A 144179-nucleotide genomic window follows, 5' to 3' on the forward strand; every position below is an offset into this window, starting at 1 on the left:
GCAACACAGCAGCTCCTGCTCCATAAATCTGAACAACATCAGGCCCACATCTGTTCCTGCCCCATCGATCTGACCCACAGCAGCTCCTGCCCCATAGATCTGACCCACATTTGCCACACAGCTGCTCCTGCCCCATAGATCTGACCCAAATCTGCCCCACAGCAGATCCTGCCAAAGTGATCCTAACCACAGTAGCTCCTGCCCCATAGATCTGACCCACATCAGCCCCACAGCAGCTCCTGCCCCATAGATCTGACCCACATGTTCCCAAGAGCAGCTCTGCCCCATTGATTTGACCCACATCAGCCCCACAGTAGCTCCTGCCCCATAGATCTGACCCCCATCGGCCACACTGCAGCTCCTGCCCCATAGCTCTGACCCACATCTGCACCACAGCAGCTCCTCCCCATAGATCTAACACCCATCAGCCTCACAGCAGCTCCTGCCCCATAGATAAGCCCTACATCTGCCCTACAGCAGCTCCTGCACCATAGATCTGACCCACATATGCCCCACAGCAGCTCCTGCCCCATAGATCTGACCCACATCAGCCACACAGCAGCTCCTGACTCATAAATCTGACCCACAGCAGCTCCTGCCCCATAGATCTGACCCAAATCTGACCCACAGCAGCTCCTGCCCCATAGATCTGACCCACATTTTCCCCAAAGCAGCACCTAACCCATAGATCTGACCCACATGTGCCCCACAGCTGCTCCTGCCCCATAGATCTGAACCACAGCAGTTCCTAACCCATAGATCAGACCCAAATCTTCCCTACATCAGCTCCTGCCCATAGATCTGACCCACATCAGCTGCACAGCAGCTCCTACACCATAGATCTCACTCACATCAGCCCCACAGCACCTCCTACACCATAGATCTGACCCACATCTGCCACACACCATCTCCTACCCCATAGATCTTACCCACTTCTGCCCCACAGCAGCTCCTGCCCCATAGCTCTGACCCACATCTGCACCACAGCAGCTCCTCCCCATAGATCTAACACCCATCAGCCTCACAGCAGCTCCTGCCCCATAGATATGCCCTATATCTGCCCCACAGCAGCTCCTGCACCATAGATCTGACCCACATCTGCAACACAGCAGCTCCTGCTCCATAAGTCTGACCAACATCAGCCCCACAGCAGCTCCTGCCCCATAGATCTGACCCAAATCAGCCCCGCAGCAGCTCCTGGCCCATAGATCTGACCCACATGTGCCATACAGCAGCTCCAAACTCATAGATCTGACCCACATCAGTCCAACAGCAGATTTTGCACCATAGATATGTCCCTCATCTGCCCCACAGCAGCTCCTGCCCCATAGATCTGACCTACGTCATCCCCTCTGCAGCTTCTGCCCCATAGGTCTGACCCACATGTGCCCCACAGTAGCTCCTGCCCCATAGATCTGACCCCCATCAGCCCCACAACAGCTCCTGACCCATAGATCTAACCCACATCAGCCCCACAGCAGCTCCTGCCCCATAGATTTTTCCCACATCAGCCCCACAGCAGATCCTGCCCCATAGATCTGACCCACATATGTCGCACAGCAGCACCTGCCCCATTGATCTGACCCACATCAGCCACACAGCAGCTCCTACACCATAGCTCTGACCCACATCTGCACCACAGCAGCTCCTCCCCATAGATCTAACACCCATCAGCCTCACAGCAGCTCCTGCCCCATAGATAAGCCCTACATCTGCCCCACAGCAGCTCCTGCACCATAGATCTGACCCACATCTGCAAAACAGCAGCTCCTGCTCCATAAATCTGACCAACATCAGGCCCACATCTGTTCCTGCCCCATGGATCTAACCCACAGCAGCTCCTGCCCCATAGATCTGACACACATCATATGTAAAGCAGCTGCAGCACAATAGATATGACCCACAGCAGCTTCAGCCCCAAGGATCTGACACACATCAGCCCCACAGCAACTCCTGCCCCATAGATCTGACCCACATCTGCCACAAAGCATCTCCTGCCCCATAGATCTTTCCCACATCAGCCCCACAGCAGATCCTGCCCCATAGATCTGACCCACATCTGTCGCACAGTAGCTCCTGCCCCATAGATCAGACCAACATCAGCCCCACAGCAGCTCCTGCCCCATAGATCTGACCCACATGTTCCCAAGAGCAGCTCTGCCCCATTGATTTGACCCACTTCAGACCCACAGTAGCTCCTGCCCCATAGATCTGACCCCCATCAGCCCCACTGCAGCTCCGGCCCCATAGATCTGACACACATCATATGTAAAGCAGCTGCTGCCCAATAGATATGACCCACAACAGCTCCTGCCCCATAGATCTAACCCACAGCAGCCCCACAGCAGCTCCTGCCCCATAGATCTGACACACATCAGACCCACAGAAGCTCCTGGCCCATTGATCTGACCCACATGTGCCCCACAGCAGCTCCTGCCCCATAGTTCTGACCGAGATCAGCCACACAGCAGCTCCTGACTCATAAATCTGACCCACAGTAGCTCCTGCCCCATAGATCTGACCCCCATCAGCCCCACAACAGCTCCTGCCCCATAGATCTGACCCAAATCAGCCACGCAGCAGCTCCTGCCCCATAGATCAGACTAACATCAGCCCCAAAGTAGCTCCTGCCCCATAGATCTGACCCACATCAGCCCCACAACAGCTCCTGCCCCATAGATCTGACCCCCATCAGCCCCACTGCAGCTCCGGCCCCATAGATCTGACACACATCATATGTACAGCAGCTGCTGCCCAATAGATATGACCCACAACAGCTCCTGCCCCATAGATCTAACCCACATCAGCCACACAGCAGCTCCTGCCCCATAGATCTGACGTACATCATCTCCACTGCAGCTCCTGCCCCATAGATCTGACCCAAATCTGTCGCACAGCACATCCTGCCAAATAGATCTTAACCACAGCAGCTCCTGCCCCATAGATCTGACCCACGTCAGCCCCACAGCAGCTCCTACACCATAGATCTGACCCACATCTGCCACACACCATCTCCTACCCCATAGACCTTACCCACTTCTGACCCACAGCTGCTCCTGCCCCACAGCTCTGATCCACATCTGCACCACAGCAGCTCCTGCCCATAGATCTAACACCCATCAGCCTCACAGCAGCTCCTGCCCCATAGATATGCCCTACATCTGCCCCACAGCAGCTCCTGCACCATAGATCTGACCCACATCTGCAACACAGCAGATCCTGCTCCATAAATCTGACCAACATCAGGCCCACATCTGTTCCTGCCCCATAGATCTGACCCACAGCAGCTCCTGCCCCATAGATCTGACCCACATCTGCCCCACAGCAGCTCCTGCCCCATAGATCTGACCCACAGCATCACCTGCCCCATAGATCTGACCCCCATCAGCCCCACAACAGCTCCTGCCCCATAGATCTGACCCACATCAGCCCCACAGCAGCTCCTGCCCCATAGATCAGACCAACATCAGCCCCACAGCAGCTCCTGCCCCATAGATCTGACCCACATCTGCCCCAAAGCATCTCCTGCCCCATAGATCTTTCCCACATCAGCCCCACAGCAGATCCTGCCCCATAGATCTGACACACATATGTCGCACAGCAGCACTTGCCCCATAGATCTGACACACATCTGTCGCACAGCAGCTCCAGCCCCATAGATGAGACCAACATCAGCCCCACAGTAGCTCCTGCCCCATAGATCTGACCCCCATCAGCCCCACAGTAGCTCCTGCCCCATAGATCTGACCCCCATCAGCCCCACAACAGCTCCTGCCCCGTAGATCTAACCCACATCAGGCCCACAGCAGCTCCTGCCCCATAGATCTGACACACATCATATGTAAAGCAGCTGCTGCCCAATAGATATGACCCACAGCAGCTTCAGCCCCAAGGACCTGACCCACATCAGCCCCACAGCAGCTCCTGCCCCATAGATCTGAACCACATCTGTCGCACAGCAGCTCCTGCCCTATAGATCTGACCCACATCAGCCCCACAGCAGCTCCTGCCCCATAGATCTGACCCACATGTTCCCAAGAGCAGCTCTGCCCCATTGATTTGACCCACAGCAGCCCCACTGCAGCTCCTGCCCCATAGATCTGACCCACATCTGCACCACAGCAGCTCCTCCCCATAGATCTAACACCCATCAGCCTCACAGCAGCTCCTGCCCCATAGATAAGCCCTACATCTGCCCCACAGCAGCTCCTGCCCCATAGATCTGAACCACATTTGCCACACAGCAGCTCCTGCCCCATAGGTCTGACCCAAATCTGCCCCACAGCAGATCCTGCCAAATAGATCTTAACCACAGCAGCTCCTGCCCCATAGATCTGACCCACATCAGCCCCACAGCAGCTCCTACACCATAGATCTGACCCACATCTGCCACACACCATCTCCTACCCGATAGATCTTACCCACTTCTGCCCCACAGCAGCTCTTGCCCCATAGCTCTGACCCACATCTGCACCACAGCAGCTCCTCCCCATAGATCTAACACCCATCAGCCTCACAGCAGCTCCTGCCTCATAGATATGCCCTATATCTGCCCCACAGCAGCTCCTGCACCTTAGATCTGACCCACATCTGCAACACAGCAGCTCCTGCTCCATAAATCTGACCAACATCAGGCCCACATCTGTTCCTGCCCCATAGATCTGACCCACAGCAGCTCCTGCCCCATAGATCTGACCCGCATCAGCCCCACAGCAGCTCCAAACTCATAGATCTGACCCACATCAGTCCAACAGCAGATTTTGCACCATAGATATGTCCCTCATCTGCCCCACAGCAGCTCCTGCCCCATAGATCTGACCTACGTCATCCCCTCTGCAGCTCCTGACTCATAAATCTGACCCACAGCATCTCCTGCCCCATAGATCTGACCCCCATCAGCCCCACAACAGCTCCTGCCCCATAGATCTAACCCACATCAGCCTCACAGCAGCTCCTGCCCCATAGATCTGACCCAAATCAGCCCCGCAGCAGCTCCTGCCCCATAGATCTGACCCACATCAGCCCCACAGCAGCTCCTGCCCCATAGATCTGACCCACATGTTCCCAAGAGCAGCTCTGCCCCATTGATTTGACCCACTTCAGACCCACAGTAGCTCCTGCCCCATAGATCTGACCCCCATCAGCCCCACTGCAGCTCCGGCCCCATAGATCTGACACACATCATATGTAAAGCAGCTGCTGCCCAATAGATATGACCCACAACAGCTCCTGCCATATAGATCTAACCCACAGCAGCCCCACAGCAGCTCCTGCCCCATAGATCTGACGTACATCATCTCCACTGCAGCTCCTGCCCCATAGATCTGACCCAAATCTGTCACACAGCAGATCCTGCCAAATAGATCTTAACCACAGCAGCTCCTGCCCCATAGATCTGACCCACGTCAGCCCCACAGCAGCTCCTACACCATAGATCTGACCCACATCTGCCACACACCATCTCCTACCCCATAGATCTTACCCACTTCTGACCCACAGCTGCTCCTGCCCCATAGCTCTGACCCACATCTGCACCACAGCAGCTCCTCCCCATAGATCTAACACCCATCAGCCTCACAGCAGCTCCTGCCCCATAGATAAGCCCTACATCTGCCCCACAGCAGCTCCTGCACCATAGATCTGACCCACATCTGCAACACAGCAGATCCTGCTCCATAAATCTGACCAACATCAGGCCCACATCTGTTCCTGCCCCATAGATCTGACCCACAGCAGCTCCTGCCCCATAGATCTGACCCACATCAGCCCCACAACAGCTCCTGCCCCATAGATCTTTCCCACATCAGCCCCACAGCAGATCCTGCCCCATAGATCTGACCCACATATGTCGCACAGCAGCACCTGCCCCATAGATCTGACCCACATCTGTCGCACAGCAGCTCCTGCCCCATAGATCAGACCAACAACAGCCCCACAGTAGCTCCTGCCCCATAGACCTGAACCCCATCAGCCCCACAGTAGCTCCTTCCCCATAGATCTGAACCCCATCAGCCCCACAACAGCTCTTGCCCCATAGATCTAACCCACATCAGCCCCACAGCAGCTCCTGCCCCATAGATCTGACCCAAATCAGCCCCGCAGCAGCTCCTGCCCCATAGATCAGACCAACATCAGCCCCACAGTATCTCCTGCCCCATAGATCTGACACACATCATATGTAAAGCAGCTGCTGCCCAATAGATATGACCCACAGCAGCTTCAGCCCCAAGGATCTGACCCACATCAGCCCCACAGCAGCTCCTGCCCCATAGATCTGACCCAAATCAGCCCCGCAGCAGCTCCTGCCCCATAGATCAGACCAACATCAGCCCCACAGTATCTCCTGCCCCATAGATCTGACACACATCATATGTAAAGCAGCTGCTGCCCAATAGATATGACCCACAGCAGCTTCAGCCCCAAGGATCTGACCCACATCAACCCCACAGCAACTCCTGCCCCATAGATCTGACCCACATCTGCCCCAAAGCATCTACTGCCCCATAGATCTTTCCCACATCAGCCCCACAGCAGCTCCTTCCCCATAGATCTGACCCACAACAGCCCCACAGCAACTCCTACACCATAGATCTGACCCACATCTGCCACACAGCAGCTCCTGCCCCATAGCTCTGACCCACATCTGCACCACAGCAGCTCCTCCCCATAGATCTAACACCCATCAGCCTCACAGCAGCTCCTGCCCCATAGATAAGCCCTACATCTGCCCCACAGCAACTCCTGCACCATAGATCTGACCCACATCTGCCCCAAAGCATCTCCTGCCCCATAGATCTTTCCCGCATCAGCCCCACAGCAGATCCTGCCCCATAGATCTGACCCACATATGTCGCACAGCAGCACCTGCCCCATAGATCTGACCCACATCTGCACCACAGCAGCTCCTCCCCATAGATCTGACCCCCATCAGCCTCACAGCATCTCCTGCACCATAGATCTGACCCACATCTGCCCCACAGCAGCTCCTGCACCATAGATCTGACCCACATCTGCAACACAGCAGCTCCTGCTCCATATATCTGACCAACATCAGACCCACATCTGTTCCGGCCCCATAGATCTGACCCAGAGCAGCTCCTGCCCCATATATATGACCCACATCAGCCCCAAAGCAGCTCCTGCCCCATAGATCTGACCCACATCAGACCCACAGCAGCTGCTGACCCACTGATCTGACCCACGTCTGCCCCACAGCAGCTCCTGCCCCATAGACCTGACCCACATGTTCCCCACAGTAGCTCCTGCCCCATAGATCTGACCCCCATCAGCCCCACAGTAGCTCCTGCCCCATAGATCTGACCCCCATCAGCCCCAGAACAGCTCCTGTCCCATAGATCTAACCCACATCAGCCCCACTGCAGCTCCTGCCCCATAGATCTGACAAACATCATATGTAAATCAGCTGCTGCCCAATAGATATGACCCACAGCAGCTTTAGCCCCAAGGATCTGACCCACAGCAGCCCCACAGCAACTCCTGCCCCATAGATCTGACCCACATCTGCCCCAAAGCATCTCCTGCCCCATAGATCTGACCCACATCTGTCGCACAGCAGCTCCTGCCCCATAGATCAGACCAACATCAGCCCCACAGTAGCTCCTGCCCCATAGATCTTACCACCATAAGCCCCACAGTAGCTCTTGCCCCATAGATCTGACCCCCATCAGCCCCACAACAGCTCCTGCCCCATAGATCTAACCCACATCAGCCCCACAGCAGCTCCTGCCCCTTAGATCTGACACACATCATATGTAAAGCAGCTGCTGCCCAACAGATATGACCCACAGCAGCTTCAGCCCCAAGGATCTGACCCACATCAGCCCCACAGCAGCTCCTGCCCCATAGATCTTTCCCACATCAGCCCCACAGCAGATCCTGCCCCATAGATCTGACCCACATATGTCGCACAGCAGCACCTGCCCCATAGATCTGACCCACATGTTCCCAAGAGCAGCTCTGCCCCATTGATTTGACCCACATCAGCCCCACAGTAGCTCCTGCCCCATAGATCTGACCCCCATCAGCCCCACTGCAGCTCCGGCCCCATAGATCTTACACACCTCATATGTAAAGCAGTTGCTGCCCAATAGATATGACACACAGCAGCTCCTGCCCCATAGATCTGACCCACATCAGCCCCACAGCAGCTCCTGCCCCATAGATCTGACCCACATCAGACCCACAGCAGCTGCTGACCCATAGATCTGACCCACATCAGACCCACAGCAGCTCCTGCCCCATAGATCTGACCCACAAGTTCCCAAGAGCAGCTCTGCCCCATTGATTTGACCCACATCAGCCCCACAGTAGCTCCTGCCCCATAGATCTGACCCCCATCAGCCCCACTGCAGCTCCGGCCCCATAGATCTTACACACCTCATATGTAAAGCAGTTGCTGCCCAATAGATATGACACACAGCAGCTCCTGCCCCATAGATCTGACCCACATCAGCCCCACAGCAGCTCCTGCCCCATAGATCTGACCCACATCAGACCCACAGCAGCTGCTGACCCATAGATCTGACCCACATCTACCCAACAGCAGCTCCTGCCCCATAGACCTGACCCACATGTTCCCCACAGCAGCTCCTGCCCCATAGATCTGACCCACAGCATCTCCTACCCCATAGATCTGACCCCCATCAGCCCCACAACAGCTCCTGCCCCATAGATCTAACCCACATCAGCCCCACAGCAGCTCCTGCCCCTTAGATCTGACACACATCATATGTAAAGCAGCTGCTGCCCAACAGATATGACCCACAGCAGCTTCAGCCCCAAGGATCTGACCCACATCAGCCCCACAGCAGCTCCTGCCCCATAGATCTTTCCCACATCAGCCCCACAGCAGATCCTGCCCCATAGATCTGACCCACATATGTCGCACAGCAGCACCTGCCCCATAGATCTGACCCACATGTTCCCAAGAGCAGCTCTGCCCCATAGATCTGACCCCCATCAGCCCCACTGCAGCTCCGGCCCCATAGATCTTACACACCTCATATGTAAAGCAGTTGCTGCCCAATAGATATGACACACAGCAGCTCCTGCCCCATAGATCTGACCCACATCAGCCCCACAGCAGCTCCTGCCCCATAGATCTGACCCACATCAGACCCACAGCAGCTCCTGCCCCATAGATCTGACCCACAGGTTCCCAAGAGCAGCTCTGCCCCATTGATTTGACCCACATCAGCCCCACAGTAGCTCCTGCCCCATAGATCTGACCCCCATCAGCCCCACTGCAGCTCCGGCCCCATAGATCTTACACACCTCATATGTAAAGCAGTTGCTGCCCAATAGATATGACACACAGCAGCTCCTGCCACATAGATCTGACCCACATCAGCCCCACAGCAGCTCCTGCCCCATAGATCTGACCCACATCAGACCCACAGCAGCTGCTGACCCATAGATCTGACCCACATCTACCCAACAGCAGCTCCTGCCCCATAGACCTGACCCACATGTTCCCCACAGCAGCTCCTCCCCATAGATCTGACCCACAGCATCTCCTACCCCATAGATCTGACACCCATCAGCCCCACAACAGCTCCTGCCCCATAGATCTAACCCACATCAGCCCCACAGCAGCTCCTGCCCCATAGATCTGACACACATCATATGTAAAGCAGCTGCTGCCCAATAGATATGACCCACAGCAGCTTCAGCCCCAACGATCTGACCCACATCAGCCCCACAGCAACTCCTGCCCCATAGATCTGACACACATCATATGTAAAGCAGCTTCTGCCCAATAGATATGACCCACAGCAGCTTCAGCCCCAAGGATCTGACCCACATCAGCTCCACAGCAGCTCCTGCCCCATAGATCTGACCCACATCTGTCGCACAGCAGCTCCTGCCCTATAGATCTGACCCACATCAGCCCCACAGCAGCTCCTGCCCCATAGATCTGACCCACATGTTCCCAAGAGCAGCTCTGCCCCATTGATTTGACCCACATCAGCCCCACAGTAGCTCCTGCCCCATAGATCTGACCCCCATCAGCCCCACTGCAGCTTAGGCCCCATAGATCTGACACACATCATATGTAAAGCAGCTGCTGCCCAATAGATATGACCCACAACAGCTCCTGCCCCATAGATCTAACCCACAGCAGCCCCACAGATGCTCCTGCCCCAAAGATCTGACCTACATCATCTCCACTGCAGCTCCTGCCCCATAGATCTGACCCAAATCTGCCCCACAGCAGCTCCTGCCAAATAGATCTTAACCATAGCAGCTCCTGCCCCATAGATCTGACCCACATCAGCCCCACAGGAGCTCCTACACCATAGATCTGACCCTCATCTGCCACACAGCAGCTCCTGCCCCATAGACCTGACACACGTGTTCCCCACAGCAGCTCCTGCCCCATAGATCTGACCCACAGCATCTCCTGCCCAATAGATCTGACCCACAGCATCTCCTGCCCCATAGATCTGACCCCCATCAGCCCCACAACAGATCCTGCCCCATAGATCTAACCCACATCAGCCCCACAGCAGCTCCTGCCCCATAGATCTGACCCACATGTGTCGCACAGCAGCTCCTGCCCTATAGATCTGACCCAAATCAGCCCCGCAGCAGCTCCTGCCCCATAGATCAGACCAACTTAAGCCCCACAGTAGCTCCTGCCCCATAGTTCTGACACACATCATATGTAAAGGAGCTGCTGCCCAATAGATATGACCCACAGCAGCTTCAGCCCCAAGGATCTGACCCACATCAGCCCCACAGCAACTCCTGCCCCATAGATCTGACCCACATCTGCCCCAAAGCATCTCCTGCCCCATAGATCTTTCCCACATCAGCCCCACAGCAGCTCCTGCCCCATAGATCTGACCCACATCAGCCCCACAGCAACTCCTACACCATAGATCTGACCCACATCTGCCACACAGCAGCTCCTGCCCCATAGCTCTGACCCACATCTGCACCACAGCAGCTCCTCCCCATAGATCTAACACCCATCAGCCTCACAGCAGCTCCTGCCCCATAGATAAGCCCTACATCTGCCCCATAGCAGCTCCTGCACCATAGATCTGACCCACATCTGCCCCAAAGCATCTCCTGCCCCATAGATCTTTCCCACATCAGCCCCACAGCAGATCCTGCCCCATAGATCTGACCCACATATGTCGCACAGCCGCACCTGCCCCATAGATCTGACCCACATCTGCACCACAGCAGCTCCTCCCCATAGATCTGACCCCCATCAGCCTCACAGCATCTGCTGCCCCATTGATATGCCCAACATCTGCCCCACAGCAGCTCCTGCACCATAGATCTGACCCACATCTGCACCACAGCAGCTCCTGCACCATAGATCTGACCCACATCTGCAACACAGCAGCTCCTGCTCCATATATCTGACCAACATCAGGCCCACATCTGTTCCTGCCCCATAGATCTGACCCACAGCAGCTCCTGCCCCATAGATATGACCCACATCAGCCCCACAGCAGCTCCTGCCCCATAGATCTAACCCACATCAGACCCACAGCAGCTGCTGACCCACTGATCTGACCCACATCTGCCCCACAGCAGCTCCTGCCCCATAGACCTGACCCACATGTTCCCCACAGTAGCTCCTGCCCCATAGATCTGACCCACAGCATCTCCTGCCCAATAGATCTGACCCACATCAGCCCCACAGCAGCTCCTGCCCCATAGATCTGACCCACATCGGACCCACAGCAGCTGCTGACCCACTGATCTGACCCACATCTGCCCCACAGCAGCTCCTGCCCCATAGACCTGACCCACATGATCCCCACAGTAGATCTTGCCCCATAGATCTGACCCACAGCATCTCCTGCCCAATAGATCTGACCCCCATCAGCCCCACAACAGCTCCTGCCCCATAGATCTAACCCACATCAGCCCCACAGCAGCTCCTGCCCCATAGATCTGACCCAAATCAGCTCTGCAGCAGCTCCTGCCCCATAGATCAGACCAACATCAGCCCCACAGTATCTCCTGCCCCATAGATCTGACCCCCATCAGCCCCAGAACAGCTCCTGCCCCATAGATCTGACCCACAGCAGCCCCACAACAGATCCTGCCCCATAGATCTAACCCACATCAGCCACACAGCATCTCCTGCCCCATAGATCTGACACACATCATATGTAAAGCAGCTGCTGCCCAATAGATATGACCCACAGCAGCTTCAGCCCCAAGGATCTGACCCACATCAGCCCCACAGCAACTCCTGCCCCATAGATCTGACCCACATCTGCCCCAAAGCATCTCCTGCCCCATAGATCTTTCCCACATCAGCCCCACAGCAGCTCCTGCCCCATAGATCTGACCCACATCAGCCCCACAGCAACTCCTACACCATAGATCTGACCCACATCTGCCACACAGCAGCTCCTGCCCCATAGCTCTGACCCACATCTGCACCACAGCAGCTCCTCCCCATAGATCTAACACCCATCAGCCTCACAGCAGCTCCTGCCCCATAGATAAGCCCTACATCTGCCCCATAGCAGCTCCTGCACCATAGATCTGACCCACATCTGCCCCAAAGCATCTCCTGCCCCATAGATCTTTCCCACATCAGCCCCACAGCAGATCCTGCCCCATAGATCTGACCCACATATGTCGCACAGCCGCACCTGCCCCATAGATCTGACCCACATCTGCACCACAGCAGCTCCTCCCCATAGATCTGACCCCCATCAGCCTCACAGCATCTGCTGCCCCATAGATATGCCCAACATCTGCCCCACAGCAGCTCCTGCACCATAGATCTGACCCACATCTGCACCACAGCAGCTCCTGCACCATAGATCTGACCCACATCTGCAACACAGCAGCTCCTGCTCCATATATCTGACCAACATCAGGCCCACATCTGTTCCTGCCCCATAGATCTGACCCACAGCAGCTCCTGCCCCATAGATATGACCCACATCAGCCCCACAGCAGCTCCTGCCCCATAGATCTAACCCACATCAGACCCACAGCAGCTGCTGACCCACTGATCTGACCCACATCTGCCCCACAGCAGCTCCTGCCCCATAGACCTGACCCACATGTTCCCCACAGTAGCTCCTGCCCCATAGATCTGACCCACAGCATCTCCTGCCCAATAGATCTGACCCACATCAGCCCCACAGCAGCTCCTGCCCCATAGATCTGACCCACATCGGACCCACAGCAGCTGCTGACCCACTGATCTGACCCACATCTGCCCCACAGCAGCTCCTGCCCCATAGACCTGACCCACATGATCCCCACAGTAGATCTTGCCCCATAGATCTGACCCACAGCATCTCCTGCCCAATAGATCTGACCCCCATCAGCCCCACAACAGCTCCTGCCCCATAGATCTAACCCACATCAGCCCCACAGCAGCTCCTGCCCCATAGATCTGACCCAAATCAGCTCTGCAGCAGCTCCTGCCCCATAGATCAGACCAACATCAGCCCCACAGTATCTCCTGCCCCATAGATCTGACCCCCATCAGCCCCAGAACAGCTCCTGCCCCATAGATCTGACCCACAGCAGCCCCACAGCAACTCCTGCCCCATAGATCTGACCCACATCTGCCCCAAAGCATCTCCTGCCCCATAGATCTGACCCACATCAGCCCCACAGCAGCTCCTGCCCCATAGATCTTTCCCACATCAGCCCCACAGCAGATCCTGCCCCATAGATCTGACCCACATATGTCACACAGCAGCACCTGCCCCATAGATCTGACCCACATCAGACCCACAGCAGCTCCTGCCCCATAGATCTGACCCACATGTTCCCAAGAGCAGCTCTGCCCCATTGATTTGACCCACATCAGCCCCACAGTAGCTCCTGCCCCATAGATCTGACCCCCATCAGCCCCACTGCAGCTCCGGCCCCATAGATCTTACACACCTCATATGTAAAGCAGTTGCTGCCCAATAGATATGACCCACAGCAGCTCCTGCCCCATAGATCTGACCCACATCAGCCCCACAGCTGCTCCTGCCCCACAGATCTGACCCACATCAGACCCACAGCAGCTGCTGACCCATAGATCTGACCCACATCTGCCCAACAGCAGCTCCTGCCCCATAGACCTGACCCACATGTTCCCCACAGCAGCTCCTGCCCCATAGATCTGACCCACAGCATCTCCTACCCCATAGATCTGACACCCATCAGCCCCACAACAGCTCCTGCCCCATAGATCTAACCCACATCAGCCCCACAGCAGCTCCTGTCCCATAGATCTAACCCAAATCAGCCCCGCAGCAGCTCCTGCCCCATAGATCAGACCAACATCAGCCCCACAGTATCTCCTGCCCCATAGATCTGACCCCCATCAGCCCCACAACAGCTCCTGCCCCATAGATCTAACCCACCGCAGCCCCACAGCAGCTCCTGCCCCATAGATCTGACGTACATCATCTCCACTGCAGCTCCTGCCCCATAGATCTGACCCAAATCCGCCCCACAGCAGATCCTACCAAATAGATCTTAACCACAGCAGCTCCTGCCCCATAGATCTGACCCACATCAGCCCCACAGCAGCTCCTACACCATAGATCTGACCCACATCTGCCACACAGCAGCTCCTGCCCCATAGACCTGACCCACATGTTCCCCAGAGCATCTCCAGCCCCATAGATCTGACCCAGAGAATCTCCTGCCCCATAGATCTGACCCCCATCAGCCCCACAGCAGCTCCTGCCCCATAGATCTAACCAACATCAGCCCCACAGCAGCTGCTGACCCATAGATCTGACCCAAAGCAGACCTGCAGCAGCTCCTGCCCCATAGATCAGACCAACATCAGCCCCACAGTAGCTCCTGCTCTAAGGATCTGACCCCCATCAGCCCCACAACAGCTCCTGCCCCATAGATCTAACACCCATCAGCCTCACAGCATCTCCTGCCCCATAGATAAGCCCTAAATCTGCCCCACAGCAGCTCCTGCACCATAGATCTGACCCACATCAGCCCCACAGCAGCTCCTGCCCAATAGATCTGACCCAAATCTGCCCCGCAGCAGCTCCTGCCCCATAGATCAGACTAACATCAGCCCCACAGTAGCTCCTGCCCCATATATCTGACACACATCATATGTAAAGCAGCTGCTGCCCAATAGATATGACCCACAGCAGCTTCAGCCCCAAGGATCTGACCCACAGCAGCCCCACAGCAACTCCCGCCTTATAGATCTTTCCCACATCAGCCCCACAGCAGATCCTGCCCCATAGATCTGACCCACATATGTCGCACAGCAGCACCTGCCCCATAGATCTGACCCACATCTGTCGCACAGCAGCTCCTGCCCCATAGATCAGACCAACATCAGCCCCACAGTAGCTCCTGCCCCATAGATCTGACCCCCATCAGCCCCACAGTAGCTCCTGCCCCATAGATCTGACCCCCATCAGCCCAACAACAGCTCCTGACCCATAGATCTAACCCACATCAGCCCCACAGCAGCTCCTGCCCCATAGATCTGACACACATCATATGTAAAGCAGCTGCTGCCCAATAGATATGACCCACAGCAGCTTCAGCCCCAAGGATCTGACCCACATCAGCTCCACAGCAGCTCCTGCCCCATAGATCTGACCCACATCTGTCGCACAGCAGCTCCTGCCCTATAGATCTGACCCACATCAGCCCCACAGCAGCTCCTGCCCCATCGATCTGACCCACATGTTCCCAAGAGCAGCACGGCCCCATTGATTTGACCCACATCAGCCCCACAGTAGCTCCTGCCCCATAGATCTGACCCCCATCAGCCCCACTGCAGCTCCGGCCCCATAGATCTGACACACATCATATGTAAAGCAGCTGCTGCCCAATAGATATGAACCACAACAGCTCCTGCCCCATAGATCTAACCCACAGCAGCCCCACAGATGCTCCTGCCCCATAGATCTGACCTACATCATCTCCACTGCAGCTCCTGCCCCATAGATCTGACCCAAATCTGCCCCACAGCAGCTCCTGCCAAATAGATCTTACCCACAGCAGCTCCTGCCCCATAGATCTGACCCACATCAGCCCCACAGCAGCTCCTACACCATAGATCTGACCCACATCTGCCACACAGCAGCTCCTGCCCCATAGCTCTGACCCAAATCTGCACCACAGCAGCTCCTCCCCATAGATCTGACCCACATCTGCAACACAGCAGCTCCTGCTCCATAAATCTGACCAACATCAGGCCCACATCTGTTCCTGCCCCATAGATCTGACCCACAGCAGCTCCTGCCCCATAGATCTGACCCACATCAGACCCACAGCAGCTGCTGACCCATAGATCTGACCCACATCAGACCCACAGCAGCTGCTGACCCATAGATCTGACCCACATCTGCCCCACAGCAGCTCCTGCCCCATAGACCTGACACACGTGTTCCCCACAGCAGCTCCTGCCCCATAGATCTGACCCACAGCATCTCCTGCCCCATAGATCTGACCCACAGCATCTCCTGCCCCATAGATCTGACCCCCATCAGCCCCACAACAGATCCTGCCCCATAGATCTAACCCACATCAGCCCCACAGCAGCTCCTGTCCCATAGATCTAACCCAAATCAGCCCCGCAGCAGCTCCTGCCCCATAGATCAGACCAACATCAGCCCCACAGTATCTCCTGCCCCATAGATCTGACCCCCATCAGCCCCACAACAGCTCCTGCCCCATAGATCTAACCCACAGCAGCCCCACAGCAGCTCCTGCCCCATAGATCTGACGTACATCATCTCCACTGCAGCTCCTGCCCCATAGATCTGACCCAAATCTGCCCCACAGCAGATCCTACCATAAAGATCTTAACCACAGCAGCTCCTGCCCCATAGATCTGACCCACATCAGCCCCACAGCAGCTCCTACACCATAGATCTGACCCACATCTGCCACACAGCAGCTCCTGCCCCATAGACCTGACCCACATGTTCCCCAGAGCAGCTCCTGCCCCATAGATCTGACCCAGAGAATCTCCTGCCCCATAGATCTGACCCCCATCAGCCCCACAACAGCTCCTGCCCCATAGATCTAACCAACATCAGCCCCACAGCAGCTGCTGACCCATAGATCTGACCCAAATCAGCCCTGCAGCAGCTCCTGCCCCATAGATCAGACCAACATCAGCCCCACAGTAGCTCCTGCTCTAAGGATCTGACCCCCATCAGCCCCACAACAGCTCCTGCCCCATAGATCTAACACCCATCAGCCTCACAGCATCTCCTGCCCCATAGATAAGCCCTAAATCTGCCCCACAGCAGCTCCTGCACCATAGATCTGACCCCCATCAGCCCCACAGTAGCTCCTGCCCCATAGATCTGACCCCCATCAGCCCCACAACAGCTCCTGCCCCATAGATCTAAACCACATCAGCCCCACAGCAGCTCCTGCCCCATATATCTGACACACATCATATGTAAAGCAGCTGCTGCCCAATAGATATGACCCACAGCAGCTTCAGCCCCAAGGATCTGACCCACAGCAGCCCCACAGAAACTCCTGCCCCATAGATCTTTCCCACATCAGCCCCACAGCAGATCCTGCCCCATAGATCTGACCCACATATGTCGCACAGCAGCACCTGCCCCATAGATCTGACCCACATCTGTCGCACAGCAGCTCCTGCCCCATAGATCAGACCAACATCAGCCCCACAGTAGCTCCTGCCCCATAGATCTGACCCCCATCAGCCCCACAGTAGCTCCTGCCCCATAGATCTGACACACATCATATGTAAAGCAGCTGCTGCCCAATAGATATGACCCACAGCAGCTTCAGCCCCAAGGATCTGACCCACATCAGCTCCACAGCAGCTCCTGCCCCATAGATCTGACCCACATCTGTCGCACAGCAGCTCCTGCCCCATAGATCTGACCCACATGTTCCCAAGAGCAGCTCGGCCCCATTGATTTGACCCACATCAGCCCCACAGTAGCTCCTGCCCCATAGATCTGACCCCCATCAGCCCCACTGCAGCTTAGGCCCCATAGATCTGACACACATCATATGTAAAGCAGCTGCTGCCCAATAGATATGACCCACAACAGCTCCTGCCCCATAGATCTAACCCACAGCAGCCCCACAGATGCTCCTGCCCCATAGATCTGACGTACATCATCTCCACTGCAGCTCCTGCCCCATAGATCTGACCCAAATCTGCCCCACAGCAGATCCTGCCAAATAGATCTTAACCACAGCAGCTCCTGCCCCATAGATCTGACCCACATCAGCCCCACAGCAGCTGCTGACCCATAGATCTGACCCACATCAGACCCACAGCAGCTGCTGACCCATAGATCTGACCCACATCTGCCCCACAGCAGCTCCTGCCCCATAGACCTGACACACGTGTTCCCCACAGCAGCTCCTGCCCCATAGATCTGACCCACAGCATCTCCTGCCCCATAGATTTGACCCACAGCATTTCCTGCCCCATAGATCTGACCCCCATCAGCCCCACAACAGATCCTGCCCCATAGATCTAACCCACATCAGCCCCACAGCAGCTCCTGCCCCATAGATCTGACCCAAATCAGCCCCGCAGCAGCTCCTGCTCCGTAGATCAGACCAACTTAAGCCCCACAGTAGCTCCTGCCCCATAGATCTGACCCCCATCAGCCCCACAACAGATCCTGCCCCATAGATCTAACCCACATCAGCCACACAGCAGCTCCTGCCCCATAGATCTGACACACATCATATGTAAAGCAGCTGCTGCCCAATAGATATGACCCACAGCAGCTTCAGCCCCAAGGATCTGACCCACATCAGCCCCACAGCAACTCCTGCCCCATAGATCTGACCCACATCTGCCCCAAAGCATCTCCTGCCCCATAGATCTTTCCCACATCAGCCCCACAGCAGCTCCTGCCCCATAGATCTGACCCACATCAGCCCCACAGCAACTCCTACACCATAGATCTGACCCACATCTGCCACACAGCAGCTCCTGCCCCATAGCTCTGACCCACATCTGCACCACAGCAGCTCCTCCCCATAGATCTAACACCCATCAGCCTCACAGCAGCTCCTGCCCCATAGATAAGCCCTACATCTGCCCCACAGATACTCCTGCACCATAGATCTGACCCACATCTGCCCCAAAGCATCTCCTGCCCCATAGATCTTTCCCACATCAGCCCCACAGCAGATCCTGCCCCATAGATCTGACCCACATATGTCGCACAGCAGCACCTGCCCCATAGATCTGACCCACATCTGCACCACAGCAGCTCGTCCCCATAGATCTGACCCCCATCAGCCTCACAGCATCTCCTGCCCCATAGATATGCCCAACATCTGCCCCACAGCAGCTCCTGCACCATAGATCTGACCCACATCTGCAACACAGCAGCTCCTGTTCCATATATCTGACCAACATCAGGCCCACATCTGTTCCTGCCCCATAGATCTGACCCACAGCAGCTCCTGCCCCATAGATATGACCCACATCAGCCCCACAGCAGCTCCTGCCCCATAGATCTGACCCACATCAGACCCACAGCAGCTGCTGACCCACTGATCTGACCCACATCTGCCCCACAGCAGCTCCTGCCCCATAGATCTGACCCCCATCAGCCCCACAACAGCTCCTGCCCCATAGATCTAACCCACATCAGCCCCACAGCAGCTCCTGCCCCATAGATCTGACCCAAATCAGCCCTGCAGCAGCTCCTGCCCCATAGATCAGTCCAACATCAGCCCCACAGTAGCTCCTGCTCTAAGGATCTGACCCCCATCAGCCCCACAACAGCTCCTGCCCCATAGATCTAACCCACATCAGCCCCACAGCAGCTCCTGCCCCATAGATCTGACACACATCATATGTAAAGCAGCTGCTGCCCAATAGATATGACCCACAGCAGCTTTAGCCCCAAGGATCTGACCCACATCAGCCCCACAGCAACTCCTGCCCCATAGATCTGACCCACATCTGCCCCAAAGCATCTCCTGCCCCATAGATCTGACCCACATCTGTCGCACAGCAGCTCCTGCCCCATAGATCAGACCAACATCAGCCCCACAGTAGCTCCTGCCCCATAGATCTGACCCCCATCATCCCCACAAAAGCTCCTGCCCCATAGATCTGACCCACATCAGCCCCACAGCAGCTCCTGCCCCATAGATCTTTCCCACATCAGCCCCACAGCAGATCCTGCCCCATAGATCTGACCCACATATGTCGCACAGCAGCACCTGCCCCATAGATCTGACCCACATCAGACCCACAGCAGCTCCTGCCCCATAGATCTGACCCACATGTTCCCAAGAGCAGCTCTGCCCCATTGATTTGACCCACATCAGCCCCACAGTAGCTCCTGCCACATAGATCTGACACACATCATATGTAAAGCAGCTGCTGCCCAATAGATATGACCCACAGCAGCTTCAGCCCCAAGGATCTGACCCACATCAGCTCCACAGCAGCTCCTGCCCCATAGATCTGACCCACTTCAGCCCCACAGCAGCTCCTGCCCCATAGATCTGACCCACATCAGCTCCACAGCAGCTCCTGCCCTATAGATCTGACCCACTTCAGCCCCACAGCAGCTCCTGCCCCATAGATCTGACCCACATGTTCCCAAGAGCAGCTCTGCCCCATTGATTTGACCCACATCAGCCCCACAGTAGCTCCTGCCCCATAGATCTGACCCCCATCAGCCCCACTGCAGCCCCGGCCCCATAGATCTTACACACCTCATATGTAAAGCAGTTGCTGCCCAATAGATATGACGCACAGCAGCTCCTGCCCCATAGATCTGACCAACATCAGCCCCACAGCAGCTCCTGCCCCATAGATCTGACCCACATCAGACCCACAGCAGCTGCTGACCCATAGATCTGACCCACATCTGCCCAACAGCAGCTCCTGCCCCATAGACCTGACCCACATGTTCCCCACAGCAGCTCCTGCCCCATAGATCTGACCCACAGCATCTCCTGCCCCATAGATCTGACACCCATCAGCCCCACAACAGCTCCTGCCCCATAGATCTAACCCACATCAGCCCGACAGCAGCTCCTGCCCCATAGATCAGACAAACATCAGCCCCACAGTATCTCCTGCCCCATAGATCTTTCCCACATCAGCCCCACAACAGCTCCTGCCCCATAGATCTGACGTACATCATCTCCACTGATGCTCCTGCCCCATAGATCTGACCCAAATCTGCCCCACAGCAGATCCTACCAAATAGATCTTAACCACAGCAGCTCCTGCCCCATAGATCTGACCACATCAGCCCCACAGCAGCTCCTACACCATAGATCTGACCCACATCTGCCACACAGCAGCTCCTGCCCCATAGACCTGACCCACATGTTCCCCAGAGCAGCTCCTGCCGCATAGATCTGACCCACAGCATCTCCTGCCCCATAGATCTGACCCCCATCAGCCCCACAACAGATCCTGCCCCATAGATCTAACCCACATCAGCCCCACAGCAGCTCCTGCCCCATAGATCTGACCCAAATCAGCCCTGCAGCAGCTCCTGCCCCATAGATCTGACCCACATCAGCCCCACAGCAACTCCTGCCCCATAGATCTGACCCACATCTGCCCTAAAGCATCTCCTGCCCCATAGATCTTTCCCAAATCAGCCCCGCAGCAGCTCCTGCCCCATAGATCAGACCAACATCAGCCCCACAGTAGCTCCTGCCCTAAGGATCTGACCCCCATCAGCCCCACAACAGCTCCTGCCCCATAGATCTAACCCACATCAGCCCCACAGCAGCTCTTGCCCCATAGATCTGACACACATCATATGTAAAGCAGCTGCTGCCCAATAGATATGACCCACAGCAGCTTCAGCCCCAAGGATCTGACCCACATCAGCCCCACAGCAGCTCCTGTCCCACAGATCTGACACACATCATATGTAAAGCAGCTGCTGCCCAATAGATATGACCCACAGCAGCTTCAGCCCCAAGGATCTGACCCACATCAGCTCCACAGCAGCTCCTGCCCCATAGATCTGACCCACATCTGTCGCACCGCAGCTCCTGCCCTATAGATCTGACCCACATCAGCCCCACAGCAGCTCCTGCCCCATAGATCTGACCCCCATCAGCCCCACTGCAGCTTAGGCCCCATAGATCTGACACACATCATATGTAAAGCAGCTGCTGCCCAATAGATATGACCCACAACAGCTCCTGCCCCATAGATCTAACCCACAGCAGCCCCACAGATGCTCCTGCCCCATAGATCTGACCTACATCATCTCCACTGCAGCTCCTGCCCCATAGATCTGACCCAAATCTGCCCCACAGCAGCTCCTGCCAAATAGATCTTAACCACAGCAGCTCCTGCCCCATAGATCTGACCCACATCAGCCCCACAGCAGCTCCTACACCATAGATCTGACCCACATCTGCCACACAGCAGCTCCTGCCCCATAGCTCTGACCCACATCTGCACCACAGCAGCTCCTCCCCATAGATCTGACCCACATCTGCAACACAGCAGCTCCTGCTCCATAAATCTGACCAACATCAGGCCCACATTTGTTCCTGCCCCATAGATCTGACCCACAGCAGCTCCTGCCCCATAGATCTGACCCACATCAGACCCACAGCAGCTGCTGACCCATAGATCTGACCCACATCAGACCCACAGCAGCTCCTGCCCCATAGACCTGACACATGTGTTCCCCACAGCAGCTCCTGCCCCATAGATCTGACCCACAGCATCTCCTGCCCAATAGATCTGACCCCCATCAGCCCCACAACAGATCCTGCCCCATAGATCTAACCCACATCAGCCCCACAGCAGCTCCTGCCCCATAGATCTGACCCAAATCAGCCCCGCAGCAGCTCCTGCTCCGTAGATCAGACCAACATTAGCCCCACAGTAGCTCCTGCCCCATAGATCTGACCCCCATCAGCCCCACAACAGCTCCTGCCCCATAGATCTAACCCACATCAGCCCCACAGCAGCTCCTGCCCCATAGATCTGACCCAAATCAGCCCTGCAGCAGCTCCTGCCCCATAGATCAGTCCAACATCAGCCCCACAGTAGCTCCTGCTCTAAGGATCTGACCCCCAACAGCCCCACAACAGCTCCTGCCCCATAGATCTAACCCACATCAGCCCCACAGCAGCTCCTGCCCCATAGATCTGACACACATCATATGTAAAGCAGCTGCTGCCCAATAGATATGACCCACAGCAGCTTTAGCCCCAAGGATCTGACCCACATCAGCCCCACAGCAACTCCTGCCCCATAGATCTGACCCACATCTGCCCCAAAGCATCTCCTGCCCCATAGATCTGACCCACATCTGTCGCACAGCAGCTCCTGCCCCATAGATCAGACCAACATCAGCCCCACAGTAGCTCCTGCCCCATAGATCTGACCCCCATCATCCCCACAACAGCTCCTGCCCCATAGATCTGACCCACATCAGCCCCACAGCAGCTCCTGCCCCATAGATCTTTCCCACATCAGCCCCACAGCAGATCCTGCCCCATAGATCTGACCCACATATGTCGCACAGCAGCACCTGCCCCATAGATCTGACCCACATCAGACCCACAGCAGCTCCTGCCCCATAGATCTGACCCACATGTTCCCAAGAGCAGCTCTGCCCCATTGATTTGACCCACATCAGCCCCACAGTAGCTCCTGCCACATAGATCTGACACACATCATATGTAAAGCAGCTGCTGCCCAATAGATATGACCCACAGCAGCTTCAGCCCCAAGGATCTGACCCACATCAGCTCCACAGCAGCTCCTGCCCCATAGATCTGACCCACATCTGCCCCAAAGCATCTCCTGCCCCATAGATCTTTCCCAAATCAGCCCCGCAGCAGCTCCTGCCCCATAGGTCAGACCAACATCAGCCCCACAGTAGCTCCTGCCTCATAGATCTGACCCCCATCAGCCCCACAACAGCTCCTGCCCCATAGATCTGACCCCCATCAGCCCCACTGCAGCTCCGGCCCCATAGATCTTACACACCTCATATGTAAAGCAGTTGCTGCCCAATAGATATGACGCACAGCAGCTCCTGCCCCATAGATCTGACCAACATCAGCCCCACAGCAGCTCCTGCCCCATAGATCTGACCCACATCAGACCCACAGCAGCTGCTGACCCATAGATCTGACCCACATCTGCCCAACAGCAGCTCCTGCCCCATAGACCTGACCCACATGTTCCCCACAGCAGCTCCTGCCCCATAGATCTAACCCACATCAGCCCGACAGCAGCTCCTGTCCCATAGATCTAACCCAAATCAGCCCCGCAGCAGCTCCTGCCCCATAGATCAGACAAACATCAGCCCCACAGTATCTCCTGCCCCATAGATCTGACCCACATATGTCGCACAGCAGCACCTGCCCCATAGATCTGACCCACATCAGCCCCACAGCAGCTCCTGCCCCATAGATCTGACCCACATGTTTCCAAGAGCAGCTCTGCCCCATTGATTTGACCCACATCAGCCCCACAGTAGCTCCTGCCCCATAGATCTGACCCCCATCAGCCCCACTGCAGCTCCGGCCCCATAGATCTTACACACCTCATATGTAAAGCAGTTGCTGCCCAATAGATATGACCCACAGCAGCTCCTGCCCCATAGATCTGACCCACATCAGCCCCACAGCTGCTCCTGCCCCATAGATCTGACCCACATCAGACCCACAGCAGCTGCTGACCCATAGATCTGACCCACATCTGCCCAACAGCAGCTCCTGCCCCATAGACCTGACCCACATGTTCACCACAGCAGCTCCTGCCCCATAGATCTGACCACCATCAGCCCCACAACAGCTCCTGCCCCATAGATCTGACCTAAATCTGCCCCACAGCAGATCCTACCAAATAGATCTTAACCACAGCAGCTCCTGCCCCATAGATCTGACCCACATCAGCCCCACAGCAGCTCCTACACCATAGATCTGAACCACATCTGCCACACAGCAGCTCCTGCCCCATAGACCTGACCCACATGTTCCCCAGAGCAGCTCCTGCCCCATAGATCTGACCCAGAGAATCTCCTACCCCATAGATCTGACCCCCATCAGCCCCACAACAGCTCCTGCCCCATAGATCTAACCCACATCAGCCCCACAGCAGCTCCTGCCCCATAGATCTGACCCAAATCAGCCTGCAGCAGCTCCTGCCCCATAGATCAGACCAACATCAGCCCCACAGTAGCTCCTGCTCTAAGGATCTGACCCCCATCAGCCCCACAACAGCTCCTGCCCCATAGATCTAACCCACATCAGCCCCACAGCAACTCCTGCCCCATAGACCTGACCCACATCTGCCCCAAAGCATCTCCTGCCCCATAGATCTTTCCCAAATCAGCCCCGCAGCAGCTCCTGCCCCATAGATCAGACCAACATCAGCCCCACAGTAGCTCCTGCTCTAAGGATCTGACCCCCATCAGCCCCACAACAGCTCCTGCCCCATAGATCTAACCCACATCAGCCCCACAGCAGCTCCTGCCCCACAGATCTGACACACATCATATGTAAAGCAGCTGCTGCCCAGTAGATATGACCCACAGCAGCTTCAGCCCCAAGGATCTGACCCACGTCAGCCCCACAGCAGCTCCTGCCCCATAGATCTGACCCACATCTGTCGCACAGCAGCTCCTGCCCTATAGATCTGACCCACATCAGACCCACAGCAGCTCCTGCCCCATAGATCTGACCCACATGTTCCCAAGAGCAGCTCTGCCCCATTGATTTGACCCACATCAGCCCCACAGTAGCTCCTGCCCCATAGATCTGACCCCCATCAGCCCCACTGCAGCTCCGGCCCCATAGATCTGACACACATCATATGTAAAGCAGCTGCTGCCCAATAGATATGACCCACAACAGCTCCTGCCCCATAGATCTAACCCACAGCAGCCCCACAGCAGCTCCTGCCCCATAGATCTGACGTACATCATCTCCACTGCAGCTCCTGCCCCATAGATCTGACCCAAATCTGCCCCACAGCAGATCCTGCCAAATAGATCTTAACCACAGCAGCTCCTGCCCCATAGATCTGACCCACATCAGCCCCACAGCAGCTCCTACACCATAGATCTGACCCACATCAGCCCCACAGCAGCTCCTGCCCCATAGATCTGACCCACATGTTCCCAAGAGCAGCTCTGCCCCATTGATTTGACCCACATCAGCCCCACAGTAGCTCCTGCCCCATAGATCCTACCCCCATCAGCCCCACTGCAGCTCCGGCCCCATAGATCTTACACACCTCATATGTAAAGCAGTTGCTGCCCAATAGATATGACCCACAGCAGCTCCTGCCCCATAGATCTGACCCACATCAGCCCCACAGCTGCTCCTGCCCCATAGATCTGACCCACATCAGACCCACAGCAGCTGCTGACCCATAGATCTGACCCACATCTGCCCAACAGCAGCTCCTGCCCCATAGACCTGACCCACATGTTCCCCACAGCAGCTCCTGCCCCATAGATCTGACCCACAGCATCTCCTGCCCCATAGATCTGACACCCATCAGCCCCACAACAGCTCCTGCCCCATAGATCTAACCCACATCAGCCCCACAGCAGCTCCCGTCCCATAGATCTAACCCAAATCAGCCCCGCAGCAGCTCCTGCCCCATAGATCAGACCAACATCAGCCCCACAGTATCTCCTGCCCCATAGATCTGACCCCCATCAGCCCCACAACAGCTCCTGCCCCATAGATCTGACCTAAATCTGCCCCACAGCAGATCCTACCAAATAGATCTTAACCACAGCAGCTCCTGCCCCATAGATCTGACCCACATCAGCCCCACAGCAGCTCCTACACCTTAGATCTGAACCACATCTGCCACACAGCAGCTCCTGCCCCATAGACCTGACCCACATGTTCCCCAGAGCAGCTCCTGCCCCATAGATCTGACCCAGAGAATCTCCTACCCCATAGATCTGACCCCCATCAGCCCCACAACAGCTCCTGCCCCATAGATCTAACCCACATCAGCCCCACAGCAGCTCCTGCCCCATAGATCTGACCCAAATCAGCCTGCAGCAGCTCCTGCCCCATAGATCAGACCAACATCAGCCCCACAGTAGCTCCTGCTCTAAGGATCTGACCCCCATCAGCCCCACAACAGCTCCTGCCCCATAGATCTAACCCACATCAGCCCCACAGCAACTCCTGCCCCATAGACCTGACCCACATCTGCCCCAAAGCATCTCCTGCCCCATAGATCTTTCCCAAATCAGCCCCGCAGCAGCTCCTGCCCCATAGATCAGACCAACATCAGCCCCACAGTAGCTCCTGCTCTAAGGATCTGACCCCCATCAGCCCCACAACAGCTCCTGCCCCATAGATCTAACCCACATCAGCCCCACAGCAGCTCCTGCCCCACAGATCTGACACACATCATATGTAAAGCAGCTGCTGCCCAGTAGATATGACCCACAGCAGCTTCAGCCCCAAGGATCTGACCCACGTCAGCCCCACAGCAGCTCCTGCCCCATAGATCTGACCCACATCTGTCGCACAGCAGCTCCTGCCCTATAGATCTGACCCACATCAGACCCACAGCAGCTCCTGCCCCATAGATCTGACCCACATGTTCCCAAGAGCAGCTCTGCCCCATTGATTTGACCCACATCAGCCCCACAGTAGCTCCTGTTCCATAGATCTGACCCCCATCAGCCCCACTGCAGCTCCGGCCCCATAGATCTGACACACATCATATGTAAAGCAGCTGCTGCCCAATAGATATGACCCACAACAGCTCCTGCCCCATAGATCTAACCCACAGCAGCCCCACAGCAGCTCCTGCCCCATAGATCTGACGTACATCATCTCCACTGCAGCTCCTGCCCCATAGATCTGACCCAAATCTGCCCCACAGCAGATCCTGCCAAATAGATCTTAACCACAGCAGCTCCTGCCCCATAGATCTGACCCACGGCAGCCCCACAGCAGCTCCTACACCATAGATCTGACCCACATCTGCCACACAGCAGCTCCTGCCCCATAGCTCTGACCAACATCTGCAACACAGCAGCTCCTCCCCATAGATCTAACACCCATCAGCCTCACAGCATCTCCTGCCCCATAGATAAGCCCTACATCTGCCCCGAGCAGATCCTGCCCCATAGATCTGACCCAAATCTGCCCCGCAGCAGCTCCTGCCCCATAGATCAGACTAACATCAGCCCCACAGTAGCTCCTGCCCTAAGGATCTGACCGCCATCAGCCCCACAACAGCTCCTGCCCCATAGATCTAAACCACATCAGCCCCACAGCAGCTCCTGCCCCATAGATCTGACACACATCATATGTAAAGCAGCTGCTGCCCAATAGATATGACCCACAGCAGCTTCAGCCCCAACGATCTGACCCACAGCAGCCCCACAGCAACTCCTGCCCCATAGATCTGACCCACATCTGCCCCAAAGCATCTCCTGCCCCATAGATCTTTCCCACATCAGCCCCACAGCAGATCCTGCCCCATAGATCTGACCCACATATGTCGCACAGCAGCACCTGCCCCATAGATCTGACCCACATCTGTCGCACAGCAGCTCCTGCCCCATAGATCAGACCAACATCAGCCCCACAGTAGCTCCTGCCCCATAGATCTGACCCCCATCAGCCCCACAGTAGCTCCTGCCCCATAGATCTGACCCCCATCAGCCCCACAACAGCTCCTGCCCCATAGATCTAACCCACATCAGCCCCACATCAGCTCCTGCCCCATAGATCTGACACACATCATATGTAAAGCAGCTGCTGCCCAATAGATATGACCCACAGCAGCTTCAGCCCCAAGGATCTGACCCACATCAGCTCCACAGCAGCTCCTGCCCCATAGATCTGACCCACATCTGTCGCACAGCAGCTCCTGCCCTATAGATCTGACCCACATCAGCCCCACAGCAGCTCCTGCCCCATAGATCTGACCCACATGTTCCCAAGAGCAGCTCTGCCCCATTGATTTGACCCACATCAGCCCCACAGTAGCTGCTGCCCCATAGATCTGACCCCCATCAGCCCCACTGCAGCTCCGGCCCCATAGATCTGACACACATCATATGTAAAGCAGCTGCTGCCCAATAGATATGACCCACAACAGCTCCTGCCCCATAGATCTAACCCACAGCAGCCCCACAGATGCTCCTGCCCCATAGATCTGACCCAGAGAATCTCCTACCCCATAGATCTGACCCCCATCAGCCCCACAACAGCTCCTGCCCCATAGATCTAACCCACATCAGCCCCACAGCAGCTCCTGCCCCATAGATCTGACCCAAATCAGCCCTGCAGCAGCTCCTGCCCCATAGATCAGACCAACATCAGCCCCACAGTAGCTCCTGCCCCATAGATCTGACCCACATCAGCCCCAGAACAGCTCCTGCCCCATAGATCTAACCCACATCAGCCCCAAAGCAGCTCCTGCCCCATAGATCTGACCCACATCAGCCCCAGAACAGCTCCTGCCCCATAGATCTAACCCACATCAGCCCCACAGCAGCTCCTGCCCCATAGATCTGACACACATCATATGTAAAGCAGCTGCTGCCCAATAGATATGACCCACAGCAGCTTTAGCCCAAAGGATCTGACCCGCAGCAGCCCCACAGCAACTCCTGCCCCATAGATCTGACCCACATCTGCCCCAAAGCATCTCCTGCCCCATAGATCTGACCCACATATGTCGCACAGCAGCACCTGCACCATAGATCTGACCCACATCTGTCGCACAGCAGCTCCAGCCCCATAGAACAGACCAACATCAGCCCCACAGTAGCTCCTGCCCCATAGATCTTACCACCATAAGCCCCACAGTAGCTCTTGCCCCATAGATCTGACCCCCATCAGCCCCACAACAGCTCCTGCCCCATAGATCTAACCCACATCAGCCCCACAGCAGCTCCTGCCCCATAGATCTGACACACATCATATGTAAAGCAGCTGCTGCCCAACAGATATGACCCACAGCAGCTTCAGCCCCAAGGATCTGACCCACATCAGCCCCACAGCAGCTCCTGCCCCATAGATCTTTCCCACATCAGCCCCACAGCAGATCCTGCCCCATAGATCTGACCCACATATGTCGCACAGCAGCACCTGCCCCATAGATCTGACCCACATCAGACCCACAGCAGCTCCTGCCCCATAGATCTGACCCACATGTTCCCAAGAGCAGCTCTGCCCCATTGATTTGACCCACATCAGCCCCACAGTAGCTCCTGCCCCATAGATCTGACCCCCATCAGCCCCACTGCAGCTCCCGCCCCATAGATCTGACCCAAATCAGCCCTGCAGCAGCTCCTGCCCCATAGATCAGACCAACATCAGCCCCACAGTTGCTCCTGCTCTAAGGATCTGACCCCCATCAGCCCTACAACAGCTCCTGCCCCATAGATCTAACCCACATCAGCCCCACAGCAGCTCCTGCCCCATAGATCTGACACACATCATATGTAAAGCAGCTGCTGCCCAATAGATATGACCCACAGCAGCTTCAGCCCCAAGGATCTGACCCACATCAGCCCCACAGCAACTCCTGCCCCATAGATCTGACCCACATCTGCCCCAAAGCATCTCCTGCCCCATAGATCTTTCCCAAATCAGCCCCGCAGCAGCTCCTGCCCCATAGATCAGACCAACATCAGCCCCACAGTAGCTCCTGCCCCATAGATCTGACCCCCATCAGCCCCACAACAGCTCCTGCCCCATAGATCTTACCCACATCAGCCCCACAGCAGCTCCTGCCCCACAGATATGACACACATCATATGTAAAGCAGCTGCTGCCCAGTAGATATGACCCACAGCAGCTCCTGCCCCATAGATCTGACACACATCATATGTAAAGCAGCTGCTGCCCAATAGATATGACCCACAGCAGCTCCTGCCCCAAGGATCTGACCCACAGCAGCCCCACAGCAACTCCTGCCCCATAGATCTGACCCACATCTGCCCCAAAGCATCTCCTGCCCCATAGATCTTTCCCACATCAGCCCCACACAGGATCCTGCCCCATAGATCTGACCCACATATGTCGCATAGCAGCACCTGCCCCATAGATCTGACCCACATCTGTCGCACAGCAGCTCCTGCCCCATAGATCAGACCAACATCAGCCCCACAGTAGCTCCTGCCCCATAGATCTGACCCCCATCAGCCCCACAGTAGCTCCTGCCCCATAGATCTGACCCCCATCAGCCCCACTGCAGCTTAGGCCCCATAGATCTGACACACATCATATGTAAAGCAGCTGCTGCCCAATAGATATGACCCACAACAGCTCCTGCCCCATAGATCTAACCCACAGCAGCCCCACAGATGCTCCTGCCCCATAGATCTGACCTACATCATCTCCACTGCAGCTCCTGCCCCATAGATCTGACCCACATCAGCCCCACAGCAGCTCCTACACCATAGATCTGACCCACATCTGCCACACAGTATCTCCTGCCCCATAGATCTTACCCCCATCAGTCCCACAACAGCTCCTGCCCCATAGACCTGACGTACATCATCTCCACTGCAGCTCCTGCCCCATAGATCTGACCCAAATCTGCCCCACAGCAGATCCTACCAAATAGATCTTAACCACAGCAGCTCCTGCCCCATAGATCTGACCCACATCAGCCCCACAGCAGCTCCTACACCATAGATCTGACCCACATCTGCCACACAGCAGCTCCTGCCCCATTGACCTGACCCACATGTTCCCCAGAGCAGCTCCTGCCCCATAGATCTGACCCAGAGAATCTCCTGCCCCGTAGATCTGACCCCCATCAGCCCCACAACAGCTCCTGCCCCATAGATCTAACCCACATCAGGCCCACAGCAGCTCCTGCCCCATAGATCTGACCCAAATCAGCCCTGCAGCAGCTCCTGCCCCATAGATCATACCAACATCAGCCCCACAGTAGCTCCTGCTCTAAGGATCTGACCCCCATCAGCCCCACAACAGCTCCTGCCCCATAGATCTGACCCACATCAGCTCCACAGCAGCTCCTGCCCCATAGATCTGACCCACATCATATGTAAAGCAGCTGCTGCCCAATAGATATGACCCACAGCAGCTCCTGCCCCATAGCTCTGACCCACATCTGCACCACAGCAGCTCCTCCCCATAGATCTAACACCCATCAGCCTCACAGCATCTCCTGCCCCATAGATAAGCCCTACATCTGCCCCACAGCAGCTCCTGCACCATAGATCTAACCCACATCAGCCCCACAGCAGCTCCTGCCTCATAGATCTGACCCCCATAAAAACCACAACAGCTCCTGCCCCATAGATCTAACCCACATCAGCCCCACAGCAGCTCCTGCCCCACAGATCTGACACACATCATATGTAAAGCAGATGCTGCCCAATAGATATGAACCACAGCAGCTTCAGCCCCAAGGATCTGACCCACATCAGCTCCACAGCAGCTCCTGCCCCATAGATCTGACCCACATCTGTCGCACAGCAGCTCCTGCCCTATAGATCTGACCCACATCAGCCCCACAGCAGCTCCTGCCCCATAGATCTGACCCACATGTTCCCAAGAGGAGCTCTGCCCCATTGATTTGACCCACATCAGCCCCACAGTAGCTCCTGCCCCATAGATCTGACCCCCATCAGCCCCACTGCAGCTCCGGCCCCATAGATCTGACACACATCATATGTAAAGCAGCTGCTGCCCAATGGATATGACCCACAACAGCTCCTGCCCCATAGATCTGACCCACATCAGCCCCACAGCAGCTCCTACACCATAGATCTGACCCACATCTGCCACACAGTATCTCCTGCCCCATAGATCTGACCCCCATCAGCCCCACAACAGCTCCTGCCCCATAGATCTGACGTACATCATCTCCACTGCAGCTCCTGCCCCATAGATCTGACCCAAATCTGCCCCACAGCAGATCCTACCAAATAGATCTTAACCACAGCAGCTCCTGCCCCATAGATCTGACCCACATCAGCCCCACAGCAGCTCCTGCCCCATAGACCTGACCCACATGTTCCCCAGAGCAGCTCCTGCCCCATAGATCTGACCCAGAGAATCTCCTGCCCCATAGATCTGACCCCCATCAGCCCCACAACAGCTCCTGCCCCATAGATCTAACCCACATCAGCCCCACAGCAGCTCCTGCCCCATAGATCTGACCTAAATCAGCCCTGCAGCAGCTCCTGCCCCATAGATCAGACCAACATCAGCCCCACAGTAGCTCCTGCTCTAAGGATCTGACCCCCATAAGCCCCACAACAGCTCCTGCCCCACAGATCTGACACACATCATATGTAAAGCAGCTGCTGCCCAATAGATATGACCCACAACAGCTCCTGCCCCATAGATCTAACCCACAGCAGCCCCACAGCAGCTCCTGCCCCATAGATCTGACGTACATCATCTCCACTGCAGCTCCTGCCCCATAGATCTGACCCAAATCTGCCCCACAGCAGATCCTGCCAAATAGATCTTAACCACAGCAGCTCCTGCCCCATAGATCTGACCCACATCAGCCCCACAGCAGCTCCTGCCCCATAGATCTGACCCACATCTGCCACACGTCAGCTCCTGCCCCATAGCTCTGACCCACATCTGCACCACAGCAGCTCCTGCCCCATAGATCTGACCCAAATCTGCCCCGCAGCAGCTCCTGCCCCATAGATCAGACCAACATCAGCCCCACAGTAGCTCCTGCCCTAAGGATCTGACCCCCATCAGCCCCACAACAGCTCCTGCCCCATAGATCTAAACAACATCAGCCCCACAGCAGCTCCTGCCCCATATATCTGACACACATCATATGTAAAGCAGCTGCTGCCCAATAGATATGACCCACAGCAGCTTCAGCCCCAAGGATCTGACCCACAGCAGCCCCACAGCAACTCCTGCCCCATAGATCTGACCCACATCTGCCCCAAAGCATCTCCTGCCCCATAGATCTTTCCCACATCAGCCGCACAGCAGATCCTGCCCCATAGATCTGACCCACATATGTCGCACAGCAGCACCTGCCCCATAGATCTGACCCACATCTGTCGCACAGTAGCTCCTGCCCCATAGATCTGACCCCCATCAGCCCCACAACAGCTCCTGCCCCATAGATCTAACCCACATCAGCCCCACAGCAGCTCCTGCCCCATAGATCTGACACACATCATATGTAAAGCAGCTGCTGCCCAATAGATATGACCCACAGCAGCTTCAGCCCCAAGGATCTGACCCACATCAGCTCCACAGCAGCTCCTGCCCCATAGATCTGACCCACATCTGTCGCACAGCAGCTCCTGCCCCATAGATCTGACCCACATCAGCCCCACAGCAGCTCCTGCCCCATAGATCTGACCCACATGTTCCCAAGAGCAGCTCTGCCCCATTGATTTGACCCACATCAGCCCCACAGTAGCTCCTGCCCCATAGATCTGACCCCCATCAGCCCCACTGCAGCTCCGGCCCCATAGATCTGACACACATCATATGTAAAGCAGCTGCTGCCCAATAGATATGACCCACAACAGCTCCTGCCCCATAGATCTAACCCACAGCAGCCCCACAGATGCTCCTGCCCCATAGATCTGACCTACATCATCTCCACTGCAGCTCCTGCCCCATAGATCTGACCCAAATCTGCCCCACAGCAGCTCCTGCCAAATAGATCTTAACCACAGCAGCTCCTGCCCCATAGATCTGACCCACATCAGCCCCACAGCAGCTCCTACACCATAGATCTGACCCACATCTGCCACACAGCAGCACCTGCCCCATAGCTCTGACCCACATCTGCACCACAGCAGCTCCTCCCCATAGATCTGACCCACATCTGCACCACAGCAGCTCCTGCTCCATAAATCTGACCAACATCAGGCCCACATCTTTTCCTGACCCATAGATCTGACCCACAGCAGCTCCTGCCCCATAGATCTGAACCACATCAGACCCACAGCAGCTGCTGACCCATAGATCTGACCCACATCAGACCCACAGCAGCTGCGTACCCATAGATCTGACCCACATCTGCCCCACAGCAGCTCCTGCCCCATAGACCTGACACACGTGTTACCCACAGCAGCTCCTGCCCCATAGATCTGACCCAGAGCATCTCCTGCCCCATAGATCTGACCCACAGCTTCTCCTGCCCCATAGATCTGACCCCCATCAGCCCCACAACAGATCCTGCCCCATAGATCTAACCCACATCAGCCCCACAGCAGCTCCTGCCCCATAGATCTGACCCAAATCAGCCCCGCAGCAGCTCCTGCTCCGTAGATCAGACAAACATTAGCCCCACAGTAGCTCCTGCCCCATAGATCTGACCCCCATCAGCCTCACAACAGCTCCTGCCCCATAGATCTGACCCTTATCTGCCCCACAGCAGCTCCTGCCCCATAGATCTGACACACATCATATGTAAAGCAGCTGCTGCCCAGTAGATATGACCCACAGCAGCTTCAGCCCCAAGGATCTGACCCACATCAGCCCCAGAGCAGCTCCTGCCCCATAGATCTGACCCAAATCAGCCCCGCATCAGCTCCTGCCCCATAGATCAGACCAACTTAAGCCCCACAGTAGCTCCTGCCCCATAGATCTGACCCACATCTGCCCCAAAGCATCTCCTGCCCCATAGATCTTTCCCACATCAGCCCCACAGCAGCTCCTGCCCCATAGATCTGACCCACATCAGCCACACAGCAACTCCTACACCATAGATCTGACCCACATCTGCCCCACAGCAACTCCTGCCCCATAGATCTGACCCACATCTGCCCCAAAGCATCTCCTGCCCCATAGATCTTTCCCACATCAGCCCCACAGCAGATCCTGCTCCATAGATCTGACCCACATATGTCGCACAGCAGCACCTGCCCCATAGATCTGACCCACATCTGCACCACAGCAGCTCCTCCCCATAGATCTGACCCCCATCAGCCTCACAGCATCTCCTGCCCCATAGATAAGCCCTACATCTGCCCCAAAGCATCTCCTGCCCCATAGATCTTTCCCACATCAGCCCCACAGCAGCTCCTGCCCCATAGATCTGACCCACATCAGCCACACAGCAACTCCTACACCATAGATCTGACCCACATCTGCCCCACAGCAACTCCTGCCCCATAGATCTGACCCACATCTGCCCCAAAGCATCTCCTGCCCCATAGATCTTTCCCACATCAGCCCCACAGCAGATCCTGCTCCATAGATCTGACCCACATATGTCGCACAGCAGCACCTGCCCCATAGATCTGACCCACATCTGCACCACAGCAGCTCCTCCCCATAGATCTGACCCCCATCAGCCTCACAGCATCTCCTGCCCCATAGATAAGCCCTACATCTGCCCCACAGCAGCTCCTGCACCATAGATCTGACCCACATCTGCAACACAGCAGCTCCTGCTCCATATATCTGACCAACATCAGGCCCACATCTGTTCCTGCCCCATAGATCTGACCCACAGCAGCTCCTGCCCCATAGATATGACCCACATCAGCCCCACAGATGCTCCTGCCCCATAGATCTGACCCACATCAGACCCACAGCAGCTGCTGACCCACTGATCTGACCCACATCTGCCCCACAGCAGCTCCTGCCCCATAGACCTGACCCACATGTTCCCCACAGTAGCTCCTGCCCCATAGATCTGACCCACAGCATCTCCTGCCCAATAGATCTAACCCCCATCAGCCCCACAACAGCTCCTGCCCCATAGATCTAACACACATCAGCCCCACAGCAGCTCCTGCCCCATAGATCCGACCCAAATCAGCCCTGCAGGAGCTCCTGCTCCATAGATCAGACCAACATCAGCCCCACAGTAGCTCCTGCCCCATAGATCTGACCCCCATCAGCCCCAGAACAGCTCCTGCCCCATAGATCTAACCCACATCAGCCCCACGGCAGCTCCTGCCCCATAGATCTGACACACATCATATGTAAAGCAGCTGCTGCCCAATAGATATGACCCACAGCAGCTTTAGCCCCAAGGATCTGACCCACAGCAGCCCCACAGCAACTCCGGCCCCATAGATCTGACCCACATCTGCCCCAAAGCATCTCCTGCCCCATAGATCTGACCCACATATGTCGCACAGCAGCACCTGCACCATAGATCTGACCCACATCTGTCGCACAGCAGCTCCTGCCCCATAGCTATGACCCACATATGTCACACAGCAGCACCTGCCCCATAGATCTGACCCACATCTGTCGCACAGCAGCTCCTGCCCCATAGATCAGACCAACATCAGCCCCACAGTAGCTCCTGCCCCATAGATCTGACCCCCAGCAGCCCCACAGTAGCTCCTGCCCCATAGATCTGACCCCCATCAGCCCCACAACAGCTCCTGCCCCATAGATCTGACCCCCATCATCCCCACAGCAGCTCCTGCCCCATAGATCTGACACACATCATATGTAAAGCAGCTGCTGCCCAATAGATATGACCCACAGCAGCTTCAGCCCCAAGGATCTGACCCACATCAGCTCCACAGCAGCTCCTGCCCCATAGATCTGACCCACATCTGTCGCACAGCAGCTCCTGCCCTATAGTTCTGACCCCCATCAGCCCCACAACAGCTCCTGCCCCATAGATCTGACGTACATCATCTCCACTGCAGCTCCTGCCCCATAGATCTGACCCACATCTGCCACACAGCAGCTCCTGCCCCATAGATCTGACCCACATCTGCACCACAGCAGCTCCTCCCCATAGATCTGACCCACATCTGCAACACAGCAGATCCTGCTCCATAAATCTGACCATCGTCAGGCCCACATCTGTTCCTGCCCCATAGATCTGACCCACAGCATCTCCTGCCCCATAGATCTGACCCACATGTTCCCCACAGCAGCTCCTGCCCCATTGATCTGACCCAAATCAGCCCCACAGCAGCTCCTGCCCCATAGATCTGACCCAAATCTGCCCCACAGCAGCTCCTGCCTCATAGATCTGACCCACGTCAGCCCCACAGCAGCTCCTGCCTTATAGATATGACCCCCATCAGCCCCACCGCAGCTTCTACCCCATAGATCTGACCCACATGTGCTCCACTGCAGCTCCAGTCCCGTAGATCTTACCCACAGCAGCCCATGCCCCATAGATCTGACCCTCATCAGCAACACAGCAGCTCCTGCCCCATAGATCTTACCCACATCTGCCCCACACCATCTCCTGCCCCAAAGATCTAACTCACATGTGCCTCACAGCAGCTCCTGCTCCATAGATCTGACCCACAGCAGCTCCTGCCCTATAGATCTGATTCAAATCTGCCCCACAGCAGCTCCTGCTCCATAGATCTGACCCACATGTGCCCCAGAGCAGCTCTGCCCCATTGATTTGACCCACATCAGCCCCACAGGAGATCCTGCCCCATAGATCTGACCCACATCAGCCCCACTGCAGCTCCTGCCCTATAGATCTGACCAACATCAGCCCCACATCAGCTCCTGCCCCATAGATATGACCCTCATCAGCCCCATAGCATCTCCCGCTCCATAGATCTTAACCGTATCAGCCCCACAGCAGCTCCTGCCCCATAGATCTGACCCACATCTGCACCACAGCAGCTCTTGTCCCATAGAACTGACCCACATCTGCCCCACCGCAGGTCCTGACCCATAGATCTGACCCACATCAACCCCACAGAAGCTCCTGCCCCATAGATCTGAACCACATCTGCCCCACAGCAGATTTTACCCCACAGATCTGACCCACATCAGCCCCACACCATCTCCTGCCCCATAGATCTAACTCACATGTGCCCCACAGCAGCTCCTGCCCATAGATCTGACCCACAGCAGCTTCTGCCCTATAGATCTGATTCAAATCTGCCCCACAGCAGCTCCTGCTCCATAGAACTGACCCACATGTGCCCCAGAGCAGCTCTGCCCCATTGATTTGACCCACATCAGCCCCACAGCAGCTCCTGCCCCATAGATCTGACCCACATCAGCCCTACAGCAGCTCTTACACCATAGATCTGACCCACATCTGCCACACACCATCTCCTACCCCATAGATCTTACCCACTTCTGCCCCACAGCAGCTCCTGCCCCATAGCTCTGACCCACATCTGCACCACAGCAGCTCCTCCCCATAGATCTAACACCCATCAGCCTCACAGCAGCTCCTGCCCCATAGATATGCCCTACATCTGCCCCACAGCAGCTCCTGAAACATAGATCTGACCCACATCAGCCCCACGGCAGCTCCTGCAACATAGATCTGACCCACATCAGCCCCACAGCAGCTCCTGCCTTATAGATCTGACCCACATGTGCCCCAGAGCAGCACTGCCCCATTGATTTGACCCACATCAGCTTCACAGGAGATCCTGCCCCATAGATCTGACCCAACTCTGTCCCACTGCAGCTCTTGCCTCATAGATCTGACCCACGTCAGCCCCACAGCAGCTCCTGCCTTATAGATATGACCCCCATCAGCCCCACAGCAGCTCTGCCCAATAGATCTGACCCACATGTGCTCCACTGCAGCTCCAGTCCCGTAGATCTGACCCACAGCAGCCCATGACCCATAGACCTGACCCTCATCAGCCCCACAGCAGCTCCTGACCCATACATCTGACCCACATCTGCCCCACACCATCTCCTGCCCCATAGATCTAACTCACATGTGCCCCACAGCAGCTCCTGCCCATAGATCTGACCCACAGCAGCTTCTGCCCTATAGATCTGATTCAAATCTGCCCCACAGCAGCTCCTGCTCCATAGATCTGACCCACATGTGCCCCAGAGCAGCTCTGCCCCATTGATTTGACCCACATCAGCCCCACAGGAGATCCTGCCCCATAGATCTGACCCACATCTGCCACACACCATCTCCTACCCCAAAGATCTTACCCACTTCTGCCCCACAGCAGCTCCTGCCACACAGCTCTGACCCACATCTGCACCACAGCAGCTCCTCCCCATAGATCTAATACCCATCAGCCTCACAGCAGCTCCTGCCCCATAGATATGCCCTACATCTGCCCCACAGCAGCTCCTGCCCCATAGATCTGACCCACATCAGCCCCACAGCAGTTCCTGCCCCATAGATCTGACCCACATCTGCCCCACAGCAGCTCCTGCCCTATAGATCTGACCCACATCAGCCCCACAGCAGCTCCTGCCCCATAGATCTGACCCACATCTGTCGCACAGCAGCTCCTGCCCTATAGATCTGACCCACATCAGCCCCACAGCAGCTCCTGCCCCATAGATCTGACCCACAGGTTCTCAAGAGCAGCTCTGCCCCATTGATTTGACCCACATCAGCCCCACAGTAGCTCCTGCCCCATAGATCTGACCCCCATCAGCCCCACTGCAGCTCCGGCCCCATAGATCTGACACACATCATATGTAAAGCAGCTGCTGCCCAATAGATATGACCCACAACAGCTCCTGCCCCATAGATCTAACCCACAGCAGCCCCACAGCAGCTCCTACCCCATAGATCTGACGTACATCATCTCCACTGCAGCTCCTGCCCCATAGATCTGAACCAAATCTGCCCCACAGCAGATCCTGCCAAATAGATCTTAACCACAGCAGCTCCTGCCCCATAGATCTGACCCACATCAGCCCCACAGCAGCTCCTACACCATAGATCTGACCCACATCTGCCACACAGCAGCTCCTGCCCCATAGCTCTGACCCACATCTGCACCACAGCAGCTCCTCCCCATAGATCTAACACCCATCAGCCTCACAGCATCTCCTGCCCCATAGATAAGCCCTACATCTGCCCCACAGCAGCTCCTGCACCATAGATCTAACCCACATCAGCCCCACAGCATCTCCTGCCCCATAGATCTGACCCAAATCTGCCCCGCAGCAGCTCCTGCCCCATAGATCAGACTAACATCAGCCCCACAGTAGCTCCTGCCCTAAGGATCTGACCCCCATCAGCCCCACAACAGCTCCTGCCCCATAGATTTAACCACATCAGCCCCACAGCAGCTCCTGCCCCATATATCTGACACACATCATATGTAAAGCAGCTGCTGCCCAATAGATATGACCCACAGCAGCTTCAGCCCCAAGGATCTGACCCACAGCAGCCCCACAGCAACTCCTGCCCCATAGATCTGACCCAGATCTGCCCCAAAGCATCTCCTGCCCCATAGATCTTTCCCACATCAGCCCCACAGCAGATCCTGCCCCATAGATCTGACCCACATATGTCGCACAGCAGCACCTGCCCCATAGATCTGACCCACATCTGTCGCACAGCAGCTCCTGCCCCATAGATCAGACCAACATCAGCCCCACAGTAGCTCCTGCCCCATAGATCTGACCCCCATCAGCCCCACAGTAGCTCCTGCCCCATAGATCTGACCCCCATCAGCCCCACAACAGCTCCTGCCCCATAGATCTAACCCACACCAGCCCCACAACAGCTCCTGCCCCATAGATCTGACCCACATCTGCCACACAGCAGCACCTGCCCCATAGCTCTGACCCACATCTGCACCACAGCAGCTCCTCCCCATAGATCTGACCCACATCTGCAACACAGCAGCTCCTGCTCCATAAATCTGACCAACATCAGGCCCACATCTGTTCCTGCCCCATAGATCTGACCCACAGCAGCTCCTGCCCCATAGATCTGACCCACATCAGACCCACAGCAGCTGCTGACCCATAGATCTGACCCACATCAGACCCACAGCAGCTGCTGACCAATAGATCTGACCCACATCTGCCCCACAGCAGCTCTTGCCCCATAGACCTGACACACGTGTTCCCCACAGCAGCTCCTGCCCCATAGATCTGACCCACAGCATCTCCTGCCCCATAGATCTGACCCACAGCATCTCCTGCCCCATAGATCTGACCCCCATCAGCCCCACAACAGCTCCTGCCCCATAGATCTAACCCACATCAGCCCCACAGCAGCTCCTGCCCCATAGATCTGACACACATCATATGTAAAGCAGCAGCTGCCCAGTAGATATGACCCACAGCAGCTTCAGCCCCAAGGATCTGACCAACATCAGCCCCACAGCAGCTCCTGCCCCATAGATCTGACCCAAATCAGCCCCGCATCAGCTCCTGCCCCATAGATCAGACCAACTTAAGCCCCACAGTAGCTCCTGCCCCATAGATCTGACACACATCATATGTAAAGCAGCTGCTGCCCAATAGATATGACCCACAGCAGCTTCAGCCCCAAGGATCTGACCCACATCAGCCCCACAGCAACTCCTGCCCCATAGATCTGACCCACATCTGCCCCAAAGCATCTCCTGCCCCATAGATCTTTCCCACATCAGCCCCACAGCAGCTCCTGCCCCATAGATCTGACCCACATCAGCCCCACAGCAACTCCTACACCATAGATCTGACCCACATCTGCCACACAGCAGCTCCTGCCCCATAGCTCTGACCCACATCTGCACCACAGCAGCTCCTCCCCATAGATCAGACTAACATCAGCCCCACAGTAGCTCCTGCCCTAAGGATCTGACCCCCATCAGCCCCACAACAGCTCCTGCTTCATAGATCTAAACCACATCAGCCCCACAGCAGCTCCTGCCCCATAGATCTGACACACATCATATGTAAAGCAGCTGCTGCCCAATAGATATGACCCACAGCAGCTTCAGCCCCAAGGATCTGACCCACAGCAGCCCGACAGCAACTCCTGCCCCATAGATCTGACCCACATCTGCCCCAAAGCAGCTCCTGCCCCATAGATCTTTCCCACATCAGCCCCACAGCAGATCCTGCCCCATAGATCTGACCCACATATGTCGCACAGCAGCACCTGCCCCATAGATCTGACCCACATCTGTCGCACAGCAGCTCCTGCCCCATAGATCAGACCAACATCAGCCCCACAGTAGCTCCTGCCCCATAGATCTGACCCCAATCAGCCCCACAGTAGCTCCTGCCCCGTAGATCTGACCCCCATCAGCCCCACAACAGCTCCTGCCCCATAGATCTAACCCACATCAGCCCCACAGCAGCTCTTGCCCCATAGATCTGACACACATCATATGTAAAGCAGCTGCTGCCCAATAGATATGACCCACAGCAGCTTCAGCCCCATGGATCTGACCCACATCTGCCCCAAAGCAGCTCCTGCCCCATAGATCTGACCCACATCTGACGCACAGCAGCTCCTGCCCTATAGATCTGACCCACATCAGCCCCACAGCAGCTCCTGCCCCATAGATCTGACCCACATGTTCCCAAGAGCAGCTCTGCCCCATTGATTTGACCCACATCAGCCCCACAGTAGCTCCTGCCCCATAGATCTGACCCCCATCAGCCCCACTGCAGCTTAGGCCCCATAGATCTGACACACATCATATGTAAAGCAGCTGCTGCCCAATAGATATGACCCACAACAGCTCCTGCCCCATAGATCTAACCCACAGCAGCCCCACAGATGCTCCTGCCCCATAGATCTGACCTACATCATCTCCACTGCAGCTCCTGCCCCATAGATCTGACCCAAATCTGCCCCACAGCAGCTCCTGCCAAATAGATCTTAACCACAGCAGCTCCTGCCCCATAGATCTGACCCACATCAGCCCCACAGGAGCTCCTACACCATAGATCTGACCCACATCTGCCACACAGCAGCTCCTGCCCCATAGCTCTGACCCACATCTGCACCACAGCAGCTCCTCCCCATAGATCTGACCCACATCTGCAACACAGCAGCTCCTGCTCCATAAATCTGACCAACATCAGGCCCACATCTGTTCCTGCCCCATAGATCTGACCCACAGCAGCTCCTGCCCCATAGATCTGACCCACATCAGACCCACAGCAGCTCCTGCCCCATAGATGTGACCCACATCAGACCCACAGCAGCTGCTGACCCATAGATCTGACCCACATCTGCCCCACAGCAGCTCCTGCCCCATAGACCTGACACACGTGTTCCCCACAGCAGCTCCTGCCCCATAGATCTGACCCACAGCATCTCCTGCCCCATAGATCTGACCCCCATCAGCCCCACAACAGATCCTGCCCCATAGATCTAACCCACATCAGCCCCACAGCAGCTCCTGCCCCATAGATCTGACCCAAATCAGCCCCGCAGCAGCTCCTGCTCCGTAGATCAGACCAACATTAGCCCCACAGTAGCTCCTGCCCCATAGATCTGACCCCCATCAGCCCCACAACAGCTCCTGCCCCATAGATCTAACCCACATCAGCCCCACAGCAGCTCCTGCCCCATAGATCTGACACACATCATATGTAAAGCAGCTGCTGCCCAATAGATATGACCCACAGCAGCTTCAGCCCCAAGGATCTGACCCTCATCAGCCCCACAGCAACTCCTGCCCCATTGATCTGACCCACATCTGCCCCAAAGCATCTCCTGCCCCATATATCTTTCCCACATCAGCCCCACAGCAGCTCCTGCCCCATAGATCTGACCCACATCAGCCCCACAGCAACTCCTACACCATAGATCTGACACACATCTGCCACACAGCAGCTCCTGCCCCATAGCTCTGACCCACATCTGCACCACAGCAGCTCCTCCCCATAGATCTAACACCCATCAGCCTCACAGCATCTCCTGCCCCATAGATAAGCCCTACATCAGCCCCACAGCAGCTCCTGCCCCATAGATCTGACCCAAATCTGCCCCGCAGCAGCTCCTGCCCCAGAGATCAGACTAACATCAGCCCCACAGTAGCTCCTGCCCTAAGGATCTGACCCCCATCAGCCCCACAACAGCTCCTGCCCCATAGATCTAAACCACATCAGCCCCACAGCAGCTCCTGCCCCATAGATCTGACACACATCATATGTAAAGCAGCTGCTGCCCAATAGATATGACCCACAGCAGCTTCAGCCCCAAGGATCTGACCCACAGCAGCCCCACAGCAACTCCTGCCCCATAGATCTGACCCACATCTGCCCCAAAGCATCTCCTGCCCCATAGATCTTTCCCACATCAGCCCCACAGCAGATCCTGCCCCATAGATCTGACCCACATATGTCGCACAGCAGCACCTGCCCCATAGATCTGACCCACATCTGTCGCACAGCAGCTCCTGCCCCATAGATCAGACCAACATCAGCCCCACAGTAGCTCCTGCCCCATAGATCTGACCCCCATCAGCCCCACAGTAGCTCCTGCCCCATAGATCTGACCCCCATCAGCCCCACAACAGCTCCTGCCCCATAGATCTAACCCACATCAGCCCCACAGCAGCTCTTGCCCCATAGATCTGACACACATCATATGTAAAGCAGCTGCTGCCCAATAGATATGACCCACAGCAGCTTCAGCCCCAAGGATCTGACCCACATCTGCCCCAAAGCAGCTCCTGCCCCATAGATCTGACCCACATCTGTCGCACAGCAGCTCCTGCCCTATAGATCTGACCCACATCAGCCCCACAGCAGCTCCTGCCCCATAGATTTTACCCACATGTTCCCAAGAGCAGCTCTGCCCCATTGATTTGACCCACATCAGCCCCACAGTAGCTCCTGCCCCATAGATCTGACCCCCATCAGCCCCACTGCAGCTTAGGCCCCATAGATCTGACACACATCATATGTAAAGCAGCTGCTGCCCAATAGATATGACCCACAACAGCTCCTGCCCCATAGATCTAACCCACAGCAGCCCCACAGATGCTCCTGCCCCATAGATCTGACCTACATCATCTCCACTGCAGCTCCTGCCCCATAGATCTGACCCAAATCTGCCCCACAGCAGCTCCTGCCAAATAGATCTTAACCACAGCAGCTCCTGCCCCATAGATCTGACCCACATCAGCCCCACAGCAGCTCCTACACCATGGATCTGACCCACATCTGCCACACAGCAGCTCCTGCCCCATAGCTCTGACCCACATCTGCACCACAGCAGCTCCTGCCCATAGATCTGACCCACATCTGCAACACAGCAGCTCCTGCTCCATAAATCTGACCAACATCAGGCCCACATCTGTTCCTGCCCCATAGATCTGACCCACAGCAGCTCCTGCCCCATAGATCTGACCCACATCAGACCCACAGCAGCTCCTGCCCCATAGATCTGACCCACATCAGACCCACAGCAGCTGCTGACCCATAGATCTGACCCACATCAGACCCACAGCAGCTGCTGACCCATAGATCTGACCCACATCTGCCCCACAGCAGCTCCTGCCCCATAGACCTGACACACGTGTTCCCCACAGCAGCTCCTGCCCCATAGATCTGACCCACAGCATCTCCTGCCCCATAGATCTGACCCCTTCAGCCCCACAACAGATCCTGCCCCATAGATCTAACCCACATCATCCCCACAGCAGCTCCTGCCCCATAGATCTGACCCAAATCAGCCCCGCATCAGCTCCTGCCCCATAGATCAGACCAACTTAAGCCCCACAGTAGCTCCTGCCCCATAGATCTGACACACATCTGCACCAAAGCATCTCCTGCCCCATAGATCTTTCCCACATCAGCCCCACAGCAGCTCCTGCCCCATAGATCTGACCCACATCAGCCCCACAGCAGCTCCTACACCATAGATCTGACCCACATCTGCCACACAGCAGCTCCTGCCCCATAGTTCTGACCCACATCTGCACCACAGCAGCTCCTCCCCATAGATCTAACAACCATCAGCCTCACAGCAGCTCCTGCCCCATAGATAAGCCCTACATCTGCCCCACAGTAACTCCTGCACCATAGATCTAACCCACATCAGCCCCACAGCATCTCCTGCCCCATAGATCTGACCCACATCTGCCCCAAAGCATCTCCTGCCCCATAGATCTTTCCCACATCAGCCCCACAGCAGATCCTGCCCCATAGATCTGACCCACATATGTCGCACAGCAGCACCTGCCCCATAGATCTGACCCACATCAGACCCACAGCAGCTCCTGCCCCATAGATCTGACCCACATCAGACCCACAGCAGCTGCTGACCCATAGATCTGACCCACATCTGCCCAACAGCACCTCCTGCCCCATAGACCTGACCCACATGTTCCCCACAGCAGCTCCTGCCCCATAGATCTGACACCCATCAGCCCCACAACAGCTCCTGACCCATAGATCTGACCCACATCAGCCCCACAGCAGCTCCTGTCCCATAGATCTAATCCAAATCAGCCCCGCAGCAGCTCCTGCCCCATAGATCAGACCAACATCAGCCCCACAGTATCTCCTGCCCCATAGATCTGACCCCCATCAGCCCCACAACAGCTCCTGCCCCATAGATCTGACGTACATCATCTCCACTGCAGCTCCTGCCCCATAGATCTGACCCAAATCTGCCCCACAGCAGATCCTACCAAATAGATCTTAACCACAGCAGCTCCTGCCCCATAGATCTGACCCACTTCTGACACACAGCAGCTCCTGCCCCATTGCTCTGACCCACATCTGCACCACATCTGCTCCTCCCCATAGATCTAACACCCATCAGCCTCACAGCATCTCCTGCCCCATAGATAAGCCCTACATCTGCCCCACAGCAGCTCCTGCACCATAGATCTGACCCACATCTGCAACACAGCAGATCCTGCTCCATAAATCTGACCAACATCAGGCCCACATCTGTTCCTGCCCCATAGATCTGACCCAGAGCAGCTCCTGCCCCATAGATCTGACCCACATTTGCCACACAGCAGCTCCTGCCCCATAGATCTGACCCAAATCTGCCCCACAGCAGATCCTGCCAAATAGATCTTAACCACAGCAGCTCCTGCCCCATAGATCTGACCCACATGTGCCCCACAGCAGCTCCAAACTTATAGATCTGACCCACATATGCCCCACAGCAGCTCCTGCCCCATCGATCTTACCCACATCAGCCACACAGCAGCTCCTGACTCATAAATCTGACCCACAGCAGCTCCTGCCCCATAGATCTGACCTATATCTGACCCACAGCAGCTCCTGCCCCATAGATCTGACCCACATTTTCCCCAAAGCAGCACCTAACCCATAGATCTGACCCACATGTGCCCCACAGCTGCTCCTGCCCCATAGATCTGAACCACAGCAGTTCCTAACCCATAGATCAGACCCAAAACTTCCCTACATCAGCTCCTGCCCATAGATCTGACCCACATCAGCTGCACAGCAGCTCCTACACCATAGATCTCACCCACATCAGCCCCACAGCAGCTCCTACACCATAGATCTGACCCACATCTGCCACACACCATCTCCTACCCCATAGATCTTACCCACTTCTGCCCCACAGCAGCTCCTGCCCCATAGCTCTGACCCACATCTGCACCACAGCAGCTCCTCCCCATAGATCTAACACCCATCAGCCTCACAGAAGCTCCTGCCCCATAGATATGCCCTATATCTGCCCCACAGCAGCTCCTGCACCATAGATCTGACCCACATCTGCAACACAGCAGCTCCTGCTCCATAAATCTGACCAACATCAGGCCCACATCTGTTCCTGCCCCATAGATCTGACCCACAGCAGCTCCTGCCCCATAGATCTGACCCACATCAGCCCCACAGCAGCTCCTGCCCCATAGATCTGACCCACATTTTCCCCAAAGCAGCACCTAACCCATAGATCTGACCCACATGTGCCCCACAGCTGCTCCTGCCCCATAGATCTGAACCACAGCAGTTCCTAACCCATAGATCAGACCCAAATCTTCCCTACATCAGCTCCTGCCCATAGATCTGACCCACATCAGCCGCACAGCAGCTCCTACCCCATAGATCTCACCCACATCAGCCCCACAGCTGCTCCACGGCACGGTTTCCCCGGCTCGGTGCGGCTCGCGAGCTTTGCGGCGCCGGCTATGCGTTTTTGCCTGCGGAGACGCCACGGGAGCGACATTTGGCTGATTCCGAGGAACGTCCGAGCCGAGCGGTGCCCGCCGGGAGCGGTTGGACCGTGCCGGCGCACTTGAGCGGGGTCCGTTCGAGCCGGAAATCCGGACTGCGGGCAGGCCGCGTAGCGAGGGATGGCGAAAGAGCGGCGGGAAGCCGCAACCGAAAAAATCCACAGCCCGGCGCTCAACCGCGCTCGCCTGCGCCCGCTCGTTGCCGCCTCTGGAGACGAGCACGCGCTCGCTCCTGCAGACGAAAACGGAAGGCGTAAGAAAAAACGGCTTCGGAAAAGAACGGCGCCGACTACCGGCAGCGGCGCCGAGGGTAAGCGGCGCTCTACGTTGACGTAGCGGTAGGTAAGAAACTACAGCGACCCCCCAGCAAGCTCCGAAGCTTTAGCGCCCCCCCATCTCACAGGGCTGCAAAGCCTAGCCGAAAGCGGGTAGACCTGGCAGCTACACGCAAGAGGCACGGGCAGCGACCCCTAGCCGCCGCCACCGAGCACAACGGTCCGCTCGGAGCCGGGTAGACCGTGCCGACCTAGTCAAGACGCATAGGCAGCGACCTCTAGCAGCCGCCGCCGAGCACCACGGCCCGCTCGGAGCCGGGTAGACCGTGCAGACCTAGTCGAGCCGCATAGGCAGCGACCTCTAGCAGCCGCCGCCGAGCAGCTCCTGCCCCATAGATCTGACACACATCATATGTAAAGCAGCTGCTGCCCAATAGATATGACCCACAGCAGCTTCAGCCCCAAGGATCTGACCCACATAAGCCCCACAGCATCTCCTGCCCCATAGATCTGACCCACATCTGCCCCAAACCATCTCCTGCCCCATAGATCTTTCCCACATCAGCCCCACAGCAGATCCTGCCCCATAGATCTGACCCACATGTCGCACAGCAGCACCTGCCCCATAGATCTGACCCACATATGCCCCACAGCAGCTCCTGCCCCATAGATCTGACCCACATCAGCCACACAGCAGCTCCTGACTCATAAATCTGACCCACAGCAGCTCCTGCCCCATAGATCTGACCCACATTTTCCCCAAAGCAGCACCTAACCCATAGATCTGACCCACATGTGCCCCACAGCTGCTCCTGCCCCATAGATCTGAACCACAGCAGTTCCTAACCCATAGATCAGACCCAAATCTTCCCTACATCAGCTCCTGCCCATAGATCTGACCCAAATCATCCCCACAGCAGCTCCTACACCATAGATCTCACCCACATCAGCCCCACAGCAGCTCCTACACCATAGATCTGACCCACATATGCCACACACCATCTCCTACCCCATAGATCTTACCCACTTCTGTCCCACAGCTGCTCCTGCACCATAGCTCTGACCCACATCTGCACCACAGCAGCTCCTCCCCATAGATCTAACACCCATCAGCCTCACAGCAGCTCCTGCCCCATAGATATGCCTTATATCTGCCCCACAGCAGCTCCTGCACCATAGATCTGACCCACATCTGCCCCAAAACATCTCCTGCCCCATAGGTCTGACCCACATCAGCCCCACAGCAGATCCTGCCCCATAGATCTGACCCACATATGTCGCACAGCAGCACCTGCCCCATAGATCTGACCCACATCAGCCCCACAGCAGCTCCTACACCATAGATCTGACCCACATCTGCCACACAGCAGCTCCTGCCCCATAGCTCTGACCCACATCTGCACCACAGCAGCTCCTCCCCGTAGATCTAACACCCATCAGCATCACAGCAGCTCCTGCCCCATAGATAAGCCCTACATCTGCAACACAGCAGCTCCTGCTCCATAAATCTGACCAACATCAGGCCCACATCTGTTCCTGCCCCATAGATCTGACCCACAGCAGCTCCTGCCCCATAGATCTGACCCACATTTGCCACACAGCAGCTCCTGCCCCATAGATCTGACCCACATCAGCCCCACAGCAGCTTCTGCCCCATAGATCTGACCCAAATCTGCCCCACAGCAGATCCTGCCCCATAGATCTGACCCATATCTGCCCCACAGCAGCTCCTGCCCCTTAGATCTGACCCACATCAGCCCCACAGCAGCTTCTGCCCCATAGATCTGACCCAAATCTGCCCCACAGCAGATCCTGCCCCATAGATCTGACCCATATCTGCCCCACAGCAGCTCCTGCCCCTTAGATCTGACCCACATCATCCCCTCTGCAGCTTCTGCCCCATAGGTCTGACCCACATGTGCCCCACAGTAGCTCCTGCCCCATAGATCTGACCCCCATCAGCCCCGCAACAGCTCCTGCCCCATAGATCTTTCCCACATCAGCCCCACAGCAGATCCTGCCCCATAGATCTGACCCACATATGTCGCACAGCAGCACCTGCCCCATAGATCTGACCCACATCTGTCGCACAGCAGCTCCTGCCCCATAGATCAGACCAACATCAGCCCCACAGTAGCTCCTGCCCCATAGACCTGAACCCCATCAGCCCCACAGTAGCTCCTTCCCCATAGATCTGACCCCCATCAGCCCCACAACAGCTCTTGCCCCATAGATCTAACCTACATCAGCCCCACAGCAGCTCCTTCCCCATAGATCTGACCCAAATCAGCCCCACAACAGCTCCTGCCCCATAGATCAGACCAACATCAGCCCCACAGTATCTCCTGCCCCATAGATCTGACACACATCATATGTAAAGCAGCTGCTGCCCAATAGATATGACCCACAGCAGCTTCAGCCCCAAGGATCTGACCCACATAAGCCCCACAGCATCTCCTGCCCCATAGATCTGACCCACATCTGCCCCAAACCATCTCCTGCCCCATAGATCTTTCCCACATCAGCCCCACAGCAGATCCTGCCCCATAGATCTGACCCACATGTCGCACAGCAGCACCTGCCCCATAGATCTGACCCACATATGCCCCACAGCAGCTCCTGCCCCATAGATCTGACCCACATCTGACCCACAGCAGCTCCTGCCCCATAGATCTGACCCACATTTTCCCCAAAGCAGCACCTAACCCATAGATCTGACCCACATGTGCCCCACAGCTGCTCCTGCCCCATAGATCTGAACCACAGCAGTTCCTAACCCATAGATCAGACCCAAATCTTCCCTACATCAGCTCCTGCCCATAGATCTGACCCAAATCAGTCCCACAGCAGCTCCTACACCATAGATCTCACCCACATCAGCCCCAAAGCAGCTCCTACACCATAGATCTGACCCACATATGCCACACACCATCTCCTACCCCATAGATCTTACACACTTCTGTCCCACAGCAGCTCCTGCACCATAGCTCTGACACACATCTGCACCACAGCAGCTCCTCCCCATAGATCTAACACCCATCAGCCTCACAGCAGCTCCTGCCCCATAGATATGCCTTATATCTGCCCCACAGCAGCTCCTGCACCATAGATCTGACCCACATCTGCCCCAAAACATCTCCTGCCCCATAGATCTTTCCCACATCAGCTCCACAGCAGATCCTGCCCCATAGATCTGACCCACATTTGTCGCACAGCAGCACCTGCCCCATAGATCTGACCCACATCAGCACCACAGCAGCTCCTACACCATAGATCTGACCCACATCTGCCACACAGCAGCTCCTGCCCCATAGCTCTGACCCACATCTGCACCACAGCAGCTCCTCCCCATAGATCTAACACCCATCAGCATCACAGCAGCTCCTGCCCCATAGATAAGCCCTACATCTGCAACACAGCAGCTCCTGCTCCATAAATCTGACCAACATCAGGCCCACATCTGTTCCTGCCCCATAGATCTGACCCACAGCAGCTCCTGCCCCATAGATCTGACCCACATTTGCCACACAGCAGCTCTTGCCCCATAGATCTGACCCAAATTTGCCCGACAGCAGATCCTGCCAAATAGATCTTAACCACAGCAGCTCCTGCCCCATAGATCTGACCCACATCAGCCCCACAGCAGCTCCTGCCTCATAGATCTGACCCAAATCAGCCCCGCAGCAGCTCCTGGCCCATAGATCTGACCCACATGTGCCCCACAGCAGCTCCAAACTCATAGATCTGACCCACATCAGTCCAACAGCAGATTTTGCACCATAGATATGTCCCTCATCTGCCCCACAGCAACTCCTGCCCCATAGATCTGACCCACATCATCCCCTCTGCAGCTTCTGCCCCATAGGTCTGACCCACATGTGCCCCACAGTAGCTCCTGCCCCATAGATCTGACCCCCATCAGCCCCGCAACAGCTCCTGCCCCATAGATCTTTCCCACATCAGCCCCACAGCAGATCCTGCCCCATAGATCTGACCCACATATGTCGCACAGCAGCACCTGCCCCATAGATCTGACCCACATCTGTCGCACAGCAGCTCCTGCCCCATAGATCAGACCAACATCAGCCCCACAGTAGCTCCTGCCCCATAGACCTGAACCCCATCAGCCCCACAGTAGCTCCTTCCCCATAGATCTGACCCCCATCAGCCCCACAACAGCTCTTGCCCCATAGATCTAACCTACATCAGCCCCACAGCAGCTCCTTCCCCATAGATCTGACCCAAATCAGCCCCACAACAGCTCCTGCCCCATTGATCAGACCAACATCAGCCCCACAGTATCTCCTGCCCCATAGATCTGACACACATCATATGTAAGGCAGCTGCTGCCCAATAGATATGACCCACAGCAGCTTCAGCCCCAGGGATCTGACCCACATCAGCCCCACAGCAGCTCCTGCCCCATAGATCTGACCCACATCTGCCCCAAACCATCTCCTGCCCCATAGATCTTTCCCACATCAGCCCCACAGCAGATCCTGCCCCATAGATCTGACCCACATATGTCGCACAGCAGCACCTGCCCCATAGATCTGACCCACATCAGCCACACAGCAGCTCCTGACTCATAAATCTGACCCACAGCAGCTCCTGCCCCATAGATCTGACCCAAATCTGACCCACAGCAGCTCCTGCCCCATAGATCTGACCCACATTTTCCCCAAAGCAGCACCTAACCCATAGATCTGACCCACATGTGCCCCACAGCTGCTCCTGCCCCATAGATCTGAACCACAGCAGTTCCTAACCCATAGATCAGACCCAAATCTTCCCTACATCAGCTCCTGCCCATAGATCTGACCCACATCAGCTGCACAGCAGCTCCTGCCCCATAGATCTGACCCACATCAGACCCACAGCAGCTGCTGACGCATAGATCTCACCCACATCAGCTGCACAGCAGCTCCTGCCCCATAGACCTGACCCACATGTTCCCCACAGCAGCTCCTGCCCCATAGATCTGACCCACAGCATCTCCAGCCCCATAGATCTGCCCACATCTGCCCCACAGCAGCTCCTGCACCATAGATCTGAACCACATCAGCAACACAGCAGCTCCTGCTCCATAAATCTGACCAACATCAGGCCCACATCTGTTCCTGCCCCATAGATCTGACCCACAGTAGCTCCTGCCCCATAGATCTGCCCACATCAGCCCCACAGTAGCTCCTGCCCCATAGACCTGAACCCCATCAGCCCCACAGTAGCTCCTTCCCCATAGATCTGACCCCCATCAGCCCCACAACAGCTCTTGCCCCATAGATCTAACCTACATCAGCCCCACAGCAGCTCCTTCCCCATAGATCTGACTCAAATCAGCCCCACAACAGCTCCTGCCCCATAGATCAGACCAACATCAGCCCCACAGTATCTCCTGCCCCATAGATCTGACACACATCATATGTAAAGCAGCTGCTGCCCAATAGATATGACCCACAGCAGCTTCAGCCCCAAGGATCTGACCCACATCAGCCCCACAGCAGCTCCTGCCCCATAGATCTGACCCACATCTGCCCCAAACCATCTCCTGCCCCATAGATCTTTCCCACATCAGCCCCACAGCAGATCCTGCCCCATAGATCTGACCCACATATGTCGCACAGCAGCACCTGCCCCATAGATCTGACCCACATATGCCCCACAGCAGCTCCTGCCCCATAGATCTGACCCACATCAGCCACACAGCAGCTCCTGACTCATAAATCTGACCCACAGCAGCTCCTGCCCCATAGATCTGACCCAAATCTGACCCACAGCAGCTCCTGCCCCATAGATCTGACCCACATTTTCCCCAAAGCAGCACCTAACCCATAGATCTGACCCACATGTGCCCCACAGCTGCTCCTGCCCCATAGATCTGAACCACAGCAGTTCCTAACCCATAGATCAGAGCCAAATCTTCCCTACATCAGCTCCTGCCCATAGATCTGACCCACATCAGCTGCACAGCAGCTCCTGCCCCATAGATCTGACCCACATCAGACCCACAGCAGCTGCTGACGCATAGATCTGACCCACATCAGCTGCACAGCAGCTCCTGCCCCATAGACCTGACCCACATGTTCCCCACAGCAGCTCCTGCCCCATAGATCTGACCCACAGCATCTCCAGCCCCATAGATCTGCCCACATCTGCCCCACAGCAGCTCCTGCACCATAGATCTGAACCACATCTGCAACACAGCAGCTCCTGCTCCATAAATCTGACCAACATCAGGCCCACATCTGTTCCTGCCCCATAGATCTGACCCACAGTAGCTCCTGCCCCATAGATCTGCCCACATCTGCCCCACAGCAGCTCCTGCCCCATAGACCTGACCCACATATTCCCCACAGCAGCTCCTGCCCCATAGATCCGACCCACAGCATCTCCTGCCCCATAGATCTGAACCACATGTTCCCAAGAGCAGCTCTGCCCCATTGATTTGACCCACATCAGCCCCACAGTAGCTCCTGCCCCATAGATCTGACCCCCATCAGCCCCACTGCAGCTCCGGCCCCATAGATCTGACACACATCATATGTAAAGCAGCTGCTGCCCAATAGATATGACCCACAACAGCTCCTGCCCCATAGATCTAACCCACAGCAGCCCCACAGCAGCTCCTGCCCCATAGATCTGACGTACATCATCTCCACTGCAGCTCCTGCCCCATAGATCTGACCCAAATCTGCCCCACAGCAGATCCTGCCAAATAGATCTTAACCACAGCAGCTCCTGCCCCATAGATCTGACCCACGTCAGCCCCACAGCAGCTCCTACACCATAGATCTGACCCACATCTGCCACACACCATCTCCTACCCCATAGATCTTACCCACTTCTGACCCACAGCTGCTCCTGCCCCATAGCTCTGACCCACATCTGCACCACAGCAGCTCCTCCCCATAGATCTAACACCCATCAGCCTCACAGCAGCTCCTGCTCCATAGATAAGCCCTACATCTGCCCCACAGCAGCTCCTGCCCCATAGATCTGACCCCCATCAGCCCCGCAGCAGCTCCTGCCCCATAGATCAGACCAACATCAGCCCCACAGCAGCTCCTGCCCCATAGATCTGACACACATCATATGTAAAGCAGCTGCAGCCCATTAGATATGACCCACAGCAGCTTCAGCCCCAAGGATCTGACCCACATCAGCCCCACAGCAGCTCCTGCCCCATAGATCTGACCCACATCTGCCCCAAAGCATCTCCTGCCCCATAGATCTTTCCCACATCAGCCCCACAGCAGATCCTGCCCCATAGATATGACACACATATGTCGCAGAGCAGCACCTGCCCCATAGATCTGACACACATCTGTCGCACAGCAGCTCCTGCCCCATAGATGAGACCAACATCAGCCCCACAGTAGCTCCTGCCCCATAGATCTGACCCCCATCAGCCGCACAGTAGCTCCTGCCCCATAGATCTGACCCCCATCAGCCCCACAACAGCTCCTGCCCCGTAGATCTAACCCACATCAGGCCCACAGCAGCTCCTGCCCCATAGATCTGACACACATCATATGTAAAGCAGCTGCTGCCCAATAGATATGATGCACAGCAGCTTCAGACCCAAGGACCTGACCCACATCAGCCCCACAGCAGCTCCTGCCCCATAGATCTGAACCACATCTGTCGCACAGCAGCTCCTGCCCCATAGATCTGACCCACATCTTCCACACACCATCTTCTACCCGATAGATCTTACCCACTTCTGCACCACAGCAGCTCCTCCCCATAGATCTAACACCCATCAGCCTCACAGCAGCTTGTGCCCCATAGATATGCCCTATATCTGCCCCACAGCAGCTCCTGCACCATAGATCTGACCCACATCTGCAACACAGCAGCTCCTGCTCCATAAATCTGACCAACAACAGGCCCACATCTGTTCCTGCCCCATAGATCTGACCCACAGCAGCTCCTGCCCCATAGATCTGACCCACATCAGCCCCACAGCAGCTCCTGCCTTATAGATCTGACCCAAATCAGCCCCGCAGCAGATCCTGGCCCATAGATCTGACCCACATGTGCCCCACAGCAGCTCCAAACTCATAGATCTGACCCTCATCAGTCCAACAGCAGATTTTGCACCATAGATATGTCCCTCATCTGCCCCACAGCAACTCCTGCCCCATAGATCTGACCTACATCATCCCCTCTTCAGATTCTGCCCCATAGGTCTGACCCACATGTGCCCCACAGTAGCTCCTGCCCCATAGATCTGACCCCCATCAGCCCCACAACAGCTTCTGCCCCATAGATCTAACCCACATCAGCCCCACAGCAGCTCCTGCCCCATAGATCTGTCACACATCATATGTAAAGCAGCTGCTGCCCAATAGATTTGACCCACAGCAGCTTCAGCCCCAAGGATCTGACACACATCAGCCCCACAGCAACTCCTGCCCCATAGATCTGACACACATCTGCCCAAAGCATCTCCTGCCCCATAGATCTTTCCCACATCAGCCCCACAGCAGCTCCTGCCCAATAGATCTGACCCACATCTGTCGCACAGCAGCACCTGCCCCATAGATCTGACCCACATCTGTCGCACAGCAGCTCCTGCCCCATAGATCAGACCCCCATCAGCCCCACAGTAGCTCCTGCCCCATAGACCTGAACCCCATCTGCCCCACAGTAGCTCCTTCCCCATAGATCTGACCCAAATCAGCCCCGCAGCAGCTCCTGCCCCATAGATCAGACCAACATCAGCCCCACAGTATCCCCTGCCCCATATATCTGACACACATCATATGTAAAGCTGCTGCTGCCCAATAGATATGACCCACAGCAGCATCAGCCCCAAGGATCTGACGCACATCAGCCCCACAGCAACTCCTGCCTTATAGATCTGACCCACATCTGCCCCAAACCATCTCCTGCCCCATAGATCTTTCCCACATCAGCCCCACAGCAGATCCAGCCCCATAGATCTGACCCCCATCAGCCCCACTACAGCTCCTGCCCCATAGATCTAACCCACATCAGCCCCACAGCAGCTCCTGCCCCATAGATCTGACCCAAATCTGACCCACAGCAGCTCCTGCCCCATATATCTGATCCACATCTGCCACACAGCAGCTCCTGCCCCATAGATCTTACCCACTTCTGCCCCACAGCAGCTCTTGCCCCATAGCTCTGACCCACATCTGCACCACAGCAGCTCCTCCCCATAGATCTAACACCCATCAGCCTCACAGCAGCTCCTGCCCCATAGATATGCCCTATATCTGCCCCTCAGCAGCTCCTGCACCATAGATCTGACCCACATCTGCAACACAGCAGATCCTGCTCCATAAATCTGACCAACATCAGGCCCACATCTGTTCCTGCCCCATAGATCTGACCCACAGCAGCTCCTGCCCCATAGATCTGACCCACATCAGCCCCACAGCAGCTCCTGCCCCATAGATCTGACCCAAATCAGCCCCGCAGCAGCTCCTGGCCCATAGATCTGACCCACATGTTCCCCACAGCAGCTCCAAACTCATAGATCTGACCCACATCAGTCCAACAGCAGATTTTGCACCATAGATATGTCCCTCATCTGCCCCACAGCAACTCCTGCCCCATAGATCTGACCCACATATGTCGCACAGCAGCTCCTGCCCCATAGGTCTGACCCACATGTGCCCCACAGCAGCTCCTTCCCCATAGATCTGACCAACATCAGCCACACAGCAGCTCCTGACTCTGAAATCTGACCCACAGCAGCTCCTGCCCCATAGATCTGACCCAAATCTGACCCACAGCAGCTCCTGCCCCATAGATCTGACCCACATTTTCCCCAAAGCAGCACCTAACCCATAGTTCTGACCCACATGTGCCCCACAGCTGCTCCTGCCCCATAGATCTGAACCACAGCAGTTCCTAACCCATAGATCAGACCCAAATCTTCCCTACATCAGCTCCTGCCCATAGATCTGACCCACATCAGCCGCACAGCAGCTCCTACCCCATAGATCTCACCCACATCAGCCCCACAGCTGCTCCACGGCACGGTTTCCCCGGCTCGGTGCGGCTCGCGAGCTTTGCGGCGCCGGCTATGCGTTTTTGCCTGCGGAGACGCCACGGGAGCGACATTTGGCTGATTCCGAGGAACGTCCGAGCCGAGCGGTGCCCGCCGGGAGCGGTTGGACCGTGCCGGTGCACTTGAGCGGGGTCCGTTCGAGCCGGAAATCCGGACTGCGGGCAGGCCGCGTAGCGAGGGATGGCGAAAGAGCGGCGGGAAGCCGCAACCGAAAAAATCCACAGCCCGGCGCTCAACCGCGCTCGCCTGCGCCCGCTCGTTGCCGCCTCTGGAGACGAGCACGCGCTCGCTCCTGCAGACGAAAACGGAAGGCGTAAGAAAAAACGGCATCGGAAAAGAACGGCGCCGACTACCGGCTGCGGCGCCGAGGGTAAGCGGCGCTCTACATCGACGTAGCGGTAGGTAAGAAACTACAGCGACCCCCCAGCAAGCTCCGAAGCTTTAGCGCCCCCCCATCTCACAGGGCTGCAAAGCCTAGCCGAAAGCGGGTAGACCTGGCAGCTACACGCAAGAGGCACGGGAAGCGACCCCTAGCCGCCGCCGCCGAGTACCACGTTCCGCTCGGAGCCGGGTAGACCGTGCCGACCTAGTCGAGCCGCATAGGCAGCGACCTCTAGCAGCCGCCGCCGAGCACCACGGCCTGCTCGGAGCCGGGTAGACCGTGCCGACCTAGGCGAGCCGCATAGGCAGCGACCTCTAGCAGCCGCCGCCGAGCACCACGGCCCGCTCTGAGCCGGGTAGACCGTGCCGACCTAGTCGAGCCGCATAGGCAGCGACCCCTAGCAGCCGCCGCCGAGCACCACGGCCCGCTCAGAGCCGGGTAGACCGTGCCGACCTAGTCGAGCCGCATAGGCAACGACCTCTAGCAGCCGCCGCCGAGCAGCACGGCACGCCCTGAGCCGGGTAGACCATGCCGACCTAGTCGAGCCGCATAGGCAGCGACCTCTAGCAGCCGCCGCCGAGCTCCACGGTCCGCTCGGAGGCGGGTAGACCGTGCCGACCTAGTCGAGCCGCATAGGCAGCGACCTCTAGAAGCCGCCGCTGAGCAGCTCCTGCCCCATAGATCTGACACACATCATATGTAAAGCAGCTGCTGCCCAATAGATATGACCCACAGCAGCTTCAGCCCCAAGGATGTGACCCACATCAGACCCACAGCAACTCCTGCCCCATAGATCTGACTAAAAACTGCCCCTAAGCATCTCCTGCCCCATAGATCTGACCCACATCAGCCCCACAGCAGCTCCTACACCATAGATCTGACCCAAATCTGCCACACAGCAGCTCCTGCCCCATAGCTCTGACCCACATCTGCACCACAGCAGCTGCTTTCCATAGATCTAATACCCAGCAGCCTCACAGCAGCTCCTGCCCCCTAGATATGCTTTATATCTGCCCCACAGCAGCTTCTGCACCATAGATCTGACCCACATCTGCAACACAGCAGCTCCTGCTCCATAAATCTGACAAACATCAGGCCCACATCTGTTCCTGCCCCATAGATCTGACCCACAGCAGCTCCTGCCCCATAGATCTGAGCCACATTTCCCACACAGCAGCTCCTGCCCCATAGATCTGACACACATCATATGTAAAGCAGCTGCTGCCCAATAGATATGACCCACACCAGCTTCAGCCCCAAGGATCTGACCCACATCAGACCCACAGCAACTCCTGCCCCATAGATCTGACTAAAATCTGCCCCAAAGCATCTCCTGCCCCATAGATCTGACCCACATCAGCCCCACAGCAGCTCCTACACCATAGATCTGACCCACATCTGCCACACAGCAGCTCCTGCCCCATAGCTCTGACCCACATCTGCACCACAGCAGCTCCTCCCCATAGATCTAACACCCATCAGCCTCACAGCAGATCCTGCCCCATAGATAAGCCATACATCTGCCCCACAGCAGCTCCTGCACCATAGATCTGACCCACATCTGCAACACAGCAGCTCCTGCTCCATAAATCTGACCAACATCAGGCCCACATCTGTTCCTGCCCCATAGATCTGACCCACAGCAGCTCCTGCCCCATAGATCTGACCCACATCAGCCCCACAGCAGCTCCTGCCCCATAGATCTGACCCAAATCAGCCCCGCAGCAGCTCCTGGCCCATAGATCTGACCCACATGTTCCCCACAGCAGCTCCAAACTCATAGATCTGACCCACATCAGTCCAACAGCAGATTTTGCACCATAGATATGTCCCTCATCTGCCCCACAGCAACTCCTGCCCCATAGATCTGACCCACATATGTCGCACAGCAGCTCCTGCCCCATAGGTCTGACCCACATGTGCCCCACAGCAGCTCCTTCCCCATAGATCTGACCAACATCAGCCACACAGCAGCTCCTGACTCTGAAATCTGACCCACAGCAGCTCCTGCCCCATAGATCTGACCCAAATCTGACCCACAGCAGCTCCTGCCCCATAGATCTGACCCACATTTTCCCCAAAGCAGCACCTAACCCATAGTTCTGACCCACATGTGCCCCACAGCTGCTCCTGCCCCATAGATCTGAACCACAGCAGTTCCTAACCCATAGATCAGACCCAAATCTTCCCTACATCAGCTCCTGCCCATAGATCTGACCCACATCAGCCGCACAGCAGCTCCTACCCCATAGATCTCACCCACATCAGCCCCACAGCTGCTCCACGGCACGGTTTCCCCGGCTCGGTGCGGCTCGCGAGCTTTGCGGCGCCGGCTATGCGTTTTTGCCTGCGGAGACGCCACGGGAGCGACATTTGGCTGATTCCGAGGAACGTCCGAGCCGAGCGGTGCCCGCCGGGAGCGGTTGGACCGTGCCGGTGCACTTGAGCGGGGTCCGTTCGAGCCGGAAATCCGGACTGCGGGCAGGCCGCGTAGCGAGGGATGGCGAAAGAGCGGCGGGAAGCCGCAACCGAAAAAATCCACAGCCCGGCGCTCAACCGCGCTCGCCTGCGCCCGCTCGTTGCCGCCTCTGGAGACGAGCACGCGCTCGCTCCTGCAGACGAAAACGGAAGGCGTAAGAAAAAACGGCATCGGAAAAGAACGGCGCCGACTACCGGCTGCGGCGCCGAGGGTAAGCGGCGCTCTACGTCGACGTAGCGGTAGGTAAGAAACTACAGCGACCCCCCAGCAAGCTCCGGAGCTTTAGCGCCCCCCCATCTCACAGGGCGGCAAAGCCTAGCCGAAAGCGGGCAGACCTGGCAGCTACACGAAAGCGGCACGGGCAGCGACCCCTAGCCGCCGCCGCCGAGTACCACGTTCCGCTCGGAGCCGGGTAGACCGTGCCGACCTAGTCGAGCCGCATAGGCAGCGACCTCTAGCAGCCGCCGCCGAGCACCACGGCCCGCTCGGAGCCGGGTAGACCGTGCCGACCTAGGCGAGCTGCATAGGCAGCGACCTCTAGCAGCCGCCGCCGAGCACCACGGCTCGCTCGGAGCCGGGTTAGACCGTGCCGACCTAGTCGAGCCGCATAGGCAGCGACCTCTAGCAGCCGTCGCCGAGCAGCACGGCACGCCCTGAGCCTGGCAGACCGTGCCGACCTAGGCGAGCCGCATAGGCAGCGACCTCTAGCAGCCGCCGCCGAGCACCACGGCCCGCTCGGAGCCGGGTAGACCGTGCCGACCTAGTCGAGCCGCATAGGCAGCGACCTCTAGCAGCCGCCGCCGAGCACCACGGCCCACTTGGAGCCGGGTAGACCGTGCCGACCTAGTCGAGCCGCATAGGCAACGACCTCTAGCAGCCGCCGCCGAGCAGCACGGCACGCCCTGAGCCGGGTAGACCGTGCCGACCTAGGCGAGCCGCATAGGCAGCGACCTCTAGCAGCCACCGCCGAGCAGCACGGCCCGCTCGGAGCCGGGTAGACCGTGCCGACCTGGTCGAGCCGCATAGGCAGCGACCTCTAGCAGCCGCCGCCGAGCACCACGGCCCGCTCGGAGCCGGGTAGACCGTGCCGACCTAGGCGAGCCGCATAGGCAGCGACATATAGCAGCCGCCGCGGAGCACCACGGCCCGCTCGGAGCCGGGTAGACCGTGCCGACCTAGTCGAGCCGCATAGGCAGCGACCTCTAGCATCCGCCGCCGAGCACCACGGCCCGCTCGGAGCCGGGTAGACCGTGCCGTCCTAGGCGAGCTGCATAGGCAGCGACCTCTAGCAGCCGCCGCCGAGCACCACGGCCCGCTCGGAGCCGGGTAGACCGTGCCGACCTAGTCGAGCCGCATAGGCAACGACCTCTAGCAGCCGCCGCCGAGCAGCACGGCACGCCCTGAGCCGGGTAGACCGTGCCGACCTAGGCGAGCCGCATAGGCAGCGACCTCTAGCAGCCACCGCCGAGCACCACGGCCCACTCGGAGCCGGGTAGACCGTGCCGACCTGGTCGAGCCGCATAGGCAGCGACCTCTAGCAGCCGCCGCCAAGCACCACGGCCCGCTCGGAGCCGGGAAGACCGTGCCGACCTAGTCGAGCCGCATAGGCAGCGACCTCTAGCAGCCGCCGCCAAGCACCACGGCCCGCTCAGAGTCGGGTAGACCGTGCCGACCTAGGCGAGCCGCATAGGCAGCGACATATAGCAGCCGCCGCCGAGCACCACGGCTCGCTCGGAGCCGGGTTAGACCGTGCCGACCTAGTCGAGCCGCATAGGCAGCGACCTCTAGCAGCCGCCGCCGAGCAGCACGGCACGCCCTGAGCCGGGTAGACCGTGCCGACCTAGGCGAGTTGCATAGGCAGCGACCTCTAGCAGCCGCCGCGGAGCACCACGGCCCGCTCGGAGCCGGGTAGACCGTGCCGACCTAGTCGAGCCGCATAGGCAGCGACCTCTAGCAGCCGCCGCCGAGCACCACGGCCCGCTCGGAGCCGGGTAGACCGTGCCGACCTAGTCGAGCCGCATAGGCAGCGACCTCTAGCAGCCGCCGCCGAGCACCACGGCCCGCTCGGAGCCGGGTAGACCGTGCCGACCTAGGCGAGCCGCATAGGCAGCGACATATAGCAGCCGCCGCCGAGCACCACGGCTGGCTCGGAGCTGGGTTAGACCGTGCCGACCTAGTCGAGCCGCATAGGCAGCGACCTCTAGCAGCCGCCGCCGAGCACCACGGCCTGCTCGGAGCCGGGTAGACCGTGCCGACCTAGGCGAGCCGCATAGGCAGCGACCTCTAGCAGCCGCCGCCGAGCACCACGGCCCGCTCTGAGCCGGGTAGACCGTGCCGACCTAGTCGAGCCGCATAGGCAGCGACCCCTAGCAGCCGCCGCCGAGCACCACGGCCCGCTCAGAGCCGGGTAGACCGTGCCGACCTAGTCGAGCCGCATAGGCAACGACCTCTAGCAGCCGCCGCCGAGCAGCACGGCACGCCCTGAGCCGGGTAGACCATGCCGACCTAGTCGAGCCGCATAGGCAGCGACCTCTAGCAGCCGCCGCCGAGCTCCACGGTCCGCTCGGAGGCGGGTAGACCGTGCCGACCTAGTCGAGCCGCATAGGCAGCGACCTCTAGAAGCCGCCGCTGAGCAGCTCCTGCCCCATAGATCTGACACACATCATATGTAAAGCAGCTGCTGCCCAATAGATATGACCCACAGCAGCTTCAGCCCCAAGGATGTGACCCACATCAGACCCACAGCAACTCCTGCCCCATAGATCTGACTAAAAACTGCCCCTAAGCATCTCCTGCCCCATAGATCTGACCCACATCAGCCCCACAGCAGCTCCTACACCATAGATCTGACCCACATCTGCCACACAGCAGCTCCTGCCCCATAGCTCTGACCCACATCTGCACCACAGCAGCTCCTCCCCATAGATCTAACACCCATCAGCCTCACAGCAGATCCTGCCCCATAGATAAGCCATACATCTGCCCCACAGCAGCTCCTGCACCATAGATCTGACCCACATCTGCAACACAGCAGCTCCTGCTCCATAAATCTGACCAACATCAGGCCCACATCTCTTCCTGCCCCATAGATCTGACCCACAGCAGCTCCTGCCCGATAGATCTGACCCACATCAGCACCACAGCAGCTCCTGCCCCATAGATCTGACCCAAATCAGCCCCGCAGCAGCTCCTGGCCCATAGATCTGACCCACATGTGCCCCACAGCAGCTCCAAACTCATAGATCTGACCCACATCAGTCCAACAGCAGATTTTGCACCATAGATATGTCCCTCATCTGCCCCACAGCAACTCCTGCCCCATAGAACTGACCCACATCAGCCCCACAGCAGCTCCTACACAATAGATCTGACCCACATCTGCCACACAGCAGCTCCTGCCCCATAGCTCTGACCCACATCTGCACCACAGCAGCTCCTCCCCATAGATCTAACACCCATCAGCCTCACAGCAGCTCCTGCCCCATAGATAAGCCCTACATCTGCCCCACAGCAGCTCCTGCACCATAGATCTGACCCACATCTGCAACACAGCAGCTCCTGCTCCATAAATCTGACCAACATCAGGCCCACATCTGTTCCTGCCCCATAGATCTGACCCACAGCAGCTCCTGCCCCATAGATCTGACCCACATTTGCCACACAGCAGCTCCTGCCCCATAGATCTGACCCAAATCTGCCCCACAGCAGATCCTGCCAATTAGATCTTAACCTCAGCAGCTCCTGCCCCATAGATCTGACCCACATCAGCCCCACAGCAGCTCCTGGCCCATAGATCTGACCCACATGTGCCCCACAGCAGCTCCAAAGTCATAGATCTGACCCACATCAGTCCAACAGCAGATTTTGCACCATAGATATGTCCCTCATCTGCCCCACAGCAACTCCTGCCCCATAGATCTGACCTACATCATCCCTTCTGCAGCTTCTGCCCCATAGGTCTGACCCACATGTGCCCCACAGCAGCTCCTGCCATATAGATCTGACCCACATCAGCCACACAGCAGCTCCTGACTCATAAATCTGACCCACAGCAGCTCCTGCCCCATAGATCTGACCCAAATCTGACCCACAGCAGCTCCTGCCCCATAGATCTGACCCACATTTTCCCCAAAGCAGCACCTAACCCATAGATCTGACCCACATGTGCCCCACAGCTGCTCCTGCCCCATAGATCTGAACCACAGCAGTTCCTAACCCATAGATCAGACCCAAATCTTCCCTACATCAGCTCCTGCCCATAGATCTGACCCACATCAGCCGCACAGCAGCTCCTACCCCATAGATCTCAGCCACATCAGCCCCACAGCTGCTCCACGGCACGGTTTCCCCGGCTCGGTGCGGCTCGCGAGCTTTGCGGCGCCGGCTATGCGTTTTTGCCTGCGGAGACGCCACGGGAGCGACAATTGGCTGATTCCGAGGAACGTCCGAGCCGAGCGGTGCCCGCCTAGAGCGGTTGGACCGTGCCGGCGCACTTGAGCGGGGTCCGTTCGAGCCGGAAATCCAGACTGCGGGCAGGCCGCGTAGCGAGGGATGGCGAAAGAGCGGCGGGAAGCCGCAACCGAAAAAATCCACAGCCCGGCGCTCAACCGCGCTCGCCTGCGCCCGCTCGTTGCCGCCTCTGGAGACGAGCACGCGCTCGCTCCTGCAGACGAAAACGGAAGGCGTAAGAAAAAACGGCTTCGGAAAAGAACGGCGCCGACTACCGGCAGCGGCGCCGAGGGTAAGCGGCGCTCTACGTCGACGTAGCGGTAGGTAAGAAACTACAGAGACCCCCCAGCAAGCTCCGAAGCTTTAGCGCCCCCCCATCTCACAGGGCTGCAAAGCCTAGCCGAAAGCGGGTAGACCTGGCACCTACACGCAAGAGGCACGGGCAGCGAACCCTAGCCGCCGCCGCCGAGCACCACGGTCCGCTCGGAGCCGGGTAGACCGTGCCGACCTAGCCAAGCCGCATAGGCAGCGACCTCTAGCAGCCGCCGCCGAGCACCACGGCCCGCTCGGAGCAGGGTAGACCGTGCCGACCTAGTCGAGCCGCATAGGCAGCGACCTCTAGCAGCCGTCGCCGAGCACCACGGCCTGCCCTGAGCCGGGTAGACCGTGCCGACCTAGTCGAGCCGCATAGGCAGAGACCTCTAGCAGCCGCCGCCGAGCACCACGGCCCGCTCAGAGCCGGGTAGACCGTGTCGACCTAGTCGAGCCGCATAGGCAGCGACCTCTAGCATCCGCCGCCGAGCACCACGGCCCGCTCGGAGCCGGGTAGACCATGCCGACCTAGTCGAGCCGCATAGGCAGCGACCTCTAGCAGCCGCCGCCGAGCACCACGGCCCGCTCGGAGCCGGGTAGACCATGCCGACCTAAACGAGCCGCATAGGCAGCGACCTCTAGCAGCCGCCGCCGAGCAGCTCCTGCCCCATAGATCTGACACACATCATATGTAAAGCAACTGCTTCCCAATAGATATGACCCACAGCAGCTTCAGCCCCAAGGATCTGACACACATCAGCCCCACAGCAGCTCCTGCCACATAGATCTGACTAAAATCTGCCCCAAAGCATCTCCTGCCCCGTAGATCTGACCCACATCAGCCCCACAGCAGCTCCTACACCATAGATCTGACCCACATCTGCCACACAGCAGCTCCTGCCCCATAGCTCTGACCCACATCAGCCCCACAGCAGCTCCTCCCCATAGATCTAACACCCATCAGCCTCACAGCAGCTCCTGCCCCATAGATAAGCCCTACATCTGCCCCACAGCGGCTCCTGCACCATAGATCTGACCCACATCTGCAACACAGCAGCTCCTGCTCCATAAATCTGACCAACATCAGGCCCACATCTGTTCCTGCCCCATAGATCTGACCCACAGCAGCTCCTGCCCCATAGATCTGACCCACATCAGCCCCACAGCAGCTCCTGTCCCATAGATCTGACCCAAATCAGCCCCGCAGCAGCTCCTGGCCCATAGATCTGACCCACATGTGCCCCACAGCAGATCCAAACTCAAAAATCTGACCCACATGAGTCCAACAGCATATTTTGCACCATAGATATGTCCCTCATCTGCCCCACAGCAACTCCTGCCCCATAGATCTGACCCACATCATCCCCTCTGCAGATTCTGCCCCATAGGTCTGACCCACATGTGCGCCACAGCAGCTGCTGACCCATAGATCTGACCCAAATCAGCCCCGCAGCAGCTCCTGGCCCATAGATCTGACCCACATGTGCCCCACAGCAGCTCCTCCCCATAGATCTAACACCCATCAGCCTCACAGCAGCTCCTGCCCCATAGATAAGCCCTACATATGCCCCACAGCAGCTCCTGCACCATAGATCTGACCCACATATGTCGCACAGCAGCACCTGCCCCATAGATCTGACCCACATCAGCCCCACAGCAGCTCCTACACCATAGATCTGACCCATATCTGCCACACAGCAGCTCCTGCCCCATAGCTCTGACCCACATCTGCACCACAGCAGCTCCTCCCCATAGATCTAACACCCATCAGCCTCACAGCAGCTCCTGCCCCATAGATATGCCCTACATCTGCCCCACAGCAGCTCCTGCACCATAGATCTGACCCACATCTGCAACACAGCAGCTCCTGCTCCATAAATCTGACCAACATCAGGCCCACATCTGTTCCTGCCCCATAGATCTGACCCACAGCAGCTCCTGCCCCATAGATCTGACCCACATTTGCCACACAGCAGCTCCTGCCCCATAGATCTGACCCAAATATTCCCCACAGCAGATCCTGCCAAATAGATCTTAACCACAGCAGCTCCTGCCCCATAGATCTGACCAACATCAGCCCCACAGCAGCTCCTACACCATAGATCTGACCCACATCTGCCACACACCATCTCCTACCCCATAGATCTTACCCACTTCTGCCCCACAGCAGCACCTGCCCCATAGATCTGACCCACATCTGCAACACAGCAGCTCCTGCCCCATAGATCTGACCCACATCTGCCCAACAGCAGCTGCTGACGCATAGATCTGACCCACATCTGCCCAACAGCAGCTCCTGCCCCATAGATCTAACCCACATCAGCCCCACAGCAGCTCCTGCCCCATAGATCTGACACACATCATATGTAAAGCAGCTGCTGCCCAATAGATATGACCCACAGCAGCTTCAGCCCCAAGGATCTGACCCACATCAGCCCCACAGCAGCTCCTGCCCCATAGATCTGACCCACATCTGTCGCACAGCAGCTCCTGCCCTATAGATCTGACCCGCATCAGCCCCACAGCAGCTCCTGCCCCATAGATCTGACCCACATGTTCCCAAGAGCAGCTCTGCCCCATTGATTTGACCCACATCAGCCCCACAGTAGCTCCTGCCCCATAGATCTGACCCCCATCAGCCCCACTGCAGCTCCGGCCCCATAGATCTGACACACATCATATGTAAAGCAGCTGCTGCCCTATAGATATGACCCACAGCAGCTTCAGCCCCAAGGATCTGACCCACATCAGCCCCACAGCAACTCCTGCCCCATAGATCTTACCCACACCTGCCCCAAACCATCTCCTGCCCCATAGATCTTTCCCACATCAGCCCCACAGCAGATCCTGCCCCATAGATCTGACCCACATATGTCGCACAGCAGCACCTGCCCCATAGATCTGACCCACATCAGCCCCACAGCAGCTCCTACACCATAGATCTGACCCACATCTGCCACACAGCAGCTCCTGCCCCATAGCTCTGACCCACAACTGTACCACAGCAGCTCCTCCCCATTGATCTAACACCCATCAGCCTCACAGCAGCTCCTGCCCCATAGATAAGCCCTACATCTGCCCCACAGCAGCTCCTGCACCATTGATCTGACCCACATCTGCAACACAGCAGCTCCTGCTCCATAAATCTGACCAACATCAGGCCCACATCTGTTCCTGCCCCATAGATCTGACCCACAGCAGCTCCTGCCCCATAGATCTGACCCACATTTGCCACACAGCAGCTCCTGCCCCATAGATCTGACCCAAATATTCCCCACAGCAGATCCTGCCAAATAGATCTTAACCACAGCAGCTTTTGCCCCATAGATCTGACCCACATCAGCCCCACAGCAGATCCTGCCCCATAGATCTGACCCACATATGTCGCACAGCAGCACCTGCCCCATAGATCTGACCCACATATGCCCCACAGCAGCTCCTGCCCCATAGATCTGACCCACATCAGCCACACAGCAGCTCCTGACTCATAAATCTGACCCACAGCAGCTCCTGCCCCATAGATCTGACCCAAATCTGACCCACAGCAGCTCCTGCCCCATAGATCTGACCCACATGTGCCCCACAGCAGCTACAAACTCATAGATCTGACCCACATCAGTCCAACAGCAGATTTTGCACCATAGATATGTCCCTCATCTGCCCCACAGCAGCTCCTGCCCCATAGATCTGACCTACATCATCCCCTCTGCAGCTTCTGCCCCATAGGTCTGACCCACATGTGCCCCACAGTAGCTCCTGCCCCATAGATCTGACCCCCATCAGCCCCACAACAGCTCCTGACCCATAGATCTAACCCACATCAGCCCCACAGCAGCTCCTGCCCCATAGATCTGACACACATCATATGTAAAGCAGCTGCAGCACAATAGATATGACCCACAGCAGCTTCAGCCCCAAGGATCTGACACACATCAGCCCCACAGCAGCTCCTGCCCCATAGATCTGACCCACATCTGCCCTAAAGCATCTCCTGCCCCATAGATCTTTCCCACATCAGCCCCACAGCAGATCCTGCCCCATAGATCTGACCCACATATGTCGCACAGCAGCACCTGCCCCATAGATCTGACCCACATCTGTCGCACAGTAGCTCCTGCCCCATAGATCAGACCAACATCAGCCCCACAGTAGCTCCTGCCCCATAGATCTGACCCACATCAGCCCCACAGCAGCTCCTGCCCCATAGATCTGACCCACATGTTCCCAAGAGCAGCTCTGCCCCATTGATTTGACCCACATCAGCCCCACAGTAGCTCCTGCCCCATAGATCTGACCCCCATCGGCCCCACTGCAGCTCCGGCCCCATAGCTCTGACCCACATCTGCACCACAGCAGCTCCTCCCCATAGATCTAACACCCATCAGCCTCACAGCAGCTCCTGCCCCATAGATAAGCCCTACATCTGCCCCACAGCAGCTCCTGCCCCATAGATCTGACGTACATCATCTCCACTGCAGCTCCTGCCCCATAGATCTGACCCAAATATTCCCCACAGCAGATCCTGCCAAATAGATCTTAACCACAGCAGCTCCTGCCCCATAGATCTGACCCACATCAGCCCCACAGCAGCTCCTACACCATAGATCTGACCCACATCTGCCCCACAGCAGCTCCTGCACCATAGATCTTACCCACATCTGCAACACAGCAGCTCCTGCTCCATAAATCTGACCAACATCAGGCCCACATCTGTTCCTGCCTCATAGATATTACCCACATCAGCCCCACAGCAGCTCCTGCCCCATAGATCTGACCCACATCAGACCCACAGCAGCTGCTGACGCTTAGATCTGACCCACATCTGCCCAACAGCAGCTCCTGCCCCATAGACCTGACCCACATGTTCCCCACAGCAGCTCCTGCCCCATAGATCTGACCCACAGCATCTCCTGCCCCATAGATCTGACCCCCATCAGCCCCACAACAGCTCCTGCCCCTTAGATCTAACGCACATCAGCCCCACAGCAGCTTCTGCCCCATAGATCTTACCCAAATCAGCCCCGCAGCAGCTCCTGCCCCATAGAACAGACCAACATCAGCCCCACAGTAGCTCCTGCCCCATAGATCTGACCCCATCAGCCCCACAACAGCTCCTGCCACATAGATCTAACCCACATCAGCCCCACAGCAGCTCCTGCCCCATAGATCTGACACACATCATATGTAAAGCAGCTGCTGCCCAATAGATATGACCCACAGCAGCTCCTGCCCCATAGATCTAACCCACAGCAGCCCCACAGCAGCTCCTGCCCCATAGATCTGACACACATCATATGTAAAGCAGCTGCTGCCCAATAGATATGACCCACAACAGCTCCTGCCCCATAGATCTGACCCACAGCAGCCCCACAGCAGCTCCTGCCCCATAGATCTGACACACATCATATGTAAAGCAGCTGCTGCCCAATAGATATGACCCACAGCAGCTTCCGCCCCAAGGATCTGACACACATCAGCCCCACAGCAGCTCCTGCCCCATTGATCTGACCCACATCTGCCCCAAAGCATCTCCTGCCCCTTAGATCTTTCCCACATCAGCCCCACAGCAGATCCTGCCCCATAGATCTGACCCACATATGTCGCACAGCAGTACCTGCCCCATAGATCTGACTTACATCTGTCGCACAGCAGCTCCTGCCTCGTAGATGAGACCAACATCAGCCACACAGTAGCTCCTGCCCCATAGATCTGACCCCCATCAGCCCCACAGTAGCTCCTGCCCCATAGATCTGACTCCCATCAGCCCCACAGTAGCTCCTGCCCCATAGATCTGACCCCCATCAGCCCCGCAGCAGCTCCTGCCCCATAGATCTGACCCACATCAGCCCCACAGCAGCTCCTGCCCCATAGATCTGACACACATCATATGTAAAGCAGCTGCTGCCCAATAGATATGACCCACAGCAGCTTCAGCCCCAAGGATCTGACCCACATCAGCCCCACAGAAACTCCTGCCCCATAGATCTGACCCAAATCAGCCCCGCAGCAGCTCCTGCCTTATAGATCAGACCAACATCAGCCCTACAGTAGCTCCTGCCCTCTTAGATCTGACCCCATCAGCCCCACAACAGCTCCTGCCCCATAGATCTAACCCACATAACCCCACAGCAGCTCCTGCCCCATAGATCTGACCCACATCAGCCCCACAGAAACTCCTGCCCCATACATCTGACCCACATCTGCCCCAAAGCATCTCCTGCCCCATAGATCTATCCCACATCAGCCCCACAGCAGATCCTGCCCCATAGATCTGACACACATCATATGTAAAGCAGCTGCTGCCCAATAGATATGACCCACAGCAGCTTCAGCCCCAAGGATCTGACCCACATCAGCCCCACAGCAGCTCATGCCCTATAGATCTGACCCACATGTTCCCAAGAGCAGCTCCTGCCCCATAGGTCTGACCCACATGTGCCCCACTGCAGCTCCTGCCCCATAGATCTGACCCACATATGCCCCACAGCAGCTCCTGCCCCATAGATCTGACTCAAATCTGCCCCACAGCAGATCCTGCCAAATAGATCTTAACCACAGCAGCTCCTGCCCCATAGATCTGACCCACATCAGCCCCACAGCAGCTCCTACACCATAGATCTCACCCACATCTGCCACACACCATCTCCTACCCCATAGATCTTACCCACTTCTGCCCCACAGCAGCTCCTGCCCCATAGATCTGACCCACATCTGCACCACAGCAGCTCCTCCCCATAGATCTAACACCCATCAGCCTCTCAGCAGCTCCTGCCCCATAGATCTGACCCACATCAGGCCCACAGCAGCTGCTGACCCATTGATCTGACCCACATCTGCCCCACAGCAGCTCCTGCCACATAGACCTGAGCCACATGTTCCCCACAGCAGCTCCTGCCCCATAGATCTGACCCACAGCATCTCCTGCCCCATAGATCTGACCCACATGTTCCCAAGAGCAGCTCTGCCCCATTGATTTGACCCACATCAGCCCCACAGTAGCTCCTGCCCCATAGATCTGACCCCCATCGGCCCCACTGCAGCTCCGGCCCCATAGATCTGACACACATCATATGTAAAGCAGCTGCTGCCCTATAGATATGACCCACAACAGCTCCTGCCCCATAGATCTAACCCACAGCAGCCCCACAGCAGCTCCTGCCCCATAGATCTGACGTACATCATCTCCACTGCAGCTCCTGCCCCATAGATCTGACCCAAATCTGTCGCACAGCAGATCCTGCCAAATAGATCTTAACCACAGCAGCTCCTGCCCCATAGATCAGACCCACGTCAGCCCCACAGCAGCTCCTACACCATAGATCTGACTCACATCTGCCACACACCATCTCCTACCCCATAGATCTTACCTACTTCTGACCCACAGCTGCTCCTGCCCCATAGCTCTGACCCACATCTGCACCACAGCAGATCCTGCTCCATAAATCTGACCAACATCAGGCCCACAGCAGATCCTGCCCCATAGATCTGACCCACAGCAGCTCCTGCCCCATAGATCTGACCCACAGCATCTCCTGCCCCATAGATCTGACCCCCATCAGCCCCACAACAGCTCCTGCCCCATAGATCTGACCCACATCAGCCCCACAGCAGCTCCTGCCCCATAGATCTGACCCCCATCAGCCCCGCAGCAGCTCCTGCCCCATAGATCAGACCAACATCAGCCCCACAGCAGCTCCTGCCCCATAGATCTGACACACATCATATGTAAAGCAGCTGCTGCCCATTAGATATGACCCACAGCAGCTTCAGCCCCAAGGATCTGACCCACATCAGCCCCACAGCAGCTCCTGCCCCATAGATCTCACCCACATCTGCCCCAAAGCATCTCCTGCCCCATAGATCTTTCCCACATCAGCCCCACAGCAGCTCCTGCCCCATAGATCTGACCCACATTTTCCCCAAAGCAGCACCTAACCCATAGATCTGACCCACATGTGCCCCACAGCTGCTCCTGCCCCATAGATCTGAACCACAGCAGTTCCTAACCCATAGATCAGACCCAAATCTTCCCTACATCAGCTCCTGCCCATAGATCTGACCCACATCAGCCGCACAGCAGCTCCTACCCCATAGATCTCAGCCACATCAGCCCCACAGCTGCTCCACGGCACGGTTTCCCCGGCTCGGTGCGGCTCGCGAGCTTTGCGGCGCCGGCTATGCGTTTTTGCCTGCGGAGACGCCACGGGAGCGACAATTGGCTGATTCCGAGGAACGTCCGAGCCGAGCGGTGCCCGCCTAGAGCGGTTGGACCGTGCCGGCGCACTTGAGCGGGGTCCGTTCGAGCCGGAAATCCGGACTGCGGGCAGGCCGCGTAGCGAGGGATGGCGAAAGAGCGGCGGGAAGCCGCAACCGAAAAAATCCACAGCCCGGCGCTCAACCGCGCTCGCCTGCGCCCGCTCGTTGCCGCCTCTGGAGACGAGCACGCGCTCGCTCCTGCAGACGAAAACGGAAGGCGTAAGAAAAAACGGCTTCGGAAAAGAACGGCGCCGACTACCGGCAGCGGCGCCGAGGGTAAGCGGCGCTCTACGTCGACGTAGCGGTAGGTAAGAAACTACAGAGACCCCCCAGCAAGCTCCGAAGCTTTAGCGCCCCCCCATCTCACAGGGCTGCAAAGCCTAGCCGAAAGCGGGTAGACCTGGCACATACACGCAAGAGGCACGGGCAGCGAACCCTAGCCGCCGCCGCCGAGCACCACGGTCCGCTCGGAGCCGGGTAGACCGTGCCGACCTAGCCAAGCCGCATAGGCAGCGACCTCTAGCAGCCGCCGCCGAGCACCACGGCCCGCTCGGAGCAGGGTAGACCGTGCCGACCTAGTCGAGCCGCATAGGCAGCGACCTCTAGCAGCCGTCGCCGAGCACCACGGCCTGCCCTGAGCCGGGTAGACCGTGCCGACCTAGTCGAGCCGCATAGGCAGAGACCTCTAGCAGCCGCCGCCGAGCACCACGGCCCGCTCAGAGCCGGGTAGACCGTGTCGACCTAGTCGAGCCGCATAGGCAGCGACCTCTAGCATCCGCCGCCGAGCACCACGGCCCGCTCGGAGCCGGGTAGACCATGCCGACCTAGTCGAGCCGCATAGGCAGCGACCTCTAGCAGCCGCCGCCGAGCACCACGGCCCGCTCGGAGCCGGGTAGACCATGCCGACCTAAACGAGCCGCATAGGCAGCGACCTCTAGCAGCCGCCGCCGAGCAGCTCCTGCCCCATAGATCTGACACACATCATATGTAAAGCAACTGCTTCCCAATAGATATGACCCACAGCAGCTTCAGCCCCAAGGATCTGACACACATCAGCCCCACAGCAGCTCCTGCCACATAGATCTGACTAAAATCTGCCCCAAAGCATCTCCTGCCCCGTAGATCTGACCCACATCAGCCCCACAGCAGCTCCTACACCATAGATCTGACCCACATCTGCCACACAGCAGCTCCTGCCCCATAGCTCTGACCCACATCAGCCCCACAGCAGCTCCTCCCCATAGATCTAACACCCATCAGCCTCACAGCAGCTCCTGCCCCATAGATAAGCCCTACATCTGCCCCACAGCGGCTCCTGCACCATAGATCTGACCCACATCTGCAACACAGCAGCTCCTGCTCCATAAATCTGACCAACATCAGGCCCACATCTGTTCCTGCCCCATAGATCTGACCCACAGCAGCTCCTGCCCCATAGATCTGACCCACATAAGCCCCACAGCAGCTCCTGTCCCATAGATCTGACCCAAATCAGCCCCGCAGCAGCTCCTGGCCCATAGATCTGACCCACATGTGCCCCACAGCAGATCCAAACTCATAGATCTGACCCACATGAGTCCAACAGCATATTTTGCACCATAGATATGTCCCTCATCTGCCCCACAGCAACTCCTGCCCCATAGATCTGACCCACATCATCCCCTCTGCAGATTCTGCCCCATAGGTCTGACCCACATGGGCGCCACAGCAGCTGCTGACCCATAGATCTGACCCAAATCAGCCCCGCAGCAGCTCCTGGCCCATAGATCTGACCCACATCAGCCCCACAGCAGCTCCTGCCCCATAGATCTGACACACATCATATGTAAAGCAGCTGCTGCCCAATAGATATGACCCACAGCAGCTTCAGCCCCAAGGATCTGACCCACATCAGCCCCACAGCAGCTCCTGCCTTATAGATCAGACCAACATCAGCCCTACAGTAGCTCCTGCCCTCTTAGATCTGACCCCATCAGCCCCACAACAGCTCCTGCCCCATAGATCTAACCCACATAACCCCACAGCAGCTCCTGCCCCATAGATCTGACCCACATCAGCCCCACAGAAACTCCTGCCCCATACATCTGACCCACATCTGCCCCAAAGCATCTCCTGCCCCATAGATCTATCCCACATCAGCCCCACAGCAGATCCTGCCCCATAGATCTGACACACATATGTCACACAGCAGCTCCTGCCCCATAGATCTGACCCACATCAGCCCCACAGCAGCTCCTGCCCCATAGATCTGACACACATCATATGTAAAGCAGCTGCTGCCCAATAGATATGACCCACAGCAGCTTCAGCCCCAAGGATCTGACCCACATCAGCCCCACAGCAGCTCATGCCCTATAGATCTGACCCACATGTTCCCAAGAGCAGCTCCTGCCCCATAGGTCTGACCCACATGTGCCCCACTGCAGCTCCTGCCCCATAGATCTGACCCACATATGCCCCACAGCAGCTCCTGCCCCATAGATCTGACTCAAATCTGCCCCACAGCAGATCCTGCCAAATAGATCTTAACCACAGCAGCTCCTGCCCCATAGATCTGACCCACATCAGCCCCACAGCAGCTCCTACACCATAGATCTCACCCACATCTGCCACACACCATCTCCTACCCCATAGATCTTACCCACTTCTGCCCCACAGCAGCACCTGCCCCATAGATCTGACCCACATCTGCAACACAGCAGCTCCTGCCCCATAGATCTGACCCACATCTGCCCAACAGCAGCTGCTGACGCATAGATCTGACCCACATCTGCCCCACAGCAGCTCCTGCCCCATAGATCTGACACACATCATATGTAAAGCAGCTGCTGCCCAATAGATATGACCCACAGCAGCTTCAGCCCCAAGGATCTGACCCACATCAGCCCCACAGCAGCTCCTGCCCCATAGATCTGACCCACATCTGTCGCACAGCAGCTCCTGCCCTATAGATCTGACCCGCATCAGCCCCACAGCAGCTCCTGCCCCATAGATCTGACCCACATGTTCCCAAGAGCAGCTCTGCCCCATTGATTTGACCCACATCAGCCCCACAGTAGCTCCTGCCCCATAGATCTGACCCCCATCAGCCCCACTGCAGCTCCGGCCCCATAGATCTGACACACATCATATGTAAAGCAGCTGCTGCCCTATAGATATGACCCACAGCAGCTTCAGCCCCAAGGATCTGACCCACATCAGCCCCACAGCAACTCCTGCCCCATAGATCTTACCCACATCTGCCCCACAGCAGATCCTGCCCCATAGATCTGACCCACATATGTCGCACAGCAGCACCTGCCCCATAGATCTGACCCACATCAGCCCCACAGCAGCTCCTACACCATAGATCTGACCCACATCTGCCACACAGCAGCTCCTGCCCCATAGCTCTGACCCACAACTGTACCACAGCAGCTCCTCCCCATTGATCTAACACCCATCAGCCTCACAGCAGCTCCTGCCCCATAGATAAGCCCTACATCTGCCCCACAGCAGCTCCTGCACCATAGATCTGACCCACATCTGCAACACAGCAGCTCCTGCTCCATAAATCTGACCAACATCAGGCCCACATCTGTTCCTGCCCCATAGATCTGACCCACAGCAGCTCCTGCCCCATAGATCTGACCCACATTTGCCACACAGCAGCTCCTGCCCCATAGATCTGACCCAAATATTCCCCACAGCAGATCCTGCCAAATAGATCTTAACCACAGCAGCTTTTGCCCCATAGATCTGACCCACATCAGCCCCACAGCAGATCCTGCCCCATAGATCTGACCCACATATGTCGCAGAGCAGCACCTGCCCCATAGATCTGACCCACATATGCCCCACAGCAGCTCCTGCCCCATAGATCTGACCCACATCAGCCACACAGCAGCTCCTGACTCATAAATCTGACCCACAGCAGCTCCTGCCCCATAGATCTGACCCAAATCTGACCCACAGCAGCTCCTGCCCCATAGATCTGACCCACATGTGCCCCACAGCAGCTACAAACTCATAGATCTGACCCACATCAGTCCAACAGCAGATTTTGCACCATAGATATGTCCCTCATCTGCCCCACAGCAGCTCCTGCCCCATAGATCTGACCTACATCATCCCCTCTGCAGCTTCTGCCCCATAGGTCTGACCCACATGTGCCCCACAGTAGCTCCTGCCCCATAGATCTGACCCCCATCAGCCCCACAACAGCTCCTGACCCATAGATCTAACCCACATCAGCCCCACAGCAGCTCCTGCCCCATAGATCTGACACACATCATATGTAAAGCAGCTGCAGCACAATAGATATGACCCACAGCAGCTTCAGCCCCAAGGATCTGACACACATCAGCCCCACAGCAGCTCCTGCCCCATAGATCTGACCCACATCTGCCCTAAAGCATCTCCTGCCCCATAGATCTTTCCCACATCAGCCCCACAGCAGATCCTGCCCCATAGATCTGACCCACATATGTCGCACAGCAGCACCTGCCCCATAGATCTGACCCACATCTGTCGCACAGTAGCTCCTGCCCCATAGATCAGACCAACATCAGCCCCACAGTAGCTCCTGCCCCATAGATCTGACCCACATCAGCCCCACAGCAGCTCCTGCCCCATAGATCTGACCCACATGTTCCCAAGAGCAGCTCTGCCCCATTGATTTGACCCACATCAGCCCCACAGTAGCTCCTGCCCCATAGATCTGACCCCCATCGGCCCCACTGCAGCTCCGGCCCCATAGCTCTGACCCACATCTGCACCACAGCAGCTCCTCCCCATAGATCTAACACCCATCAGCCTCACAGCAGCTCCTGCCCCATAGATAAGCCCTACATCTGCCCCACAGCAGCTCCTGCCCCATAGATCTGATGTACATCATCTCCACTGCAGCTCCTGCCCCATAGATCTGACCCAAATATTCCCCACAGCAGATCCTGCCAAATAGATCTTAACCACAGCAGCTCCTGCCCCATAGATCTGACCCACATCAGCCCCACAGCAGCTCCTACACCATAGATCTGACCCACATCTGCCCCACAGCAGCTCCTGCACCATAGATCTTACCCACATCTGCAACACAGCAGCTCCTGCTCCATAAATCTGACCAACATCAGGCCCACATCTGTTCCTGCCTCATAGATATTACCCACATCAGCCCCACAGCAGCTCCTGCCCCATAGATCTGACCCACATCAGACCCACAGCAGCTGCTGACGCTTAGATCTGACCCACATCTGCCCAACAGCAGCTCCTGCCCCATAGACCTGACCCACATGTTCCCCACAGCAGCTCCTGCCCCATAGATCTGACCCACAGCATCTCCTGCCCCATAGATCTGACCCCCATCAGCCCCACAACAGCTCCTGCCCCTTAGATCTAACGCACATCAGCCCCACAGCAGCTTCTGCCCCATAGATCTTACCCAAATCAGCCCCGCAGCAGCTCCTGCCCCATAGAACAGACCAACATCAGCCCCACAGTAGCTCCTGCCCCATAGATCTGACCCCATCAGCCCCACAACAGCTCCTGCCACATAGATCTAACCCACATCAGCCCCACAGCAGCTCCTGCCCCATAGATCTGACACACATCATATGTAAAGCAGCTGCTGCCCAATAGATATGACCCACAGCAGCTCCTGCCCCATAGATCTAACCCACAGCAGCCCCACAGCAGCTCCTGCCCCATAGATCTGACACACATCATATGTAAAGCAGCTGCTGCCCAATAGATATGACCCACAACAGCTCCTGCCCCATAGATCTGACCCACAGCAGCCCCACAGCAGCTCCTGCCCCATAGATCTGACACACATCATATGTAAAGCAGCTGCTGCCCAATAGATATGACCCACAGCAGCTTCCACCCCAAGGATCTGACACACATCAGCCCCACAGCAGCTCCTGCCCCATTGATCTGACCCACATCTGCCCCAAAGCATCTCCTGCCCCTTAGATCTTTCCCACATCAGCCCCACAGCAGATCCGGCCCCATAGATCTGACCCACATATGTCGCACAGCAGTACCTGCCCCATAGATCTGACTTACATCTGTCGCACAGCAGCTCCTGCCTCATAGATGAGACCAACATCAGCCACACAGTAGCTCCTGCCCCATAGATCTGACCCCCATCAGCCCCACAGTAGCTCCTGCCCCATAGATCTGACTCCCATCAGCCCCACAGTAGCTCCTGCCCCATAGATCTGACCCCCATCAGCCCCGCAGCAGCTCCTGCCCCATAGATCTGACCCACATCAGCCCCACAGCAGCTCCTGCCCCATAGATCTGACACACATCATATGTAAAGCAGCTGCTGCCCAATAGATATGACCCACAGCAGCTTCAGCCCCAAGGATCTGACCCACATCAGCCCCACAGCAGCTCCTGCCTTATAGATCAGACCAACATCAGCCCTACAGTAGCTCCTGCCCTCTTAGATCTGACCCCATCAGCCCCACAACAGCTCCTGCCCCATAGATCTAACCCACATAACCCCACAGCAGCTCCTGCCCCATAGATCTGACCCACATCAGCCCCACAGAAACTCCTGCCCCATACATCTGACCCACATCTGCCCCAAAGCATCTCCTGCCCCATAGATCTATTCCACATCAGCCCCACAGCAGATCCTGCCCCATAGATCTGACACACATATGTCACACAGCAGCTCCTGCCCCATAGATCTGACCCACATCAGCCCCACAGCAGCTCCTGCCCCATAGATCTGACACACATCATATGTAAAGCAGCTGCTGCCCAATAGATATGACCCACAGCAGCTTCAGCCCCAAGGATCTGACCCACATCAGCCCCACAGCAGCTCATGCCCTATAGATCTGACCCACATGTTCCCAAGAGCAGCTCCTGCCCCATAGGTCTGACCCACATGTGCCCCACTGCAGCTCCTGCCCCATAGATCTGACCCACATATGCCCCACAGCAGCTCCTGCCCCATAGATCTGACTCAAATCTGCCCCACAGCAGATCCTGCCAAATAGATCTTAACCACAGCAGCTCCTGCCCCATAGATCTGACCCACATCAGCCCCACAGAAACTCCTGCCCCATACATCTGACCCACATCTGCCCCAAAGCATCTCCTGCCCCATAGATCTATCCCACATCAGCCCCACAGCAGATCCTGCCCCATAGATCTGACACACATCATATGTAAAGCAGCTGCTGCCCAATAGATATGACCCACAGCAGCTTCAGCCCCAAGGATCTGACCCACATCAGCCCCACAGCAGCTCATGCCCTATAGATCTGACCCACATGTTCCCAAGAGCAGCTCCTGCCCCATAGGTCTGACCCACATGTGCCCCACTGCAGCTCCTGCCCCATAGATCTGACCCACATATGCCCCACAGCAGCTCCTGCCCCATAGATCTGACTCAAATCTGCCCCACAGCAGATCCTGCCAAATAGATCTTAACCACAGCAGCTCCTGCCCCATAGATCTGACCCACATCAGCCCCACAGCAGCTCCTACACCATAGATCTCACCCACATCTGCCACACACCATCTCCTACCCCATAGATCTTACCCACTTCTGCCCCACAGCAGCTCCTGCCCCATAGATCTGACCCACATCTGCACCACAGCAGCTCCTCCCCATAGATCTAACACCCATCAGCCTCTCAGCAGCTCCTGCCCCATAGATCTGACCCACATCAGGCCCACAGCAGCTGCTGACCCATTGATCTGACCCACATCTGCCCCACAGCAGCTCCTGCCACATAGACCTGAGCCACATGTTCCCCACAGCAGCTCCTGCCCCATAGATCTGACCCACAGCATCTCCTGCCCCATAGATCTGACCCACATGTTCCCAAGAGCAGCTCTGCCCCATTGATTTGACCCACATCAGCCCCACAGTAGCTCCTGCCCCATAGATCTGACCCCCATCGGCCCCACTGCAGCTCCGGCCCCATAGATCTGACACACATCATATGTAAAGCAGCTGCTGCCCTATAGATATGACCCACAACAGCTCCTGCCCCATAGATCTAACCCACAGCAGCCCCACAGCAGCTCCTGCCCCATAGATCTGACGTACATCATCTCCACTGCAGCTCCTGCCCCATAGATCTGACCCAAATCTGTCGCACAGCAGATCCTGCCAAATAGATCTTAACCACAGCAGCTCCTGCCCCATAGATCAGACCCACGTCAGCCCCACAGCAGCTCCTACACCATAGATCTGACTCACATCTGCCACACACCATCTCCTACCCCATAGATCTTACCTACTTCTGACCCACAGCTGCTCCTGCCCCATAGCTCTGACCCACATCTGCACCACAGCAGCTCCTCCCCATAGATCTAACACCCATCATCCTCACAGTAGCTCCTGCCCCATAGATATGCCCTACATCTGCCCCACAGCAGCTCCTGCACCATAGATCTGACCCACATCTGCAACACAGCAGATCCTGCTCCATAAATCTGACCAACATCAGGCCCACAGCATATCCTGCCCCATAGATCTGACCCACATCAGCTCCTGCCCCATAGATCTGACCCACAGCATCTCCTGCCCCATAGATCTGACCCCCATCAGCCCCACAACAGCTCCTGCCCCATAGATCTGACCCACATCAGCCCCACAGCAGCTCCTGCCCCATAGATCTGACCCCCATCAGCCCCGCAGCAGCTCCTGCCCCATAGATCAGACCAACATCAGCCCCACAGCAGCTCCTGCCCCATAGATCTGACACACATCATATGTAAAGCAGCTGCTGCCCATTAGATATGACCCACAGCAGCTTCAGCCCCAAGGATCTGACCCACATCAGCCCCACAGCAGCTCCTGCCCCATAGATCTCACCCACATCTGCCCCAAAGCATCTCCTGCCCCATAGATCTTTCCCACATCAGCCCCACAGCAGATCCTGCCCCATAGATCTGACACACATATGTCGCACAGCAGCACCTGCCCCATAGATCTGACACACATCTGTCGCACAGCAGCTCCTGCCCCATAGATGAGACCAACATCAGCACCACAGTAGCTCCTGCCCCATAGATCTGACCCCCATCAGCCCCAAAGTAGCTCCTGCCCCATAGATCTGACCCCCATCAGCCCCACAACAGCTCCTGCCCCATAGATCAGACCCCCATCAGCCCCACAACAGCTCCTGCCCCGTAGATCTAACCCACATCAGGCCCACAGCAGCTCCTGCCCCATAGATCTGACACACATCATATGTAAAGCAGCTGCTGCCCAATAGATATGACCCACAGCAGCTTCAGCCCCAAGGACCTGACCCACATCAGCCCCACAGCAGCTCCTGCCCCATAGATCTGAACCACATCTGTCGCACAGCAGCTCCTGCCCTATAGATCTGACCCACATCAGCCCCACAGCAGCTCCTGCCCCATAGATCTGACGTACATCATCTCCACTGCAGCTCCTGCCCCATAGATCTCACCCAAATCTGCCCCACAGCAGCTCCTGCCAAATAGATCTTAACCACAGCAGCTCCTGCACCATAGATCTGACCCACATCAGCCCCACAGCAGCTCCTACACCAGAGATCTGACCCACATCTGCCACACAGCAGCTCCTGCCCCATAGCTCTGACCCACATCTGCACCACAGCAGCTCCTCCCCATAGATCTAACACCCATCAGCCTCACAGCAGCTCCTGCCCCATAGATATGCCCTATATCTGCCCCACAGCAGCTCCTGCACCATAGATCTGACCCACATCTGCAACACAGCAGCTCCTGCTCCATAAATCTGACCAACATCAGGCCCATATCTGTTCCTGCCCCATAAATCTGACCCACAGCAGCTCCTGCCCCATAGATCTGACCCACATCAGCCCCACAGCAGCTCCTGCCTTATAGATCTGACCCAAATCAGCCCCGCAGCAGCTCCTGGCCCATAGATCTGACCCACATGTGCCCCACAGCAGCTCCAAACTCATAGATCTGACCCTCATCAGTCCAACAGCAGATTTTGCACCATAGATATGTCCCTCATCTTCCCCACAGCAAATCCTGCCCCATAGATCTGACCTACATCATCCCCTCTTCAGCTTCTGCCCCATAGGTCTGACCCACATGTGCCCCACAGTAGCTCCTGCCCCATAGATCTGACCCCCATCAGCCCCACAACAGCTCCTGACCCATAGATCTAACCCACATCGGCCCCACAGCAGCTCCTGCCCCATAGATCTGTCACACATCATATGTAAAGCAGCTGCTGCCCAATAGATATGACCCACAGCAGCTTCAGCCCCAAGGATCTGACACACAGCAGCCCCACTGCAGCTCCTGCCCCATAGATCTGACCCAAATCTGCCCCACAGCAGATCCTGCCAAATAGATCTTAACCACAGCAGCTCCTGCCCCATAGATCTGACCCACATCAGCCCCACAGCAGCTCCTCCCCATAGATCTGACCCACATGTTCCCAAGAGCAGCTCTGCCCCATTGATTTGACCCACTTCAGACCCACAGTAGCTCCTGCCCCATAGATCTGACCCCCATCAGCCGCACTGCAGCTCCGGCCCCATAGATCTGAGACACATATGTCGCACAGCAGCACCTGCCCCATAGATCTGACACACATCTGTCGCACAGCAGCTCCTGCCCCATAGATGAGACCAACATCAGCCCCACAGTAGCTCCTGCCCCATAGATCTGACCCCCATCAGCCCCACAGTAGCTCCTGCCCCATAGATCTGACCCCCATCAGCCCCACAACAGCTCCTGCCCCATAGATCTAACCCACATCAGCCCCACAGCAGCTCCTGCCCCATAGATCTGACGTACATCATCTCCACTGCAGCTCCTGCCCCATAGATCTGACCCAAATCTGCCCCACAGCAGATCCTGCCAAATAGATCTTAACCACAGCAGCTCCTGCCCCATAGATCTGACCCACATCAGCCCCACAGCAGCTCCTACACCATAGATCTGACCCACATCTGCCACACAGCAGCTCCTGCCCCATAGCTCTGACCCACATCTGCACCACAGCAGCTCCTCCCCATAGATCTAACACCCATCAGCCTCACTGCAGCTCCTGCCCCATAGATATGCCCTACATCTGCCCCACAGCAGCTCCTGCACCATAGATCTGACCCACATCTGCCACACACCATCTCCTACCCCATAGATCTTACCCACTTCTGCCCCACAGCAGCTCCTGCCCCATAGCTCTGACCCACATCTGCACCACAGGAGCTCCTCCCCATAGATCTAACACCCATCAGCCTCACAGCAGCTCCTGCCCCATAGATAAGCCCTACATCTGCCCCACAGCAGCTCCTGCACCATAGATCTGACCCACATCTGCAACACAGCAGATCCTGCTCCATAAATCTGACCAACATCAGGCCCACATCTGTTCCTGCCCCATAGATCTGACCCACATCAGCCCCACAGCAGCTCCTGCCCCATAGATCTGACCCACATCAGGCCCACAGCAGCTGCTGACCCATAGATCTGACCCACATCTGCCCCACAGCAGCTCCTGCCCCATAGACCTGACCCACATGTTCCCCACAGCAGCTCCGGCCCCATAGATCTGACCCACAGCATCTCCTGCCCCATAGATCTGATCCCCATCAGCCCCACAACAGCTCCTGCCGCCTAGATCTAACCCATATCAGCCCCACAGCAGCTGCTGCCCCATAGATCTGACCCAAATCAGCCCCGCAGCAGCTCCTGCCTTATAGATCAGACCAACATCAGCCCCACAGTAGCTCCTGCCCTCTTAGATCTGACCCCATCAGCCCCACAACAGCTCCTGCCCCATAGATCTAACCCACATCAGCCCCACAGCAGCTCCTGCCCCATAGATCGAACCCACATCAGCCCCACAGCAGATCCTGCCCCATAGATCTGACCCACATATGTCGCACAGCAGCTCCTGCCTCATAGATCTGACCCACATCTGTCGCACAGCAGCTCCTGCCCCATAGATGAGACCAACATCAGCGCAACAGTAGCTCCTGCCCCATAGATCTGACCCCCAACAGCCCCACAGTAGCTCCTGCCCCATAGATCTGACCCACATCAGCCCCACAGCAGCTCCTGCCCCATAGATCTGACACACATCATATGTAAAGCAGCTGCTGCCCAATAGATATGACCCACAGCAGCTTCAGCCCCAAGGATCTGACCCACATCAGCCCCACAGCAGCTCCTGCCCCATAGATCTGACCCACATGTTCCCAAGAGCAGCTCCTGCCCCATAGGTCTGACCCACATGTGCCCCACAGCAGCTCCTGCCATATAGATCTGACCCACATATGCCTCACAGCAGCTCCTGCCCCATAGATCTGACTCAAATCTGCCCCACAGCAGATCCTGCCAAATAGATCTTAACCACAGCAGCTCCTGCCCCATAGATCTGACCCACATCAGCCCCACAGCAGCTCCTACACCATAGATCTGACCCACATCTGCCACACACCATCTCCTACCCCATAGATCTTACCCACTTCTGCCCCACAGCAGCTCCTGCCCAATAGCTCTGACCCACATCTGCACCACAGCAGCTCCTCCCCATAGATCTAACACCCATCAGCCTCACAGCAGCTCCTGCCCCATAGATATGCCCTACATCTGCCCCACAGCAGCTCCTGCACCATAGATCTGACCCACATCTGCAACACAGCAGCTCCTGCTCCATAAATCTGACCAACATTAGGCCCACATCTGTTCCTGCCCCATAGATCTGACCCACAGCAGCTCCTGCCCCATAGATCTGCCCACATCTGCCCCACAGCAGCTCCTGCCCCATAGACCTGACCCACATGTTCCCCACAGCAGCTCCTGCCCCATAGATCTGACCCACAGCATCTCCTGCCCCATAGACCTGACCCACATGTTCCCAAGAGCAGCTCTGCCCCATTGATTTGACCCACATCAGCCCCAGAGTAGCTCCTGCCCCATAGATTTGACGCCCATCGGCCCCACTGCAGCTCCGGCCCCATAGATCTGATACACATCATATGTAAAGCAGCTGCTGCCCAATAGATATGACCCACAACAGCTCCTGCCCCATAGTTCTAACCCACAGCAGCCCCACAGCAGCTCCTGCCCCATAGATCTGTCCCACATCAGACCCACAGCAGCTCCTGGCGCATTTATCTGACCCACATGTGCCCCACAGCAGCTCCAAACTCATAGATCTGACCAACATCAGTCCAACAGCAGATTTTGCACCATAGATATGTCCCTCATCTGCCCCACAGCAACTCCTGCCCCATAGGTCTGACCCACATGTGCCCCACAGCAGCTCATGCCATATAGATCTGACCCACATATGCCCCACAGCAGCTCCTGCCCCATAGATATGACTCACATCAGCCACACTGCAGCTCCTGACTCATAAATCTGACCCACAGTAGCTCCTGCCCCATAGATCTGACCCCCATCAGCCCCACAACAGCTCCTGCCCCATAGATCTAACCCACATCAGCCCCACAGCAGCTCCTGCCCCATAGATCTGACCCAAATCAGCCCCGCAGCAGCTCCTGCCCCATAGATCAGAACAACATCAGCCCCACAGTAGCTCCTGCCCCATAGATCTGACCCACATCAGCCCCACAGCAGATCCTGCCCCATAGATCTGACCCACATGTTCCCAAGAGCAGCTCTGCCCCATTGATTTGACCTACTTCAGACCCACAGTAGCTCCTGCCCCATAGATCTGACCCCCATCAGCCCCACTGCAGCTCCGGCCCCATAGATCTGACACACATCATATGTAAAGCAGCTGCTGCCCAATAGATATGACCCACAACAGCTCCTGCCCCATAGATCTAACCCACAGCAGCCCCACAGCAGCTCCTGCCCCATAGATCTGACGTACATCATCTCCACTGCAGCTCCTGCCCCATAGATCTGACCCAAATCTGTCGCACAGCAGATCCTGCCAAATAGATCTTAACCACAGCAGCTCCTGCCCCATAGATCTGACCCATCGTCAGCCCCACAGCAGCTCCTACACCATAGATCTGACCCACATCTGCCACACACCATCTCCTACCCCATAGATCTTACCAACTTCTGACCCACAGCAGCTCCTGCCCCATAGCTCTGACCCACATCTGCACCACAGCAGCTCCTCCCCATAGATCTAACACCCATCAGCCTCACAGCAGCTCCTGCCCCATAGATATGCCCTACATCTGCCCCACAGCAGCTCCTGCACCATAGATCTGACCCACATCTGCAACACAGCAGATCCTGCTCCATAAATCTGACCAACATCAGGCCCACATCTGTTCCTGCCCCATAGATCTGACCCACAGCAGCTCCTGCCCCATAGATCTGACCCCCATCAGCCCCACAACAGCTCCTGCCCCATAGATCTGACCCACATCAGCCCCACAGCAGCTCCTGCCCCATAGATCTGACCCCCATCAGCCCCGCAGCAGCTCCTGCCCCATAGATCAGACCAACATCAGCCCCACAGCAGCTCCTGCCCCATAGATCTGACACACATCATATGTAAAGCAGCTGCTGCCCATTAGATATGACCCACAGCAGCTTCAGCCCCAAGGATCTGACCCACATCAGCCCCACAGCAGCTCCTGCCCCATAGATCTGACCCACATGTTCCCAAGAGCAGCTCCTGCCCCATAGGTCTGACCCACATGTGCCCCACAGCAGCTCCTGCCATATAGATCTGACTCAAATCTGCCCCACAGCAGATCCTGCCAAATAGATCTTAACCACAGCAGCTCCTGCCCCATAGATCTGACCCACATCAGCCCCACAGCAGCTCCTACACCATAGATCTGACCCACATCTGCCACACACCATCTCCTACCCCATAGATCTTACCCACTTCTGCCCCACAGCAGCTCCTGCCCAATAGCTCTGACCCACATCTGCACCACAGCAGCTCCTCCCCATAGATCTAACACCCTTCAGCCTCACAGCAGCTCCTGCCCCATATATATGCCCTACATCTGCCCCACAGCAGCTCCTGCACCATAGATCTGACCCACATCTGCAACACAGCAGCTCCTGCTCCATAAATCTGACCAACATCAGGCCCACATCTGTTCCTGCCCCATAGATCTGACCCACAGCAGCTCCTGCCCCATAGATCTGCCCACATCTGCCCCACAGCAGCTCCTGCCCCATAGACCTGACCCACATGTTCCCCACAGCAGCTCCTGCCCCATAGATCTGACCCACAGCATCTCCTGCCCCATAGACCTGACCCACATGTTCCCAAGAGCAGCTCTGCCCCATTGATTTGACCCACATCAGCCCCAGAGTAGCTCCTGCCCCATAGATCTGATACACATCATATGTAAAGCAGCTGCTGCCCAATAGATATGACCCACAACAGCTCCTGCCCCATAGTTCTAACCCACAGCAGCCCCACAGCAGCTCCTGCCCCATAGATCTGTCCCACATCAGACCCACAGCAGCTCCTGGCGCATTGATCTGACCCACATGTGCCCCACAGCAGCTCCAAACTCATAGATCTGACCCACATAAGTCCAACAGCAGATTTTGCACCATAGATATGTCCCTCATCTGCCCCACAGCAACTCCTGCCCCATAGGTCTGACCCACATGTGCCCCACAGCAGCTCATGCCATATAGATCTGACCCACATATGCCCCACAGCAGCTCCTGCCCCATAGATATGACCCACATCAGCCACACTGCAGCTCCTGACTCATAAATCTGACCCACAGTAGCTCCTGCCCCATAGATCTGACCCCCATCAGCCCCACAACAGCTCCTGCCCCATAGATCTAACCCACATCAGCCCCACAGCAGCTCCTGCCCCATAGATCTGACCCAAATCAGCCCCGCAGCAGCTCCTGCCCCATAGATCAGAACAACATCAGCCCCACAGTAGCTCCTGCCCCATAGATCTGACCCACATCAGCCCCACAGCAGATCCTGCCCCATAGATCTGACCCACATGTTCCCAAGAGCAGCTCTGCCCCATTGATTTGACCTACTTCAGACCCACAGTAGCTCCTGCCCCATAGATCTGACCCCCATTAGCCCCACTGCAGCTCCGGCCCCATAGATCTGACACACATCATATGTAAAGCAGCTGCTGCCCAATAGATATGACCCACAACAGCTCCTGCCCCATAGATCTAACCCACAGCAGCCCCACAGCAGCTCCTGCCCCATAGATCTGACGTACATCATCTCCACTGCAGCTCCTGCCCCATAGATCTGACCCAAATCTGTCGCACAGCAGATCCTGCCAAATAGATCTTAACCACAGCAGCTCCTGCCCCATAGATCTGACCCATCGTCAGCCCCACAGCAGCTCCTACACCATAGATCTGACCCACATCTGCCACACACCATCTCCTACCCCATAGATCTTACCAACTTCTGACCCACAGCAGCTCCTGCCCCATAGCTCTGACCCACATCTGCACCACAGCAGCTCCTCCCCATAGATCTAACACCCATCAGCCTCACAGCAGCTCCTGCCCCATAGATATGCCCTACATCTGCCCCACAGCAGCTCCTGCCCCATAGACCTGACCCACATCTGCAACACAGCAGATCCTGCTCCATAAATCTGACCAACATCAGGCCCACATCTGTTCCTGCCCCATAGATCTGACCCACAGCAGCTCCTGCCCCATAGATCTGACCCCCATCAGCCCCACAACAGCTCCTGCCCCATAGATCTGACCCACATCAGCCCCACAGCAGCTCCTGCCCCATAGATCTGACCCCCATCAGCCCCGCAGCAGCTCCTGCCCCATAGATCAGACCAACATCAGCCCCACAGCAGCTCCTGCCCCATAGATCTGACACACATCATATGTAAAGCAGCTGCTGCCCATTAGATATGACCCACAGCAGCTTCAGCCCCAAGGATCTGACCCACATCAGCCCCACAGCAGCTCCTGCCCCATAGATCTGACCCACATCTGCCCCAAATCATCTCCTACCCCATAGATCTTTCCCACATCAGTCCCACAGCAGATCCTGCCCCATAGATCTGACACACATCTGTCGCACAGCAGCTCCTGCCCCATAGATGAGACCAACATCAGCCCCACAGTAGCTCCTACCCCATAGATCTGACCCCCATCAGCCCCACAACAGCTCCTGCCCCGTAGATCTAACCCACATCAGGCCCACAGCAGCTCCTGCCCAATAGATCTTTCCCACATCAGCCCCACATCAGCTCCTGCCCCATAGATCTGACCCCCAACAGCCCCACAACAGCTCCTGCCCCATAGATCTAACCCACATCAGTCCCACAGCAGCTCCTGCCCCATAGATCTGTCACACATCATATGTAAAGCAGCTGCTGCCCAATAGATATGACCCACAGCAGCTTCAGCCCCAAGGATCTGACGCACATCAGCCCCACAGCAACTCCTGCCCCATAGATCTGACCCACATCTGCCCCAAAGCATCTCCTGCCCCATAGATCTTTCCCACATCAGCCCCACAGCAGATCCTGCCCCATAGATCTGACCCACATATGTCGCACAGCAGCACCTGCCCCATAGATCTGACCCACATCAGCCCCACAGCAGCTCCTACACCATAGATCTGACCCACATCTGCCACACAGCAGCTCCTGCCCCATAGCTCTGACCCACATCTGCACCACAGCAGCTCCTCCCCATAGATCTAACACCCATCAGCCTCACAGCAGCTCCTGCCCCATAGATATGCCCTACATCTGCCCCACAGCAGCTCCTGCACCATAGATCTGACCCACATCTGCAACACAGCAGCTCCTGCTCCATAAATCTGACCAACATCAGGCCCACATCTGTTCCTGCCCCATAGATCTGACCCACAGCAGACCCACAGCAGCTGCTGACCCATAGATCTTACCCACATCTGCCCCACAGCAGCTCCTGCCACATAGACCTGACCCACATGTTCCCCACAGCAGGTCCTGCCCCATAGATCTGACCCACAGCATCTCCTGCCCCATAGATCTGACCCACATGTTCCCAAGAGCAGCTCTGCCCCATTGATTTGACCCACATCAGCCCCAGAGTAGCTCCTGCCCATAGATCTGACCCCCATCGGCCCCACTGCAGCTCCGGCCCCATAGATCTGACACACATCATATGTACAGTAGCTGCTGCCCAATAGATATGACCCACAACATCTCCTGACCCATAGATCTAACTCACAGCAGCCCCACAGCAGCTCCTGCCCCATAGATCTGTCCCACATCAGACCCACAGCAGCTCCTGGCCCATTGATCTGACCCACATGTGCCCCACAGCAGCTCCAAACTCATAGATCTGACCCACATCAGTCCAACAGCAGATTTTGCACCATAGATATGTCCCTCATCTGCCCCACAGCAACTCCTGCCCCATAGGTCTGACCCACATGTGCCCCACAGCAGCTCCTGCCATATAGATCTGACCCACATATGCCCCACAGCAGCTCCTGCCCCATAGATCTGACCCACATCAGCCACACAGCAGCTCCTGACTCATAAATCTGACCCACAGTAGCTCCTGCCCCATAGATCTGACCCCCATCAGCCCCACAACAGCTCCTGCCCCATAGATCTAACCCACATCAGCCCCACAGCAGCTCCTGCCCCATAGATCTGACCCAAATCAGCCCCGCAGCAGCTCCTGCCCCATAGATCAGACCAACATCAGCCCCACAGTAGCTCCTGCCCCATAGATCTGACCCACATCAGCCCCACAGCAGCTCCTCCCCATAGATCTGACCCACATGTTCCCAAGAGCAGCTCTGCCCCATTGATTTGACCCACTTCAGACCCACAGTAGCTCCTGCCCCATAGATCTGACCACCATCAGCCCCACTGCAGCTCCGGCCCCATAGATCTGAGACACATATGTCGCACAGCAGCTCCTGCCCCATAGATGAGACCAACATCAGCCCCACAGTAGCTCCTGCCCCATAGATCTGACCCCCATCAGCCCCACAGTAGCTCCTGCCCCATAGATCTGACCCCCATCAGCCCCACAACAGCTCCTGCCCCGTAGATCTAACCCACAGCAGCCCCACAGCAGCTCCTGCCCCATAGATCTGACGTACATCATCTCCACTGCAGCTCCTGCCCCATAGATCTGACCCAAATCTGCCCCACAGCAGATCCTGCCAAATAGATCTTAACCACAGCAGCTCCTGCACCATAGATCTGACCCACATCAGCCCCACAGCAGCTCCTACACCATAGATCTGTCCCACATCTGCCACACAGCAGCTCCTGCCCCATAGCTCTGACCCACATGTTCCCAAGAGCAGCTCCTGCCCCATAGGTCTGACCCACATGTGCCCCACAGCAGCTCCTGCCATATAGATCTGACCCACATATGCCCCACAGCAGCTCCTGCCAAATAGATCTTAACCACAGCAGCTGCTGCCCCATAGATCTGACCCACATCCGCCCCACAGCATCTCCTACACCATAGATCTCACCCACATCTGCCACACACCATCTCCTACCCCATAGATCTTACCCACTTCTGCCACACAGCAGCTCCTGCCCCATAGCTCTGACCCACATCTGCACCACAGCAGCTCCTCCCCATAGATCTAACACCCATCAGCCTCACAGCAGCTCCTGCCCCATAGATAAGCCCTACATCTGCCCCACAGCAGCTCCTGCACCATAGATCTGACCCACATCTGCAACACAGCAGCTCCTGCTCCATAAATCTGACCAACATCAGGCCCACATCTGTTCCTGCCCCATAGATCTGACCCACAGCAGACCCACAGCAGCTGCTGACCCATAGATCTGACCCACATCTGCCCCACAGCAGCTCCTGCCACATAGATCTGACCCACAGCATCTCCTGCCCCATAGATCTGACCCCCATCAGCCCCACAACAGCTCCTGCCCCATAGATCTAATCCACATCAGCCCCACAGCAGCTCCTGCCCCATAGATCTGATTCAAATCAGCCCCGCAGCAGCTCCTGCCCCATAGATCAGACCAACATCAGCCCCACAGCAGCTCCTGCCCCATAGATCTGACCCACATCAGCCCCACAGCAGCTCCTGCCCCATAGATCTGACCCACATGTTCCCAAGAGCAGCTCTGCCCCATTGATTTGACCCACTTCAGACCCACAGTAGCTCCTGCCCCATAGATCTGACCCCCATCAGCCCCACTGCAGCTCCGGCCCCATAGATCTGACACACATCATATGTAAAGCAGCTCCTGCCCCATAGATCTGACCCACAGCAGCCCCACAGCAGCTCCTGCCCCATAGATCTGACGTACATCATCTCCACTGCAGCTCCTGCCCCATAGATCTGACCCAAATCTGTCGCACAGCAGATCCTGCCAAATAGATCTTAACCACAGCAGCTCCTGCCCCATAGATCTGACCCACGTCAGCCCCACAGCAGCTCCTACACCATAGATCTGACCCACGTCTGCCACACACCATCTCCTACCCCATAGATCTTACCCACTTCTGACCCACAGCTGCTCCTGCCCCATAGCTCTGACCCACATCTGCACCACAGCAGCTCCTCCCCATAGATCTAACACCCATCAGCCTCACAGCAGCTCCTGCCCCATAGATAAGCCCTACATCTGCCCCACAGCAGCTCCTGCCCCATAGATCTGACCCCCATCAGCCCCGCAGCAGCTCCTGCCCCATAGATCAGACCAACATCAGCCCCACAGCAGCTCCTGCCCCATAGATCTGAGACACATCATATGTAAAGCAGCTGCAGCCCATTAGATATGACCCACAGCAGCTTCAGCCCCAAGGATCTGACCCACATCAGCCCCACAGCAGCTCCTGCCCCATAGATCTGACCCACATCTGCCCCAAAGCATCTCCTGCCCCATAGATCTTTCCCACATCAGCCCCACAGCAGATCCTGCCCCATAGATCTGACACACATCTGTCGCACAGCAGCTCCTGCCCCATAGATGAGACCAACATCTGCCCCACAGTAGCTCCTGCCCCATAGATCTGACCCCCATCAGCCGCACAGTAGCTCCTGCCCCATAGATCTGACCCCCATCAGCCCCACAACAGCTCCTGCCCCGTAGATCTAACCCACATCAGGCCCACAGCAGCTCCTGCCCCATAGACCTGACACACATCATATGTAAAGCAGCTGCTGCCCAATAGATATGACCCACAGCAGCTTCAGCCCCAAGGACCTGACCCACATCAGCCCCACAGCAGCTCCTGCCCCATAGATCTGAACCACATCTGTCGCACAGCAGCTCCTGCCCTATAGATCTGACCCACATCAGCCCCACAGCAGCTCCTGCCCCATAGATCTGACCCACATGTTCCCAAGAGCAGCTCTGCCCCATTGATTTGACCCACAGCAGCCCCACAGCAGCTCCTGCCCCATAGATCTGACGTACATCATCTCCACTGCAGCTCCTGCCCCATAGATCTCACCCAAATCTGCCCCACAGCAGATCCTGCCAAATAGATCTTAACCACAGCAGCTCCTGCACCATAGATCTGACCCACATCAGCCCCACAGCAGCTCCTACACCATAGATCTGACCCACATCTGCCACACAGCAGCTCCTGCCCCATAGCTCTGACCCACATCTGCACCACAGCAGCTCCTCCCCATAGATCTAACACCCATCAGCCTCACAGCAGCTCCTGCCCCATAGATAAGCCCTACATCTGCCACAAAGCAGCTCCTGACCCATAGATCTGACCCACATTTGCCACACAGCAGCTCCTGCCCCTTAGATCTGACCCAAATCTGCCCCACAGCAGATCCTGCCAAATAGATCTTAACCACAGCAGCTCCTGCCCCATAGATCTGACCCACATCAGCCCCACAGCAGCTCCTACACCATAGATCTGACCCACATCTGCCACACACCATCTCCTACCCGATAGATCTTACCCACTTCTGCCCCACAGCAGCTCCTGCCCCATAGCTCTGACCCACATCTGCACCACAGCAGCTCCTCCCCATAGATCTAACACCCATCAGCCTCACAGCAGCTCCTGCCCCATAGATAAGCCCTACATCTGCCCCACAGCAGCTCCTGCACCACAGATCTGACCCACATCTGCAACACAGCAGCTCCTGCTCCATAAATCTGACCAACATCAGGCCCACATCTGTTCCTGCCCCATAGATCTGACCCACAGCAGCTCCTGCCCCATAGATCTGACCCACATTTGCCACACAGCAGCTCCTGCCCCATAGATCTGACCCAAATCTGCCCCACAGCAGATCCTGCCAAATAGATCTTAACCACAGCAGCTCCTGCCCCATAGATCTGACACACATGTGCTCCACAGCAGCTCCAAACTTATAGATCTGACCCACATCAGTCCAACAGCAGATTTTGCACCATAGATATGTCCCTCATCTGCCCCACAGCAACTCCTGCCCCATAGATCTGACCCACATATGTCGCACAGCAGCTCCTGCCCCATAGGTCTGACCCACATGTGCCCCACAGTAGCTCCTGCCCCATAGATCTGACCCACATTTTCCCCAAAGCAGCACCTAACCCATAGATCTGACCCACATGTGCCCCACAGCTGCTCCTGCCCCATAGATCTGAACCACAGCAGTTCCTAACCCATAGATCAGACCCAAATCTTCCCTACATAAGCTCCTGCCCATAGATCTGAACCACATCAGCTGCACAGCAGCTCCTACACCATAGATCTCACCCACATCAGCCCCACAGCAGCTCCTACACCATAGATCTGACCCACATATGCCACACACCATCTCCTACCCCATAGATCTTACCCACTTCTGCCCCACAGCAGCTCCTGCCCCATAGCTCTGACCCACATCTGCACCACAGCAGCTCCTCCCCATAGATCTAACACCCATCAGCCTCACAGCAGTTCCTGCCCCATAGATATGCCCTATATCTGCTCCACAGCAGCTCCTGCAACTTAGATCTGACCAACATCTGCAACACAGCAGCTCCTGCTCCATAAATCTGACCAACATCAGGCCCACATCTGTTCCTGCCCCATAGATCTGACCCACAGCAGCTCCTGCCCCATAGATCTGACCCACATCAGCCCCACAGCTGCTCCACGGCACGGTTTCCCCGGCTCGGTGCGGCTCGCGAGCTTTGCGGCGCCGGCTATGCGTTTTTGCCTGCGGAGACGCCACGGGAGCGACATTTGGCTGATTCCGAGGAACGTCCGAGCCGAGCGGTGCCCGCCGGGAGCGGTTGGACCGTGCCGGCGCACTTGAGCGGGGTCCGTTCGAGCCGGAAATCCGGACTGCGGGCAGGCCGCGTAGCGAGGGATGGCGAAAGAGCGGCGGGAAGCCGCAACCGAAAAAATCCACAGCCCGGCGCTCAACCGCGCTCGCCTGCACCCGCTCGTTGCCGCCTCTGGAGACGAGCACGCGCTCGCTCCTGCAGACGAAAAAGGAAGGCGTAAGAAAAAACGGCTTCGGAAAAGAACGGCGCCGACTACCGGCAGCGGCGCCGAGGGTAAGCGGCGCTCTACATCGACGTAGCGGTAGGTAAGAAACTACAGCGACCCCCCAGCAAGCTCCGGAGCACCACGGCCCGCTCGGAGCCGGGTAGACCGTGCCGAACTAGGCGAGCCGCATAGCCAGCGACCTCTAGCAGCCGCCGCCGAGCACCACGGCCCGCTCGGAGCCGGGTAGACTGTGCCGACCTAGTCAAGCCGCATAGGCAGAGACCTCTAGTAGCCGCCGCTGAGCACCACGGCTCGCTCGGAGCCGGGTAGACCGTGCCGACCTAGTCGAGCCGCATAGGCAGCGACCTCTAGTAGCCGCCGCCGAGCAGCTCCTGCCCCATTGATCTGAAACACATCATATGTAAAGCAGCTGCTGCCCAATAGATATGACCCACAGCAGCTTCAGCCCCAAGGATCTGACCCACATCAGACCCACAGCAACTCCTGCCCCATAGATCTGACTAAAATCTGCCCCAAAGCATCTCCTGCCCCATAGATCTGACCCACAGCAGCTCCTGCCCCATAGATCTGACCCACATCAGCCCCACAGCAGCTCCTGCCCCATAGATCTGACCCAAATCAGCCCAGCAGCAGCTCCTGGCCCGTAGATCTGACCCACATGCGCCCCACAGCAGCTCCAAACTCATTGATCTGACCCACATCATCCCCTCTGCAGCTTCTGCCCCATAGGTCTGACACACATGTGCCCCACAGCAGCTGCTGACCCATAGATCTGACCCAAATCAGCCCCGCAGCAGCTCCTGGCCCATAGATCTGACCACCATCAGCCCCACAACAGCTCCTGCCCCATAGATCTAACCCACATCAGTCCAACAGCAGATTTTACACCATAGATATGTCCCTCATCTGCCCCACAGCAACTCCTGCCCCATAGATCTGACATACATCATCCCCTCAGCAGCTTCTGCCCCATAGGTCTGACCCACATGTGCCCCACAGTAGCTCCTGCCCCATAGATCTGACCCACATTTGCCACACAGCAGCTCCTGCCCCATAGATCTGACACAAATCTGCCCCACAGCAGCTCCTACACCATAGATCTGACCCACATCTGCCACACACCATCTCCTACCCCATAGATCTTACCCACTTCTGCCCCACAGCAGCTCCTGCCCATAGCTCTGACCCACATCTGCACCACAGCAGCTCCTCCCCATAGATCTAACACCCATCAGCCTCACAGCAGCTCCTGCCCCATAGATATGCCCTACATCTGCCCCACAGCAGCTCCTGCACCATAGATCTGACCCACATCTGCAACACAGCAGCTCCTGCCCCATAAATCTGACCAACATCAGGCCCACATCTGTTCCTGCCCCATAGATCTGACCCACATGTGCCCCACAGTAGCTCCTGCCCCATAGATCTGACCCCCATCAGCCCCACAACAGCTCCTGCCCCATAGATCTTTCCCACATCAGCCCCACAGAAGATCCTGCCCCATAGATCTGACCCACATATGTCGCACAGCAGCACCTGCCCCATAGATCTGACCCACATCTGTCGCACAGCAGCTCCTGCCCCATAGATCAGACCAACATCAGCCCCACAGTAGCTCCTGCCCCATAGACCTGAACCCCATCAGCCCCACAGTAGCTCCTTCCCCATAGATCTGACCCCCATCAGCCCCACAACAGATCTTGCCCCATAGATCTAACCCACATCAGCCCCACAGCAGCTCCTGCCCCATAGATCTGACCCAAATCAGCCCCGCAGCAGCTCCTGCCCCATAGATCAGACCAACATCACCCCCACAGCAGCTCCTGCCCCATAGATCTGACACACATCATATGTAAAGCAGCTGCTGCCCAATAGATATGACCCACAGCAGCTTCAGCCCCAAGGATCTGACCCACATCAGCCCCACAGCAGCTCCTACACCATAGATCTGACCCACATCTTCCACACAGCAGCTCCTGCCCCATAGCTCTGACCCACATCTGCACCACAGCAGCTCCTCCCCATAGATCTAACACCCATCAGCCTCACAGCAGCTCCTGCCCCATTGATAAGCCCTACATATATCCCACAGCAGCTCCTGCACCATAGATCTGACCCACATATGTCGCACAGCAGCACCTGCCCCATAGATCTGACCCACATCAGCCCCACAGCAGCTCCTACACCATAGCTCTGACCCACATCTGCACCACAGCAGCTCCTGCACCATAGATCTGACCCACATCTGCAACACAGCAGCTCCTGCTCCATAAATCTGACCAACATCAGGCCCACATCTGTTCTTGCCCCATAGATATTACCCACATCAGCCCCACAGCAGCTCCTGCCCCATAGATCTGACCCACATCAGACCCACAGGAGCTGCTGACGCATAGATCTGACCCACATCTGCCCAACAGCAGCTCCTGCCCCATAGACCTGACCCACATGTTCCCCACAGCAGCTCCTGCCCTATAGATCTGACCCACAGCATCTCCTGCCCCATAGATCTAACCCACATCAGCCCCACAGCAGCTCCTGCCCTATAGATCTGACCCACATCAGCCCCACAGCAGCTCCTGCCCCATAGATCTGACCCACATGTTCCCAAGAGCAGCTCTGCCCCATAGGTCTGACCCACATATGCCCCACAGCAGCTCCTGCTCCATAGATCTGACCCACATCAGCCACACAGCAGCTCCTGACTCATAAATCTGACGCACAGTAGCTCCTGCACCATAGATCTGACCCCCATCAGCCCCACAACAGCTCCTGCCCCATAGATCTAACCCACATCAGCCCCACAGCAGATCCTGCCCCATAGATCAGACCAACATCAGCCCCACAGTAGCTCCTGCCCCATAGATCTGACCCCCATCAGCCACACAGTAGCTCCTGCCCCATAGATCTGACCCCCATCAGCCCCACAACAGCTCCTGCCCCGTAGATCTAACCCACATCAGCCCCACAGCAGCTCCTGCCGCATAGATCTGACGTACATCATCTCCACTGCAGCTCCTGCCCCATAGATCTGACCCAAATCTGCCCCACAGCAGATCCTGCCAAATAGATCTTAACCACAGCAGCTCCTGCACCATACATCTGACCCACATCAGCCCCACAGCAGCTCCTACACCATAGATCTGACCCACATCTGCCACACAGCAGCTCCTGCCCCATAGCTCTGACCCACATCTGCACCACAGCAGCTCCTCCCCATAGATCTAACACCCATCAGCCTCACAGCAGCTCCTGCCCCATAGATAAGCCCTACATCTGCCACAAAGCAGCTCCTGACCCATAGATCTGACCCACATTTGCCACACAGCAGCTCCTGCCCCTTAGATCTGACCCAAATCTGCCCCACAGCAGATCCTGCCAAATAGATCTTAACCACAGCAGCTCCTGCCCCATAGATCTGACCCACATCAGCCCCACAGCAGCTCCTACACCATAGATCTGACCCACATCTGCCACACACCATCTCCTACCCGATAGATCTTACCCACTTCTGCCCCACAGCAGCTCCTGCCCCATAGCTCTGACCCACATCTGCACCACAGCAGCTCCTTCCCATAGATCTAACACCCATCAGCCTCACAGCAGCTCCTGCCCCATAGATATGCCCTATATCTGCCCCACAGCAGCTCCTGCACCATAGATCTGACCCACATCTGCAACACAGCAGCTCCTGCTCCATAAATCTGACCAATATCAGGCCCACATCTGTTCCTGCCCCATAGATCTGACCCACAGCAGCTCCTGCCCCAAAGATCTTACCTACATCATCCCCTCTTCAGCTTCTGCCCCATAGGTCTGACCCACATGTGCCCCACAGTAGCTCCTGCCCCATAGATCTGACCCCCATCAGCCCCACAACAGCTCCTGCCCCATAGATCTAACCCACATCAGCCCCACAGCAGCTCCTGCCCCATAGATCTGACCCACATGTTCCCAAGAGCAGCTCTGCCCCATTGATTTGACCCACATCAGCCCCACAGTAGCTCCTGCCCCAGAGATCTGACCCCCATCAGCCCCACTGCAGCTCCGGCCCCATAGATCTGACACATATCATATGTAAAGCAGCTGCTGCCCAATAGATATGACCCACAACAGCTCCTGCCCCATAGATCTAACCCACAGCAGCCCCACAGCAGCTCCTACCCCATAGATCTGATGTACATCATCTCCACTGTAGCTCCTGCCCCATAGATCTGCCCCAAATCTGACCCACAGCAGATCCTGCCAAATAGATCTTAACCACAGCAGCTCCTGCCCCATAGATCTGACCCATGTCTGCCCCACAGCAGCTCCTACACCATAGATCTGACCCACATCTGCCACACACCATCTCCTACCCCATAGATCTTACCCACTTCTGCCCCACAGCAGCTCCTGCCCCATAGCTCTGACCCACATCTGCACCACAGCAGCTCCTCCCCATAGATGTAACACCCATCAGCCTCACAGCAGCTCCTGCCCCATAGATATGCCCTACATCTGCCCCACAGCAGCTCCTGCACCATAGATCTGACCCACATCTGCAACACAGCAGCTCCTGCTCCATAAATCTGACCAACATCAGGCCCAAATCTGTTCCTGCCCCATAGATATGACCCACATCAGCCCCACAGCAGCTCCTGCCCCATAGATCTGACCCACATCAGACCCACAGCAGCTGCTGACCCATAGATCTGACCCACATCTGCCCCACAGCAGCTCCTGCCCCATAGACCTGACCCACATGTTCCCCACAGCAGCTCCGGCCCCATAGATCTGACCCACAGCATCTCCTGCCCCATAGATCTGACCCCCATCAGCCCCACAACAGCTCCTGCCCCCTAGATCTAACCCATATCAGCCCCACAGCAGCTCCTGCCCCATAGATCTGACCCAAATCAGCCCCGCAGCAGCTCCTGCCCCATAGATCTGACACACATCATATGTAAAGCAGCTGCTGCCCAAGAGATATGACCCACAGCAGCTTCAGCCCCAAGGATCTGACCCACATCAGCCCCACAGCAGCTCCTGCCCCATAGATCTGACCCACATGTTCCCAAGAGCAGCTCCTGCCCCATAGGTCTGACCCACATGTGCCCCACAGCAGCTCCTGCCATATAGATCTGACCCACATATGCCCCACAGCAGCTCCTGCCCCATAGATCTGACTCAAATCTGCCCCACAGCAGCTCCTGCCAAATAGATCTTAACCACAGCAGCTCCTGCCCCATAGATCTGACCCACATCAGCCCCACAGCATCTCCTACACCATAGATCTCACCCACATCTGCCACACACCATCTCCTACCCCATAGATCTTACCCACTTCTGCCACACAGCAGCTCCTGCCCCATAGCTCTGACCCACATCTGCACCACAGCAGCTCCTCCCCATAGATCTAACACCCATCAGCCTCACATCAGCTCCTGCCCCATAGATAAGCCCTACATCTGCCCCACAGCAGCTCCTGCCCCATAGATCTGACCCACAGCAGACCCACAGCAGCTCCTGCTCCATAAATCTGACCAACATCTGCCCCACAGCAGCTCCTGCCACATAGACCTGACCCACATGTTCCCCACAGCAGCTCCTGCCCCATAGATCTGACCCACAGCATCTCCTGCCCCATAGATCTGACCCCCATCAGCCCCACAACAGCTCCTGCCCCATAGATCTAATCCACATCAGCCCCACAGCAGCTCCTGCCCCATAGATCTGATTCAAATCAGCCCCGCAGCAGCTCCTGCCCCATAGATCAGACCAACATCAGCCCCACAGCAGCTCCTGCCCCATAGATCTGACCCACATCAGCCCCACAGCATCTCCTGCCCCATAGATCTGACCCACATGTTCCCAAGAGCAGCTCTGCCCCATTGATTTGACCCACTTCAGACCCACAGTAGCTCCTGCCCCATAGATCTGACCCCCATCAGCCCCACTGCAGCTCCGGCCCCATAGATCTGACACACATCATATGTAAAGCAGCTCCTGCCCCATAGATCTGACCCACAGCAGCCCCACAGCAGCTCCTGCCCCATAGATCTGACGTACATCATCTCCACTGCAGCTCCTGCCCCATAGATCTGACCCAAATCTGTCGCACAGCAGATCCTGCCAAATAGATCTTAACCACAGCAGCTCCTGCCCCATAGATCTGACCCACGTCAGCCCCACAGCAGCTCCTACACCATAGATCTGACCCACATCTGCCACACACCATCTCCTACCCCATAGATCTTACCCACTTCTGACCCACAGCTGCTCCTGCCCCATAGCTCTGACCCACATCTGCACCACAGCAGCTCCTCCCCATAGATCTAACACCCATCAGCCTCACAGCAGCTCCTGCCCCATAGATAAGCCCTACATCTGCCCCACAGCAGCTCCTGCCCCATAGATCTGACCCCCATCAGCCCCGCAGCAGCTCCTGCCCCATAGATCAGACCAACATCAGCCCCACAGCAGCTCCTGCCCCATAGATCTGAGACACATCATATGTAAAGCAGCTGCAGCCCATTAGATGTGACCCACAGCAGCTTCAGCCCCAAGGATCTGACCCACATCAGCCCCACAGCAGCTCCTACCCCATAGATCTGACCCACATCTGCCCCAAAGCATCTCCTGCCCCATAGATCTTTCCCACATCAGCCCCACAGCAGATCCTGCCCCATAGATCTGACACACATATGTCGCACAGCAGCACCTGCCCCATAGATCTGACCCACATCTGTCGCACAGCAGCTCCTGCCCCATAGATGAGACCAACATCTGCCCCACAGTAGATCCTGCCCCATAGATCTGACCCCCATCAGCCGCACAGTAGCTCCTGCCCCATAGATCTGACCCCCATCAGCCCCACAACAGCTCCTGCCCCGTAGATCTAACCCACATCAGGCCCACAGCAGCTCCTGCCCCATAGACCTGACACACATCATATGTAAAGCAGCTGCTGCCCAATAGATATGACCCACAGCAGCTTCAGCCCCAAGGACCTGACCCACATCAGCCCCACAGCAGCTCCTGCCCCATTGATCTGAACCACATCTGTCGCACAGCAGCTCCTGCCCTATAGATCTGACCCACATCAGCCCCACAGCAGCTCCTGCCCCATAGATCTGACCCACATGTTCCCAAGAGCAGCTCTGCCCCATTGATTTGACCCACAGCAGCCCCACAGCAGCTCCTGCCCCATAGATCTGACGTACATCATCTCCACTGCAGCTCCTGCCCCATAGATCTCACCCAAATCTGCCCCACAGCAGATCCTGCCAAATAGATCTTAACCACAGCAGCTCCTGCACCATAGATCTGACCCACATCAGCCCCACAGCAGCTCCTACACCATAGATCTGACCCACATCTGCCACACAGCAGCTCCTGCCCCATAGCTCTGACCCACATCTGCACCACTGCAGCTCCTCCCCATAGATCTAACACCCATCAGCCTCACAGCAGCTCCTGCCCCATAGATAAGCCCTACATCTGCCCCAAAGCAGCTCCTGCCCCATAGATCTGACCCACATTTTCCACACAGCAGCTCCTGCCCCTTAGATCTGACCCAAATCTGCCCCACAGCAGATCCTGCCAAATAGATCTTAACCACAGCAGCTCCTGCCCCATAGATCTGACCCACATCAGCCCCACAGCAGCTCCTACACCATAGATCTGACCCACATCTGCCACACACCATCTCCTACCCGATAGATCTTACCCACTTCTGCCCCACAGCAGCTCCTGCCCCATAGCTCTGACCCACATCTGCACCACAGCAGCTCCTCCCCATAGATCTAACACCCATCAGCCTCACAGCAGCTCCTGCCCCATAGATATGCCCTACATCTGCCCCACAGCAGCTCCTGCACCACAGATCTGACCCACATCTGCAACACAGCAGCTCCTGCTCCATAAATCTGACCAACATCAGGCCCACATCTGTTCCTGCCCCATAGATCTGACACACAGCAGCTCCTGCCCCATAGATCTGACCCACATCAGACCCACAGCAGCTGCTGACCCATAGATCTGACCCACATTTGCCACACAGCAGCTCCTGCCCCATAGATCTGACCCAAATCTGCTTCACAGCAGATCCTGCCAAATAGATCTTACCACAGCAGCTCCTGCCCCATAGATCTGACCCACATCAGCCCCACAGCAGCTCCTACACCATTGATCTGACCCACATCTGCCACACAGCAGCTCCTGCCCCATAGCTCTGACCCACATCTGCACCACAGCAGCTCCTCCCCATAGATCTGACCCACATCTGCAACACAGCAGCTCCTGCTCCATAAATCTGACCAACATCAGGCCCACATCTGTTCCTGCCCCATAGATCTGACCCACAGCAGCTCCTGCCCCATAGATCTGACCCACATCAGCCCCACTGCAGCTGCTGACCCATAGATCTGACCCACATCAGACCCACAGCAGCTGCTGACCCATAGATCTGACCCACATCAGCCCCACAGCCGCTCCTGCCTTATAGATCTTACCCAAATCTGCCCCACTGCTGCTCCTGCCCCATTGATCAGACCAACAGCAGCTCTTCCCCATAGATCTGACCCACATGTTCCCCACAGCAGCTCCTGCCCCATAGATCTGACCCAAATCAGCTTCACAGCAGCTCCTGCCCCATAGATCTGACCCAAATCTGCCCCACAGCAGCTCCTGCCTCATAGATCTGACCCACGTCAGCCCCACAGCAGCTCCTCCCTTATAGATATGACCCCCATCAGCCCCACAGCAGCTTCTACCCCATTGATCTGACCCACATGTGCTCCACTGCAGCTCCAGTCCCGTAGATCTGACCCACAGCAGCCCATGCCCCATAGATCTGACCCTCATCAGCCACACAGCAGCTCCTGACCCATACATCTGACCCAAATCTGCCCCACACCATCTCCTGCCCCATAGATCTAACTCACATGTGCCCCACAGCAGCTCCTGCCCATAGATCTGACCCACAGCAGCTCCTGCCCTATAGATCTGATTCAAATCTGCCCCACAGCAGCTCCTGCTCCATAGATCTGACCCACATGTGCCCCAGAGCAGCTCTGCCCCATTGATTTGACCCACATCAGCCCCACAGGAGATCCTGCCCCATAGATCTGACCCACATCAGCCCCACTGCAGCTCCTGCCCTATAGATCTGACCAACATCAGCCCCACATCAGCTCCTGCCCCATAGATCTGACCCTCGTCAGCCCAATAGCATCTCCCGCTCCATAGATCTTAACCGTATCAGCCCCACAGCAGCTCCTGCCCCATAGATCTGACCCACATCTGCACCACAGCAGCTCTTCCCCCATAGAACTGACCCACATCTGCCCCACAGAAGCTCCTGACCCATAGATCTGACCCACATCAACCCCACAGAAGCTCCTGCCCCATAGATCTGAACCACATCTGCCCCACAGCAGATTTTACCCCACAGATCTGACCCACATCAGCCCCCAGGAGATCCTGCACCATAGATCTGACCCACATATGTCGCACAGCAGCTCCTGCCTCATAGATCTGACCCACATCTGTCGCACAGCAGCTGCTGCCCCATAGATCAGACCCCCATCAGCCCCACAGTAGCTCCTGCCCCATAGATCTGACCCCCATCAGCCCCAGAGCAGCTCTGTCCCATAGATCTGACCCACAGCAGCCCCACAGCAGCTCCTGCCCTATAGATCTGACACACATCATATGTAAAGCAGCTGCTGCCCAATAGATATGACCCACAGCAGCTTCAGCCCCATTGATCTGACCCACAGCAGCCCCACAGCAGCTCCTGCCCCATAGATCTGTCGTACATCATCTCCACTGCAGCTCCTGACCCATAGATCTGACCACATCTGCCCCACTGCTGCTCCTGCCCCATAGATCTGACCCAAATCTGCCCCACAGCAGATCCTGCCAAATAGATCTTAACCACAGCAGCTCCTGCCCCATAGATCTGACCCACATCAGCCCCACAGCAGCTCCTACACCATAGATCTGACCCACATCTGCCCCACAGCAGCTCCTGCACCATAGATCTTACCCACATCTGCCACACAGCAGCTCCTGCCCCATAGCTCTGACCCACATCTGCACCACAGCAGCTCCTCCCCATAGATCTAACACCCATCAACCTCACAGCAGCTCCTGCCCCATAGATAGGCCCTACATCTGCCCCACAGCAGCTCCTGCACCATAGATCTGACCCACATCAGCCCCACAGCCGCTCCTGCCTTATAGATCTTATCCAAATCTGCCCCACTGCTGCTCCTGCCCCATTGATCAGACCAACAGCAGCTCTTCCCCATAGATCTGACCCACATGTTCCCCACAGCAGCTCCTGCCCCATAGATCTGACCCACAGCATCTCCTGCCCCATAGATCTGACCCACATCAGCCCCACAGCAGCTCCTGCCCCATACATAGATCTGACCCACATCAGCCCCACAGCAGCTCCTGCCCCATAGATCTGACCCAAATCTGCCCCACTGCAGCTCCTGCGTCATAGATCTGACCCACGTCAGCCCCACAGCAGCTCCTGCCTTATAGATATGACCCCCATCAGCCCCACAGCAGCTTCTACCCCCTAGATCTGACCCACATGTGCTCCACTGCAGCTCCAGTCCCGTAGATCTGACCCACAGCAGCCCATGCCCCATAGATCTGACCCTCATCAGCCACACAGCAGCTCCTGCCCCATACATCTGACCCACATCTGCCCCACACCATCTCCTGCCCCATAGATCTAACTCACATGTGCCCCACAGCAGCTCCTGCCCATAGATCTGACCCACGTATGTCGCACAGCAGCTCCTGCCCATAGATCTGACCCACTGCAGCTCCTGCCCTGTAGATCTGATTCAAATCTGCCCCACAGCAGCTCCTGCTCCATAGATCTGACCCACATTTGCCCCAGAGCAGCTCTGCCCCATTGATTTGACCCACATCAGCCCCACAGGAGATCCTGCCCCATAGATCTGACCCAACTCTGCCCCACTGCAGCTCTTGCCTCATAGATCTGACCCACGTCAGCCCCACAGCAGCTCCTGCCTTATAGATATGACCCCCATCAGCCCCACAGCAGCTTCTACCCCATAGATCTGACCCACATGTGCTCCACTGCAGCTCCAGTCCCGTAGATCTGACCCACAGCAGCCCATGCCCCATAGATCTGACCCTCATCAGCAACACAGCAGCTCCTGCCCCATAGATCTGACCCACATCTGCCCCACACCATCTCCTGCCCCATAGATCTAACTCACATGTGCCCCACAGCAGCTCCTGCTCCATAGATCTGACCCACAGCAGCTCCTGCCCTATAGATCTGATTCAAATCTGCCCCACAGCAGCTCCTGCTCCATAGATCTGACCCACATGTGCCCCAGAGCAGCTCTGCCCCATTGATTTGACCCACATCAGCCCCACAGGAGATCCTGCCCCATAGATCTGACCCACATCAGCCCCACTGCAGCTCCTGCCCTATAGATCTGACCAACATCAGCCCCACATCAGCTCCTGCCCCATAGATATGACCCTCATCAGCCCCATAGCATCTCCCGCTCCATAGATCTTAACCGTATCAGCCCCACAGCAGCTCCTGCCCCATAGATCTGACCCACATCTGCACCACAGCAGCTCTTGTCCCATAGAACTGACCCACATCTGCCCCACCGCAGGTCCTGACCCATAGATCTGACCCACATCAACCCCACAGAAGCTCCTGCCCCATAGATCTGAACCACATCTGCCCCACAGCAGATTTTACCCCACAGATCTAACCCACATCAGCCCCCAGGAGATCCTGCCCCATAGATCTGACCCACATTTGCCCCACACCATCTCCTGCCCCATAGATCTAACTCACATGTGCCCCACAGCAGCTCCTGCCCATAGATCTGACACACAGCAGCTTCTGCCCTATAGATCTGATTCAAATCTGCCCCACAGCAGCTCCTGCTCCATAGATCTGACCCACATGTGCCCCAGAGCAGCTCTGCCCCATTGATTTGACCCACATCAGCCCCACAGGAGATCCTGCCCCATAGATCTGACCCACATCAGCCCTACAGCAGCTCTTAAACCATAGATCTGACCCACATCTGCCACACACCATCTCCTACCCCATAGATCTTACCCACTTCTGCCCCACAGCAGCTCCTGCCCCATAGCTCTGACCCACATCTGCACCACAGCAGCTCCTCCCCATAGATCTAACACCCATCAGCCTCACAGCAGCTCCTGCCCCATAGATATGCCCTACATCTGCCCCACAGCAGCTCCTGCAACATAGATCTGACCCACATCAGCCCCACAGCATTTCCTGCCCCATAGATCTGATTCAAATCTGCCCCACAGCAGCTCCTGCTCTATAGATCTGACCCACATGTGCCCCAGAGCAGCACTGCCCCTTTGATTTGACCCACATCAGCCCCACAGCAGCTCCTGCCCTATAGATCTGATTCAAATCTGCCCCACAGCAGCTCCTGCTCCATAGATCTGACCCACATGTGCCCCAGCGCAGCCCTGCCCCATTGATTTGACCCACATCAGCCCCACAGGAGATCCTGCCCCATAGATCTGACCCACATCAGCCCCACTGCAGCTCCTGCCCATAGATCTGACCCACATCAGCCCCACTGCAGCTCCTGCCCTATAGATCTGACCAACATCAGCCCCACATCAGCTCCTGCCCCATAGATCTGACCCACATCAGACCCACAGCAGCTCCTGCCCCATAGATCTGACCCACATCAGCCCCACAGAAGCTCCTGCCCCATAGATCTGACCCACATCAGACCCACAGCAGCTGCTGACCCACCGATCTGACCCACATCTGCCCCACAGCAGCTCCTGCCCCATAGACCTGACCCACATGTTCCCCACAGTAGCTCCTGCCCCATAGATCTGACCCACAGCATCTCCTGCCCCATAGATCTGACCCCCATCAGCCCTACAACAGCTCCTGCCCCATAGATCAGACCAACATCAGCCCCACAGTAGCTCCTGCCCCATAGATCTGACCCTCATCAGCCCCAGAACAGCTCCTGCCCCATAGATCTAACCCACATCAGCCCCACAGCAGCTCCTGCCCCATAGATCTGACACACATCATATGTAAAGCAGCTGCTGCCCAATAGATATGACCCACAGCAGCTTCAGCCCCAAGGATCTGACCCACAGCAGCCCCACAGCAACTCCTGCCCCATAGATCTGACCCACATATGTCGCACAGCAGCACCTGCACCATAGATCTGACCCACATCTGTCGCACAGCAGCTCCTGCCCCATAGATCAGACCAACATCAGCCCCACAGTAGCTCCTGCCCCATAGATCTTACCCCCATAAGCCACACAGTAGCTCTTGACCCATAGATCTGACCCCCATCAGCCCCACAACAGCTCCTGCCCCATAGATCTAACCCACATCAGCCCCACAGCAGCTCCTGCCCCATAGATCTGACACACATCATATGTAAAGCAGCTGCTGCCCAACAGATATGACCCACAGCAGCTTCAGCCCCAAGGATCTGACCCACATCAGCCCCACAGCAGCTCCTGCCCCATAGATCTTTCCCACATCAGCCCCACAGCAGATCCTGCCCCATAGATCTGACCCACATATGTCGCACAGCAGCACCTGCCCAAAAGATCTGACCCACATCAGACCCACAGTAGCTCCTGCCCCATAGATCTGACCCACATCAGCCCCACAGCTGCTCCTGCCCCATAGATCTGACCCACATCAGACCCACAGCAGCTGCTGACCCATAGATCTGACCCACATCTACCCAACAGCAGCTCCTGCCCCATAGACCTGACCCACATGTTCCCCACAGCAGCTCCTGCCCCATAGATCTGACCCACAGCATCTCCTGCCCCATAGATCTGACACCCATCAGCCCCACAATAGCTCCTGCCCCATAGATCTAACCTACATCAGCCCCACAGCAGCTCCTGTCCCATAGATCTAACCCAAATCAGCCCCGCAGCAGCTCCTGCCCCATAGATCAGACCAACATCAGCCCCACAGTATCTCCTGCCCCATAGATCTGACCCCCATCAGCCCCACAGCAGCTCCTGCCCCATAGATCTGACCTACATCATCTCCACTGCAGCTCCTGCCCCATAGATCTGACCCAAATCTGCCCCACAGCAGATCCTACCAAATAGATCTTAACCACAGCAGCTCCTGCCCCATAGACCTGACCCACATGTTCCCCAGAGCAGCTCCTGCCCCATAGATCTGACCCACAGAATCTCCTGACCCATAGATCTGACCCCCATCAGCCCCACAGCAGCTCCTGCCCCATAGATCTGACCCAAATCAGTCCTGCAGCAGCTCCTGCCCCATAGATCAGACCAACATCAGCCCCAGAGTAGCTCCTGCTCTAAGGATCTGACCCCCATCAGCCCCACAACAGCTCCTGCCCCATAGATCTAACCCACATCAGCCCCACAGCAGCTCCTGCCCCATAGATCTGACACACATCATATGTAAAGCAGCTGCTGCCCAATAGATATGACCCACAGCAGCTTCAGCCCCAAGGATCTGACTCACATCAGCCCCACAGCAACTCCTGCCCCATAGATCTGACCCACATCTGCCCCAAAGCATCTACTGCCCCATAGATCTTTCCCAAATCAGCCCCGCAGCAGCTCCTGCCCCATAGATCAGACCAACATCAGCCCCACAGTAGCTCCTGCCTCATAGATCTGACCCCCATAAGCCCCACAACAGCTCCTGCCCCATAGATCTAACCCACATCAGCCCCACAGCAGCTCCTGCCCCACAGATCTGACACACATCATATGTAAAGCAGCTGCTGCCCAGTAGATATGACCCACAGCAGCTTCAGCCCCAAGGATCTGACCCACATCAGCTCCACAACAGCTCCTTCCCCATAGATCTGACCCACATCTGTCGCACAGCAGCTCCTGCCCTATAGTTCTGACCCACATCAGCCCCACAGCAGCTCCTGCCCCATAGATCTGACCCACATGTTCCCAAGAGCAGCTCTGCCCCATTGATTTGACCCACATCAGCCCCACAGTAGCTCCTGCCCCATAGATCTGACCCCCATCAGCCCCACTGCAGCTTAGGCCCCATAGATCTGACACACATCATATGTAAAGCAGCTGCTGCCCAATAGATATGACCCACAACAGCTCCTGCCCCATAGATCTAACCCACAGCAGCCCCACAGATGCTCCTGCCCCATAGATCTGACCTACATCATCTCCACTGCAGCTCCTGCCCCATAGATCTGACCCAAATCTGCCCCACAGCAGCTCCTGCCAAATAGATCTTAACCACAGCAGCTCCTGCCCCATAGATCTGACCCACATCAGCCCCACAGCAGCTCTTACACCATAGATCTGACCCACATCTGCCACACAGTATCTCCTGCCCCATAGATCTGACCCCCATCAGTCCCACAACAGCTCCTGCCCCATAGATCTGACGTACATCATCTCCACTGCAGCTCCTGCCCCATAGATCTGACCCAAATCTGCCCCACAGCAGATCCTACCAAATAGATCTTAACCACAGCAGCTCCTGCCCCATAGATCTGACCCACATCAGCCCCACAGCAGCTCCTACACCATAGATCTGACCCACATCAGCCACACAGCAGCTCCTGCCCCATAGACCTGACACACGTGTTCCCCACAGCAGCTCCTGCCCCATAGATCTGACCCACAGCATCTCCTGCCCCATAGATCTGACCCACAGCATCTCCTGCCCCATAGATCTGACCCCCATCAGCCCCACAACAGATCCTGCCCCATAGATCTAACCCACATCAGCCCCACAGCAGCTCCTGCCCCATAGATCTGACCCACATCTGCACCACAGCAGCTCCTGCTCCGTAGATCAGACCAACATTAGCCCCACAGTAGCTCCTGCCCCATAGATCTGACCCCCATCAGCCCCACAACAGCTCCTGCCCCATAGATCTAACCCACATCAGCCCCACAGCAGCTCCTGCCCCATAGATCTGACACACATCATATGTAAACCAGCTGCTGCCCAGTAGATATGACCCACAGCAGCTTCAGCCCCAAGGATCTGACCCACATCAGCCCCACAGCAGCTCCTGCCCCATAGATCTGACCCAAATCAGCCCCGCATCAGCTCCTGCCCCATAGATCAGACCAACTTAAGCCCCACAGTAGCTCCTGCCCCATAGATCTGACACACATCATATGTAAAGCAGCTGCTGCCCAATAGATATGACCCACAGCAGCTTCAGCCCCAAGGATCTGACCCACAGCAGCCCCACAGCAACTCCTGCCCCATAGATCTGACCCACATCTGCCCCAAAGCATCTCCTGCCCCATAGATCTTACCCACATCAGCCCCACAGCAGCTCCTGCCCCATAGATCTGACCCACATAAGCCCCACAGCAACTCCTACACCATAGATCTGACCCACATCTGCCACACAGCAGCTCCTGCCCCATAGCTCTGACCCACATCTGCACCACAGCAGCTCCTCCCCATAGATCTAACACCCATCAGCCTCACAGCATCTCCTGCCCCATAGATAAGCCCTACATCTGCCCCACAGCAGCTCCTGCACCATAGATCTAACCCACATCAGCCCCACAGCAGCTCCTGCCCCATAGATCTGACCCAAATCTGCCCCGCAGCAGCTCCTGCCCCATAGATCAGACTAACATCAGCCCCACAGTAGCTCCTGCCCTAAGGATCTGACCCCCATCAGCCCCACAACAGCTCCTGCCCCATAGATCTAAACCACATCAGCCCCACAGCAGCTCCTGCCTCATAGATCTGACACACATCATATGTAAAGCAGCTGCTGCCCAATAGATATGACCCACAGCAGCTTCAGCCCCAAGGATCTGACCCACAGCAGCCCCACAGCAACTCCTGCCCCATAGATCTGACCCACATCTGCCCCAAAGCATCTCCTGCCCCATAGATCTTTCCCACATCAGCCCCACAGCAGATCCTGCCCCATAGATCTGACCCACATATGTCGCACAGCAGCACCTGCCCCATAGATCTGACCCACATCTGTCGCACAGCAGCTCCTGCCCCATACATCAGACCAACATCAGCCCCACAGTAGCACCTGCCCCATAGATCTGACCCCCATCAGCCCCACAGTAGCTCCTGCCTCATAGATCTGACCCCCATCAGCCCCACAACAGCTTCTGCCCCATAGATCTAACCCACATCAGCCCCACAGCAGCTCCTGCCCCATAGATCTGACACACATCATATGTAAAGCAGCTGCTGCCCAATAGATATGACCCACAGCAGCTTCAGCCCCAAGGATCTGACCCACATCAGCTCCACAGCAGCTCCTGCCCCATAGATCTGACCCACATCTGTCGCACAGCAGCTCCTGCCCTATAGATCTGACCCACATCAGCCCCACAGCAGCTCCTGCCCCATAGATCTGACCCACATGTTCCCAAGAGCAGCTCTGCCCCATTGATTTGACCCACATCAGCCCCACAGTAGCTCCTGCCCCATAGATCTGACCCCCATCAGCCCCACTGCAGCTCCGGCCCCATAGATCTGACACACATCATATGTAAAGCAGCTGCTGCCCAATAGATATGACCCACACCAGCTCCTGCCCCATAGATCTAATCCACAGCAGCCCCACAGATGCTCCTGCCCCATAGATCTGATCTACATCATCTCCACTGCAGTTCCTGCCCCATAGATCTGACCCAAATCTGCCCCACAGCAGCTCCTGCCAAATAGATCTTAACCACAGCAGCTCCTGCCCCATAGATCTGACCCACATCAGCCCCACAGCAGCTCCTACACCATAGATCTGTCCCACATCTGCCACACAGCAGCTCCTGCCCCATAGCTCTGACCCACATCTGCACCACAGCAGCTCCTCCCCATAGATCTGACCCACATCTGCAACACAGCAGCTCCTGCTCCATAAATCTGACCAACATCAGGCCCACATCTGTTCCTGCCCCATAGATCTGACCCTCAGCAGCTCCTGCCCCATAGATCTGACCCACATCAGACCCACAGCAGCTGCTGACCCATAGATCTGACCCACATCAGACCCACAGCAGCTGCTGACCCATAGATCTGACCCACATCTGCCCCACAGCAGCTCCTGCCCCATAGACCTGACACATGTGTTCCCCACAGCAGCTCCTGCCCCATAGATCTGACCCACAGCATCTCCTGCCCCATAGATCTGACCCACAGCATCTCCTGCCCCATAGATCTGACCCCCATCAGCCCCACAACAGATCCTGCCCCATAGATCTAACCCACATCAGCCCCACAGCAGCTCCTGCCCCATAGATCTGACCCAAATCAGCCCCGCAGCAGCTCCTGCTCCGTAGATCAGACCAACATTAGCCCCACAGTAGCTCCTGCACCATAGATCTGACCCCCATCAGCCCCACAACAGCTCCTGCCCCATAGATCTTTCCCACATCAGCCCCACAGCAGCTCCTGCCCCATAGATCTGACACACATCATATGTAAAGCAGCTGCTGCCCAGTAGATATGACCCACAGCAGCTTCAGCCCCAAGGATCTGACCCACATCAGCCCCACAGCAGCTCCTGCCCAATAGATCTGACCCAAATCAGACCCGCATCAGCTCCTGCCTTGTAGATCAGACCAACTTAAGCCCCACAGTAGCTCCTGCCCCATAGATCTGACACACATCTGCCCCAAAGCATCTCCTGCCACATAGATCTTTCCCACATCACCACACAGCAGCTCCTGCCCCATAGATCTGACACACATCATATGTAAAGCAGCTGCTGCCCAACAGATATGACCCACAGCAGCTTCAGCCCCAAGGATCTGACCCACATCAGCCCCACAGCAGCTCCTGCCCCATAGATCTGATCCACAACTGTCGCACAGCATCTCCTGCCCTATAGATCTGACCCACATCTGCCCCACAGCAGATCCTGCCCCATATCTATGACCCACATATGTCGCACAGCAGCACCTGCCCCATAGATCTGACCCACATCTGTCGCACAGCAGCTCCTGCCCCATAGATCAGACCAACATCAGCCCCACAGTAGCTCCTGCCCCATAGATCTGACCCCCATAAGCCCCACAGTAGCTCCTGCCCCATAGATCTGACCCCCATCAGCCCCACAACAGCTTCTGCCCCATAGATCTAACCCACATCAGCCCCACAGCAGCTCCTGCCCTGTAGATCTGACACACATCATATGTAAAGCAGCTGCTGCCCAATAGATATGACCCACAGCAGCTTCAGCCCCAAGGATCTGACCCACATCAGCCCCACAGCAGCTCCTGCCCCATAGATCTGACCCACATGTTCCAAAGAGCAGCTCTGCCCCATTGATTTGACCCACATCAGCCCCACAGTAGCTCCTGCCCCATAGATCTGACCCCCATCAGCCCCACTGCAGCTCCGGCCCCATAGATCTGACACACATCATATGTAAAGCAGCTGCTGCCCAATAGATATGACCCACAACAGCTCCTGCCCCATAGATCTAACCCACAGCAGCCCAACAGCAGCTCCTGCTTCATAGATCTGACCTACATCGTCTCCACTGCAGCTCCTGCCCCATAGATCTGACCCAAATCTGCCCCACAGCAGCTCCTGCCAAATAGATCTTAACCACAGCAACTCCTGCCCCATAGATTTGACCCCCATCAGCCCCACTGCAGCTCCGGCCCCATAGATCTTACATACCTCATATGTAAAGCATTTGCTGCCCAATAGATATGACCCACAACAGCAGCTTCAGCCCCAAGGATCTGACCCACATCAGCCCCACAGCAGCTCCTGCCCCATAGATCTGACCCACATCAGACCCACAGCAGCTGCTGACCCATAGATCTGACCCACATCTGCCCAACAGCAGCTCCTGCCCCATAGACCTGACCCACATGTTCCCCACAGCAGCTCCTGCCCCATAGATCTGACCCACAGCATCTCCTGCTCCATAGATCTGACACCCATCAGCCCCACAACAGCTCCTGCCCCATAGATCTAACCCACATCAGCCCCACAGCAGCTCCTGTCCCATAGATCTGACCCAAATCAGCCCCGCAGCAGCTCCTGACCCATAGATCAGACCAACATCAGCCCCACAGTATCTCCTGCCCCATAGATCTGACCCCCATCAGCCCCACAACAGCTCCTGCCCCATAGATCTGACGTACATCATCTCCACTGCAGCTCCTGCCCCATAGATCTGACCCAAATCTGCCCCACAGCATATCCTACCAAATAGATCTTAACCACAGCAGCTCCTGCCCCATAGATCTGACCCACATCAGCCCCACAGCAGCTCCTACACCATAGATCTGACCCACATCTGCCACACAGCAGCTCCTGCCCCATAGACCTGACCCACATGTTCCCCAGAGCAGCTCCTGCCCCATAGATCTGACCCACAGCATCTCCTGCCCCATAGATCTGACCCCCATCAGCCCCACAACAGCTCCTGCCCCATAGATCTGACCCAAATCAGCCCTGCAGCAGCTCCTGCCCCATAGATCAGACCATCATCAGCCCCACAGTAGCTCCTGCCCCATAGATCTGACCCAAATCAGCCCTGCAGCAGCTCCTGCCACATAGATCAGACCAACATCAGCCCCACAGTAGCTCCTGCTCTAAGGATCTGACCCACATCAGCCCCACAGCAGCTCCTGCCCCATAGATCTGACACACATCATATGTAAAGCAGCTGCTGCCCAATAGAAATTACCCACAGCAGCTTCAGCCCCAAGGATCTGACCCACATCAGCCCCACAGCAACTCCTGCCCCATAGATCTGACCCACATCTGCCCCAAAGCATCTCCTGCCCCATAGATCTTTCCCAAATCAGCCCCGCAGCAGCTCCTGCCCCATAGATCAGACCAACATCAGCCCCACAGTAGCTCCTGCCTCATACATCTGACCCCCATCAGCCCCACAACAGCTCCTGCCCCATAGATCTAACCCACATCAGCCCCACAGCAGCTCCTGCCCCACAGATCTGACACACATCATATGTAAAGCAGCTGCTGCCCAGTAGATATGACCCACAGCAGCTTCAGCCCCAAGGATCTGACCCACGTCAGCCCCACAGCAGCTCCTGCCCCATAGATCTGACCCACATCTGTCGCACAGCAGCTCCTGCCCTATAGATCTGACCCACATCAGCCCCTCAGCAGCTCCTGCCCCATAGATCTGACCCACATGTTCCCAAGAGCAGCTCTGCCCCATTGATTTGACCCACATCAGCCCCACAGTAGCTCCTGCCCCATAGATCTGACCCCCATCAGCCCCACTGCAGCTCCGGCCCCATAGATCTGACACACATCATATGTAAAGCAGCTGCTGCCCAATAGATATGACCCACAACAGCTCCTGCCCCATAGATCTAACCCACAGCAGTCCCACAGCAGCTCCTGCCCCATAGATCTGACGTACATAATCTCCACTGCAGCTCCTGCCCCATAGATCTGACCCAAATGTGCCCCACAGCAGATCCTGCCAAATAGATCTTAACCACAGCAGCTCCTGCCCCATAGATCTGACCAACATCAGCCCCACAGCAGCTCCTACACCATAGATCTGACCCACATCTGCCACACAGCAGCTCCTGCCCCATAGCTCTGACCCACATCTGCACCACAGCAGCTCCTCCCCATAGATCTAACACCCATCAGCCTCACAGCATCTCCTGCCCCATAGATAAGCCCTACATCTGCCCCACAGCAGCTCCTGCACCATAGATCTAACCCACATCAGCCCCACAGCAGCTCCTGCCCCATTGATCTGACCCAAATCTGCCCTGCAGCAGCTCCTGCCCCATAGATCAGACTAACATCAGCCCCACAGTAGCTCCTGCCCCATAGATCTGACCCCCATCAGCCCCACTGCAGCTTAGGCCCCATAGATCTGACACACATCATATGTAAAGCAGCTGCTGCCCAATAGATATGACCCACAACAGCTCCTGCCCCATAGATCTAACCCACAGCAACCCCACAGATGCTCCTGCCCCATAGATCTGACCTACATCATCTCCACTGCAGCTCCTGCCCCATAGATCTGACCCAAATCTGCCCCACAGCAGCTCCTGCCAAATAGATCTTAACCACAGCAGCTCCTGCCCCATAGATCTGACCCACATCAGCCCCACAGCAGCTCCTACACCATAGATCTGACCCACATCTGCCACACAGCAGCTCCTGCCCCATTGACCTGACCCACATGTTCCCCAGAGCAGCTCCTGCCCCATAGATCTGACCCACAGCATCTCCTGCCCCATAGATCTGACCCCCATCAGCCCCACAACAGCTCCTGCCCCATAGATCTAACCCACATCAGCCCCACAGCATCTCCTGCCCCATAGATCTGACCCCCATCAGCCCCGCAGCAGCTCCTGCCCCATAGATCAGACCAACATCAGCCCCACAGTAGCTCCTGCTCTAAGGATCTGACCCCCATCAGCCCCACAACAGCTCCTGCCCCATAGATCTAACCCCCATCAGCCTCACAGCATCTCCTGCCCCATAGATAAGCCCTACATCTGCCCCACAGAAGCTCCTGCACCATAGATCTGACCCCCATCAGCCCCACAGCAGCTCCTGCCTCATAGATCTGACCCCCATAAGCCCCACAACAGCTCCTGCCCCATAGATCTAACCCACATCAGCCCCACAGCAGCTCCTGCCCCACAGATCTGACACACATCATATGTAAAGCAGCTGCTGCCCAGTAGATATGACCCACAGCAGCTTCAGCCCCAAGGATCTGACCCACATCAGCCCCACAGCAACTCCTGCCCCATAGATATGACCCACATCTGTCGCACAGCAGCTCCTGCACTATAGATCTGACCCACATCAGCCCCACAGCAGCTCCTGCCCCATAGATCTGACCCACATGTTCCCAAGAGCAGCTCTGCCCCATTGATTTGACCCACATCAGCCCCACAGTAGCTCCTGCCCCATAGATCTGACCCCCATCAGCCCCACTGCAGCTCCGGCCCCATAGATCTGACACACATCATATGTAAAGCAGCTGCTGCCCAATAGATATGACCCACAACAGCTCCTGCCCCATAGATCTAACCCACAGCAGCCCCACAGCAGCTCCTGCCCCAGAGATCTGACGTACATCATCTCCACTGCAGCTCCTGCCCCATAGATCTGACCCAAATCTGCCCCACAGCAGATCCTGCCAAATAGATCTTAACCACAGCAGCTCCTGCCCCATAGATCTGACCCACATCAGCCCCACAGCAGCTCCTACACCATAGACCTGACCCACATCTGCCACACAGCAGCTCCTGCCCTATAGATCTGACCCACATCTGCCACACGTCAGCTCCTGTACCATAGCTCGTACCCACATCTGCACCACAGCAGCTCCTGCCCCATAGATCTGACCCAAATCTGCCCCGCAGCAGCTCCTGCCCCATAGATCTTTCCCAAATCAGCCCCGCAGCAGCTCCTGCCCCATAGATCAGACCAACATCAGTCCCACAGCAGCTCCTGCCCCATAGATCTGACACACATCATATGTAAAGCAGCTGCTGCCCAATAGATATGACCCACAGCAGCTCCTGCCCCAAGGATCTGACCCACATCAGCCCCACAGCAACTCCTGCCCCATAGATCTGACCCACATCTGCCCCAAAGCATCTCCTGCCCCATAGATCTTTCCCAAATCGGCCCCGCAGCAGCTCCTGCCCCATAGATCAGACCAACATCAGCCCCACAGTAGCTCCTGCCTCATAGATCTGACCCACATCAGCCCCACAGCAGATCCTGCCCCATAGATCTGACCCACATATGTCGCACAGCAGCACCTGCCCCATAGATCTGACCCCCATCAGCCCCACAGTAGCTCCTGCCCCATAGATCTGACCCCCATCAGCCCCACAGTAGCTCCTGCCCCATAGATCTAACCCCCATCAGCCCCACAGTAGCTCCTGCCCCATAGATCTGACCCCCATCAGCCCCACAACAGCTCCTGCCCCATAGATCTGACACACATCATATGTAAAGCAGCTGCTGCCCAGTAGATATGACCCACAGCAGCTTCAGCCCCATAGATCTGACCCACATCAGCTCCACAGCAGCTCCTGCCCCATAGATCTGACCCACATCTGTCGCACAGCAGCTCCTGCCCTATTGATCTGACCCACATCAGCCCCACAGCAGCTCCATGTCCCATAGATCTGACCCACATGTTCCCAAGAGCAGCTCTGCCCCATTGATTTGACCCACATCAGCCCCACAGTAGCTCCTGCCCCATAGATCTGACCCCCATCAGCCCCACTGCAGCTCCGACCCCATAGATCTGACACACATCATATGTAAAGCAGCTGCTGCCCAATAGATATGACCCACAACAGCTCCTGCCCCATAGATCTAACCCACAGCAGCCCCACAGCAGCTCCTGCCCCATAGATCTGACGTACATCATCTCCACTGCAGCTCCTGCCCCATAGATCTGACCCAAATCTGCCCCACAGCAGATCCTGCCAAATAGATCTTAACCACAGCAGCTCCTGCCCCATAGATCTGACCCACATCAGCCCCACAGCAGCTCCTACACCATAGATCTGACCCACATCTGCCACACGTCAGCTCCTGTACCATAGCTCTGACCCACATCTGCACCACAGCATCTCCTGCCCCATAGATCTTTCCCAAATCAGCCCCGCAGCAGCTCCTGCCCCATAGATCAGACCAACATCAGTCCCACAGCAGCTCCTGCCCCATAGATCTGACACACATCATATGTAAAGCAGCTGCTGACCAATAGATATGACCCACAGCAGCTCCTGCCCCAAGGATCTGACCCACATCAGCCCCACAGCAACTCCTGCCCCATAGATCTGACCCACATCTGCCCCAAAGCATCTCCTGCCCCATAGATCTGACCCACATATGTCGCACAGCAGCACCTGCACCATAGATCTGACCCACATCTGTCGCACAGCAGCTCCTGCCCCATAGATCAGACCAACATCTGCCCCACAGTAGCTCCTGCCCCATAGATCTTACCACCATAAGCCCCACAGTAGCTCTTGCCCCATAGATCTGACCCCAACAGCCCCACAACAGCTCCTGCCCCATAGATCTAACCCACATCAGCCCCACAGCAGCTCCTGCCCCATAGATCTGACACACATCATATGTAAAGCAGCTGCTGCCCAACAGATATGACCCACAGCAGCTTCAGCCCCAAGGATCTGACCCACATCAGCCCCACAGCAGCTCCTGCCCCATAGATCTTTCCCACATCAGCCCCACAGCAGATCCTGCCCCATAGATCTGACCCACATATGTCGCACAGCAGCACCTGCCCCATAGATCTGACCCACATCAGACCCACAGCAGCTCCTGCCCCATAGATCTGACCCACATGTTCCCAAGAGCAGCTCTGCCCCATTTATTTGACCCACATCAGCCCCACAGTAGCTCCTGCCCCATAGATCTGACCCCCATCAGCCCCACTGCAGCTCCGGCCCCATAGATCTTACACACCTCATATGTAAAGCAGTTGCTGCCCAATAGATATGACCCACAGCAGCTCCTGCCCCATAGATCTGACCCACATCAGCCGCACAGCAGCTCCTGCCCCATAGATCTGACCCACATCAGACCCACAGCAGCTGCTGACGCATAGATCTGACCCACATCTGCCGAACAGCAGCTCCGGCCCCATAGACCTGACCCACATGTTCCCCACAGCAGCTCCTGCCCCATAGATCTGACCCACAGCATCTCCTGCCCCATAGATCTGACACCCATCAGGCCCACAACAGCTCCTGCCCCATAGATCTAACCCACAGCAGCCCCACTGCAGCTCCGGCCCCATAGATCTAACCCAAATCAGCCCCGCAGCAGCTCCTGCCCCATAGATCAGACCAACATCAGCCCCACAGTATCTCCTGCCCCATAGATCTGACCCCCATCAGCCCAACAACAGCTCCTGCCCCATAGATCTGACGTACATCATCTCCACTGCAGCTCCTGCCCCATAGATCTGACCCAAATCTGCCCCACAGCAGATCCTACCAAATAGATCTTAACCACAGTAGCTCCTGCCCCATAGATAAGCCCTACATCTGCCCCACAGCAGCTCCTGCACCATAGATCTAACCCACATCAGCCCCACAGCATCTCCTGCCCCATAGATCTGACCCACAGCAGCTCCTGCCCCATAGATCTGACCCACATCTGACCCAGAGCAATTCCTGCCCCATAGATCTGACACACGTGTTCCCCACAGCAGCTCCTGCCCCATAGATCTGACCCACAGCATCTCCTGCCCCATAGATCTGACCCACAGCATCTCCTGCCCCATAGATCTGACCCCCATCAGCCCCACAACAGATCCTGCCCCATAGACCTAACCCACATCAGCCCCACAGCAGCTCCTGCCCCATAGATCTGACCCAAATCAGCCCCGCATCAGCTCCTGCCCCATAGATCAGACCAACTTAAGCCCCACAGTAGCTCCTGCCCCATAGATCTGACACAAATCATATGTAAAGCAGCTGCTGCCCAATAGATATGACCCACAGCAGCTTCAGCCCCAAGGATCTGACCCACATCAGCCCCACAGCAACTCCTGCCCCATAGATCTGACCCACATCTGCCCCAAAGCATCTCCTGCCCCATAGATCTTTCCCACATCAGCCCCACAGCAGCTCCTGCCCCATAGATCTGACCCACATCAGCCCCACAGCAGCTCCTACACCATAGATCTGACCCACATCTGCCACACAGCAGCTCCTGCCCCATAGCTCTGACCCACATCTGCACCACAGCAGCTCCTCCCCATAGATCTAACAACCATCAGCCTCACAGCAGCTCCTGCCCCATAGATAAGCCCTACATCTGCCCCACAGCAACTCCTGCACCATAGATCTGACCCACATCTGCCCCAAAGCATCTCCTGCCCCATAGATCTTTCCCGCATCAGCCCCACAGCAGATCCTTCCCCATAGATCTGACCCACATATGTCGCACAGCAGCACCTGCCCCATAGATCTGACCCACATCTGCACCACAGCAGCTCCTCCCCATAGATCTGACCCCCATCAGCCTCACAGCATCTCTTCCCCATAGATATGCCCTACATCTGCCCCACAGCAGCTCCTGCACCATAGATCTGACCCACATCTGCAACACAGCAGCTCCTGCTCCATATATCTGACCAACATCAGGCCCACATCTGTTCCTGCCCCATAGATCTGACCCACAGCAGCTCCTGCCCCATAGATATGACCCACATCAGCCCCACAGCAGCTCCTGCCCCATAGATCTTACCCACATCAGACCCACAGCAGCTCCTGTCCCATAGATCTGACCCAAATCAGCCCTGCAGCAGCTCCTGCCCCATAGATCAGACCAACATCAGCCCCACAGTAGCTCCTGCCCCATAGATCTGACCCCCATCAGCCCCACAACAGCTCCTGCCCCATAGATCTAACCCACATCAGCCCAACAGCAGCTCCTGCCCCATAGATCTGACACACATCATATGTAAAGCAGCTTCTGCCCAATAGATATGACCCACAGCAGCTTTAGCCCCAAGGATCTGACCCACAGCAGCCCCACAGCAACTCCTGCCCCATAGATCTGACCCACATCTGCCCCAAAGCATCTCCTGCCCCATAGATCTGACCCACATATGTCGCACAGCAGCACCTGCACCATAGATCTGACCCACATCTGTCGCACAGCAGCTCCTGCCCCATAGATCAGACCAACATCTGCCCCACAGTAGCTCCTGCCCCATAGATCTTACCACCATAAGCCCCACAGTAGCTCTTGCCCCATAGATCTGACCCCAACAGCCCCACAACAGCTCCTGCCCCATAGATCTAACCCACATCAGCCCCACAGCAGCTCCTGCCCCATAGATCTGACACACATCATATGTAAAGCAGCTGCTGCCCAACAGATATGACCCACAGCAGCTTCAGCCCCAAGGATCTGACCCACATCAGCCCCACAGCAGCTCCTGCCCCATAGATCTTTCCCACATCAGCCTCACAGCAGCTCCTGCCCCATAGATCTGACCCACATATGTCGCACAGCACCACCTGCCCCATAGATCTGACCCACATCAGACCCACAGCAGCTCCTGCCCCATAGATCTGACCCACATGTTCCCAAGAGCAGCTCTGCCCCATTGATTTGACCCACATCAGCCCCACAGTAGCTCCTGCCCCATAGATCTGACCCCCATCAGACCCACTGCAGCTCCGGCCCCATAGATCTGACACACATCATATGTAAAGCAGCTGCTGCCCAATAGATATGACCCACAACAGCTCCTGCCCCATAGATCTAACCCACAGCAGCCCCACAGCAGCTCCTACACCATAGATCTGACCTACATCATCTCCACTGCAGCTCCTGCCCCATAGATCTGACCCAAATCTGCCCCACAGCAGATCCTGCCAAATAGATCTTAACCACAGCAGCTCCTGCCCCATAGATCTGACCCACATCAGCCCCACAGCAGATCCTACACCATAAATCTGACCCACATCTGCCCCACAGCAGCTCCTGCCCCATAGCTCTGACCCACATCTGCACCACAGCAGCTCCTCCCCATAGATCTAACACCCATCAGCCTCACAGCATCTCCTGCCCCATAGATAAGCCCTACATCTTCCCCACAGCAGCTCCTGCACCATAGATCTAACCCACATCAGCCCCACAGCAGCTCCTGCCCCATAGATCTGACCCAAATCTGCCCCGCCCAGCTCCTGCCCCATAGATCAGACTAACATCAGCCCCACAGTAGATCCTGCCCTAAGGATCTGACCCCCATCAGCCCCACAACAGCTCCTGCCCCATAGATCTAAACCACATCAGCCCCACAGCAGCTCCTGCCCCATACATCTGACCCACATGTGCCCCACAGCAGCTCCAAACTCATAGATCTGACCCACATCAGTCCAACAGCAGATTTTGCACCATAGATATGTCCCTCATCTGCCCCACAGCAACTCCTGCCCCATAGATCTGACCCACAGCAGCTCCTGCCCCATAGATATGACCCACATCAGCTCCACAGCAGCTCCAGCCCCATAGATCTGACCCACATCAGACCCACAGCAGCTGCTGACCCACTGATCTGACCCACATCTGCCCCACAGCAGCTCCTGCCCCATAGACCTGACCCACATGTTCCCCACAGTAGCTCCTGCCCCATAGATCTGACCCACAGCATCTCCTGCCCCATAGATCTGACACCCATCAGCCCCACAACAGCTCCTGTCCCATAGATCTAACCCAAATCAGCCCCGTACCAGCTCCTGCCCCATAGATCAGACCAACATCAGCCCCACAGTATCTCCTGCCCCATAGATCTGACCCCCATCAGCGCCACAACAGCTCCTGCCCCATAGATCTGACGTACATCATCTCCACTGCAGCTCCTGCCCCATAGATCTGACCCAAATCTGCCCCACAGCAGATCCTACCAAATAGATCTTAACCACAGCAGCTCCTGCCCCATAGATCTGACCCACATCAGCCCCACAGCAGCTCCTACACCATAGATCTGACCCACATCTGCCACACAGCAGCTCCTGCCCCATAGACCTGACCCACATGTTCCCCAGAGCAGCTCCTGCCCCATAGATCTGACCCACAGCATCTCCTGCCCCATAGATCTGACCCACATCAGCCCCACAACAGCTCCTGCCCCATAGATCTAACCCACATCAGCCCCACAGCACCTCCTGCCCCATAGATCTGACCCAAATCAGCCCTGCAGCAGCTCCTGCCCCATAGATCAGACCAACATCAGCCCCACAGTAGCTCCTGCTCTAAGGATCTGACCCCCATCAGCCCCACAACAGCTCCTGCCCCATAGATCTAACCCACATCAGCCCCACAGCAGCTCCTGCCCCATAGATCTGACACACATCATATGTAAAGCAGCTGCTGCCAAATAGATATGACCCACAGCAGCTTCAGCCCCAAGGATCTGACCCACATCAGCCCCACAGCAACTCCTGCCCCATAGATCTGACCCACATCTGCCCCAAAGCATCTCCTGCCCCATAGATCTTTCCCAAATCAGCCCCGCAGCAGCTCCTGCCCCATAGATCAGACCAACATCAGCCCCACAGTAGCTCCTGCCTCATAGATCTGACCCCCATCAGCCCCACAACAGCTCCTGCCCCATAGATCTAACCCACATCAGCCCCACAGCAGCTCCTGCCCCACAGATATGACACACATCATATGTAAAGCAGCTGCTGCCCAGTAGATATGACCCACAGCAGCTTCAGCCCCAAGGATCTGACCCACGTCAGCCCCACAGCAGCTCCTGCCCCATAGATCTGACCCACATCTGTCGCACAGCAGCTCCTGCCCTATAGATCTGACCCACATCAGCCCCACAGCAGCTCCTGCCCCATAGATCTGACCCACATGTTCCCAAGAGCAGCTCTGCCCCATTGATTTGACCCACATCAGCCCCACAGTAGCTCCTGCCCCATAGATCTGACCCCCATCAGCCCCACAACAGCTCCTGCCCCATAGATCTGACGTACATCATCTCCACTGCAGCTCCTGCCCCATAGATCTGACCCAAATCTGCCCCACAGCAGATCCTACCAAATAGATCTTAACCACAGCAGCTCCTGCCCCATAGATCTGACCCACATCAGCTCCACAGCAGCTCCTACACCATAGATCTGACCCACATCTGCCACACAGCAGCTCCTGCCCCATAGACGTGACCCACATGTTCCCCAGAGCAGCTCCTGCCGCATAGATCTGACCCACAGCATCTCCTGCCCCATAGATCTGACCCCCATCAGCCCCACAACAGATCCTGCCCCATAGATCTAACCCACATCAGCCCCACAGCAGCTCCTGCCCCATAGATCTGACACACATCATATGTAAACCAGCTGCTGCCAAATAGATATGACCCACAGCAGCTTCAGCCCCAAGGATCTGACCCACATCAGCCCCACAGCAACTCCTGCCCCATAGATCTGACCCACATCTGCACCAAAGCATCTCCTGCCCCATAGATCTTTCCCAAATCAGCCCCGCAGCAGCTCCTGCCCCATAGATCAGACCAACATCAGCCCCACAGTAGCTCCTGCCTCATAGATCTGACCCCCATCAGCCCCACAACAGCTCCTGCCCCATAGATCTAACCCACATCAGCCCCACAGCAGCTCCTGCCCCACAGATCTGACACACATCATATGTAAAGCAGCTGCTGCCCAATAGATATGACCCACAGCAGCTTCAGCCCCAAGGATCTGACCCACATCAGCCCCACAGCAGCTCCTGCCCCATAGATCTGACCCACATCTGTCGCACAGCAGCTCCTGCCCTATAGATCTGACCCACATCAGCCCCACAGCAGCTCCTGCCCCATAGATCTGACCCACATGTTCCCAAGAGCAGCTCTGCCCCATTGATTTGACCCACATCAGCCCCACAGTAGCTCCTGCCCCATAGATCTGACCCCCATCAGACCCACTGCAGCTCCGGCCCCATAGATCTGACACACATCATATGTAAAGCAGCTGCTGCCCAATAGATATGACCCACAACAGCTCCTGCCCCATAGATCTAACCCACAGCAGCCCCACAGCAGCTCCTGCCCCATAGATCTGACGTACATCATCTCCACTGCAGCTCCTGCCCCATAGATCTGACCCAAATCTGCCCCACAGCAGCTCCTGCCAAATAGATCTTAACCACAGCAGCTCCTGCCCCATAGATCTGACCCACATTTCCCCACAGAAGCTCCTGCCCCATAGATCTGACCCACATTTCCCCACAGCAGCTCCTGCCCCATAGATCTGACACACATCATATGTAAAGCAGCTGCTGCCCAATAGATATGACCCACAGCAGCTTCAGCCCCAAGGATCTGACCCACATCAGCCCCACAGCAACTCCTGCCGCATAGATCTGACCCACATCTGCCCCAAAGCATCTCCTGCCCCATAGATCTTTCCCACATCAGCCCCACAGCAGCTCCTGCCCCATAGATCTGACCCACATCAGCCCCACAGCAACTCCTGCACCATAGATCTGACCCACATCTGCCACACAGCAGCTCCTGCCCCATAGCTCAGACCCACATCTGTACCACAGCAGCTCCTCCCCATAGATCTAACACCCATCAGACTCACAGCAGCTCCTGCCCCATAGATAAGCCCTACATCTGCCCCACAGCAACTCCTGCACCATAGATCTGACCCACATCTGCCCCAAAGCATCTCCTGCCCCATAGATCTTTCCCACATCAGCCCCACAGCAGATCCTGCCCCATAGATCTGACCCACATATGTCGCACAGCAGCACCTGCCCCGTAGATCTGACCCACCTCTGTCGCACAGCAGCTCCTGCCCCATAGATCAGACCAACATCAGCCCCACAGTAGCTCCTGCCCCATAGATCTGACCCCCATCAGCCCCACAGTAGCTCCTGCCCCATAGATCTGACCCCCATCAGCCCCACAGCAGCTCCTGCCCCATAGATCTGACGTACATCATCTCCACTGCAGCTCCTGCCCCATAGATCTGACCCAAATCTGCCCCACAGCAGATCCTACCAAATAGATCTTAACCACAGCAGCTCCTGCCCCATAGATCTGACCCACATCAGCTCCACAGCAGCTCCTACACCATAGATCTGACCCACATCTGCCACACAGAAGCTCCTGCCCCATAGACCTGACCCACATGTTCCCCAGAGCAGCTCCTGCCGCATAGGTCTGACCCACAGCATCTCCTGCCCCATAGATCTGACCCCCATCAGCCCCACAACAGCTCCTGCCCCATAGATCTAACGCACATCAGCCCCACAGCATCTCCTGCCCCATAGATCTGACCCACATCAGCCCCACAGCAGCTCCTGCCCCATAGATCTGACCCAAATCAGCCCTGCAGCAGCTCCTGCCCCATAGATCAGACCAACATCAGCCCCACAGTAGCTCCTGCTCTAGGGATCTGACACCCATCAGCCCCACAACAGCTCCTGCCCCATAGATCTAACCCACATCAGCCCCACAGCAGCTCCTGCCCCATAGATCTGACACACATCATATGTAAAGCAGCTGCTGCCCAATAGATATGACCCACAGCAGCTCCTGCCCCAAGGATCTGACCCACATCAGCCCCACAGCAACTCCTGCCCCATAGATCTGACCCACATCTGCACCAAAGCATCTCCTGCCCCATAGATCTTTCCCAAATCAGCCCCGCAGCAGCTCCTGCCCCATAGATCAGACCAACATCAGCCCCACAGTAGCTCCTGCCTCATAGATCTGACCCCCATCAGCCCCACAACAGCTCCTGCCCCATAGATCTAACCCACATCAGCCCCACAGCAGCTCCTGCCACACAGATCTGACACACATCATATGTAAAGCAGCTGCTGCCCAGTAGATATGACCCACAGCAGCTTCAGCCCCAAGGATCTGACCCACGTCAGCCCCACAGCAGCTCCTGCCCCATAGATCTGACCCACATCTGTCGCACAGCAGCTCCTGCCCTATAGATCTGACCCACATCAGCCCCACAGCAGCTCCTGCCCCATAGATCTGACCCACATGTTCCCAAGAGCAGCTCTGCCCCATTGATTTGACCCACATCAGCCCCACAGTAGCTCCTGCCCCATAGATCTGACCCCCATCAGCCCCACTGCAGCTCCTGCCCCATAGATCTGACACACATCATATGTAAAGCAGCTGCTGCCCAATAGATATGACCCACAACAGCTCCTGCCCCATAGATCTAACCCACAGCAGCCCCACAGCAGGTCCTGCCCCATAGATCTGACGTACATCATCTCCACTGCAGCTCCTGCCCCATAGATCTGACCCAAATCTGCCCCACAGTAGATCCTGCCAAATAGATCTTAACCACAGCAGCTCCTGCCCCATAGATCTGACCCACATCAGCCCCACAGCAACTCCTACACCATAGATCTGACCCACATCTGCCACACAGCAGCTCCTGCCCCATAGCTCTGACCCACATCTGCACCACAGCAGCTCCTCCCCATAGATTTAACACCCATCAGCCTCACAGCATCTCCTGCCCCATAGATAAGCCCTACATCTGCCCCACAGCAGCTCCTGCCCCATAGATCTAACCCACATCAGCCCCACAGCAGCTCCTGCCCCATAGATCTGACCAACATCAGCCCCACAGTAGCTCCTGCTCTAAGGATCTGACCCCCATCAGCCCCACAACAGCTCCTGCCCCATAGATCTGACACACATCATATGTAAAGCAGCTGCTGCCCAATAGATATGACCCACAGCAGCTTCAGCCCCAAGGATCTGACCCACAGCAGCCCCACAGCAGCTCCTGCCCCATAGATCTGACCCACATCTGCCCCAAAGCTTCTCCTGCCCCATAGATCTTTCCCACATAAGCCCCACAGCAGATCCTGCCCCATAGATCTGACCCACATATGTCGCACAGCAGCACCTGCCCCATAGATCTGACCCACATCTGTCGCACAGCAGCTCCTGCCCCATAGATCAGACCAACATCAGCCCCACAGTAGCTCCTGCCCCATAGATCTGACCCCCATCAGCCCCACAGTAGCTCCTGCCCCATAGATCTGACCCCCATCAGCCCCACAACAGCTCCTGCCCCATAGATCTAACCCACATCAGCCCCACAGCAGCTCTTGCCCCATAGATCTGACACACATCATATGTAAAGCAGCTGCTGCCCAATAGATATGACCCACAGCAGCTTCAGCCCCAAGGATCTGACCCACATCTGCCCCAAAGCAGCTCCTGCCCCATAGATCTTTCCCACATCAGACCCACAGCAGCTCCTGCCCCATAGATCTGACCTACATCAGACACACAGCAGCTGCTGACCCATAGATCTGACCCACATCTGCCCAACAGCAGCTCCTGCCCCATAGACCTGACCCACATGTTCCCCACAGCAGCTCCTGCCCCATAGATCTGACCCACAGCATCTCCTGCCCCATAGATCTGACACCCATCAGCCCCACAACAGCTCCTGCCCCATAGATCTAACCCACATCAGCCCCACAGCAGCTCCTGTCCCATAGATCTAACCCAAATCAGCCCCGCAGCAGCTCCTGCCCCATAGATCAGACCAACATCAGCCCCACAGTATCTCCTGCCCCATAGATCTGACCCCCATCAGCCCCACAACAGCTCCTGCCCCATAGATCTGACGTACATCATCTCCACTGCAGCTCCTGCCCCATAGATCTGACCCAAATCTGCCCCACAGCAGATCCTACCAAATAGATCTTAACCACAGCAGCTCCTGCCCCATAGATCTGACCCACATCAGCCCCACAGCAGCTCCTACACCATAGATCTGACCCACATCTGCCACACAGCAGATCCTGCCCAATAGATCTGACCCCCATCAGCCCCACAACAGCTCCTGCCCCATAGATCTAACCCACATCAGCCCCACAGCAGCTCCTGCCCCATAGACCTGACACAAATCAGCCCTGCAGCAGCTCCTGCCCCATAGATCAGACCAACATCAGCCCCACAGTAGCTCCTGCCCTAAGGATCTGACCCCCATCAGCCCCACAACAGCTCCTGCCCCATAGATCTAAACCACATCAGCCCCACAGCAGCTCCTGCCCCATAGATCTGACACACATCATATGTAAAGCAGCTGCTGCCGAATAGATATGACCCACAGCAGCTTCAGCCCCAAGGATCTGACCCACATCAGCCCCACAGCAGCTCCTGCCCCATAGATCTGACCCACATCTGCCCCACAACATCTCCTGCCCCATAGATCTAACCCACATCAGCCCCACAGCAGCTCCTGCCCCATAGATCTGACACACATCATATGTAAAGCAGCTGCTGCCGAATAGATATGACCCACAGCAGCTTCAGCCCCAAGGATCTGACCCACATCAGCCCCACAGAAACTCCTGCCCCATAGATCTGACCCACATCTGCCCCAAAGCATCTCCTGCCCCATAGATCTTTCCCACATCAGCCCCACAGCAGCTCCTGCCCCATAGATCTGACCCACATCAGCCCCACAGCAACTCCTACACCATAGATCTGACCCACATCTGCCACACAGCAGCTCCTGCCCCATAGCTCTGACCCACATCTGCACCACAGCAGCTCCTCCCCATAGATCTAACACCCATCAGCCTCACAGCAGCTCCTGCCCCATAGATAAGCCCTACATCTGCCCCACAGCAACTCCTGCACCATAGATCTGACCCACAACTGCCCCAAAGCATCTCCTGCCCCATAGATCTTTCCCAAATCAGCCCCGCAGGAGCTCCTGCCCCATAGATCAGACCAACATCAGCCCCACAGTAGCTCCTGCTCTAAGGATCTGACCCCCATCAGCCCCACAACAGCTCCTGCCCCTTAGATCTAACCCACATCAGCCCCACAGCAGCTCCTGCCCCATAGATCTGACACACATCATATGTAAAGCAGCTGCTGCCCAATAGATATGACCCACAGCAGCTTCAGCCCCAAGGATCTGACCCACATCAGCCCCACAGCAACTCCTGCCCCATAGATCTGACCCACATCTGCCCCAAAGCATCTCCTGCCCCATAGATCTTTCCCAAATCAGCCCCGCAGCAGCTCCTGCCCCATAGATCAGACCAACAGCAGCCCCACAGTAGCTCCTGCCTCATAGATCTGACCCCCATCAGCCCCACAACAGCTCCTGCCCCATAGATCTAACCCACATCAGCCCCACAGCAGCTCCTGCCCCACAGATCTGACACACATCATACGTAAAGCAGCTGCTGCCCAGTAGATATGACACACAGCAGCTTCAGCCCCAAGGATCTGACCCACGTCAGCCCCACAGCAGCTCCTGCCCCATAGATCTGACCCACATCTGTCGCACAGCAGCTCCTGCCCTATAGATCTGACCCACATCAGCCCCACAGCAGCTCCTGCCCCATAGATCTGACCCACATGTTCCCAAGAGCAGCTCTGCCCCATTGATTTGACCCACATCAGCCCCACAGTAGCTCCTGCCCCATAGATCTGACCCCCATCAGCCCCACTGCAGCTCCGGCCCCATAGATCTGACACACATCATATGTAAAGCAGCTGCTGCCCAATAGATATGACCCACAACAGCTCCTGCCCCATAGATCTAACCCACAGCAGCCCCACAGATGCTCCTGCCCCATAGATCTGACCTACATCATCTCCACTGCAGCTCCTGCCCCATAGATCTGACCCAAATCTGCCCCACAGCAGCTCCTGCCAAATAGATCTTAACCACAGCAGCTCCTGCCCCATAGATCTGACCCACATCAGCCCCACAGCAGCTCCTACAACATAGATCTGACCCACATCTGCCACACAGCAGCTCCTGCCCCATAGCTCTGACCCACATCTGCACCACAGCAGCTCCTCCCCATAGATCTAACACCCATCAGCCTCACAGCATCTCCTGCCCCATAGATAAGCCCTACATCTGCCCCACAGCAGCTCCTGCACCATAGATCTAACCCACATCAGCCCCACAGCAGCTCCTGCCCCATAGATCTGACCCAAATCTGCCCCGCAGCAGCTCCTGCCCCATAGATCAGACTAACATCAGCCCCACAGTAGCTCCTGCCCTAAGGATCTGACCCCCATCAGCCCCACAACAGATCCTGCCCCATAGATCTAAACCACATCAGCCCCACAGCAGCTCCTGCCCCATATATCTGACACACATCATATGTAAAGCAGCTGCTGCCCAATAGATATGACCCACAGCAGCTTCAGCCCCAAGGATCTGACCCACAGCAGCCCCACAGCAACTCCTGCCCCATAGATCTGACCCACATCTGCCCCAAAGCATCTCCTGCCCCATAGATCTTTCCCACATCAGCCCCACAGCAGATCCTGCCCCATAGATCTGACCCACATATGTCGCACAGCAGCACCTGCCCCATAGATCTGACCCACATCTGTCGCACAGCAGCTCCTGCCCCATTGATCAGACCAACATCAGCCCCACAGTAGCTCCTGCCCCATAGATCTGACCCCCATCAGCCCCACAGTAGCTCCTGCCCCATAGATCTGACCCCCATCAGCCCCACAACAGCTCCTGCCCCATAGATCTAACCCACATCAGCCCCACAGCAGCTCCTGCCCCACAGATCTCACACACATCATATGTAAAGCAGCTGCTGCCCAATAGATATGACCCACAGCAGCTTCAGCCCCAAGGATCTGACCCACATCAGCTCCACAGCAGCTCCTGCCCCATAGATCTGACCCACATCTGTCGCACAGCAGCTCCTGCCCTATAGATCTGACCCACATCAGCCCCACAGCAGCTCCTGCCCCATAGATCTGACCCACATGTTCCCAAGAGCAGCTCTGCCCCATTGATTTGACCCACATCAGCCCCACAGTAGCTCCTGCCCCATAGATCTGACCCCCATCAGCCCCACTGCAGCTTAGGCCCCATAGATCTGACACACATCATATGTAAAGCAGCTGCTGCCCAATAGATATGACCCACAACAGCTCCTGCCCCATAGATCTAACCCACAGCAGCCCCACAGCTGCTCCTGCCCCATAGATCTGACCTACATCATCTCCACTGCAGCTCCTGCCCCATAGATCTGACCCAAATCTGCCCCACAGCAGATCCTGCCAAATAGATCTTAACCACAGCAGCTCCTGCCCCATAGATCTGACCCACATCAGCCCCACAGCAGCTCCTACACCATAGATCTGACCCACATCTGCCACACAGCAGCTCCTGCCCCATAGCTCTGACCCACATCTGCACCACAGCAGCTCCTCCCCATAGATCTGACCCACATCTGCAACACAGCAGCTCCTGCTCCATAAATCTGACCAACATCAGGCCCACATCTGTTCCTGCCCCATAGATCTGACCCACAGCAGCTCCTGCCCCATAGATCTGACCCACATCAGACCCACAGCAGCTGCTGACCCATAGATCTGACCCACATCAGACCCACAGCAGCTGCTGACCCATAGATCTGACCCACATCTGCCCCACAGCAGCTCCTGCCCCATAGACCTGACACACGTGTTCCCCACAGCAGCTCCTGCCCCATAGATCTGACCCACAGCATCTTATGCCCCATAGATCTGACCCACAGCATCTTCTGCCGCATAGATCTGACCCACATCAGCCCCACAACAGATCCTGCCCCATAGATCTCACCCACATCAGCCCCACAGCAGCTCCTGCCCCATAGATCTGACCCAAATCAGCCCCGCAGCAGCTCCTGCTCCGTAGATCAGACCAACATTAGCCCCACAGTAGCTCCTGCCCCATAGATCTTTCCCACATCAGCCCCACAGCAGATCCTGCCCCATAGATCTGACCCACATATGTCGCACAGCAGCACCTGCCCCATAGATCTGACCCACATCAGACCCACAGCAGCTCCTGCCCCATAGATCTGACCTACATCAGACACACAGCAGCTGCTGACCCATAGATCTGACCCACATCTGCCCAACAGCAGCTCCTGCCCCATAGACCTGACCCACATGTTCCCCACAGCAGCTCCTGCCCCATAGATCTGACCCACAGCATCTCCTGCCCCATAGATCTGACACCCATCAGCCCCACAACAGCTCCTGCCCCATAGATCTAACCCACATCAGCCCCACAGCAGCTCCTGTCCCATAGATCTAACCCAAATCAGCCCCGCAGCAGCTCCTGCCCCATAGATCAGACCAACATCAGCCCCACAGTATCTCCTGCCCCATAGATCTGACCCCCATCAGCCCCACAACAGCTCCTGCCCCATAGATCTGACGTACATCATCTCCACTGCAGCTCCTGCCCCATAGATCTGACCCAAATCTGCCCCACAGCAGATCCTTCCCCATAGATCTGACCCACATGTTCCCAAGAGCAGCTCTGCCCCATTGATTTGACCCACATCAGCCCCACAGTAGCTCCTGCCCCATAGATCTGACCCCCATCAGCCCCACAACAGCTCCTGCCCCATAGATCTGACGTACATCATCTCCACTGCAGCTCCTGCCCCATAGATCTGACCCAAGTCTGCCCCACAGCAGATCCTACCAAATAGATCTTAACCACAGCAGCTCCTGCCCCATAGATCTGACCCACATCAGCCCCACAGCAGCTCCTACACCATAGATCTGACCCACATCTGCCACACAGCAGATCCTGCCCAATAGACCTGACCCACATGTTCCCCAGAGCAGCTCCTGCCTTATAGATCTGACCCACAGCATCTCCTGCCCCATAGATCTGACCCCCATCAGCCCCACAACAGCTCCTGCCCCATAGATCTGACCCACATCTGCCCCACAACAGCTCCTGCCCCATAGATCTAACCCACATCAGCCCCACAGCAGCTCCTGCCCCATAGATCTGAAACACATCATATGTAAAGTAGCTGCTGCCCAGTAGATATGACCCACAGCAGCTTCAGCCCCAAGGATCTGACCCACATCAGCCCCACAGCAGCTCCTGCCCCATAGATCTGACCCAAATCAGCCCCGCATCAGCTCCTGCCCCATAGATCAGACCAACTTAAGCCCCACAGTAGCTACTGCCCCATAGATCTGACACACATCATATGTAAAGCAGCTGCTGCCCAATAGATATGACCCACAGCAGCTTCAGCCCCAAGGATCTGACCCACATCAGCCCCACAGCAACTCCTGCCCCATAGATCTGACCCACATCTGCCCCAAAGCATCTCCTGCCCCATAGATCTTTCCCACATCAGCCCCACAGCAGCTCCTGCCCCATAGATCTGACCCACATCAGCCCCACAGCAACTCCTACACCATAGATCTGACCCACATCTGCCACACAGCAGCTCCTGCCCCATAGCTCTGACCCACATCTGCACCACAGCAGCTCCTCCCCATAGATCTAACACCCATCAGCCTCACAGCAGCTCCTGCCCCATAGATAAGCCCTACATCTGCCCCACAGCAACTCCTGCACCATAGATCTGACCCACATCTGCCCCGCAGCAGCTCCTGCCCCATAGATCAGACCAACATCAGCCCCACAGTAGCTCCTGCTCTAAGGATCTGACCCCCATCAGCCCCACAACAGCTCCTGCCCCTTAGATCTAACCCACATCAGCCCCACAGCAGCTCCTGCCCCATAGATCTGACACACATCATATGTAAAGCAGCTGCTGCCCAATAGATATGACCCACAGCAGCTTCAGCCCCAAGGATCTGACCCACATCAGCCCCACAGCAACTCCTGCCCCATAGATCTGACCCACATCTGCCCCAAAGCATCTCCTGCCCCATAGATCTTTCCCAAATCAGCCCCGCAGCAGCTCCTGCCCCATAGATCAGACCAACATCAGCCCCACAGTAGCTCCTGCCTCATAGATCTGACCCCCATCAGCCCCACAACAGCTCCTGCCCCATAGATCTAACCCACATCAGCCCCACAGCAGCTCCTGCCCCACAGATCTGACACACATCATACGTAAAGCAGCTGCTGCCCAGTAGATATGACACACAGCAGCTTCAGCCCCAAGGATCTGACCCACGTCAGCCCCACAGCAGCTCCTGCCCCATAGATCTGACCCACATCTGTCGCACAGCAGCTCCTGCCCTATAGATCTGACCCACATCAGCCCCACAGCAGCTCCTGCCCCATAGATCTGACCCACATGTTCCCAAGAGCAGCTCTGCCCCATTGATTTGACCCACATCAGCCCCACAGTAGCTCCTGCCCCATAGATCTGACCCCCATCAGCCCCACTGCAGCTCCTGCCCCATAGATCTGACACACATCATATGTAAAGCAGCTGCTGCCCAATAGATATGACCCACAACAGCTCCTGCCCCATAGATCTAACCCACAGCAGCCCCACAGCAGCTCCTGCCCCATAGATCTGACGTACATCATCTCCACTGCAGCTCCTGCCCCATAGATCTGACCCAAATCTGCCCCACAGCAGATCCTGCCAAATAGATCTTAACCACAGCAGCTCCTGCCCCATAGATCTGACCCACATCAGCCCCACAGCAGCTCCTACACCATAGATCTGACCCACATCTGCCACACAGCAGCTCCTGCCCCATAGCTCTGACCCACATCTGCACCACAGCAGCTCCTCCCCATAGATCTAACACCCATCAGCCTCACAGCATCTCCTGCCCCATAGATAAGCCCTACATCTGCCCCACAGCAGCTCCTGCACCATAGATCTAACCCACATCAGCCCCACAGCAGCTCCTGCCCCATAGATCTGACCCAAATCTGCCCCGCAGCAGCTCCTGCCCCATAGATCAGACTAACATCAGCACCACAGTAGCTCCTGCCCTAAGGATCTGACCCCCATCAGCCCCACAACAGCTCCTGCCCCATAGATCTAAACCACATCAGCCCCACAGCAGCTCCTGCCCCATATATCTGACACACATCATATGTAAAGCAGCTGCTGCCCAATAGATATGACCCACAGCAGCTTCAGACCCAAGGATCTGACCCACAGCAGCCCCACAGCAACTCCTGCCCCATAGATCTGACCCACATCTGTCCCAAAGCATCTCCTGCCCCATAGATCTTTCCCACATCAGCCCCACAGCTGATCCTGCCCCATAGATCTGACCCACATATGTCGCACAGCAGCACCTGCCCTATAGATCAGACCAACATCAGCCCCACAGTAGCTCCTGCCCCATAGATCTGACCCCCATCAGCACCACAGTAGCTCCTGCCCCATAGATCTGACCCCCATCAGCCCCACAACAGCTCCTGCCCCATAGATCTGACCCACATCAGCCCCACAGCAGCTCCTGCCCCATAGATCTGACACACATCATATGTAAAGCAGCTGCTGCCCAATAGATATGACCCACAGCAGCTTCAGCCCCAAGGATCTGACCCACATCAGCTCCACAGCAGCTCCTGCCCCATAGATCTGACCCACATCTGTCGCACAGCAGCTCCTGCCCTATAGTTCTGACCCACATCAGCCCCACAGCAGCTCCTGCCCCATAGATCTGACCCACATGTTCCCAAGAGCAGCTCTGCCCCATTGATTTGACCCACATCAGCCCCACAGTAGCTCCTGCCCCATAGATCTGACCCCCATCAGCCCCACTGCAGCTTAGGCCCCATAGATCTGACACACATCATATGTAAAGCAGCTGCTGCCCAATAGATATGACCCACAACAGCTCCTGCCCCATAGATCTAACCCACAGCAGCCCCACAGATGCTCCTGCCCCATAGATCTGACCTACATCATCTCCACTGCAGCTCCTGCCCCATAGATCTGACCTACATCATCTCCACAGCAGCTCCTGCCCCATAGATCTGACCCAATTCTGCCCCACGGCAGCTCCTGCCAAATAGATCTTAACCACAGCAGCTCCTGCCCCATAGATCTGACCCACATCAGACCCACAGCAGCTGCTGACCCATAGATCTGACCCACATCTGCCCAACAGCAGCTCCTGCCCCATAGACCTGACCCACATGTTCCCCACAGCAGCTCCTGCCCCATAGATCTGACCCACAGCATCTCCTGCCCCATAGATCTGACACCCATCAGCCCCACAACAGCTCCTGCCCCATAGATCTAAACCACATCAGCCCCACAGCAGCTCCTGCCCCATATATCTGACACACATCATATGTAAAGCAGCTGCTGCCCAATAGATATGACCCACAGCAGCTTCAGCCCCAAGGATCTGACCCACATCAGCCCCACAGCAACTGCTGCCCCATAGATCTGACCCACATCTGCCCCAAAGCATCTCCTGCCCCATAGATCTTTCCCAAATCAGCCCCGCAGCAGCTCCTGCCCCATAGATCAGACCAACATCAGCCCCACAGTAGCTCCTGCCTCATAGATCTGACCCCCATCCGCCCCACAACAGCTCCTGCCCCACAGATCTGACACACATCATATGTAAAGCAGCTGCTGCCCAGTAGATATGACCCACAGCAGCTTCAGCCCCAACGATCTGACCCACATCAGCTCCACAGCAGCTCCTCCCCATAGATCTAACACCCATCAGCCTCACAGCAGCTCCTGCCCCATAGATAAGCCCTACATCTGCCCCACAGCAACTCCTGCACCATAGATCTGACCCACATCTGCCCCAAAGCATCTCCTGCCCCATAGATCTTTCCCACATCAGCCCCACAGCAGATCCTGCCCCATAGATCTGACCCACATATGTCGCACAGCAGCACCTGCCCCATAGATCTGACCCACATCTGCACCACAGCAGCTCGTCCCCATAGATCTTTCCCACATCAGCCCCACAGCAGATCCTGCCCCATAGATCTGACCCCCATCAGCCTCACAGCATCTCCTGCCCCATAGATATGCCCTACATCTGCCCCACAGCAGCTCCTGCACCATAGATCTGACCCACATCTGCAACACAGCAGCTCCTGTTCCATATATCTGACCAACATCAGGCCCACATCTGTTCCTGCCCAATAGATATGACCCACAGCAGCTCCTGCCCCATAGATATGACCCACATCAGCCCCACAGCAGCTCCTGCCCCATAGACCTGACCCACATGTTCCCCACAGTAGCTCCTGCCCCATAGATCTGACCCACAGCATCTCCTGCCCAATAGATCTGACCCTCATCAGCCCCACAGCAGCTCCTGCCCCATAGATCTGACCCACATCATATGTAAAGCAGCTGCTGCCCAATAGATATGACCCACAGCAGCTTCAGCCCCAAGGATCTGACCCACATCAGCCCCACAGCAACTCCTGCCCCATAGATCTGACCCACATCTGCCCCAAAGCATCTCCTGCCCCATAGATCTTTCCCAAATCAGCCCCGCAGCAGCACCTGCCCCATAGATCAGACCAACATCAGCCCAACAGTAGCTCCTGCCTCATAGATCTGACCCCCATCAGCCCCACAACAGCTCCTGCCCCATAGATCTAACCCACATCATCCCCACAGCAGCTCCTGCCCCATAGATCTAACCCACATCAGCCCCACAGCAGCTCCTGCCCCACAGATCTGACACACATCATATGTAAAGCAGCTGCTGCCCAGTAGATATGACCCACAGCAGCTTCAGCCCCAAGAATCTGACCCACGTCAGCCCCACAGCAGCTCCTGCCCCATAGATCTGACCCACATCTGTCGCACAGCAGCTCCTGCCCTATAGATCTGACCCACATCAGCCCCACAGCAGCTCCTGCCCCATAGATCTGACCCACATGTTCCCAAGAGCAGCTCTGCCCCATTGATTTGACCCACATCAGCCCCACTGCAGCTCCGGCCCCATAGATCTGACACACATCATATGTAAAGCAGCTGCTGCCCAATAGATATGACCCACAACAGCTCCTGCCCCATAGATCTAACCCACAGCAGCCCCACAGCAGCTCCTGCCCCATAGATCTGACGTACATCATCTCCACTGCAGCTCCTGCCCCATAGATCTGACCCACATCAGCCCCACAGCAGCTCCTACACCATAGATCTGACCCACATCTGCCACACAGCAGCTCCTGCCCCATAGCTCTGACCCACATCTGCACCACAGCAGCTCCTCCCCATAGATCTAACACCCATCAGCCTCACAGCATCTCCTGTCCCATAGATAAGCCCTACATCTGCCCCACAGCAGCTCCTGCACCATAGATCTGACACAAATCTGCCCCGCAGCAGCTCCTGCCCCATAGATCAGACTAACATCAGCCCCACAGTAGCTCCTGCCCTAAGGATCTGACCCCCATCAGCCCCACAACAGCTCCTGCCCCATAGATCTAAACCACATCAGCCCCACAGCAGATCCTGCCCCATAGATCTGACACACATCATATGTAAAGCAGCTGCTGCCCGATAGATATGACCCACAGCAGCTTCAGCCCCAAGGATCTGACCCACATCAGCT

The sequence above is a fragment of the Coturnix japonica genome, chromosome 9 (assembly GCF_054131305.1).
Source record: "Coturnix japonica strain WE chromosome 9, WE-NBRP24, whole genome shotgun sequence".
NCBI lineage: Eukaryota > Metazoa > Chordata > Aves > Galliformes > Phasianidae > Coturnix > Coturnix japonica.